Below are 127,621 nucleotides of genomic sequence, written 5' to 3'. Positions count from 1 at the left end.
TTCCGTCTTACTGTTTCATTGCTGGGTTTCGAAACTACATCCTTCAATCCTTCCTCTCTCTCCCTCCACCACCAGCCGTCACCTTCACCGGCGGCCACCAGGGGTTTCGAAAACCGGCCTAGTTCAATCCTTCCTCTCTCTGTTTTCCCTTTCTTTCTCTTTCGAAAATAAACCACCACCTAGCCGCGCCACCCCCTTGAGGCTCCTCCACCACCGAGCCGCGCCACCAGCCTGAGTGTCCTCCTCCATTTGTCATGAGTGCTGCTGCGCCTCCTCCATTATGAACTTAGCTGCTGCCCTAATTTTCTCCTCCACCACCTAGCTGCGCCACCCCCCTGAGGCTCCTCCACCACCGAGCCGCGCCACCGGCCTGAGGGTCACCACCGAGTCTCCTCCTAGCTAGCTGCTGCCCTAATTGTTCAAGGTTTATTTTTAATTTTTTTTTTACATTATTTTCCAATTATATAATTATATATATTAATTTGTTTTGTATTTTGAACCATTGTTAGTAAATTAAAATTTAGGTTTGAATATAATTTTTCTCAATTTTAGGTTTGAATATAATTGGGAAATTGTGAAAATATTAGAGATTAGTAACCTTGTTACTCAATTAGTTGGATTTTATTATGTTTTAATGGTTAATTTAATGTGTTTTGGTGGATACTTTTGAAATAATTATAGAAAATATATTAACCTTGGTACTTAATTAAATAGGTGAAATTTGGTATTTTACTTTTAATGGTTAATTTGAAGTTGTTTTGATGGATTATTTTGAATAAGTTAGAGATTAGTTAACTTTGTTATTAAATAAGTTGAATTTTGGAATGTTTAAATGGTTAATATTAAGTTGTTTTGATGGGTATATTTGAATTAATTTGAGATTAGTAACCTTGTTTGTTACTAAAGTAGATGAATTTTGGAATGGGTGAATGGTTACTTTTAAGTTGTTTTGATGGGTAATTTTGAAAAAATTAGAGATTAGTAACCTTGTTAGTTTAGCAATTGTTAGTTCAATGAATGATGTGTTTTAACTTATAAATAAATTAGTGAATTGACATGTTAGTTTAGCAATTGTTAGTTCAATGAATGATGTGTTTTTTTTAACAGATTTGTGAATTGAAGCAAGAGTTTAATTAGCTTGAGGACTACATATTGAGCTCAAGTGGGTAGTTGCTATATTGGTATGACTACTAAACTTTACTTAGCTATATATTTCTTTCTATTCATCCATTTAATAAAAGTTTATTCATGAAATTGCAACTTGTGTATTGTTTAATTGCAAATAAATACAACAATATATAGAATACTTGAATTGCATCATCATATGCCTAGATACCCGTTCAAGGCTTTCTCATTAGGAGAAAGTCTTGAATAGTCCCCGGTTGGGACTGTTCTTGAATGTGTACTCTCACTTAGGTGGTGAATGTATGTTTTCTTTTCGATTTTAAGGAACATCTCGGCTTACCATTTCCTCACTATGTTCTCTGGGTACATATGTGGGTAATTAATTATCTACATCGTGTACTTGGAGAACTAGGGGGAAATGCTGCCGGATTTTCCTTAAAATTGGAAAGTTGACATACATTCACTAGTGAGAGTAGACATTCAAGGATGGGTTAGGTTGGAGTGATAAGGACCCTTTGGAAACATGCATTTTTTCACTATATGAATGGTATATTCACGTTTTGTACTTGAATTTGATTTACATAAAATATGTAGCACTTACACATTATAATTATATGGTGCTATATATATGTTTAGAAACAATTTACTAAATGGAGAAGGATCGTGGTTGGATGTATGGTAGACGCGATACATTGGAATTTTGGAATGGGGTTCAAGAGTTTTGCGAGAGGGCTTTAGCTTATCAACGCACACTGGGAGGCAAAGGCCTTTATTGTCCTTGTGTTGATTGTAATTGTGTGAATGTGGTCGATAGTGTTGAAATCATTAGAGATCATGTATTATGTCGTGGGTTTAGGCAATTTTACCATGTGTGGATTTGGCACGGAGAAAGTGGAGAGTACAGTGGGGATCTTGATCGGAATGATGTGCGTGTTAGAAGCAATGAGATTCATGTGGACGAGGAATACGAGAATGATGAGTATATTGTTGATAATGGTGAGGATGGAGCCGATGAAGATCAGGCGGATGAGGTCGAGGATGAACAAGTGGATGAGATGTTGCAAGGTGTTGAAGGTGAAGTGTTTGAATTATTATCGGAGGCTTCCAAAAAGCCTTTGTATCCCGGGTGCAAAAAATACTCCAAACTATCGGCCGTGCTAACACTTTTCAACATTAAGTCGAAACATGGGTGGACGGACATCATTTTTACTTCTTTGTTGACCGCATTAAGTGATATGTTGCCTGATGGGAATGAAATTCCTAAGTCTTATTATTACGCAAAGAAGCTCATGTGTCCCTTTGGTTTGGAGTATAAGAAGATACATGCATGTCCTAATGACTGTATTTTGTATCGAAATGAGTATGAAAAACTGCAGGAGTGTCCACGATGCAAGCGGTCGCGGTACAAGCGCATGAGTTCCAATCCTGGCACGGAGGGACCTCCTGCTAAGGTGTTGTGGTATCTTCCCATTATTCCAAGGTTTAAGCGTCTGTTCTCAATACCAAAAGACGCTAAAAACTTGAGGTGGCATGCAGAGGGAAGAAAGAAAAACAGAATGCTGAAGCATCCAGCTGACTCTCCACAGTGGAAGAACATTGATTTGAAGTTTGAGGAATTTGGTAATGAAGTCAGAAATTTAAGGCTTGGGTTGTGCACGGACGGGATGAATCCATTTGGCACTCTTAGTACCCAACACAGCACATGGTCGGTACTTTTAGTGATTTATAATTTGCCTCCTTGGCTATGCATGAAACGTAAGTATGTAATGCTTTCATTGCTAATAACTGGTCCTAAGCAACCTGGAAACGACATAGATGTTTACCTTGCACCGCTTATTGACGACTTGAGAAAGATGTGGGACGAAGGGGTTTCCGTTTTCGATGCTCATCAGAACGAGATGTTCACATTGCGTGCAGCCCTTATGTGGACCATGAATGACTTCCCTGCATATGGCAACTTGTGTGGGTACAAGGTCAAAGGGAAAAAAGCATGCCCCATATGTATTGATGACACATCAAGCGTATACCTGACTCATTCTCACAAAGATGTGTACCTACGGACTCGAAGGTTCCTTAGGCGTGATCACCCGTACCGTAGGCAGAAAAAGGCTTTCGATGGAACCGTGGAAGAGGATACTACGCCTAGACCATTGACTGGTGCTGAGATTAGTGCTCGGGTGAAAGGGATACAAACGGTGTTTGGAAAATCAGAAAAAACTGTGGTCTCAGCTGCTCTGTTTAAGAAAGAATCAATCTTTTGGAAGCTGCCATACTGGAGAGAACATGACGTTAGGCATTGTCTTGATGTGATGCATATAGAGAAGAATGTGTGTGATGCTCTTTTGGGGACGCTTATGAATAACCCAGGCAAAACAAAGGACGGAAAGGGTGCACGGTTAGATTTGCAAGAGATGGGGATTCGTCCAGAATTGTGGCCTCAAGAAAAGGTTAGAAAGGGAAAGGAGCCGAGAATAGAAGATGAAAGTGTTTCGAAAAAAGGGAAGGAGAAGAGCAAAGGAAAGGGAAAGGCCAAAGATGCGTCAAAGAAGAAAGTTAAGGGTAAAGGGAAGGATGAAAAGAATTATTTACCCCTGGCTTGCTATACATTGTCAAGGGTAGAGAAGCGTATGTTTTGTGCATGTTTGTACGACATTAAGGTTCCATCAGGGTACTCATCTAACATGAAAAGATTTGTAACCTTAAATGGAGAATTGAAGCTGACAAGTATGAAATCCCATGATTGTCACATTATGATGCAAGTATTCCTACCGATTGCAATCCGTGGTATTCTACCAAAACACGTGAGGGAAACGATTACAAGCCTTTGTTCATTTTTCAATACAATTTGTAGCAAAGTTCTTGATCCTTGTACACTAGATGCTTTGCAAGCTGATGTGGTTGTGACTTTGTGCAAATTTGAGATGTATTTCCCACCCTCATTTTTTGACATAATGGTTCATCTGGTTCTTCATTTGGTGCGTGAGATTAAGTTGTGCGGTCCAGTGTTCATGAGGTGGTGCTACCCTTTTGAAAGACACATGGGTACATTACAAGATAAAGTACGGAACCGAGCTCAACCTGAAGGAAGTATAATGCAAGGGACAGTGGGTGAGGAAATAGGTAACTTTGTGGCGGACTACATAGCCCTTGCTCAACCTATTGGTCTTTCTACTTCTCGACATGAAGGTAGACTTGATGTTCATGGCACAATTGGGTCGAAACGAATGTCACCAGACCGAGATCAGTTCTTACAAGCACACCTTTATGTGTTGCACCATGTTTCAGATGTGCACCCATATTTAGACGAGCACATGGCTTGTTTGCGTGCCGAATTTCCATCCAAAGGTGAAAGGGCACTTATGCAGTTGCATAATAAGAAATTTGTTAATTGGTTTCGTGAACGAGTAATGAGTGGATTGAATGATACTAATGTGACCGATACAGTACGGTGGCTTGCGTACGGTCCTAGGGATGATGTCCGTTCATTTGAGGGATATGACATCAATGGGTACACTTTTTGGACCGAGGCTCATGATTTGAAATCTTCCTCCACCCAAAACAGTGGTGTAACTCTTGTGGCATCGTCAAGGGAGTTTGCAAGTTCTAAGGATAAATCACTTGTCGATGCAGAGTTGTCATACTATGGTCGAATTCAAGAAATATGGGAGCTTGATTATTGTGACTTCACGGTTGCTCTTTTCAAGTGTAAGTGGGTTGATAATATCAGGCGTAACGTCAAACATGAGGACTTTACTCTTGTAGATCTTGGCCACTTGAATGATAGTGCGGAACCATTTATCCTTGCATCTCAAGCTAAGCAAGTGTTCTACGTAACTGACCCAATGGATTCAAAATGGTCTATAGTGCTAGCTGGCAAAAGAAGAATCCTAGGCATTGGAGATGTTGAGGATGAGGAAGAATATGATGCGTTTGATGATTCAGCACCTTTCACTGTTCCTAGACCTGGAGTACTAAATGACATAGACAACGAAGCAGGTTATATCCGATCAGACCACAACGAAGGAATTTCAGAATGAGGTAGTTTGATTAAAAGTTAGTAATGGTTTCATTTCAAATATAGTTTAGTTATCATGTATATAGGAGCATAAGTAGGCGAAAATGATATATTTGTAGTTTGAAATTGCCTAAGTGTACTCATTATCATGCATATACAAGGTTATAGGACCATAAGTAGGTGAAACTGGCATAAATAGCTTCTACTTAACCCAACTCCTTTGTTTTGTGTATGAACTAACATTTATTCATTCTAACAACCTATTTTCCATATGTAGATTGAAATTGGCATTTTGTACTCATTATCATGCATATACAAGGTTATAGGACCATAATAAGTAGGTGAAAATGGCTAAAATAGCTTCTACATAACCATAATAACTATCATGCATATACTCTACTATACACTAATATTGTTTTATGATTGCTTCGACATGTGCTTATATCTCATGGCGGACGATCATGATCCTCGTTTGGTAGAGGACATTGACGATGATGAGTATGAGGACGAGTACGAGAATGACGACTCCGATGATAGTGATGCTCCTTATGATGTGAATAAGGAGGATGACTTGGGTGAGCCAGAGGATCAGGCTCAAGATGAGTTCGAGCGTAGGCTTGATGATTTTGAAATGTCAGCTGAACGTGCACCGGCCATTGAAAATACAGCACGTGAGATTGTTGGTGAGAACCCGACTCCTAAAAGTCAAGGCCAAGGACAAGATGAAAACAACACAGGTGGTGGAGGGGGGGAAAAGGCACCGGCTGAAAGAAAAACAAGGGGTCCGACGAGAAGCTTTAAGAAACCGGACGGTCCCATGGTCTTGGAGTATGACAACAAAGGCCAACCCGGGCCCAAATGGCGTCGACAATATGCTAATCAAGTTGGCTTATGTTCGCGGAAAATCCCCATTACACTTGTAATGCGGCAAGTACCTCCGGGTTTGATTCAAGCATTTTGGGATGACACAAGGGTAAGTGTGTTTTTGGCACATTTAGACAATTTAAGATACCTTAACCTTATGATTGTTTTTAAATAGAAACTAATAATCGGTTTTAATTTGTGCTTGCAGAGGTAGTTTTCTATTCCTAATGATCCCGAGAAGAAAAGGGTGTTTGTCTCTTTATTAGGGGAAAGATTCAGAGGCTTTAAGACCAAGTTGACTAATCGGTGGATCCATAAGAAGAAGAAGGTGCAAACAAAGAAGAAGAATGCCACAGAGGATAACCGTCTCCCGTGGCAAATATGGCCGACCGTGTCAAAAGATGATTGGGAAGAGTTCGTTAGAATGAAGAGTCAAAAGAAAGCAATTGTAAGTTTGTGTAAATCTGATGTCAATTGAATAATAGCTTGACACTTTTTGTATTAATGAGACTAACATTTTTTGTTTTGTAGGAACTTCGAGAGCAAAATCAAGCGAATGCAGAAAAGAAGGAATACGTCCATCGTATGGGTCCTAAGACTTTTGCTGAAAAGAGACCTGAGTGGGCCGCTTCGGGTTTATACCCTAAAGCGCTTCTAGTGGCATCGAAGGAACCCTCTAGTTCCACGATCACTACCTTGGTGAGTCGTGCCGGTGATTTCTTTTGTTCTCTCCATTCGTTTGATAAGAAAACCGGAAAATGGTTCATCAAGGGTCCGGAAGCCAAAAAACTGGCGGATAAGCTAGTAAGTTACCTATGAATTGTTGAAATTAAGTCACTTTTGCATCTAATCACTGTACAAACCATTAACTGTTTTACCGACCTCATTTTTCCTTATGCTATAGCTTGAGCACACTCAAGAGATGGTGGAGGGCAAATTTGAACCAAGTGTGGAGAATGACCCTTTCACCATGGCTTTGGGAAGGTCATACCATCCAGGACGAGTAGTAGGTTCGGGAGGGTCATTGCTTGGATGGAATAAGGTGATGGGTCCCGAAGACACAAAATCGGGTACATCTCGAGCCAGTGTTAACTCACCGGGGGAGTTGGATGCCAAGGTGGCATCAATTAAGGAACAAGTACGCAACGAGTTAGTTGGTGAATTGAATGCTTGGGCGAAGCTGATGAACTTACCGACTTTGCCGTTTCTCACTCGTACCCCGGTCGACTCATGTTCTGAACCAAAAGGACAAGGAGAAGGTGATAGACATGGAGGAGATGAGATACGTGGTGAAGATGTGCCACCTCAGGTAAAATCAATTGGGTTATTAAAAGTTTTAAAATACCGAGTTAATTGAGATTTTAGGTGCAATGATTGATGTACTGTTGCAGGTTCCTACTCCTACACATGCGGACTCGAGGGAGCTTGAAAATCCAACACCGCATGAATTTCCAGAGTTACAGGTGATTTGTAACCCTCTACCTTAATGAATTTTGTTATATCTATGCTGTTGTAAAAGTCCTATTTAACTATCTTCTTTTTATATATATACTTGTGTAGGAAGACACCCGGTGTGCACTTCTAGCCCCGGGGCATGCAAATAGTACCGTGTTGAGTTTGGTGGCGTATGGTAGTGCCCAACCGACGACGGGTGCTACAGCGGGGCCACATCATTACTCGGTTGGGATCGATTCAGTGGTTGCGGGGTTCGAAGACATCCCACTACCCGTACCGATAGAGGAGGTTGAGATAACAGCGCTTTGGCAAGCTGTAGGTAGCTTCGTTGATTGGCCACGTGCATGGGTGAAGTTGATTAATAAGGAGGTAAATTAGCTACTCACTTGACTATTTTCTTCATTTCTCAACTTTTAAACTCCTTGCATATCAAAACAACTCATAATCACATATTTATAAGTGTTTGTCATTTGAAATTACATTAAAATCGCTAAGTTCTAAGGTTTTGGGTCCAATTCATCAAACTAAAGCCACTTTGAGCCGAAATGGCTACTCACTTGCCTATTTTCTTCATTTCTCAACTTATAAACTACTTGCATCTCAAAACAACTCATAATCACATATTTATAAGTGTTTGTCATTTGAAATTACATAAAAATCGCCTAGTTCAAATTTTTTTTTTTAAAAAAAATAAGCAACTTCCGCCGCACCGGGACACCCGAGGGAGCCGCCCCCGCTGCCGGAACAGCAAAGGCAGCCCCAACGAGGCCACAGCAGCCCCGACAGGTGGCTGCCAAGGCTGTAGCAGCCACGGCAGGTGGCTGCCAGACTGCTGCAGCCTCGGCAGCAGCCTGCCTGGGCTGCTGCTGCCTCGACAGGCGGCTGCCATGGCTGCTGCAGCCTCGGCAGGTGCTGCTACAGCCATGGCAGCCGCCTGTCGAGGCAGCAGCAGCCCAGGCAGGCTGCTGCCAAGGCTGCAGCAGACTGGCAGCCACCTGCCGTGGTTGCTACAGCCTTGGCAGCCACCTGTCGGGGCTGCTGTGGCCTCGGCACGGGCTGCCTTCGCTGTTCCGGCAGCGGGGGCGCCTCCCTCGGGTGTCCTGGTGCAGCTGCCGTTGCATTTTTAAAAAAAAAAAATTAAGCAATTTTCATCATTTCATAAAAAAGTAGCCATTTTGAGCCGAAATGGCTACTTACTTGCCTATTTTCTTCATTTCTCAACTTATAAACTCCTTGCATCTCAAAAAAACTCATAATCACATATTTATAAGTGTTTGTCATTTGAAATTACATAAAAATCGCCTAGTTCTAAGTTTTTGGGTCAAATTCATCAAAAAAAGCCATTTTGACCCGAAATGGCTACTCACTTGCCTATTTTCTTCATTTCTCAACTTATAAACTCCTTGCATCTAAAAACAACTCATAATCACATATTTATAAGTGTTTGTCATTTGAAATTACATAAAAATCGCCAAGTTCTAAGTTTTTGGGTCCAATTCATCAAAAAAGCCATTTTGACCCGAAATGGCTACTCACTTGGCTATTTTCTTCATTTCTCAACTTATAAACTCCTTGCATCTCAAAACAACTCATAATTACATATTTATAAGTGTTTGTCATTTGAAATTACATAAAAATCGCCAAGTTCTAAGTTTTTGGGTCAAATTCATCAAAAAATGCCATTTTGACCCGAAATGGCTACTCACTTGCCTATTTTCTTCATTTCTCAACTTATAAACTCCTTGCATCTCAAAACAACTCATAATTACATATTTATAAGTGTTTGTCATTTGAAAGTACATAAAAATCGCCAAGTTCTAAGTTTTTGGGTCAAATTCATAAAAAAAAGCCATTTTGACCCAAAATGGCTACTCACTTGCCTATTTTCTTCATTTCTCAACTTATAAACTCCTTGCATCTCAAAACAACTCATAATCACATATTTATAAGTGTTTTTCATTTGAAATTACATAAAAATTGCCAAGTTCTAAGTTTTTGGGTCCAAATCATCCAAAAAAGCCATTTTGACCCGAAATGGCTACTCACTTGACTATTTTCTTCATTTCTCAACTTATAAACTCCTTGCATCTCAAAACAACTCATAATCACATATTTATAAGTGTTTTTCATTTGAAATTACATAAAAATCGCCAAGTTCTAAGTTTTTGGGTCCAATTCATCAAAAAAAGCCATTTCGACCCGAAATGGCTACTCACTTGACTATTTTCTTCATTTCTCAACTTATAAACTCCTTGCATCTCAAAACAACTCATAATCACATATTTATAAGTGTTTGTCATTTGAAATTACATAAAAATCGCCAAGTTCTAAGTTTTTGGGTCCAATTCATCAAAAAAAGCCATTTCGACCCGAAATGGCTACTCACTTGGCTATTATAAGTGATTTTGAGTTGAAACTTATTATTTCTCAAACTATTTCAGATTTCCAATGGAAGCAAAACTTCAAAGAGAAAGAGGGTGGAGAAGCCTAAAAGAATTGATCAACCTAAGAAGAAGCTTAGTGAACAACAGTCCAAGAGTGAACAAGCGTCGAAGTTGCACTCTTCGAAAGGTTCACCCATGCCACCTACTCCAATTGTTGAAGACATTGTTCTTCAATCGCTCTCTACTGACATGACCTTTCTTCACAACCGTGCTTGTCATTTGGTCGATCCCATGGAAGTTGCACTTCCTAAGGCAATGTTCCACTATGATGAGGATGCAATTGCATGGATCAACAAAGAAGATGTGAAGGAATTTCTACGTGGTGCAAAGCTTAACATTTCCCTCATTCAAACATTCATGAGGTACTTCAATGCCCACATAAAGTTCATACTTTTTTCAAGTTATTCAAATTGATGGTGATTATCCTACATCTGATAAATTAATCAATGTTCATGCACGCAGAGCACTACAGGAGCACTTAACTGACACTGATTCTCCTTGTAAAGTTGGGTGGTTATGCCCCGAGCAGTTATCCACTACTAAAATCATAGGCAACCCCCATGACGTGTTGTACTATGTTGAACAGAGTATAAGGGAATCAACGCGTGCGGGAGACAAGTTCATATTCGCCCCATGTTATAGAGAGTATGACTAACCATGTCAAATTCGATCGATTTGGCCTCATTATATGTTGACTCCTAAATATTAATTACCTTGTCTATTGTGAACTTATGTAGGGAGCATTGGAGCCTCATGGTGATTTGTAATTCCACTAACACAATTTATCACCTTGATTCAGCTCGATCATTGGAGAAGTGGCTCGTGAAGTCTATATTGCAAAAGTAAATATATATAGCAACCTATAGTGATGATTATTGCTAATAATAACTAATTTAGTAATCATACGACTAATCAAATTTGATTGTATTTTTTATACTACAGTGTTATGAAGAAGCTACATTGTCGTGCTCCAAAGGGTCCAACATGGAAGACACCGTTGGTAATTTACATGATATTATTGTGATTATCTTGAAAATCTATGGTAGTAAATATTTTCTCATTTCCTTTGCATGTTTCACTGATGTGATTTGTTTGTCATATGCTAGTGCGCACAACAAGAGAATGGACTTGATTGTGCTTTGTATGTGATGAGATTCATGCTTGACATTGTGACTCATTGTACGGACACTCAACAGCTTGATGAGGTAAGTCCTAAAACTTCTTGAAATGCTATATTGATGTGATTTCACGCCTTAGACACTTAATATTACCCAACAATGGCATGTTATGAGAAACAAAAAAGCTATTTCACAAGAAAGGTAGAAAATGGGCTGAATAGAAGTCATATGGGCCATGTTAGGGCCATTTTGTGTTAATATGCTCTTTTGATGTGATTTCTTTCCTTATACACATATAACTAGATAATATTGACATGTTATGAGATAAATAAAGTTCATTTAATAAGAAATGTAGGAAATGGGCAAAGTAAGGTCATATAGGCCATATTCGGGCCATTTTGAGTAAAAAGCGTCGTAAACCTTAATAAAATGCTCTCCTATACAATTTTAGGGCTTACACACATACAACTACCCAATATTGACATGTTATGAGAAAGAAATAGTTTATTTGATAAGTAATGTAGAAAATGGGCTACATAGAAGTCATATAAGCCCTATTTGGGCCATGTTGAGTAAAATGCGTTGTTAAACTTCTTGAAATGCTATATTGATGTGATTTCTAGCCTTAGACACCTAATATTATCCAACAATGACATGTTATGAGAAACAAAAAGGCTATTTCACAAGAAAGGTAGAAAATGGGTTGAATAGAAGTCATATGGGCCATATTAGGGCCATTTTGTGTTAATATGCTCTTTTGATGTGATTTCTTTCCTTATACACCTATAACTAGATAATATTGACATGTTATGAGATAAATAAAGTTCATTTAATAAGAAATGTAGGAAATGGGCAAAGTAAGGTCATATAGGCCATATTCGGGCCATTTTGGGTAAAAACCGTCATAAACCTTAATAAAATGCTCTCCTATACAATTTTAGGGCTTACACACATACAACTATCCAATATTGAAATGTTATGAGAAAGAAATAGTTCATTTGATAAGTAATGTAGTAAATGAGCTATATAGAAGTCGTATAGGTAATATTTGATAAAATACATATTTTTTGCCTAATTAATTATTTTTAAAATAATGTTTTTGTATTTCAAGTTTTGCAAGGTCCAAAAGGATGGTCCGTTGACAATCAAGGAGCTTAATGAAGTTCGTGACATGTTGGCGTCTTTCATCACCTTCAACATGTAAATGGCATGCATTGTAATTGTAAATTATTTATGTTAACTTTTGAACTATATATAACTTATTATTCATTATATATGTGTACTTACTATTATTTGTATATGTAAGCAACTTTTTTTTTTTTTTTTTTTGTATTGCGTTTGGGAATATTTATATCTATATATATATATATATATATATATATATATATATATATATATATATATAATTGAATTCTTGTATCTAATATTATTTTTGTATATAATAATTAATAATATTATTATTAGTTATTATAATAATAAAATTATTAATTATTATATTTAATATAATTGCTGGAATTACAGGGTATTATTATTGCAGGTTTTTTTTAAAAAATATTATTGCACGATGGAAAAAAAAACGAAAAAAAAAAATTATACAAAAGGCACCGGTTAGGCAGGAACCGGTGCCTAAACTATCCACCACCCAAAAAAATAATGGCGGGAGAGCAGTATTAGGCACCGGTTAACCGGTGCCTATTCTACCCTATGGCACCGGTTAACCGGTGCCTATTAAACCCTATGGCACCGGTTTTGAACCGGTGCCAAATAGGGGGTTTTTGGCACCCCTCAAATAGGCAGCGGTTCAAACCGGTGCCTTAGACCGGGTTTGAACCGCTGCCTAATGCGTTTTTTCTACTAGTGGCGCCAGCCCTGGCTAGTTGGCGCCAGCACCAGTGGCTAGCGCCAGGCGCCAATGGCTAGCGCCAGGCGCCAATGGCTAGCGCCTGGCGCCAATCCTGGTTCCACGCGCCAAGGCCTGGGGTTGGACGCCAAAGTGGTTTTCCACGCGTTTTCGAAAATCTGATAAATTTCCTGTACTGGAAGATAAAATAATATAATTCCATCGAAAATGCTATTTGATCTTGATTAAAACTCTGAAGAGTCCTAACTGAATTAGGAATGATAAGACCTTCTAGAATGTTCTAGAAGACTAAAACCATTCCTAATTACATTAGGAATGATAAATTATATTAGGCCCTCCCCTAGATCATTAGGCCGTACTTAAAGCTCAAACCGGGCCCAGTTTAGTAAATTGGTCATAACTTCCTCAATATTCATCGGAATTGGGCTTATAATATATCGTTGGAAAGGTCTTTGTAAGCCCCATCCAACTACACCACTATTGGACCCATATCATGGACCAACCAAACTGGATTGGCTATTTTCTTTAAAATAAAGTTTTCAAAAACAGGGAGAAGAGAAAAAGAAGTAAAACTTTCCGCAACACTAGACCTTTCCACACTTTCGTTTCATTCGATTATGATTCGACGTGAAAGGCACTCATCACCGGGTTTGGTTTTGGGGAGACACAAATGGGTGTCTACAATGATCATATATGGTTTCAAACAGAATTATATGACCCCAAGATGTATCCCCTAAAATACCAAGTCTTTTCAACACCGGGCCCTGAAACCTACAAAATTTGTCAAAAAGAGTGGATATTAGCATTCAATTTTGGAATTTTTTGACTTTTTTTTGCCCGGAAATAAAAATTGCCGAAATGTTTACCATCATTAACTCAAGCCTACCACGAATATTAATGACAACATATAATGATCATTTATGGTTCCACACTGCATTATATAACCCCCTGATGTCCCCTAAAATCTCTTTTTTTTTCGACATCGGGCCCTAAAACTTTCGAAATTTCTCAAAAAGCGTGGATATTAGCCTTTAATTTTGGAATTTTTTTACTTTTTTTCGCCTGAAAATAGAAATTGCCGAAATGTTTACCGTGGTCTTTAATATCCTCTGGGAGTCCAATTAGGTGGGTAGAACCATTCAATTTGTCTTTAAACGACCAATTTACTTGTTTACAACTTGCATCGACTTCATTAACTCAAGCATATCACGAACATTTATAACAATAAATAATGATCATATATGGTTCCAAACAATATTATATGACCCGCGATGTATTCCCTAGAATTTCTAGACTTTTAGACACCAGGCCCCGAATACTCCAAAATTTCTCAAAAACGTGGATACTAGCTTTCAATTTTTGAATTTTTCGACTATTTTTCGCCCAGAAATAAAAATTGCCGAAATGTTTACCATGGTCCCTAATACCCTCCAGGAGTTCAATTGGGTGGGTGGAATTATCCAATTTGTCTTTAAATGACCAATTTACCGGTTTACAACTTCCACTGATTTCATTAAATCAAGTCTATCAGAAACATTTATGACAATATAAAATGATCATATTTGGTTCTAAACGAAAATATAGGACCTTGAGATGTATCCCCTAAAATTTCAACACTTTTCGACACCAGGCCTCGAAACCTCTAAAATTTATCAAAATGCGTGGATATTAGATTTCAATTTTTGAATTTTTTGACTTATTTTCACCCGTAATAAAATTTGTCGTAATGTTTACAATGGTCCCTAATACCCTCTGGGAGTCCACGTGGCTGGGTGCAACCATCAAATTTGTCTTTAAACAGCCGATTTACCGGTTTACAACTTGCACCGATTTCATCAACTCAAGCTTACCATGAACATGTATGACAACAAATAATGATCATATATGGATCCAAATGACATTATATAATCCCGAAATGTGTTCCCTAAAATTTCAAGACTTTTCGACACCAGGGCCTCGAAACCTCTAAAATTTCTCAAAAATCGTGGATATTAGACTTCAATTTCGGAATTTTTTTAACTTTTTTTGTCCGAAAATAAAAATTGCCGATATGTTTAACATGGTCACTAATACCCTCTGGGAATCCAATTGGGTGGGTGGAACCATCCAATTTGCCTTTAAACGGCCAATTTATCGATTTACAACTTGCATCGATTTCATTAACTCAAGCCTACCACGAACATTATTTATGACAACATATAATGATCAAATATGACTCCAAACGGAATTATATGATCCCGAGATGTATTCCCTAAAATCTCAAGGCTTTTCGACACCGTGTCTCGAAACCTCAAAAATTTCTCAAAAAGCGTAGATAAGCCTTCAATTTTGGAATTTTTTTACTTGTTTTCGCCTGGAAATAAAAATCGCCGAAATTTTTACCATGGTCCCTTATACCCTGTGTTAGTCCAATTGGGTGGGTGTATCCATCCAATTTGCCTTTAAACGGCCAATTTACCAGTTTACAACTTGCACCGATTTCATTAAATCAGGCCTACCACGAACATTTTTGACAACATATAATGATCATAAATAGTTCCAAACGGCATTATATGACCCTGAGATGTGTCCCCTAAAATATCAAGGCTTTTCGACATCGAGCCTCGAAACCTCTAAAAATTTTCAATTTAGCATTTAATTTTGGATTTTTTTTACTTGTTATCGTCCGAAAATTAAAAATTGCCGAAATTTTTACCATGGTCACTAATATCCTCCGGGAGTCTAATTGGGTGGGTGGACCCATCCAATTTGCCTTTAAACGGCCAATTTACTTGTTTACAACTTGCACCGATTTCATTAACTCAAGCTTACCACGAACATCTATGACAACATATAATGATCATATATGGTTCCAAATGGCATTATATGACCCCCATATGAATTCCCTAAAATATAAAGACTTTGCGACACCGGGCCCCGAAACATCCAAAATTTTCTCAAAAAGCGTGGACATTAGCCTTCAATGTTGGAAATTTTTGACTTTTTTTTGCTCGGAATAAAATTGACGAAATGATTATCATGATCCCTAATACCCTCCGAGAGTCCAATTGGGTGGGTGTAACCATCCAATTTGCCTTTAAACGGTCAATCTACCGGTTTACAACTTGCACTGATTTACCGGTTTATAACGGCTAATTTAATTAACTTGCACCAAATCCGACTTGAACCGAAATTGACCCAAACCCGTTTAACCCGTCAAAATCTGAATTTAACCCGACTTGTTACTAACCTGACTTGAATTCAACCCGTTCCTAACCCAACCGAATTTAACCCAACCTGCCACAAACCTGACCCAAAATCAACCCGTTTTGTTATTGACCTGACCCTAATTAAACCCGACTTGTTATTTACTCAACCCGAATTTTACCAGACCTATTACTTACCCGACCCAAAAAATTAACCCGATCTGTTACTAACTCGACTTGTTATTGACCCGACCTAAATTCAACCCAAATTGTTCCTAACCTGATTTCAGATCACCTTAAATGCAATTTAGACCACCTTATTATTGTTGATCAAAACATTTTGTCTAGGGAGACCAAGTCGGTCTAGGCCAGCAAAAGAAAGGAGCATCATCCTCAAATTTAAGAGTTAAATATAGTATATAGTAGTTGTATGATCAAAGGAGATAATTATCTTCTTAAATTATAGACTATAGTTCCCTAGTATATTGCCACATATATTATAGTCAAAGGAAATAATTAGCTTGATAAAAATGATAATTATCTATTTATAATTAGTTGAACCCGAATATGACTTGACTTGGAAATGACCCGACCTGATTGTAACCTGCAAATTCTTGACTTGAACATAACCCGACTTGAATTCGAGAATGACCTGACTTGGAAATGACCCAACCTGATTATAACCAGCAATTATTGACTTGAACCAAACCCGACTTGAACCCGAAAATGACCTGACTTGATTATAATCCGCAAATTATTGAATTGAACTGAACCCGACTCAAACCCGAGAATGACCCGACCTGATTCTAACCCGCAAATTATTGACTTGAACCGAACCCGACTAGAACCCGAGAATTACCCTAACCCGTTTTAACCTGTGAAACCCGAATTAAACCCGACCTATTGTTCACCCGACCCGAATGTAACCCGACCTGTTATTAATCCGACCTAAACCTGACACAAACCCGATAAGAAGTATGACCCGACTCAAGCATGACCCAACCCAAACCCGACCCGCATAAGTGGAAATTAATCCGAATTGACCCCACCCACTCTTATCCGTTCCAAATCCGACCCGTTTACCCAAATTGACAGCTCTACCGGTAACAAAAATAAAGGGTTAAAAACGGAAACACTAGCATGTTATTAAGCCAATAATGCAAAAAAAGTTCTGATCGCCTTTGTCGGGCCAACTATGAACTCGAAAGTTACTCCTCAATCTATAACCACTTATTCAACAGTGGGATACCATAATACTAATGTACTATGCTATGATCTAATGGAATTAGATATTTTAGACTTTCATGTTATGTGGTTCACCCATTTTGAAATAATTGTTAATTTAATCTTTATTGCTACCATTAATAAAAGATTAAATGATTATATATGTATACATAGTCTTAAGCTTGCTTGTAGTTGTAGCATTTCAAGAATATGTCAATTACTATTGAAGTTGGTAGGTTGTCAATTCTAAAATTTTATTGATTATTGACACTTAATGTAGATTGTTTCGCTGGATTTAACATTTCTACAACATATGCTAAAAGAGTAGCAAAGGTACAAATAAATACAACTTATTTAGCATATACGTACATCGGTACATTAGATGGAGAACAAGCAAGATATCACGTAGTTGGCAAAGGATTCATTTCGTAACCTTGTGTCACGGTCCGGATGTTTTGACACCGGGTCGTGCGGCGCGCCCTCGTCAATTGAGGACAAAGACGCAAGCCTAGAACGGAAGAGGTTCGTGAGCACACAGCAACACGGACCAAGTGTATCTCAAGGAGCACTCGTTAACCACGGGTGCGGAGTCGGGGCTTGTGACGGCCGATACTTCAAAGCGGGCACCAGCGGAACCGACGAGGAAAGGCGTCTCTTGAAGGTTTCTTAGTTTGGTGGGGGATGCTTCAAGACAAGGCAAGCACAATATCTATAAAGGCTTAAACAACAACACAAGTCTTAAAGCAAGGCAAAGGGGTAGGGAGCTTAGATTCAATAACCATTCGCTCCCTAAAGAGCTTTATATAGTATTACTAGAGAAATACAAGTGAACGTTGGAATGACAGTAACACAATAATTCTCCCTAGAGCCTAGAAAGTAAAAAGAAAGACTTAAGAGACATTACATAAGGGAAAATACAATAAAAAGGGAAGGGGATACATAGTTAAAGAGGCGGATTCTAACATCCTCCCCCACTTAAGCCGTCGACGACCTCGTCGACTTACAAACAAACTTACACAAAAAGAAAAAGAAATAGTAGCTTCAATCTTCGGTTGCTGAGGAAGTTCTCGTCCTGGTTCTGATGTTGGCGCGACTGCTGTTGTTGCGGCTGTCATCTTCTGCATCTGGGTGATATGGTTTGAGACGACTAACGTGGAAGACTGGGTGTATCCTCATCCACGTAGGTGGTTCAACCTTGTAAGCACTGTTCCCAATCTGTTTGGTGATGCGGATGGGACCCTCATATTTCCTGATCAGTCGACGATCTCTTCCTCGAAGAAACTTGAGTTGTTCTGGCAGAATTTTCACCATCACCATGTCCCCTACACTAAATTCCAATGGCCTTCTGTTCTGGTCGGCCCACTTCTTCATTCTTTTCGATGCTCGCTCTAAGTAGGCACGAGCAACTTCCATATTTTGTTGCCATTCTCGCTGGAACTCTCGTGCTTCGCGGCTCCTCCCCTCTTCGGACGTTGCTATGGTGTGTGGCAGGAGAGGTTGTTGGCCCATTACCAGCTCAAAAGGGCTTCTGTTGGATGTCGTACTCTTCTGGGCGTTGAAGCAAAGTTGTGCAACATCAAGGAGTTTCACCCAATCCTTCTGGTTGGCGCTGACAAAATGTCTCAAGTATTCCTCCAAAAGACCGTTGAATCTCTCTGTTTGCCCATCAGATTGTGGATGGTGGCTCGAAGACATGTTTAGGTCTGATCCCATTAGCTTAAACAATTCAGTCCAGAATATGCTCGTGAATCTTGTGTCTCGGTCGCTGACGATGCTTTGTGGTAGCCCCCAATACTTCACAATGTGTTTGAAGAACAATGATGCCGTCTCTTCAGCACCACAGGCCTTCTGCAAGGGAACAAAGGTGGCGTATTTTGAGAATCGGTCGATCACCACCATTACAGCTGAGTATTGATCTACTTTGGGGAGACCACTGATGAAGTCCATCGATATGCTTTCCCACGGACGAGACGGCACTGGGAGGGGATCAAGGAGGCCTCCGGGTTTCTGACGTTCCACCTTGTCTTGCTGACAAACCAAGCAGGTCCGAGTGTAGTTCATGACATCGTCCTTCATCCCAGGCCAATAATACCCCATGGAGAGTAAGCTTAGAGTCCGCTGCCAACCTGGATGTCCCGCCCACAAAGTGTCGTGACATTCTCTCAACAACATCTTCCTTAACCCGCCGGCTTTCGGGATGAAAAGTTTTGTACCTTTGGTGAAGAGGAGCCCATCTTCCATCCAAAAACGCCTGGTCTTTCCCTCTTCAATCATCTTCATTATTGTTGTTGTCATCGGATCATCTAGAAGGTAAGCTCGTACTTGATCCCTAATCGACGTGGCAATACTGCTTGCAGTCATGGGGGCCAGTTTGTAAGTTGCGGCAAGATCAGCACGCCTACTCAAGGCATCAGCGACTCTGTTGCTTGCTCCCGGTCTATATGTGAACTCCACATCAAAGTCGGCAAGGGCTTCCTGCCAACGAGCTTGCTTGCCCGTTAACTTTGGTTGGGTGAGGAAGTAGCTAGCGGCCGTGTTATCGGTGCGAACAATAAACTTCGAACCCAACAAGTAGTGTCTCCATCCCTTCAAGCAGTGAACGATGGCTAAGAGCTCTTTTTCTTGTGCTGCATATCTCCTTTCTGCATCACTCAACTTCCGACTCTCATACGCAATTGGGTGTCCATCTTGGAGTAGGACCCCGCCCAAGGCATAATCGGACGCATCCGTCTCAACTTCAAACGGCTTGTTGATGTTAGGGAGCGCTAGAACCGGCTCCTTCATTACTGCTTCTTTGAGCTTGATGAAAGCTCCTTGTTGTTTCTCTAACCAATCCCACTTTTTATCTTTCTTCAACAACTCCGTTAGAGAGCTTGCTATCTCAGAGTATCCTTGAATGAATCGGCGGTAGTAATTAGCTAACCCCAAGAACGACCTTAACTCAGAAACGTTCTTTGGAGCTTGCCAATCACTAATGGCTTGGATTTTCTTAGGATCCATCCTTATGCGGCCTCCTCCTACAAAATGTCCAAGAAAGCTTACTTCCTTCTTTGCAAAAGCACATTTCTCTCGCTTCACGAACAAGTGATGCTGTCTCAATTTTTCGAACACCTTCCTCAAGTGTTCCAAATGATCTTCGAGGGTGTTGCTGAAGATGACAATGTCGTCTAAGTAGACCACCACAAACTTGTCTAGATAGTCGTGAAAGACTTGATTCATCAATGTACAGAAGGTTGCAGGGGCATTTGTTAGCCCGAATGGCATGACCAACCACTCAAACGCCCCGTACCTGGTGACGCAGGCCGTCTTCGGCTCATCCCCTTGAGCAATTCGAACTTGATGGTAGCCAGACCTTAGATCAAGCTTGGTGAAGTACACAGCGTCTCCTAGCTGGTCGAACAAATCTGCCACCAATGGGATCGGATAGTGATTCCTCACTGTCAACTTGTTCAAAGCTCTGTAGTCGATGCACAATCTCAAACTACCATCCTGCTTCTTCTGGAAAAGGACCGGCGCACCATAGGGAGCCTTGGAAGGTCTGATAAATCCGGCTTCTAACAACCCATCCAATTGTCTGCGTAACTCTGCGAGCTCTGGAGGGGCCATCCTATAGGGACTTCTCGCGGGTGGTCTGGCACCAGGCGCCAGTTCAATGTTGTGATCTATGGCCCTTCGAGGGGGGAGAGATTTCGGGAGCTCCTTAGGGAGGATATCGGAGTATTCCCCAAGTAACTCTCTCACGACCTCGGGGACGTCCCCCTCTTCCTCTACATCCTTCATTGAGAGAGTAGCGAGGAACGTAGGCTCATTCCTCCTAATCCCCTTCTTGAGTTGCATCGCAGAGAGGAGGGGACCTTTAAGCTCTTTTCCTTCTTCAGCTTTAGTGTGTGTCCGCAAGAGGCATGGCTGGTGGCTTGTCACAAGTAAGGACCCTAGGTGGGGCATCGGGACAGCCTTACTGGTGTGTAGGAAGTCCATCCCTAGAACCAGCTCAAAATCATCCATTGTTGCCACTGTGAAATCTAGAGTCCCACTCCACTCTCCAATCTTCGTGTTCACGTTCCTTGCCACCCCGCAAGTTGGTTGAGCTTCAGAGTTAACGGTCTTCATTCGACCTCCACTATACACGGCCTTCAGGCCTAATCTGTTTGCCTCCTGCTTTGTAACAAAATTGTGAGTGGCTCCCGTATCAACCATTGCCCGGGCTTTCTTCCCGTTTATCAAGACATCCACGTACATCAAGCTGGTGGTTCGGCTCTTGTTCTCGGATGTTTCTTTTCCCATTGCACACATATAGTATACTGCCCCCAACTTAGAGGGCTCTTCTTCACTGACCACCTCCTCCTCTTTGTCATCCCCCTTGGTATGTTCTGAGGACATTGAGGAGAGCTTCTTCTGGAGGTTGTCTATTTCCGCCTTGTGTTGGCACTCGAACCACTTATGTGGTCCGCGACAGAGTATGCAAGTGAGGGGTTTATTCCATGATGATGAGCCGGAGGACCCACCTCTGTTTGTGGACGCCGCAACTCCGCTCTTCCGTGAGTCCTCTCCCCCACTCCTATATCTGTTTCCTACGCTGTTCGAGCTAGCCTGAGAGTTCCCACTAGTGCTCTTCGGAGTACTTGAAGCTGACCCCATGTTTCCCTTCTTCTGGGTAGGCACCCTTTCTGATGAGTAATCCATCAACCTTTCAGCTGCCGCTATAGCACCTGACAGGGTATCAATTTTCTGGCGCCATATCTCCCTTTGGGCCCAATCTTTCAGGCCTCGCACAAAGTTGAACAACCGGTCTTTCTCCGTCATGTCATGGATCTCCAACATGCACGCCGAATACTCTTTTACATATTCTCGAATGGAGGTCTTGTGTTGCAAGGTTGCAAGCTTGGTGCGAGCCACGAACTCAGTGTTCTCTGGGTAGAATTGAGCCATCAATTCTTTCTTTAGATCTTCCCAAGTGTCTACCGACGTCCTTTTAGCTTGGATATCGGCGTACTTTGTGCGCCACCAGAGTTTGGCGTCATCCACTAAATACATCGTGGCAGTATCCACTTTTAGTCCGTCCTCTAACTGGCATATGCGGAAGTATTGTTCCATGTCAAAGATGAAGTTATCCACTTCCTTCGAATCTCTCGTGCCATTGAAGGTCCGAGGTTTGGGAGGTTTTATTCTAGCACTTCCGCCTCCCCCAAGTCCTCGTTGAGCATGCATCAAGGTTGCACATTTGTCTTGTGCCTCATCAGCAACGCTTTGCACAAAATTAAGCTGCTCCGTCAACCCATCTACCGTCGAAGCAAGCCTCTCTATTTGCTCGGCTTGTTTTATCACAATATCCTCGAGCTTGGGCAATCTTTCTCCCAACATATCCCACTCTTCCGACTTGCCTTCAAGCCATGCAAGTCGTTCTTCCAACGAATATTCTCGCGTCTCGTTGTCAGCCATTTTTCGAGCAACCTGGCTCTGATACCAACTGTCACGGTCCGGATGTTTTGACACCGGGTCGTGCGGCGCGCCCTCGTCAATTGAGGACAAAGACGCAAGCCTAGAACGGAAGAGGTTCGTGAGCACACAGCAACACGGACCAAGTGTATCTCAAGGAGCACTCGTTAACCACGGGTGCGGAGTCGGGGCTTGTGACGGCCGATACTTCAAAGCGGGCACCAGCGGAACCGACGAGGAAAGGCGTCTCTTGAAGGTTTCTTAGTTTGGTGGGGGATGCTTCAAGACAAGGCAAGCACAATATCTATAAAGGCTTAAACAACAACACAAGTCTTAAAGCAAGGCAAAGGGGTAGGGAGCTTAGATTCAATAACCATTCGCTCCCTAAAGAGCTTTATATAGTATTACTAGAGAAATACAAGTGAACGTTGGAATGACAGTAACACAATAATTCTCCCTAGAGCCTAGAAAGTAAAAAGAAAGACTTAAGAGACATTACATAAGGGAAAATACAATAAAAAGGGAAGGGGATACATAGTTAAAGAGGCGGATTCTAACACCTTGCCACGAAATTGTATTATTCAATTGTCAAGGATACATACCCCCCTTCCTCTCCTCCTCCGATCCCCTCCTCCCGGCTTCAACCTTATCAGTGTCTTACTTGGAAAATTGGACAAAAAAATTGCAAGGGTTGAGTTTAGATTAGGGTTCTACTTGCCTGAACCAAAAGAAAAAAGCAACCAAAAGATGATAGTTGAATTCTAGTTATTTAGTTTTATACAAATCATACTTATCTACTCCATAAATCTCCTCTAAGCCCACTAGCATATTACAAATACTCCGTAGTTGGCTTACTCTCTAAATACACTTAGAACTACATCCCCACTACTTATTTGGGTTGAAGTCCGAGTACGGAGTGATTACTAACCCAAATTTATTTAGTCCTTAGATAGTTATGCTATTGGGCACCCCCCTACAAGTAACCCCTGGCTCCGAGCTAGGAGCCATAAGCTCGTAAGGGATTACCCCAGCACCACACCTGTTCCTAAGGCTAGGATCCGCGTTCCTCCTATCAATCTCTTTCTCAATCCTTCGCATCTCTGAAGAGAACTCGAAGAACTTTTCAACAATCACAGGGTCCCCTGTCCATGTTGAGGGCTGTGCTCGCTCCCCAAGGTACTCCTCGTCAGGGGAGTGGGTGGAAAGGGTGTCAATCACAGCGATAAACTTGCTTGTCTGTAGGACACTGGGAAGTGCAGAGAGGTAGAATCTCTGGGGGTCTGATATAAAGCTTGCATACTCAGGATCATTCTCATCAGGGATCAAACGACGCATCAGAACAGGCCGGTTTGGGATGTACCCTCCATAAGGGTACTGCCCGAAGTTCAGAGCAGCATGCTGGGCTGAGCCTAACCACACCAACGTCGTGATGATTCTCACAAGGTCATCTGTATTGTTCAACTCTGGCCACCAGCTTGCATCACTCACATCAGCATGACCGACATTGACAGCCTCATAATACCAAGCCTGAAGCTCCCTATCATCAGCCACTAGGCTTGGATCCTTGTAGTAATGGCACACATAATCTCGAACCCAGTTTTCAATGGCATCCCAAATTAGTAACCCATCAGCAGCATACGGATAGTCCTTGATTAGAAGCCTCAGTCCGTGGGGCTGTGTGCTGTCTGGTACTGCAATTCCTCTGAGAATTACCATTGTAATGGAAAAAAGATGTTAAGACACATAACAATGCTTCAGTTGGAGAATTAGGAGTTTTCATAACATATAAGTATATATTTTACCTTCGGACAAGTTCAAAAGGGAGGCCTTCCAAATCAAAGCGCCAATTCTGATAGGCAGCTGCACTCATCTCCATGCTATAGCGCCCAGGGGAGAAAGAAGACTCGATAACACCATCCCCGTTGATCAAGCTTTGCCTAGCTAGAGCATTAATATGCAATGTGTATCTCATATGAGGCTCCAAGAGCTTGTAAATAGGATGCATACAGCTCAATTGCCTGTGGGCTGATATGATGAATGGTTCCAGTGATGCATGTGTTCGCAGCCTAAAATTTCATATTAAATCAACGTTAATCAATAAATAATCTTGACATTTTGTCAACCAATTAACTTTTTCATCGAGAAAATTGGTTGTTTAAGAGTTCCTTACCAGTGATGAACGAGTTGGTGTACGCCTGCATCATTGGAACATACATGAGCCTTGGCAAGCTGCCAAATCCAGTTACTGGTGGCATCCTCGGGAGGACTCACCACCCTTTTCGACTTTGAATTAGGTCCAGATGGTGGCGAACTTAGTTCAATAGCAATTGGCTTAAGAGTTCCAAGTGAGGTCAAGAAGAACACAGTTCTAGTAGCATAAGCTTTCCGGCCATCCAGAGCATTCAGTCGCTCCAGAAATGGCAAGTACGTGTCATGGTAGTCCACGATAAACAATCTGTTTCCATCCAAAGCCTGAGAAGACATGACCAAGTTTCACAGCATAAGCAACTGAACATAAGAAAATTTGCTAGACATGGTAAAACCGTTATATCATACCTCTTGCACTGACATTCCATCTAAGTAACCGACAATGTGCTCTTCTGTCAGGGCAGATTCTACAGGACCATAAGTTTCTGGGTCAAGATTACTAACTGGTGGAAAGGACTGCATCCTCTGGATACTAGCAGGGTTGACACCAGCTAAAAATTGTCGAGCAAATTCATCATCTCGCATCCAGGCCAATTTATCCTCTGGAAATCAACCAAGCATTACATTAGCAAAATTATACACACTATAAATAATACGAGTAGAGTGAAAGACAATTGTAGGTGTGACTAACTAGATACTATGCTTGGGGTGTCGAACTTAATTAAGCCCTGGCTCGTGGCCTGGATTTTGTGAACAACTTGGGGCAATTTCTTAACAAGTTCATCATGCAAACCAAGGTTATTAAGAAGCAAGCCTTCACTGAAGAGGCTGTCAAGGTGCTTGAACCCAGTGAAATCGTGCTTTGAAGAGATGTTGGTCGTCAGAGATGGTAGCAAGTTGTGAAGAACTGCTTTAAGCCTGCAGAAAGAGAATGTTCCTGCCTTTGATTCCTCGAATTGTTCGTCCCTAGGAACATATATTGGTAATGGCTTCTCCACACGGCTCTCATATTTTATATCTAGGTAGCATTAGAGAAAAAACCACATTTAGTGCCTTATCCATCATAAATCTAAACTTTACAGGCTATATTTCAGGTCTCATTTAATTTCAATCATGTTATTTTGATTAAATTAAAAAGTTTCAATGATTGAGGTTTTAAACTAAACTACTACTAAATGCATAAGGCTAGAGAACAATACTAACCAGTTTCCATAGGAGGTCTGCCAGTACGACACCGTCTAGGGTATGGAATCTTTTCGCCACCAAGTATTGGGCGGGCAAATTCACCTCCTTTATCCAGGTTCCCCAAGTCATTATATATATCATAGTCATAAATCCTGTCTGACATTTTTCTTTCTCCTTTGCCATTACCCCTTAATTCTTTCAGTTCCTTCTCCCTTAGAGCTCTGAGTCCTGCTGGTGTCTCATGTGGTAAATAAGGCTGCAGCCACCAAAAATATAAAATCGACCATGTTAGTCTCGGGACTAACAATTCCATAAGAATTAAAAACATCCAATGTCATGACAAAATCACGTGTCAATCGTTATTATTAATGCTAAATCAACATCTATCTAATAATGTAAATTTTTCTACATTTACGTTAATTATAAGTTACCTTTAAAACTGCATATATCATATTCCTAAAAACAAATAAGATCGCATCATTCGATTATTGATCAAGTACATAAAAGTTAGAAAATTTTGTCCCCTCATCATGAGTGCTAAGTTGCTAAGATGCAAACCTTATTGGTGTGATTTGTGGAACTTGACATTGCAAGAAAAAATAGCAACTAAGTGGGGCTTATGATGGATGAAATTTGAAAACAATATGTTTTGGTGGGAGATTTTCATTTAAAAAGTGGTCACAAAGGTAATTTAGTGGTAAAATGATATAATGGTGCCCACAAAAACATGAACCATCAAAGATGTTTTACAAGAAAAATAAAGAATTAAAACGTGACTAAAAATGATTCTTTACACTATATAACCATCAACAGCACCACAAAAGCTAGATCATGTTACATAAAGTAAAGATTTTAAAGTATCCCAAGCTTTTGAACCCTTTGTTGAATATTCCGATTATGAGAATGATTCTTGTCCAAGTCTAATTCTAGTAGTTTCTGCACCTTTTTTTTTAAATCAAAGTGTTCGCGTGTTTTTTTTTAAAAAAAGAAAGGTACGCTTTATTATACCACTAAACAACGCACATTTTGTCATTCTAATGCTTAATTAGGATCAGAAAGATTGCATATACTCCGTATCATTTAATCATATCCAAGTACTCCGTAATTTACATTCATCAGAAAATCACTCCAAAAAGAAGTCCATCCCAATAATTACTCTAGTCATAAATGACAATAACAATTACTCCGTAGTAATTTTATACCTCATGGTTATATAATATTTTACCAACACAAGTCTTTTAATATCAATAAGCTTGTTGGTATTGTACTATGTTGGCACAATAATTATACGAATGTGAAGTTTAAAAATATCAACAGATAGTTGTTATCATAATTGATGACTACAGTATTTATAAATTCAGACACTTGTTCTAAAGTATTTCACCTAACTCATACAAGTGGATGATATTAATACGATCAAGCAAGCAAGTCACTCAAATATAGTTATCTAGGAAATTGAAGATAAACTAGTCAATATTTTCTATTTCATGAAAATCAGAATTCATGTTCAACTAATCAGAAGATATTGTAAGCTTCCCTAGTTTTGACATCTGATCTGAACATGTATATATTATATGCATTCCAATTTCCAAGATTGACACATTCAAAAGAAACAAAATTTAATTTTGACAAGTAAGATAAAAAAATCAATGGATCTATTATTAAAATATCAAAGCCACTGCCATTCACACGTATTATTGGTTGCATGTCACTTTACAGTTCTCAAGATGCTAATTAAGAAGTAGAGTATTCAATAATTAACCTATTATGTACAACCCTGGTGGTACATCCGAGTTCATTTGCTCATTCAACCATCAAATGAGTAAAAATATTATTTTCTCATTTGTTGATTAAATGAGCAAATGATCTCGAGTACGGTACACCCGAGTATATATAATAAATTCTATTTAATGCTAGGTCATGAAAATTATTTGATTTATTTGTATAACTGTTATACATATCAATGGTAAATTAAACAACTTGTGAATTGACCTTGATCGTGTAATCTCATTTATTGTTACACTCGTAATATTTAAATCTCTTAGCCATCTTTCTACTCCACAATATTCGTCAAGTATTAAAAAAAAATCGATAAACTACCACCCTAGTTTATAGTAGTCCATTTTAAATATCAATGCAATAACGGGTTAATAATTGAGAACAGAAGGAGCACGCTAATATACGTCGATAAATAATCAATTACCTTATTATGGAAAAAGATCCTCTTGGTTTGAATATCTTTGAAAGATTGAACCCAAGAATTGCAGGGGAAATGAACAGGGCCACTTGCAAAACCTTCAATAGTAATACTCTCTAAGAAAAACTCTTGTTGATGATTGTTGGTAATTAAGATTGCTCCTGGTAAACCAAAATTTGAGTCCACCACAAATTCAGCCAAATAATTTACTCTTTCAGCCTTCAATTTGGATTTCTTTGACCAATCTTTCAACACTGCCTCCCCACTTTTCTTTGGTCCTCTTGCTCCTAATATGCCAAAATTAAACAATATTATAAAACCCAAATTAATATTCAATAATATCAGAAATTACGTAAGAGTATATTATTAGGTTCCTTAATCAATTTGCAATTTTGCATGCTTATCTTGTATATATATAATTTATTTGCATGATATACCTACAATTATATAATAAGACTATAATACATTAATACAATAGTGTTTTTGGAGTTATTAAAATAAGCGACTTTTGTACAAATACCTGTCATTAATGTTACCTAGTGAGGCATAAAATGATTAATATCATATGCACGTTCAATAATGCCATGCTACATTAAAATAACTAAACATTTTACCGTGATTCAGCCTAAAGAGGAAAGTGGCATGACTTTTTTTACCTTCACCATATGTACCCAAATGAACATACACATTCCGTACATTAAATCAAGTTTAAACAAGTATTTTAATCTTTAAGCATACTTTTACTGTCTAATAAAGCGCCACAAAGGACAATAACGTCAATGAAATCCTAATAATTCAATAATTGACAAACATTTTTATGTATATATAATTTTTTTACTATTTGAGACAACAATATAGACGAGATTTTAATATATTCAATGGTTAACACAATATGATTGAAAAAAGTGAAATGTTAAATGTCAACTATAATTGTCTCACAAAATAAGTCAAAATAGAACGACATTGAAACAAAGAAGAAGTATGTAATCTAAAGCGCAAAGTCAATAATATACACCCGGGTTTAACATCCAAGAGTATGTTCTTATTTTGATGATTGTGTTCCATTTAATCATCAAATGAAGAACATAAATTAACCTTGGGTTAGTTGGGTGTACGGTGCACCTAGTTGTATATAGCAAATTCCACAGTAATATAGACGGGATTTGTTACATTCAATAATTGATCGAAATGATGAGCATAAAGTAAAATTAAAAAAGAAAGAAGGAATCAAAGAAACATACTTGGATCAATATCAGTGCTAACAATCTGAAGAACAACATTTCTGCCAATCTTATCAGAAAAATTATCAAAATGTTTAACAAGAGCTTCCTTCAAATCTTCCTTAATCTTGTTGCGAACAGTAATAACAGCTCTAACCTTGATCTTAGCATCACCAGAATCATCACGATTATTGAAACCCAGATCAGACGGCTTAGATTTTTTTATCAAGTAATAATCTTCACTAATTGCAGCAACTGGTGTTACAGATAATCTTCTTCCCCTGAAATTTTTACCAGAAACAGAGCATCTTTTATTATTGTTGATTTTATGGGTTAATTTTGTGGAAGAAATAAATGGGGATTTTTCAATAATTGATGAACACAATATTTCTTTTGTTCCTGCCATTTTTTGAAAGATTTGATTTTTTTTTTTTTTTTTTTTTTTTTTGGGTGGGAGGATTTTTGATGAGGTGATCTTAGGAAAGAATGGGGGATGATGAAGTGGAGATGGTGGGAGTGTTTATATTGGAGAGAGAAAGAAAGAAAAAAGGGGTGAAATTAATTTATAGTCAATGAGAAGAAAGGTCTAGTCAACACGTTTGGTTTTGCAAGGGTAGTGTATGAAAATTATGTTTTGAATGAAAAATTGAAATAAGTTGGTAAATTTGATGTGATGTCATTGGGGACAATTAACGGTTGCGGGTTACCACTAAATTATTAGTATGAGTATAGTAAAGTAAAGTAAATCAATTACTCCTAATTCCTCCCTTTCTTTTTTATTGCATCAATTTTTTAAATAAAGTTTTAGATTAACTGTGTCATTTTTTTATCACAAAATTTTATATGTGGTTAGTCGTGTGGTTAGAGTTATTTATTTTGGAATTGCTCGGACAGTCAGAGTCTCAGAGATTACTTATTAATGGGTTAGTTGATGTGTTAAGGTTTACTCTCACACAAAAAACGCATTAACCAACTGAGAACCCCTAAATAAGCTAAGTAACTCCGGCAAAAATGCTCTAACCAGCAGAGTAACTTGAAAATAAATAACCCTTGACCAAAATGAGTGGTCCCTGAATAAGTATTCTCGATCACACGATGTGGCCAGCCACACGGAAAAAACATCCTTCCTTTTTAGTTTACAATCTCTCTATCTCTCTTATCAAAATAAATAAATAAATAAATAAATTATTTTCTCTATCTCTCTCATCTCTAAAAATTGTCTAACAAACCGAAAATTGTAAAACAATGAAACTAAAAAAGCGAAAAAAAAAATATTAAGGATATAATGAGTGTACATGTAAAAATGCCACATCCTATTACCATGATTATACAAGAAAAAATGAAAATAAAATAAAATAAAATAAAATAAAAAAAACATTCAGTTACCATGACATTTTTGTAACATAATTACTCTATTCGAATTTTATTACTCCGGTCACAAAGTTTTTTAAAAAATAGTATAAAACAATCTAAGTGGGATAAGTTGAAAAATAAAAAAAAAAAAATCTGAAAAAACAAAAGTGGGAGGAGTAGGAATACAAAAAAAAAATATTGAAATATGATTTGATGGGACCACTAGTAGAGAGGAAAATCATTCAATCATCAATCAATCATTATAACCTATACTAAAAGCGAACCTAAGATGACATTTGTCACGATGTTATTAATAATTTTCCCTCCTTTTTGCACTTTCCATTTTTTTTTTTTTTTTACCAAATTTTAATGACTTCCATTTTATAAGTTACAATAATACTTATTTCTATTTTGACAACATATCTAATCCAATCATATTCAATTAATATTTTTTTTTAACATATATTCTATATACTATTAATCTTTTAGTTACAAGTATACAAACATAGATTAAAAATAAGGTATTAAAAATATCATTGTCCAAGATTATTATAATATTAAGGAGTATCAATTTTTTCCTCCAAACTCCAACATTAATCATTTAACATTAATCGTTATGCAATGTGATTATCAAAATTAAAATAAAAAACGCTACTACTCACTATAATTACATTTTTAAAAAGTTGATTATGGAATACTAATTATCCTAAAGTAATATAAATCAACTAAATTTTCATTTAATGCCGGTCAAAGTGTGTCAACAAAAATATAAGGACAAATGTATATTAGTTCGTATACGGGTACTAACCTTTTATTTTTTTTCCTTTTTTTTTTTTTGAAGACATATATATACGGGTACTAACCTAAGCTTATATTTTCGTTTTCTTATATAAAACCTAATAGCTTCTAAATTTTTATTAATAAATTATTTTTTAAAAAATTCAAAACAATAACCTTTACGCATTTGGTATAAATTAAAATTCAAGTTATTTTGTCACAAATATTTTTTTTGGATAAATTGTTAAATTAACAGCCATTCTTTATTCTCCTCAAAAATAAAAATAAATAAATAAATAAAAACCATTCTTTATAATTTTTGTTGTAAAGTTTAATTATAACCGTGCATGGCACGGGACTTAACCTAGTAGTAAAATATAGTCAATTTTTTTTTTTACAAAAAAGGAAATAAAGCAATAATTTAAATACGACGGCAAAAGTAATTAAAGTAGATCAATTAATTAAATACGATCGCAAAAGTAAAATGGAGCAATTAATCAAATACGAAGAGAGAACCTGACTCAACTCGTAGTTATTGAACTTTAAGATACATTTAGGGTCTTTATTAATTTATTATATCATTTCATATTGTAAAACATTCGATTTTGATCCAAGTTATATACACTCGGTCATTCAAGTGCATATAAAAGTAGCTACATTCAAAGATAGTTTAAGTTTTTGCTTATTTAATCATTATAACCTATACTAAAAGCGAACCTAAGATGACATTTGTCACGATGTTATTAATAATTTTCCCTCCTTTTTGCACTTTCCTTTTTTTTTTTTTTTACCAAATTTTAATGACTTCCATTTTATAAGTTACAATAATACTTATTTCTATTTTGACAACATATCTAATCCAATCATATTCAATTAATATTTTTTTTTTAACATATATTCTATATAATATTAATCTTTTAGTTACAAGTATACAAACATAGATTAAAAATAAGGTATTAAAAATATCATTGTCCAAGATTATTATAATATTAAGGAGTATCAATTTTTTCCTCCAAACTCCAACATTAATCATTTGACATTAATCGTTATGCAATGTGATTATCAAAATTAAAATAAAAAACGCTACTACTCACTATAATTACATTTTTAAAAAGTTGATTATGGAATACTAATTATCCTAAAGTAATATAAATCAACTAAATTTTCATTTAATGCCGGTCAAAGTGTGTCAACAAAAATATAAGGACAAATGTATATTAGTTCGTATACGGGTACTAACCTTTTATTTTTTTTCCCTTTTTTTTTTGAAGACATATATATACGGGTACTAACCTAAGCTTATATTTTCGTTTTCTTATATAAAACCTAATAGCTTCTAAATTTCTATTAATAAATTATTTTTTAAAAAATTCAAAACAATAACCTTTACGCATTTGGTATAAATTAAAATTCAAGTTATTTTGTCACAAATATTTTATTTTGGATAAATTGTTAAATTAACAGCCATTCTTTATTCTCCTCAAAAATAAAAATAAATAAATAAATAAAAACCATTCTTTATAATTTTTGTTGTAAAGTTTAATTATAACCGTGCATGGCACGGGACTTAACCTAGTAGTAAAATATAGTCAATTTTTTTTTTTAAAAAAAAAGGAAATAAAGCAATAATTTAAATACGACGGCAAAAGTAATTAAAGTAGATCAATTAATTAAATACGATCGCAAAAGTAAAATGGAGCAATTAATCAAATACGAAGAGAGAACCTGACTCAACTCGTAGTTATTGAACTTTAAGATACATTTAGGATCTTTATTAATTTATTATATCATTTCATATTGTAAAACATTCGATTTTGATCTAAGTTATATACACTCGGTCATTCAAGTGCATATAAAAGTAGCTACATTCAAAGATAGTTTAAGTTTTTGCTTATTTAATCTATTTTTTTTATTTAAAATGAATAAAAAAAATACTCCATATCAAAACAAAAATATTAAATGAATAGAAAATATTGGAGTATTTTCTTCAAAAAAAAAAAAAAAAGAAAGAAAATATTGGAGTATTTGATATACGTTGCACTCAAATATACATTTTGATTGTGTTAATGGGCCAAATATATAAAAGAAGAATAAAATAAAAAAATAAAAAATAAAGGAAGTCAAACACTGCACAATAACATTCTTAAAAGACGTGGAAAATCTAAGTCCCATCAAATTGGCTGCGAAAATGATCATCACTATATTTGATCAGCTCCTTTTTTTTTGGCTTAAACTTCTGCGAAATCACTAATAAATAAAGTGATACAAACTTTGAATTCTCATATTGATACAATGGAATTATGGAATAGGTAGTCAAATAATATGTACTATTATAGTTGAATTGATAATTAAGAAAATACGAAGTACAAATAATCTTATTCTCTGAAATTTTGTTTTTTTTTTTTTTTTTTTTTTTTTTTTGAAAGATCTTATTCTCTTAAATTACATAAACATAACGTTTTTCAAATTTAATTTGCGTTTATGTCCCCCACGGAACTTCTTTCTACGAGACGGTGCTTGGAATTGAAAGTGTTGCGCTCGTATGTGAAAAAAGCCACCTCCATCATTTGACAAGCCTTCTTTCTCATAGTGTACCCGACCTTTTGATTAGTAATTGTATCTTTTGATTAGTAATTGTCAAGTGAACATATATGTGTACGGTACACCGGCCTAGCTCTATGTGTATACTTGTTACTTGTAATATGAGTCTATGGTAGTAACTAATTAACAAGAGTTGGCTCAAGCAAGGGGTATGCAACTTAATATATGTAATTAAGAGACTCACCCGTCATAAGTCAGATAGATAACATGGGTTGGATCCGAAAATAGTTGGATCTAAGCTCCGGTGAATCGAATGGGCATCCTTTAAAAAAAAAAAAAAAGCATATGATAATCGGTTCATCTAATAATTTGTATCAAACCATCTTGTCTTTTATTATGGTAAGTATTCTATGTTCATCTAAGCTATGTTATGATTTTAGCACGACTCTTTTGTTACAAAGTTATTTATGAAGTTATTTATTATATAGAAATAGACATGAGTGGTGATGAAATTTAAAAATAACTAGCCTTCTAGACCGTTGCAATGCACGGGTTTATTAGGTATACAATACAATGTTTTTTTTTTTGAAGGAAAATACAAAATTTTATTTTATCATATGTTGGAAAATAAATAGTTTATAAAGGAGAAAAAGGGGTGAAAATTGAATGTAATTGTAGACGATATTAAGTTAGGGGAAAGTGAACCAAACAACATCCAATAAAGCTAGGGTTTTTTTTTTTAATAATATGAGAAAGGGGATAAAAAAAAAATAGATGAGGTGACATGTGCCATTAGTGAAAAATAAAGTTTACACGTGGCATAATTGGCATGATGGTTTGTGTATTTAAATACTAACTAATAAAGTATAGAGTCTACATTGTTTCTAAAAGTTTGACTCACTATTTGTTTTGAATTTCTATTCACTTTTAATTTTTTGCATTTTAGACAAACTTCTTTCTTACGCACCTCTCTTATTTAAAAAAAAAAAAATATTTATAGTGAGTGAGTAAACTTTATAAACTGAAGGAACCATGTTTAATGAGTCATCATGTTAGAGTTTAGCTCGACTTAGCTCGTTGTTTCATCTCTAAACTAGGTGACATAACAAATTAACAATAGGTAGGAAGATGAACCAAATTAAAATGCATTTTTCAACACAAATTATAGATAGTAAATTGAAGTCATTAAAAACCTTAATTATTAGTTGTTGGTCGAATTCCACTTTATAAGTTCAAAGAATCAAATTAAAGAATAATATAAAAAGTACTCCGTAACCTTTAGGTAAAAAAAGAGTGATTGATTTTTTTTTTTTTTTTTTTTTTTTTTTTTATGAGAAAGTCACTGGTGTTATTTGAAAAGATTATGGTTAGCAACTCAACAATTTTACTATTTCATTAATGGGAAATTAAATTTTATACTGATATTTTGTTTGGGACAAGGAAGCAAGGAGAAGGAAGAGAGAAATGGGTCATAAATTGCGATCTATTAGGTTGACTAAGACGTAAAAAATTGTTGGATTAGAAAAGTCAATGCATGTGTCATAAGAGCAATTCACTATTTGATAATTAGCCAAATTGCTGTCACCGACCACAAAAATGAGAGAATGCCTCTAAACCGGGGAAAAAGGCTAAGTCCTTGCATCTCGCCTTTTGTTGTATGTACACATTTTCACCGGCCTCTTTGTTTTCCTCCATTACCAACTCTATGGTCTCCTTAATTTATACATATATGATTTGTAAAGTTAAGAAATTAATTTATAACATATATGCTTTGTAATATGAGAACAAAGATAATAGTAAAATGCTCGTTCTATTGCCACTCTTTACCAATTAACTAATATTATCTTTAACTCTAATCGAACTTCAAGAGGTACAACTGCTCTTAAGTTGGCTTATAACATTTAGCTATAAAGTATAGAACAAAGTTATTTTATGTTCCTTTTAACGAATTCCAAAGCACACATTTTAGCGTCATTATCTTTGACAACACATTACAAAAATATATAATAAAAAAAATTATACTTTAGAATTATACCTTGACACAAATCTAACCAGATTTCACTTGTTTGTCTTAACTGATTAGGAACGTGAACACATGATATGCTTTTGCTCATAGCTTGTTGGAACATCATTAGCTAAATTAAACAACCTACATACTCAGTTAAGTAATATGTATTGTAGTATCAATCAAATGTAGTATTATGGTCTTTGGATGATCTACTAGTTTTAGTTAGTTAAAGTCTTAAGAGGTGATATTAAAGACCTAAGATAAAATCTTGTCTATATCACTTGCCTTTGCGGCTCTTTTTACACCAAAAAAATTTTGTATCATATCCACAGATTATGTACTCATATATTGAGCAAAAATAAATACTACGTATTATGCTAAGCTTTTGGTTGAGGCCTAGGATCGGTTTATATACTCTATCACCCAACCCTTAAATTCCACTTTGAAATGAGGGATGTATGAGATTAGAACCCGTGACTTTTGTATCACACTATCTTTGAAACTATTTCATTAGATCATCTCAACCAAAAAGTTAAGCTGATAGTTGAAGGCCAATATCGATATATATACTCTATCAATGTTGAATAGAATTAAAGTCACTAAAATATTCACATTCAATGAATCACAGGTCTAAAACATCAGGCTAAATCCACCATTATTTTATTTATATTACAATGACTTAGAAATATTCACTACTTTTATTGCTTGTTCAAATTTCTCATAAGACCAACGAAGGAAATTACTTCACATAGAATTGAAGCCGACTTTATAAATTAAAAATTATAATTATTCATAATCATAAGACTAATAAAAATTCAACCCAAAAAGTTTACAAAGGATAGCAAGGAAAACTCTAGTGCCTTTAGTGGGGCTTAAATTGCCTAACCTTATATGGCTCAATGCCTCAATCCACCCAAAAGATATGCAAATAATATTAAAGGTCTTATACTCTTATGTGTCATGTCTTGATCTTTCAATTTTTGCTTTTTATTTGGCACTCAATAATCATACTATTTCACGTTTTGTATAACGGGCCATATATAATACCTACGCTATTTTATTTTATCATACTTTTTATGTGTGACTATTATATTGTGTGACCAATGTTTGCTACTTTAGCTTCCTCAAAGCCACAAAATTTGAGTTTTTTTGGTAATCGACATTTATGTGACTTCTTCATCCACTTTCGGCTTTTTAATGTAGTCAAACAATAATAAAAGGTTTTTGAAACTCGGTTTTTTTTTTTTTTTTTCAATAAAAAAACCGACTTTTATTGTCAAAAATAAATACTCTGTAATATTAAGCTAGTCTTATTTGCTTTATAAATTTGACTTTTGACTATCTAGTACTCCGTATTTCGATTACTTTTTTTTTTCCACTTGTAATTAGATTACTTTTTTATTATTATTATTATTATTATTATTATTATTATTATTATTATTATTATTATTATTATTATTATTATTATTATATCTCAAAAACAAAAGTCATACAACCTACAATAAATTAGTGGGAAGCCGAGATACAATCTGGGCCCCCACTCCTCTAGCTATAGCAAAACCTACCCTAGTGAAGATATGAGCTGCAGCACGAGCCCCAATGTCTTGCGTCGTCGAGAACCTCTGAATCCGCTTCAGTAACGCAACAGCCTCCTTCTCTAATTCCCCAAGCGAAGAAAAGGAGAAGGGTATGAAACCATATCCAATAGCCTGACATCGAGCTTCATACTTAACCCGCTTCCGATGAGCAGCATCAGCCACAACCCGCCCAGGAATAAAGTCAGATAGCCCTGACTGTGTCAAAGGAGAAGACCCTGTCAAATCAACACAGACATCGCGACCACGATCCCATGAATAAAGTAACACATCCGCAGGTCTGAGGGCCTCGTCGTTCCCTCCAGCCAACCCAATGTCAACCTCTTTTCTCGCTGAAATCCCAGAACGATAACAAACATCAACAAGGGTATCCCGAACAACATTATGCCGATGTTTAATACCCACAATACCAGCACAAGACACCGCGTGATCACCGAAAATATCTCCAGCAAAAACCCTCGAACAAGCAGAGCACGACGTGGAGATAGAGAACAATGGAACACCCAACCGATAGGACAACACACATCGATAAGTCTTGGCGTTCATCGTCTGACCCAACCCCGAAATAGGAACCGCCCGAAGCCAAGCAGAGGTGTGATCACCCTGCTGAGATTTCCACAATGCTGATTGTCGAGGAGTTAAAGAATAAGCAGATTCTGCAGAAGCGGTAATCTTTGTGAAATACATATCTGCCAATTTCTTCATGAGTTTAGGGGCAGCGACCTCACTCGGATTACTCAAAATGTCAGACTCCACTGTTCCATTAAACAGACACAACGCATCCTCAAAGGCTCGTCCAAGACCAACAATGCCAGAATGCCGAAGAAGTTGTGTCTGCAACCCAGCAGACTGCAACCGAGAAGCAAGAAAAGCATAGTGACGAACATCACCTGCAGAATAAACACCAAGCCCTCCAAACGCAAATGGTAAGGTGGCAAGCCGCCACTGCCAATCACCAAACCCAGGCCCCGAAGCGGTAACAATACGCTCCAAGGAAGATCGAAGAGCTCCATCAAAAGTGCGCTGAGCTACCTCAAAAGTACTAGGAGGACAAGTACGTAATGCAAAGTAGAGTTTTGAAACTCCAGTACATGCCCTAAGTAACAACAATTCACACTGAGGATCATCTAGCATAGCGACTTTATCCATAAGGGCAATGGTCTTGGTCACCCTCTGCATCACAAGCTCACCACTGAAACCAGAATCGGAACTAGCGGGACCTCCAAGCAACCTAACACCACGCAAAGGTCGAGCAATATTAGGCGGAAAGACACCCACCAGCCAGCTTCGAGGGTCTTCCGTAGGCCAGAAAACTTCAGTTTTTTCCACGTTAAGACATAACCCAGAACGAGGTCCTTCCTCCATAATCAACTGCAGAACTTGCCCCACCACCAAAGTGTCTCCAATAATCGTGCCGTCATCTAAATACCAAGCCTGAAGACATACATCAAAAGTCTCTCTAATTTTACACACCAGAGGTTGTAAAACCAAAGAAAAAAGCAAAGGACCAAGGGGATCACCCTGCTGCACCCCTTGAGATGACCATAAGGTTTGGTCCCCATAGTACAACCTGGCTGGATTAGAATAGCAGAATTCAACCCATCGCGAAATCCCTGGACAACGGCGACGTACCTCACTTAACATGACCGAACGATCAACCAGATTGAAGGCATTTTGAAAATCCACCAACAACATCGATAGACCCACATCAGAACCACGATCCTCAATTAACCGATTCACCGCATGAAGAATTGCCTCACCACCTGAAGAAACCCCAACACCAAATTGAAGGCCATCAAAGTAACTCCCTAAAGACTGACCAACCATAACAGCACCCACCTTCGAAACGAGACGCCTCCAAACCGTACCCACAGCAATAGGACGGATACCACCACCGGGCTTGACAAGTGGCGTAAGAGGAGCACTAGCAATGTACTCTCCTAATTCCATAGGACATCTTCCAGCTAGAAAGAGATTAACCACCCCGGTAATAGAGTCAACCAACTCATCTGAGACTGCCACAGCTGCACCACTTAAGCAATCCATAAGATGTTGAGCACGCAAACCATCCCTACCACATGATGTGCCACGAGGGAAGCTCTTAATCCGATCCAAAACAACAGCAGAAGTCGTTACGAGATGAAGGTGATCAATAGGTATATCAGGCAAGGATGGAGCTGGAGATGAAGGGTGCTTGGACTGTAAATCCGCAAGAGTGGCGTCATTATAAGGAGCAACGCCTGAAGAGGAAAGAACCCGAACTGCAGCAGTGTAATGGCCATCGCAAATCTTCCTACGACACTGCTTTATATTACGCTCCTCCAAATCAATGTCCTCATCATCAACCGCCGACAAAGTAGGAGATTCCTCCGCCAAAATTTCCCTCACAAGCTGCAAATTACCACCCGCTACATTCCAAGAACAAATAGCACGGGAAATACTCTCTTCTTGATGCCGACGCCTTACCGTAGACCGAGACTCACGACTACTCCGAGGGCGAAAGACTTTAAGGATGCAAAGAGGTAACACCAACAAAGAGACCCAATTAGAAATGTCATCAGGCTTAGAGATCACCTTATCAAGAGCACCTTTCAGAACCCGAGAAAACCCCAAACGACACTTGGGAGGGATAGACTTAACAGTGCGAAACCCCTTAGAGAAAAAACAATCAAGGAGAGCCACATCAAAACCACCGTTATGATCTCGCACCTCACCATCCACATGACCAACTTGCGCAGGAGAAGAAGGAGCTTGCGGCTTGGTAAAATTATGAAGCACAAAACGAACAAAACCATCTCCTTCATCAGGGGGCGAAACATCCTCATCCCTATCATGACGACACTTAGAACGAAACGTGTGCGTTTTATAGCAAACGCCACATAACCAAATCCCCATACGCCTAAAAGTAACTTCTGCCTCACTATAAACAGCTAAATTAGAAGTTAGAGAATGACGGGTGATATCTCGCGCACCGATACAACAATGACGATCACTAAGATGCCTAATTAGAGAACGTCGAGTAAGGCCATTTCCACTCCCATCTTGACAACCACTAAGACCCACAAACGGACAATGAAACTTCACAACGACTCCGGACATAGGCTGCAAATACTCTCCCAAGAGACACTTGAAAACTGCCAATTAAACCCCTATAAAGCTGCCTGAAAACTGCACCCAAAACACACCAAAAACACCACCAAAACGCACCTGAAATACGCCGGAAAAAGCACCAGAAACAGACCATAAACTGCACCCAAAACTGCTACAAAACACAACCTAAAACTGGAGCAGCACTAACCTGAATTATGCCACAAAACAAACAGAATTTTGCCAGAAAAACAGCCCGCAAACAGCCCTCAAACTGACCCAAAAGCCGCCTGAAATATGCACTAAAATGCTCCAAAAACGCAACTGAAAACACGACTGAAAACAGAGCAGAAACAAAGCACCAAAATCCTCAAAACAATGCCTCAAAAACGACCAGAAAGACGCCTGAAACCAGCCCTCAAACAGCACCAAAATCACACCCAAACTGAAACAGAAAACTGACCCGAAACCTGCCTTAAAACCGCCTGAAAACAGCCCCAAAAACACCTGGAAAATACGCCTCAAAGTCGCCGGAAACAGGGGAAAACAAGCAGCAAAACACCGGACTGAAAATCGCCTGAAAATTGCCTGGAAATTGCGCCTCAAAACTGCACCAAAAAAGCCCAAAACCACCTGAATTTTACCCCTAAAATAGCCGCCTGAACCACCGGAACCACCTAACGCGAACACGCCTGACCTGAACGACCCTAATCGCCGGAAAATGCGCCGGAAAAGGACGTGGAAGCCTGCCCTGCCCTACCCTAATCGCCCCTAAACGAGAGAAATTCTATTATTATTATTATTATTATTATTATTATTATTATTATTATTATTATTATTATTATTATTATTCCTAGTCTACTTACAATATCTGTTTTATTAAATTCTTTGTGTTCATTCACTTCATTGAGATTTGATGATGACATCAAAACAAGATATTGAAAAATGATAACCTTAGATGGACTAGAGACCTAGAGTACTTTGTTTAATTAATTACAGAAGGCCCATTACTATTTGGGCCGTGTTTCTGCAATCTGCCAAAAACAATAACCCAATCCATTAGCCTGTTTAATCATGTATTGGGCCTAAAAGTTCAATTTGAGGGAAATTGAGTCTTGCCCACATCATCCATCTCAGCCATGAAAATATTTTCAAATACTTCATACTCCGTACTTGTATTTATTTTATACTACCTTCGATTTTTTTAGTTGACACGTATTTTATTTGGGAAGTTTTTTGTTTAGTTGATGCTTATTCCTTTTTGGACAGGTTGTTTATAGTTAACCCCACTACAAATTTCATTAAATAAGTTAAGCACATGGTCTACACACTTACTTTAGCATATTCTCTCATTTCCTTAAAACTGTATTCCTAAATTGAACGTGTAATGTACCCAAGCTGAAATTCATGTTAGCATTGATGTGATTGGGGTCTATGTTTCCATGTACCCATGAGAAAATAAGAAAGTCATTTTTTTATGAAATTATTTTACGTCAGAACATCAATAGTAAAGAGAATCTAACCCAAATCAATCCTAATAAATTGCCACATCATCCAGACAACAATAGCAAGAATGAAATCATAGCAATGGATCTACCTAATATAAGAGGCAGCGCCCCATACGGATGTTCGCGGTGTGGTTTGGTGCAGTGAAAATAAAATAAGAGCCAATATTTATACTCTGGATAGTTTTAATTACTCACTTAGATTTATCAAGTGAAAATAAAATAAGAGCCAATTTATATCCGGTACCTCATTTAGCTCTAATTATTTTGTGTCAAATTTTTTTTTTTCTAATTATTAAAGTTTGTTATATTTAGAAGATAAGTATCATTACCATATGATGTCATGTGAGATATGAAAGATTAGAAAATCCAATGAAACAAATCACATTCGTAATCACAACAAAAGAAGAGGCCAATATTTATCATAAAATAGGATCTCAGTAAATAAAATATTAGTGTGTTAAAATCAAACACTAATACGTATGTAAGAATTTTCAAGAATTATAGTTACAAGATCAATCGGTTTTTCTATCAAATCATCAAATATTTGCTAAAATTTCTTCTTGATCATGAGGAATTAAGAATTAGGAGGAGTAGCTTTGTCTAATTAAAATAAGGAAAAACTTATATGCATAAGGTTGCATATAAGAAAAAGAAAATTGTAATGTTTAAGTTAAATCAAACATTATTCACATACATATAGATAGTCGTAATTAAATTAATAAAATTACAATTATCAATACATGATTTTAGAAAATATATGTGATTGTTATTATTTGGAATATAGATGAAGTAAATTGCAAATTTTTTAAGGAACATTAATCAACTACTCCTTACGTAAGCACATACGATAAGTATTATTTATCATGTTCATAGACTCGTCGATCTCTTCCCTAAGTAATGATCGCTGGTTAATTAATTGACTTAAAATAATTTAATGGAAACTTCATTATTAGTACTTTTCCCTTCTTTGCCTCATTAATGGAGTTGACCTATGTAGATTGATCTGTCATACTTTCCTGCTACTATATATGGTGTTTGCCTTTTCTTTTGACGTTCTTTGATTATTTTATCATACAAAGTATTATTAATCAACATTTTTTTTTTTTTTTTTTATTTTATAAAGGAACTACCATACAACTTAAAGCTTTTTTTTTTTTTTTTTTTTTTTTTTTTTTTTTTTTGTTGTTGTTGTTGTTGTTGTTGTTGTTTAGAGTGGCACAAGGGCGGGTGATGAATTCGATCCCAGTACGTATCACCTGAAATTGGGAGGGGAGCTCTAACCACTTGAGCTATCCCTCACACTCTAAAGCTTTTGTTGTTGATAGAGTAGTGAAGTTGTGATCAACACCAAGTCAAAGAATCAAGCTAAGATATGGCTAACAAGGTGACCTAATTGTGCTTTTGGCAGTGCAATGGCTTCACCTTGCCATCTAAATATAGGGTCTAGGGCCTTATATAAAGGATCATGAAAGAATTTATAACAATCGCTTTTGTTTCAACTCTTCTAAAATTCTTTAGTTAACTGCAAGGATATTTCAATAATGTCAAACAGTTGTATATGTTATTTTAGATGAACTACTACAAGAGGGGGGTGAATGGTAGTAGGTTCCAATCGCGGAACTTATGCGGAAATTAAAAACAAAACGTAAAGGAACTTAAAATCACACAGCAATATTTACGAGGAAACCATCCAGTGCCCAACTGGAAGTAAAACCTCGGCCCTATTGGGACTTATAAACAAATTTCACTATAATAGGCAACTCTCCTAGACAACCTATTACACAGACCTTTGCTTTGCAAGTTCCACCGCGGACACTTGACTATATGATAGGACACCTCCTACCAGACCTAAGACACCTCTCAGGACCCTTTTTCCCCCTTAACCCAGGACACTTCCTAGGTGACCCAAGACACCTCTCAGGTTCCTTTCACTCACTGTGCAACCCAAGACACACTCGGGGTGACTAACTACCACTCGAATTTTACGAGATTTCAAACTCATCACAAACGTGAATTTAAGAGAATTCACAATCTCACCCCAAAATACAAAACACTCAAAACCATTTTTCCCATTACAAGATCTCATTGAATATCCCTAAATACATATCTATGAATAAAGAGATAAAACTAATATGTTGAACACTCAAGATCTGTCTGGAACTCACTGGATGTATTGTAACCAAAAACTTGATAGGAACTTTGACCAGGAGGACTGACTTAGCTTCGTGGTGAAGGATAAAACCATGAAGCACGACCACTACACTTCGTCAGCCTCAACTTTGAATGAATACATATGAGCATATTTATAGTACACTCGAATTATTCATTTCATCTTGAAAAAGATAGATTTTCTGAAAAGATAAGTTTAAAAGATATTTTCTAAAAATCAGTTTTCCGAAAATATATCTTTTTGTTAAGGATAAAATCTGTTATGAATAATAAGATATAATTAACATAAAATCAGATTTTATTCCAATCTTATCTTTTTGTTTAAAAATACTTATTAAACAAATTTATCTTTTTCCAAAAGGGATTTATTAGAAGATAAATATCTTTATTCAGTAAAACCAAATCCCTAAAAGATATGCACGTATTAGATAAATATATATATCATTAAAACCGACTTTTAACAACGTGCATACTTAAGTTCCTATTAGGTTCCTGAACTCTGACAGTCTCTGAGTTCCTGACAAGTCAGTTACTCTAATTTCATTGATTGTTTGGAGTTCACCTTGGTTCTATATAGACTTGTTCCAGACCGACTTTTATGTCCAACATACTTACATGAATCCTAGAGCAATATACTTCTATTTCTCTGTCTTCATGTTGCTTCTCTGAAACTCTTGTTCTGGAATCCTGTAGTCTTGATATATTCTGGATCTTAGGGTTTGCCCCAGCATTACACCGGAACCAGATCGTTACAACCCGTTTCGAAGTTCCTGTTAAGAAACTTCTGGAAGTTCCATTTCTGGAACTCTTCTTCTAACTTTACTTGTATTCTCATGGATCTTCTAAAGTTCCTCTGTTTCAGTTCCTACTTCAGCCCTCAACGCTTATTGAACCTGCAAACATCACAACACTAAAAAAATCCTTATTAAATGGAAGTTTGCTCAATTCTTAACATCATCATCAAAACCTCATAAGGGTCAACAAGTTGTCCCTTTTTGATGATGACAAATTGAGCAAACTTCTGAGAATAACAAAGTAAAACAGAAGGTTAGTTTTTTTTTATTTATAAAAACAATAAAGAAAACTAAACTAAATTAAAAGACTCCTACACATACATAACCTATATATGTATAGGATACTTACCTTATGAAGCTAACATATGTAAACACATGTTTACATAGTTACCTGCATGGTTCCTTAGCCATCATCATGCTTATCAACCATAACACTTATCGTTGTTCTTGTTCCTCTATTGCTTATCCTATATTGCTCAAGTTCCTTACATATATACCTGTCATTACTCAGGTTCCTTGTATCCTGTTCCAAGCATAACTTGCTCTTTCTATGCACAACTTAACATACACGTTAGATAGATAATCATCATTAGTTTATAATCATCAAAACCTAATTGCTCAACAGTATATTTCAAGAGAATGGGAATTCAAAACAAAGACATAGCACAGTTGTATATTTCAAGAGAATGAAAGCTCAAAACAAAGCCATAGTAGAAGGCGATATTCAAAACCCTAGTACTTAAGTTAGCCATATCCCCCCCCCCCCTCCTTACACACACACAATATATAAAGCCCCTTACCCATACTATAGTTTCCCCCCCCCCCTTAGAAACAACCTGCATTATCATGACAAAGCTAAAGAACCTTTTAGAACTAATTACGTAAAATATATATATCAACTATTCAATTATTGGACCCAAATTATGGACCAAACTAATTGAACTTTTTCATAAAAAGGAAACGAAATGAATGATGTTTAAAAATACGAAATAAATAATTTTGAATTAAAACATTGTAGAAAAGGAGAAATTCACAAGACTCTTCAACATTTCACCTTACTCGATAATCAAAAACACACTTCACATTCGTACAACTTCATTCACAAACTCCTCATCGTGGATTAAAACCAATTAAAGATTCAAAATATTTCTCTCTATTTCACGCAATTATGCTCTCTCCAAAAACTCCTCTCTTGATTTTTCTAGGTTTAATTTCTTTATTTTTCAGGGTTTAATTTCTTGATTTTTCTGGTTTTAATTAATCAATTTTGGTATTTTCTGAGTTTTTTAATCGATTTTAATTCGATTTTTTTTATTGTAATCGATTTTTTTTTATTTTAATCGATTTTAATTCGGTTTTTATTTTTTATTTTTTGGGTTTTTAACTGATTTTCGATTTTCTGGTTTGTTTTAATCGATTTTTTAACTTATTTTAATTCAATTTTTTTTATTTTCTGGGATTTTAACTTATTTAATCGATTTTAATTCAATTTTTTTTTTATTTTCTCGGTTTTTTATACTGATTTTTGATTTTTTTTTATTTTAATCGATTTTTTTCATTTTAATCGATTTTAATTCGATTTTTTTTATATTCTGGGTTTTAAAATTTAAACTGATTTTTTTTTTTAATTTTCTGGGTTTTTTTTATATTTTTTTCGCAGCTAATATATTTTAATCGATTTATTTTTTTTGTTTTAATTGGTGCACGTATATTGATTTAAGTCTTAAATCGAAGAATCAAGATGCAAGAATATTGATTTAGATGTTGTATGGGGTTTTTTTTATTGTGATGTTGTAATTTTTTTTTTATTATTTATATTGTAATTTTTTTTTGATTATATGTTGTAATTGATCTATATTGTAATTTTTTTTTAATTATATATTGTAAATTTTCGATTATATTGATTGATATTCAATTTATTATTTTGATGTTCTTATTTATTTTAGTCGATTTAATTTTTAAGTGAAAAAAGACAAAAAAAAATTGATTATTTGGGCACTTTTGGCACCGGTTAACCGGTGCCAAAAACATTGAATTAAATTTTTTTGGGCATTTTTGGCAACCGGTGTCAATAACAAGTTTTCCCACTGGTTCAAATCGGTGACTTTTCATGCAATTATTGGCACCCCCCAAATTGGCACCGGTTCAAAACCCCTCAATGCCACCGGTTTTGAACCGGTGCCAATTTTGTTTTTTCACCTAGTGATTAGAATTTATTTTAGTTATAAATTAAACTTGGTAGCCCTAATTAACCGTTATCACAACTTATCCGAACTTATTTTTCCTGAACTTCTTATCTGTACTTATTAAGTATTAACCCTTGTCTGAACTTATTAACCCTGAAATAAGTGGAAATAAGGTGAACAGAATAGGACCTTATTTATTATTTCAATAAATAAAGAAATAATGGAAAACTAATTATGCATCCGTCGGACCGTCGCATATATTTGCATTATTGGTGTTATATATGTTTCTTGTTCATCATAGCTTTCTTGTAGATGGTAATATGATTTTTGACCCCTTGCAATCGTAAGAGACAGAAATTGGTGGTGACAGAAGACCTAGATTGTATTAATGTCTATAGTTTACTAATTACAATTTGTATTCATATTTAATATGCAATGATCAAAATTTTGTCATATTATCTTTAGATCAATTAGATGGGTATATAAAATTAATTGTTGAATCTCTTAGCTGTGACCTTGTGAAGATCCTCTATTGCGATTCATAGTCATTTAACTGAAATTCTTAGCGTCTTGTCGAGAACTATATGTTCATTCTTAATTTGCCTTTTGTATTTTTTCTCTTTTATAAGGAACATATACGTATATGCGTTTCGTCATTATAAATCATGTAAAAATCACTCTTTTATTCTACTACGTCAATTACGGATAATTTGGTACTCTGTATAAATTTTAACAAAGACAATCCCTTAAAAAATAAAATAAAAAAAATTATTCCTTCCGTTTCACAATAATGTTCTTGTTTGGAATAATTGACTTTCAAAAAATAAGAGAGAATCTTCTAAATTTCTCTCAATTTATAAAAACAAATATAATCATCGATTTTATTAACATTATTTAGTACTCCGTACTTACATTGTGTTCATTATTTGTATTTCTCTAACCTGTAATTTCATTAATACATTGTGTTCATTACTTGTATTTTACTTCAATTCACATGTATTAAAATCATCGATTTTGTTTCTTCAAAGCAAAACAAAACAAAAAAAAAAAATCATTGATTTTGTCTTGTATATATACTTGTATATTTTACAATATCATGCATGTATGAAGTACAAAATTTCCTAAATCCTAGGATTTTAATTTATAATCTCAAAGAAATATGCTCAAATATAAAATCTATCATTCCTTCTTTCAAGAATTTGCGCGCACATACAAGATTTGCCATGTTTACAAGCATAATTGAACGAAATTACCACGAACTTCCGAAGCTTATCTTCTTACAAAAAATTAATTTCTCATGTACGAAAGTGCCATGCATATTTCTATTGATCTATTCGTATCTAGGATCTAGCTTTAGTGTGCAATATAATACACATTTTAAATATTGATACACACATTGAATAATATATATTTCCTATGTTTGTTATGTTAAAAAAAATTGGTTAACATTTCAACTTTGAGTTAATCCTAGAGCAAGAGCAACACGCTAACACACATTTTATTAACATTATTTAGTACTCCGTACTTACAAGTTTATAACCTAGAAATCTCTTAAGATTTGATCACTCCAAACTCTATAATTGGATGAGCGTAACTTTATTAACAATTAGAATGCATAATCTTTGCCTTGCTTACAATTTCGGTTCTATAATTGCTCAAAACATCAATTAACTTGAATGGAATATTGTAATGACGAATTGAAATAATAGAGTGTACTAATTAATTCATACAACTATTGCTGTAACAGTAAGCTGCAATTCTTCAGGGAAACGCAAAAGGCACCCATTCACTACCTACGATGGTCAGATGCTTCCGCAAAATAATGCCTTCCAATGAAAAACAGAAAAGCTGATTATATTGCTACCTACTATTTATGTTTAAAAAATATAATAATATAGTGCAATAAAACAAATTAAGGGATATACTTCAATAATGATAGTGGAATATGTGATGATTTTATACATATGTCAAAAGTGTAGGTGATAATACATATAGTATCAATGGGTCTACTCAAATTAATTTGTGTCCGAAAAGAGTTTGATTGCATAACAAAATTTCATGCTACATAATTAAAATAATCAACCAACTAATAGCAGGTGGATGACGTCATTAATTTAATATGTTAGAAATTAATCAAATTTTTTTATATATGCTTAATTATGACTTTATGAGTTGTTGAGCATCGATCTAGCCAATGTACTAATGTAGCATATCTACAACCATGTGTTGCATGCATTTGTTTAAAGGTGAAGTACATGCGTTATTTGCAGACAGTCGTCTTTGACTTTATAACAGTAGATGTTACTCCGTAAATAATAACTTAAACAAAATTTATTTAGTTGCATGTACTTTAATTTGTTTCTTTCTTTCATTATTATAACCGATCCTTCTTGATTATTTTCCTCTTTGTTTGAAAAAGAAGTCATTAATTCATTAATTATGTGAATTATATATGCTCTTGTATTATATAATTTCAATCATACTCGTACTCTCGCATAACACGACCTTTTATTAGTTTGATGCTCAAACTAGTTTGCCACATTTCATTTTCACCTTGTTTTGCAATATTACGAAATCATCATTGAATATATATTAGTGGTAACAAAACATATCTGTGGTCTCCTAAAGATTTTCTCATACATAGTCATTTTTCTGATTAGTAATCCATAGAAGTTAAATACTATTGATAGTCAAAGATTGGCTTGAGATATCATCAAAAACTAACCAAACACATGACACTGATTAATAGGCTGTCATTGAAAAATATTTTATTTTATTACGTAGCACAAAATTGTATGCATATGGACGACCATCAATGAAAGCTTAAAAAACTAAAGAGCTATATATACTTTGCCTTTTCTCGATTATTACATAATAAATTAATATATAATTCTATCTTACTACTCCCTCCGTCTCTTAATACAATGCCTCTTTTGAGCATTTATTTTTCACATAATAAAGAGAAATATGCATTGTATTAAGGGACGGAGGGAGTACTGATTTTGATCTAAAAATAAGTCGATTTACCCTATGTCAATGCAAATATTAAAATTTCATTTGATAGTCCAATATAATATGGAGTAACATATAGGACTAGTTTAATCATAATATCAATATATACATGTTAAAATAATAACATTTTGCAATTCCAATACAAACCGTTACAAAATTTAAAATTTTAAAAACTGTAATAACTCACATTAAATACTAAAGATCTGAAAAATATTTGATCACATTAAAATGGATCTGGGGTTGCTCATACCACCATGATAGGTAGACAAAGAAACTCCAACAACAGGAACAGCAAAAGAGGTTTCCATAAAAACTCTTTGTTGATAAGCTTCAGCTGATGCACTAGCTTCAATTAAATCCTTTATTAATGACCGATAATATTTCTTAAGCTTCTTTAACGTACAAGAATGTTGCAACTTTAGCCATTTAACACGTATACGCCTTAAAAATCGCGCTAGGAAAATGCCTCGACGACGTTTCTTTGTGCCTAGTTGGACTGTTGGGAGCCTCCGCCCACGTCTACGTAGACGGATCTTCGGGCGGTTAGGCCAAGTGATGGTGGTAGAGTGGGTGGTAAGGGGTTGTTTGTGGAGTAAGGCATCGGAGTAAAATGAAGCCATTTATTTATTAAGGAGACTTTAGTTTTATGGGAGCAAATAAACTTGTATATTTTTGGGGAGAGGATGGGGTTTTATAGCCGCAAAATGTTAGGATGGGCATCTTTGCGTGAGTGGGCCCGACGTCTCCATAACTAAATTTTAAGTCACTGATCACTTGATCAATAATTAATATGTCCTTTTTTTCTATATAAAAGAAAATTTTAATTTTTTCCAAGTATTTTTGTATTTCGGTTATTTACCTTTTATTTATTTATTTATTTGAAGCATCGGTTTTTTTTTTTTTTTTTTTTAAACCTTATATTCTCGGTTTTTCACTTTTCTACGTAATATCCTTTTTTTTCTTCAAAGTTCTACATTGTATCTTTGTATTTTATATTTTTGTCTACTATATCCTCATTATTAAAATTCTGCTTGTGAGGAGGGTTTCTTAATATTTATATATTCTTACCTTCTCACAAAATTATAATAATAATAATAATAATAATAATAATAATAATAATAAATAAATAAATAAAAAATTCTCAATTATTTTGACAATATCAAGAATTTTTCTATGTTCATATACGGAGTAGTTTTTTGCTTTCAAAATTGTCACCTTTTTCTTACGGAGTAATTTTTTAGTGAACAATGCCCTATTAATAATGGACATTATACTATCATTAAATGTGTTATTAAATATAGTTCGAGTTCATTAATATTGACATAACTTATACAGTCAAATCATAACTAATATACATATTGGGAAATTCTCAATGGTACTCTTGAGGTTTTTTTTTTCTCAATGGTAAACACTATATAATTAAATTATCAATTGTAATCTTAAAATACTAAAACTAATTCAATGGTAACATTAGTTAACAAATGTAAGTAAATATTAACCATGGTTAATATTTTAAAAGGGAGGGGAAAATGAAATGTCCAAACTACCCTATTAAAAAAATAAAAACTCACCCACTTTTTCCCCCTCCCCAACCCATCCCTGTCATTGCCTACCCACGACTGCTTTCCACCATTGTTGAATAAGCTTTGTTGATAAAATATCTCGAATTCATTTTACCCACAAATAATACTAATAAACCTTACATGTAGAGGAATCGGCGCCGGTGTTCAATGAATCTGGCGACATGGGCGACGACGACGGTGGCAGAGGAAGAGTGATGGTGGGAGTGAGCAGATGAGAGAGAAAGAAAAATTTGATTGGGGTCGACGACAACATGCGTTTTCAGTTGTTGATCAAATTTGTTGGGTTTTGGGATTCGAAATTGTTGGATTGGGGTCGAAATTTGCTGGGGTATGGGGGTTTAGAACGGGTTCGAAATTTCTGGGGGTTTTAGGTTTGATTTTTTGCTCAAGAATGGGGAATTTCTGCTCGGATTTGCTCGAATTAGGGAGGATTTGGCTCAAATTTGTTGGGGATTTCAGTTGCTAGTCAAATTGGCGACGAAATTTTTTTCGACGAAGTCAGAGGATTTGGATGGGAATCGAGAGAGTAGGAATGTGGAGTCATTGAGGAGAGAGAACAAGATGAAAATGGCGGTTTTCTGGAAAATTAGAGATAGTGATGAAGAAGGGAGGGTTTTAGGGCACCGAAAGTGGCCGCCGCTGCCATAGAGAGGGTCGTCGGCTGCCGCTGCTAGGGAGTTGGGGGCTGGAGTGGGTTGGGGTTGATGTTGGGGTGGCTGGCCTGGGGTTTTTAATTTTTTTTTAATTAATAGGGTTATATTAGTCATTTTGCCTTTAGTTAACTAGGGTTAGACTAATAATTATGTATTAATATCATTATTGTTACCACTAAATTAGTTTTAGTATTTTAAGATTACCATTGATAATTTAATTTTTTAGTGTTTACCATTGAGAAAGAAAGAAACTTCAAGAGTACCATTGAGAATTTCCCATACATATTTGGCATAACTTAACAATTGAAGCTAAAATTAGATAATTCCTGAAATTATTAAAGCTAAAATTAGATAATTCCAAAAAATTTTAAATTCTCTTTTAATTCCATTTAAAAAAAAAAAAAAGCAATCGTGAAATTGATATCAGACGCCGGGCTTAAACCAAATACGATGTTATGATCAAATTTATGTTCAAGATAATGTGATAATTGACCCACTTTATTTTAAAAAAAAAAAACTTGTTATAAATATTTGAAAGACGAAAAAATAACAGATTATTTAACATTAAATTATTTAATATGAAAAAAGTAATATAAAATTATGATTAATCTATTAATTATTATATAATATATAAGTAGTTTCATGTAATTTGTTAATACATAAATAATTATAATTTAATTTATTTAATTTGAACTCACTTGTATAAAATGTTAGATTAACCACTAATCATGATTGAGGTTAATTTGATTGATTTTTTGACGGCTAACCAAATAATTAAAAACAATAATGTTATAGAAATCCGATAAATTCCTTATTGTCAATTCAACGGTGATGACCGTCTTGATTTTTTGGATTAGCCATAAATTTTTGGTTAGGTTTCCGAGTATTATGACGTGTGTTATCATCATTTTAGTTTAATTAATTGTGTTAAATGCTATGATTTTAAGTCTATGTTGGCTTATGGTGGTAAATTTTGTTGAATTTGTGTCTCGTATTAGTGACAAATCCTGACAATAATATTGAAATAATTAGCATGCTTGTGCTCTTATTATCTTGTTTAACTACATGCTGGATTGAACTCTATATTAAAAGTGTTAGTTTAAAACTTTCTTTTTTGTTGTTCGTATTTGAAGACAACAATTGTCATTCTTAAAATGACATATCCTCCATTTTACCTTTTTTTTTCATACTTTATCATGGTGTAGATTCATCTTTCCTGTTTTGATTTCTGCAGAAAGTTACTTATTTAGGGCATGAGCTTGTTAAGTTGAAGAAACAAGCCGCATAAGATGTTAGGATTTACGATTTTTTCCCTCTAGTTGACGTGTTTTAAAATTAAAGATTTTTAAAGATTTTTTTTAGTGACTTCGTGTTTTGAAGTAGAACTTAGAACTAATACTTGGTGTCTGAGTAATGAATTTAGATATCATCTTTCTACCATCGACCACCTACTCACCCACCATCCTTCCAAATTTGATTTGAATAATCCGATCTTTAAGCCATCTTTGATGGATGGGTGGTTGGTGGTGGAAAGATGACAGAGAGGGAATGAGAAAGGGGCAGGGTGTGGGAGGTTGCCCAAAAGGGAACTGGGGGGCGGGGAGAGAAGGTGGCAGGAAAAGGGAAGTTGGGTGGGAAAGGAGGCAGCCTGAATTTGACTTGAAATTGTGGCAGGTAATGGGAGGAGGAACAAAAAGAAAGGGGAAAATGTTTTTTTTTTTTTCGTTGAATCAATATTTGTAAAAAAAACTGAGAATATTTTTTGGACGAATGATAACGCAACACGTGGCAGGTGACTTAGGGCCTGTTCTCTTCAACTTAATTTCAGTTCAGTTCAGCTCCAATCTGTTTAGTTCAGTTCAGTTCCTTATTTTCTTACCTCATACTTCGTAATAAACAATTCAGTTCAGTTCAATTCAGCTCAATAAATCACAAGCCATTAATGTTATAAGTTAAATGACTTGCTTGGTCTGATAAAACATCCCGTAAAGCTTGTATTATTGTGGAATTATCAAAGGATTAGATTATTAAAAATAAATCGGTCAAAGATTAGATTATTAAAAATAAATCGGTCAAAGATTAGATTTATTTAAATCACATTATCTAATTTCATATATTGGTTCATTACTCTTCTTATGTATGCAAGTAGTTCTTGATTGTTTTTCATTTAATCATCAAATGAAGAGCAAAAACTACCCTCGAATTAGTTGGGTGTATGTACGATACACCTGAGTGTATATAACAAATTTCACCTAATGTGATCTATTAGTGCTTACATTCCCTATAACATTCCATACTCCTTCATACAAGATAATGTATGGGGACATATATAGGTACAGGGACCGAAATAAGGATAGAAAACGGCATGTTTAAAAATTTTCAGGTATAGATACGGGCATACGGCCTGGGTACGACATTTTTTTTAAATATAAATTAATATTTTTTTTAAAAAGAAAAAAAAACAGTAACGCTGTACACTTCTCCAATCTTCATGGTTTTCAACCATTACAGGGGATGGTCTAACTTAAATCCAAGCCAGAGTAGTAGTAACATTGATCAAATGGAAAAGAAAATGTAGCAGCTTTTCAACTTTTCAAGGATAGCATGGGAATCATTATCATTTATCCATAAGTAGTAACAATCTAATTTCAGATTCAAGGTTACACAGATGACCAAGTGCTTGTCCAGAGCATGTAATCTCAAGACTTCAAGGCAACTCGGGAAAAGTTACAACATTCTTCACAACTTCAACCGCGAAAAAAAAAAAAAAAAAAAAAAAAAAAAAAAGAGACAATTTGATGAAACCGTTTTTTAACTTTTTCTTTTTTTGGTTACAAAATCTCCACTGACCATCCCCAAATGAGCTGAAGAAAGCCGCTCTACACATTCCACAAAACCAAAACTAATGGCCATATTTCTGAAACTCCCACTCACTATTATCTGCACACAGAAAACAAAAGGAGAAACCTTCAGCTGTCTAAGCATTTCAAAGATTGAAAAGACCAGAAAGGCAATAAACAGAGACAAGTAAACAGGCTACAGCACCACATACCTAATGGGCAGACTTGTCGAGTTTTTAACCAACGGCTGATGCAATGGAAATGGAAGGCATGGTTGCAAACACCTGCCACCAAGTGCAAAAGATGAAAAGAATAAGAGAAGCAAATTAGATTCATAAACACCAGTGATCAGTAAATAATAGAGAACAATAGGTTACAAAGTTTATCTCCTTTGCCTAGAGCCATAAGAATACAATGACAGCCCATGAGATATATGATAGAGATAATATATTTGACATCAATAACTAATAAAATAATGGCACATGAAACATTTACAATTTGAAGATTTACAAGTTTTTTCTAATCTTCTTAGAGCCATAAGAATACAATGACAGCGCATAAGTTATAAAATTGAGTCATCACAGTCATGATATATTTGACATCAGGAACTAATCAAATGATGGTCATGTGAAAAGTTTACAGTTTAAAGATATGGTTTACAAATTCAATCTGAGGAATTGGACTTAGGGATCGCACACCGATGACAAGTTCTCAACTAAAGCTCCATAAGAATATGAAGGACAATTGTATCCACTAACAAAAGTAGCTTGATTATTTTCACTATCTTTCCCACATCACAAGAAGGCCACATAAAGAAAAAGAAAACTATCCAACAATATAACAAATTAACAAGGCTTATCACTTCTTGGACCATTGGATGATATTATAAAAAATTTAAGATCCTTTCTCATAAACTCTAAAACAGAAGACAATCTACTCCCAGACATAGACATTTTAAGCCACACCAGCAACTACTACCTTAGAATAAAAGGTCGCTTCAACGGTAATCTATACGTAACCCAGAAAAGTAGATTTTAAGTACTTAAGAAACCAGCATTTGAAGATTCTGATGAATAAAGGTAAAGGAAGTCAACTTCAACCGTCCTAATGATCTTAAATTTACATTAAACCTTTTTTTTTTTTATCTGCTTATTGATGTAAAATTTTGAAATATATTGTAGTACTGAATCGACACATAACAGCTACTTCAATGAACCAACATAACTGTCCTAGCAATATCAAAGTATGACCTATGTCAACCTAGTTTCCAACATTCATTCGTCTTTAAAGGTCTCACTTGTATCTACCAAAACTAGGTGAGACATATCCCTTACAAAAATCTCAAATGCACCATAAGTCATAATTAAGTGTGTAGCCCTTAGATTAAATACACAAGTAAACAGTAATCACTTCTAAAGTCCCATTTCATCATACTGACAATTTAGTGTCTCCAACTTCGAAAAAAGTTCCTAAATGACAAACAGGAAAATCACTCAACTGTCTGATTGACAAACTATATGACCTCCCAAATCAAGGTTGTACGGGATATACCGGTAGCATTTATAATATGCCGGTAAAAGAGTGTCGTGCAGTTTAAAGCCCTCGTTAATCATTGAATAATTCATGTCCTTACCGGCATCAGTCTCTACCACGTGGAGAGCTGCTTCTCGGAACGTGGCATGTCCCTCTAACACGTGGAGAGTTGCTTGGTGCCGCGTAGGCACCTGCTATTTACAAGGTCGGTGTGCCACCTATCACCTGCTTGGTTGTGTTCCTATAAATACCCAAGCAAATCCTCATTTCAAAGGTAGAATCTCTCTCTCTCTCTTAAACACTTTCTCTCTCTTCTTTCACTTTCTTCTCACAAAGATACTGACTTTAGCATCGGAGTGGTTATTCCCGGATAACCCCCGGGCTAGCTAATCTGTATTGGCTGTGTAGGTGAGCAATTGGACGGTAAACCATTACCAGCCCTCAGACATTAACGGAAGCAGAATTCAGCAGGAACAATTGGCGCTAGAAGGAGGGGCTAGTAATAACTTCTATCGTCCAAAAGGACCTCTCACAGTCATGGAAGGAAGTAAGGAAACTACAGTACCAGTACCAGAGGTTGATAACCGGCAATATGATAACAATAACCTTAATGCTAACACGAATAAAACCGTACTACCAGAAATCGTGGTCGAGGATGAAACTCATCTCCTTCACGGTAACACAACGAACATGCCCATAACGCCTGACCGTAATAGAGCATTAACCCCAGATCCCTTGGAAGGGTTTACCCCGGAGGAGCTAGAGATAACGGCAAAGGTCATGCGGGCTATGTCTAAGAAAAGAAAGGAAGCCGAGTTAACGGCAGGGGAAATACGGGGTGATGTACCGACAAAGCCGCTGATAGTGAACCTGGAGAGTCAGTTCAATCAGGCGGGACAACAACAACCGTCAAGAAGCCGGGGCCGAGAGACCATACCGGCCGAGCGCCAACTCACGCAAGGCGCCTTGGTGGGGGATTCAGGTTCTTATCGGCATGAGGTTTCCAGTGGCTTGGAAAGGCGGGCAGCCAGGGCGATCATCAGACCCAGAATATCTCCGTTCACGCAAGAGGTACTTGACCAACAAATGGAGAAAATAAAGATGTCGTCCTGTACGTATGACGGTAAGGGGGACCCAAAGCGGTATGTAGCTGCTTTTGAGAGTCACATGTTGCTATATACCGACACCGATGTTGTGTGGTGTAAAGTTTTCCCTACGACTCTTACCGGCGCAGCTTCGGATTGGTTCTCCAATTTAGAGCCGGGATCAATTGACTGCTTTGAGACCCTAGTGGAGTTGTTCACAGGTCAGTACATAAGTAACAGTGCGAGACAAAGGACATCTGGCGAGCTCATGGCTATTCAGCAACAAAAGGAGGAATCGCTCAGAGATTTTATTAAACGCTTCAATAACGAGGCTAACACTATACCAAAATTGCAGCAAGAAATTGCCGTGATGGCGTTGATGAATGGGCTGGGTGACAACGACTTCAAAAAATACATGTCGCGGAAGTCTTTCCCAAACTTAGGGGTAGCATTTGCCAAGGCTCATGAATACATAAAAAGTGAGGAACTGCTAAAAACGAGCCGTCAGATATCGTCAGCACAGCCCTCCAGAAGGCAAAGTGATAATAGCCCAAATTCCCAGATGGGTGGGGTAAGCAGGCCGCCCTCCAGAAGGCAAAGTGATAATAGCCCAAATTCCCAGATGGGTGGGGTAAGCAGGCCGCAAGGCCAGCAGAGATCTGGAAGACCGACAAGGGGATTGGGTCGTTATAGCAGTTAAACACCCCGAGAGCGGCAATATATTCAATAAACCAGAATAGAGAAGATTGGAGTCGGCCGGCACCAATGATAACGAAGGGCCGGGACGTGAAGAAATATTGCATGTTTCATAGAGATGTTGGTCATTACACCGAAGAATGTGTTCAGTTAAAAGAGAACATTGAAGATCTCATAAGGAAGGGGCGATTATCCCAGTATCGTACTCAAGCAGGTCCTAGCAGGCAGCAAAATTCACAGCCTAGACAAACCGAGTACCGAAAGCAGGGAGATTCATCAATGCAAGATGATACTTACAGGCAGAATCATGCAGAAACATCCAGACAGGGAGGTAATCCGACAGGGCGCAAAATAACAATCGATGTTATTACGGGAGGACCAGTATATGGGGGTTCCGTAAGCGGGGCGAAGAAGAGTTTGTCGAAATACCGACACCTAGTGAATGCTTTGAGCATAGAGGAACGACCTCGGCCTTCTTCCATGCTTTTGATATCTTTTTCGGAGGAGGATGCTAAGGGAATAATTTACCCTCATGATGATCCGTTGGTGCTGATATTGACGGTAAACGGAGCAGATATCAAGCGGGCACTCGTTGACGGCGGAAGTTCCGCAAATATCCTGTTTGCTAGGGCTTTTGATGCCATGAGGATTGGCCGAAAATACTTGACTCCAGTGTCTTATCCCGTGATAGGTTTCAACGGATCAACGGTAAGACCTGAAGGTAGTATAGCTCTTCATGTTCGAATGGGAGAGGGTCCGGCAGTAAGAGATGTCATGGCGGAGTTTTTGGTGATTGATGTGCCATCCGCTTACAACGCCATTGTCGGTAAGCCTCTAATTCATGACATGCAAGCTGTGGTCTCAAACGTACCACTTAACAATGGTGTACGTATCCAACGCGAGAACGACAGAGCGCGTACGGGGTAGTCAAACTATGGCAAGAGAGTGCTATGTTTCAGCACTGAAGCAGTCAGGCCGACAGCCAACTTGTGAGCAGACACCAGCCAAGCGAGAACGAATTCCCTCCACACATGACTTGGCTGTGGAAAATTTTGATACTCGGCCGGTAACTGCGCCACGTCCTTCCCCAGGAGGCGAAACTGTAGAGATCGAATTGCAGCCTGGAGTGCCCGGTAGGGTAGTGCGTGTTGGATTTGATATGGATGTCGACACGCGCTGCCATTTGGTAGAATTGTTGCGAGAAAGTGCTGACGTATTCGCTTTCTCGGCAGACGAGATGCCCGGGATACATCCCGACGTCATAGTACATAAGCTAAATGTCGACAGGAGAGCAAGACCTGTTCGGCAGAAGAAAAGGAACTTCTCAACAGAGAAAATGGAGGCTATTCAGTCAGAGGTGAATAAATTGCTAGCGGCAGGGTTTATCGAACCTTGCACATACCCCGAATGGTTAGCAAATGTGGTTATGGTAAAGAAGCCGTCAGGGAAATGGAGAATGTGTGTGGACTTTACGGACTTGAACAGAGCCTGCCCGAAAGATTGCTATCCCTTGCCGAGAATAGATAGATTGGTAGATTCAACTTCCGGTCACGCGCTATTGAGCTTCATGGACGCTTTCTCCGGGTATCATCAGGTCAGCTTATATGAGCCGGATCGAACCAAGGTGGCATTCATTACCGACTCCGGAGTTTTCTGTTACAGGGCTATGCCGTTTGGATTGAGAAATGCAGGGGCTACGTATCAAAAGCTGGTCGACAAGGTATTTGCGAACCAGAAAGGAAGAAATGTAGAAGTGTATGTGGATGATTCAATTGTGAAAAGCCGTTTGGCTACAGACCACGTCGCCGATTTGAGAGAAATTTTTGAAACTCTTCGACGTTACCGGATGAAGTTAAACCCAGAGAAGTGTGTGTTCGGCGTTCATGGTGAGCGAAAGGGGGATAGACGCTAACCCCGATAAGATTGAGGTGATTCTTAGTTTACCAGAACCGAAGTGCATAAAAGATGTACAAAAGCTCACTGGTCGAATGGCCGCGTTAACGAGATTCATCAGCAAGTCAGCTGATAAGGCCTTACCGTTCTTCGTGATCTTGCGTCAGAACAAGCTGTTTGAATGGGGGAAGGACCAATCCAAGGCGTTTCAGGCTGTGAAAAATCACTTGAGGTCCTTACCCACCGTCGCAAGGCCGGAACAAGGAGAAATATTACAGCTTTATATCTCCGCGTCAGCAAAGACGGTAGCAGCGGTGCTCCTAGTAGAGCGGCAAAAAACACAACTGCCAATTTACTTCGTGAGCCACGTTTTAAATGCTGCCGAGAGACGGTACCCGTTAGTAGAGAAGGTCGCGTACGCAGTAGTTGTGGCCGCACGAAAGTTGCGCCCTTACTTTGATGCACATGCAATTGATATCTTAACGAATCAAAGATGGAAACGTCTGGCCGCCTGCTTAAATGGGCTATTGAACTGTCTGAATATGTTATTACGTATAAACTAAGAGTATCAATCAAAGCCCAGGCCTTCTCTGACTTCATTGTAGAAACGTCTTATTATGAAGAGGAGGATGGTACCGGCACATGGAAGGTATCAGTTGATGGCTCGTCTGCTTCAACCGGCTCAGGAGCTGGAGTAATTATGATCTCTCCCCAGGGAGATGTGTTCGAGTATGCTGTTAAGTTCAAGTTCAAAGCCTCGAATAATGAGGCAGAATATGAAGCAGCGTTGGCAGGGATACAGCTATGCATATCTGCGGAAGCAAAGCGTATTGTGATGACAACTGACTCGCAACTAGTAGCAAATCAGTTCAGTGGCACTTACGAAACTCGAGAGCCGAGCATGACGGCATATTTGGCAAAACTCAAGAGTCTTACGTCTGGTCTGGAATATTTCGAAATCAAGTTGGTTCCTCGAGCAATGAACACACAGGCAGACGCATTGGCTAAACTCGCAAGTTCAAGCTTCAATGACTTAGAGAGGACGGTTATGGTAGAGGTTTTGAAAGAAAGAAGTATTGATGAACAACCTCCTAAGGATGTATACTGTACAGCTGCGGGACGGGAATGGTATGACGATATCTTGGCTTACAAGGTACATGATGTCCTTCCTGCCGATAAGACGGAGGCAAGAAAGGTCCAGAAAGATAGCGTCTGGTTTATCATGTTCCGAGGTTTGTTGTATAAACGGGGGTTTTCGTTACTGTTGCGAAGGTGTATAACGGCTTATGAGTCGGCAAGACTGATAGAAGAAATACACGAGGGTGATTGCGGTAATCATGCAGGGGTCGGTCAATGTCCTTGGAAGCAATGAAGCGGGGCTACTGTTGGCCGACAATGAATGCAGATACCATGGAATACGTTAAAAAATGTGATAAATGCCAGAAATACGGGCCGGTGATTAATCAACCTCCAAATGATTTAACACCTATTCTTAACCCAATCTCATTTGCTCAGTGGGGGATGGACATTATAGGGCCGTTTACATCGGCAACAGGTGGTCGTAAGTTTTTGATTGTGGGGATAGATTACTTCACCAAATGGATAGAAGCAGAACCGGTAGCAAAGATTACAGCGAATGAGGTAAAAAAGTTCATCTGGAAAAGCATCTTTACGCGGTTCGGATTACCGACAGCAATGGTGTTTGATCACGGATCACAATTTGACTGTAGCCCGGTAAAGAACTTTCTAAGCATACACAAAGTGAAGTTTGCGTATGCGGCGGTATGTCACCCGCAGTCAAACGGCCAGGCTGAGGCCGCTAACAAGCAGATACTAGGGGCAGTTAAGAAAAAAGTAGAAGACGCCAAAGGCTTGTGGGCGGATCTGATACCTGAGATTTTGTGGGCGAACCGTACGACAACAGGAGAAACTACGGGGGAATCTCCTTTCAACCTCGCTTTCGGCTCTGAGGCAGTGGTTCCGGCGGAAGTGGGACTACCTACTTTTCGGGTACAACACTTCTGCGAAAGTCAAAATGATTTGTTGCTTCGACATCAATTGGATTTCCTACCAGAAGTAAGGCTGACGGCTGCCATAAAATCTGCGGCATACAAAAACCGAATGAGCCACGCTTACAATCGGCGCGTCAATTATCGGCCCATGGAAGATGGTGATTTAGTTCTGCGTAGAACGGCTGCAACCGGCAAAGGAAACGCAGAGGGTAAATTTACTGCAACCTGGGAGGGGCCTTACCAAATATATGAAACACTTCGGCAAGGGTCTTATCGGCTAATGACCCTTGAAGGAGTACCCCTGAAGAATGTTTGGAACGCTAGTGTGTTAAAGAAGTATTTCATGTGAAGTTTGAATGTGTTCTATTTTATGTAGTATAAATTTTGATGACATGTTGTCATACGTATGTTTATGGCATTTACCAGCATTGTAACCTATTTCGATACTTATGAAATACAATCACTCTGCCTACTTTCGATACGATCTGATCACAGCCTAGCTAGCTGACTCGGTCGTTCAAGTGAGGGAAAATAGTGAAATAAAATAATAATGGACCTCAAGGGGAGTTGAAAGTGCGGTCTGATCCACTGCCTTTGCTCAGCCTGACAAAGGTTGGATACTTTATTTCGGTATGTTTCACATCTAATATTCAATACAGGCATTACAGAGTTTTCCCAAAATTTGTTTACGAATAAATTTTGCCGAAAAACTCGGGGAGTATTATTGGTAAGGGGTAACTCGAAAATACCAATAACAAAGTATTATTGGTAAGGTGTAATTTGAAAATATCGAAAGCTATAGCCTTGAAATGCCGAAAAACGTAAATTCGGGTTAAAAGCCGAGAGAATAACTAAAAAACGATTCAAGGAATGCGATCATTGTCAGTTAAAAGGTAAGTAACGACCATAGCGTAAACAAAACACGCACGACGGTAAGAATTATGGTAAAGAAGTAAATACAGACGTACACAGATAAGGTACTCAAAAGAAAAATGTTGCATAGTACAGACAAATATAATTGCTTGAACACAGAAACAGATACAGACAAACATAAACATAAAAGCCCAACGATGATTGCCTTCCTTGTTAATTCCTGTCGGCCTCCTTTGTTGCTTCAGCCGCGTTAACGGGCTCTTTCACAGTTTCTTTGTTGGAGGTACCGGCAGACCCATCTTTACCAGCATGAGTGGTAACAGGGCTACTGATAAGGCCGTCATCGAACTCTACTTCTGGCAATTCGCGTGGGTCTAAGTTTGTTATCACAGCATGCGGGGGGAGCTCGTCAAAGTACTCACTCTCACAGCTGGTAGGAGAGTGGTTCATTTCTTGATTAAAAGCCTTCTCGACGGCCTGCCATTTCGTCGAATCCCACCCCTCAGCTTTGCACACACAGCGATGCGCAGAGACCCAACCGGCAGTGTACCGGTCAACCAACAAGTTGGCATAAAGGTCGGTCTGCAGGAACCGATTAACGGCCCGGCGCCTGACTCCCGGCTAATCACGCTCCATTTCCTCAACTTTGCTGACCAGCTTTGCCTTAGCCTCTCTCTCAGCCTTCAGACTCTGCTCGAGGCTTGCTACCTTCTTTTGTAACTGCTCCTGGTCCGTCAGCTTCTTGTTTAGCTCAGACATTTGCTTTTGCAAGGTCTTCATATCAGATTTAACTTTATCGCGCTCCTTGATGACGAGCTTACAAGCGTCGACAGCCTTCTTCAGCTTGGTCTCAGCTTTATCAGCGGCGCGCTGATAATACTGGTACATATGTACCACTTCAATAGCAGAATTGACGGTCTAGTTGACGATAAACAGAAATTGCCGTTAGTAAAAAAAAAAAAAAAAAAAAATGATTATTATTAATAGTACAGGTAAGAGCGTTGTCTTACCTGGAGCATATTGTTCATCAGTTGGCTGCAGGGAGCAGCAAAGCGATTGGCTGCCTGTCGGCTGGAGTTGCCAAGTCCTTCAGCATCCTCCACCCCATGCTCCCGCCAGTGCTAGGGTCGGGGTCGTCACTGAGAACGGACTCCCCACGATTAACGTTGATTCGGGGATGCCATGGGTCACCGGCAGCACCGAAAGGTACAGCCAACTCCTCAGCGACTTCTTCCGGGATTCTAACATGCGAAATCTCGATGAAATCACTAACAAGAGCAGGGATGAAAGCGCTCTTGCTGGGACCGCCAGAGCGCGTCGAGAGGACCGCTGGAGTCTCCTTGTGTGGAGGCTTATCGATGTTGGCCAGCTGGTCGGTTCTGGCCCCGCTACTGCCGGCGCTAGGGGCAGTCGGGTCCCTTAAGGTGACCGTCAACTTTTTCGGCGGATTGGGTTCGGTCTCGTCCTCCAAGTTAACGACCCCTTCCGGCCAGGTCCCGTGTGCATCCTTTTCGAGGGGTGCCACCTCACTATCATGCTCTTTTTGTTTTTTTTGTTGCTCTCGGTCGGAGGACTCAGACGTCCTCTTAGACGCATTTCCTCCACCCCTTTTCAAAGCTAGGGTGCGAGGTTTGGTAGCACGTTCGGTAGGAGCCATATCTTGTACTCTCGTTCTTTTTCTTTTCGAGGCTCTGGTGGCGAAGGCGGGAAGGGTGTCGTAAGACTTCCTTGGCCGATCTGGGCACTGTTGTTTCACTCGCCCGTCAGGATGCAACCCTAGCCGGCTGAAGTCAGAGTTTGTCAATACCTGGCGGTAGACACACCCGATGTGATCAAAAACAGACATTATAAAGGTAAACCTAAAAAAAAAAAATATATATATATATATATATATATATATATATATATATATATATATATATATATATATATATATATATATATATATATAATGTGTTTAAGTAAAGTACACGCACGCAGGTAACAGAATCAACAGGCAAGGTACTTATCGAAATTATTTCCAAAGGCAAAGTGCAAGTACAGTAAAGATAAATATAAATAAATGTATATAATTTAATAACATTTCCATACCAAATGCATCGGTATGGCAGAGACCGGCATGAGATAGAAGGGCGTTGCCCAGTATATAATTACAATGGGGCAACCACACCCCCGGAACAGCTTTATTCTTCTTACCAACATTTACATATGTACAGTTAAACCACTTAAAACCTTTTTTCTCCATTTTTCCTAATGCTCTCGACCGTATGGTCTCGAACATACTGTGAGGGTGGTGAAATCTCCTACGGACGGTAAAGTCTTCGGGAACACTCAACAAATAGAATTCTTTCTTCCAGTTCTTGCAACTCGTCAACTTTGGCCACACAGTGCACTTCCCGGGAGCAGTAAACAGAGACCACCACCCAGGTGATTGGCTATCTCTCTTTATCCAGTGTAACCTCCTAAAAAGGTTCAAGGTAAGGGGAAAGTCCATAAATATCATGACCCAGACAAGAGAGACTATATTGCGGATGGTTGGAGGCGTTAACTGTGCAATAGATACATTCCAAGCCCGAAATATTTTTTCGATATAGTGATGAAGTGGAAACCGTAAACCAAATTCAAAATGTTTAGCGTATACGATAATGTGGCCGGGAGGACAATCCAAGGCCGTTTGACCTTCGCCTGGTAATCTGAGTTCATATCCGTCAGGTAGACGGTAGAAGCGTTTACCATGCTGGCAGTAGTCTTTCTCAGTCGCTGTCTGCAACCATACCGGATCCACAACACATTCATTTATCTCATAACTGCTAGGGATTTCTTGGGGTTCTAGATATTTTGGATCATCCTGATCTGAATCATATTCCTCGTCGAGACGTTCTTCTTCTGCGATCTGAGCAGCAAGATTGAAGTCCGCAGCAATTTCCTCGTCGATCTCGTCGTCTTCTTCCTCGTCATCTCCCCCTCCCCCAAGATTTTCTGATCCCTCTGCATCATCTTCATTACCGATGCTTTCACCCCCACTTTCTTGCCGTTCTAGGCTTTCCTCAACTGACCGGATATCTTCTTCTCGGATATCCGAAGCTTCATGCCCAGGGTCACCAACTTCTTCATCAACAGAGGGTCTACTGCTCTCACCAACCTCACGTTGGAAACTGGTATGTTTGGTTCTCGGCATCCTGTCAATATTAGTGCCGTATTGATTAAACAAATCCAAGTTTGATCTCAAATGATATTGAACGCTAATAGGCTCAACGTCGGCAATCTCTGTGTCCTCTGGGATATCGAGGTTGGTAGGACGCAAAGCCTTCTCGGCGTCAGCCAGAAACTTATGACGGTAATAAGCTTCTCTTTCTTCTATAGAAGTTAAGGGTGTACAGAGTTCAACCTCATTGGCTTTACCCGTATTCGCATGCATTCCAGGCCCAGACATTTACAAATAATGAAATAAACGCAAATCTACTTAACCACAAACCAGCGAGAAATCGAAAAGAAATTTAGGGTTTGTTACCTCTTTTGAACTCAACTCCTGAAAGCGTAACTCCGGAATTAAATGTCCTCCGTTTACAAACACTCGTCACAACACAGCTGAGCAAACCTTCGACAATTCGACTCTTGAATCCCAGAAATATGTGCGAAATACGAGCGCACTGAAGTGGAAATTTTTCGAAATTTTTTCGCAAAGAAAATGAAGAGTTAAAAGTACGAAATTAGCTATTTTTACTGTCCAAATGAAGCGGTTGATGTGACATTTACTGCATGCAATCCAACGGCTGTAATAAAACGCCTTTCCGAAAACACCCTACTTCGATGACTGACACGCGCCCCATTACTTTATTACATTTTCCCGCCAAATCCTGGGGAATAAATTTTCAAATAAGTGTGAAATCGTTTTAACTCCTATTTTCGGTTTTAAGTATTTAATTGAGCAAAGTACTATCATCAATTTGCTCGCTTGGGGGGCAAATCGTAGATTTTTTCGTATTTAATTGAGCCAAGTCCTATCGGCATTTTGTTCAGTAATTGAGCAAATTACTATCGTCAATTTGCTCGCTTGGGGGGCAAATCGTAGATTTTTTCGTATTTAATTGAGCCAAGTCCTATCGGCATTTTGTTCAGTAATTGAGCAAATTACTATCGTCAATTTGCTCGCTTGGGGGGCAAATCGTAGATTTTTTCGTATTTAATTGAGCCAAGTCCTATCGGCATTTTGTTCAGTAATTGAGCAAATTACTATCGTCAATTTGCTCGCTTGGGGGCAAATCGTAGATTTTTTCATATTTAATTGAGCCAAGTCCTATCGGCATTTGTTCAGTAATTGAGCAAATTACTATCGTCAATTGGCTCACTTGGGGGGCAAATCGTAGATTTTTTCATATTTAATTGAGCAAATTACTATCGTCAATTTGCTCACTTGGGGGGCAAATCGTAGATTTTTTCATATTTAATTGAGCAAAGTACTATCGTCAATTTGCTCACTTGGGGGGCAAATCGTAGATTTTTTCATATTTAATTGAGCAAAGTACTATCGTCAATTCGCTCACTTGGGGGGCAAATCGTAGATTTTTTCATATTTAATTGAGCAAAGTACTATCGTCAATTGTCTCACTTGGGGGGCAAATCATAGATTTTTTTCGTTTTCTAATCATTCTTGTATGGCATATTGTGCATACCACCACTGTGTTCCATCGCAAGTAAGCACGTCAGTTTTACTAACGTCCTCACTTGGGGGGCTAGTTGTACGGGGTATACCGGTAGCATTTATAATATGCCGGTAAAAGAGTGCCTTGCAGTTTAAAGCCCTCGTTAATCATTGAATAATTCATGTCCTTACCGGCATCAGTCTCTACCACGTGGAGAGCTGCTTCTCGGAACGTGGCATGTCCCTCTGACACGTGGAGAGTTGCTTGGTGCCGCGTAGGCACCTGCTATTTACAAGGTCGGTGTGCCACCTATCTGTATAGGTGGCACCTGCTTGGTTGTGTTCCTATAAATACCCAAGCAAATCCTCATTTCAAAGGTAGAATCTCTCTCTCTCTCTCTCTTAAACACTCTCTCTCTTCTTTCACTTTCTTCTCACAAAGATACTGACTTTAGCATCGGAGTGGTTATTCCCGGATAACCCCCGGGCTAGCTAATCTGTATTGGCTGTGTAGGTGAGCAATTGGACGGTAAACCATTATCAGCCCTCAGACATTAACTGAAGCAGAATTCAGCAGGAACAAAGGTCAATGGTTAAAGATACTCAAGGCAACAGGTAAGAATGTAAGATCAACATTCCAACAACCATTATCTTATCTAGTATACGAACATCAAAACAATAAGAAATACAGAAATTGGTACTCGGACGAAAAAGAGAATAGCTCGAATTAGAGGAATACACTATTCACCATAATCGGACACAGTCAAAACATAATCCAACAATATACGGAGTTCAAAGGAAACAAGGATCACAACAAGCATAAAAAACTAATCAACAAAACCAAAATCAATTAGTAGAGATGTAATTCTTTCTGCAATTAAAATTTTCAAAGATTTGACAATAGAATCATACAAATTGGCTATAACATTCAAATTACAATTCCATAAACTAACAAATAAAAACAAAAACCATAAAAATTGCGACAAAAATTAAAAAAGAGAAAAAATCATACCCCAGGCAACAGTGCACTCCTCACTCGTAGCGCTAGCTTGATTAGCTTGGCATTCAATACCTAAAATCAATTCATCATCAAAAGACAAACAAAAAAATTAGATTCAAAAACGTAAACCCTAACTAACGAAAACGCCCAAAAAATTGAAAATTTAAACTCACAAAGATCCATAATATGATTACGACAAATAGCACAATTGTCGACAACAATATCTGCAAAAAGAAGAAAGAAGAAAGAAAAATTGAAATGAATCAATCGGAAATATGGGAGAAATTAGGGGAAATTGAAAAATAGGGTTGAAGAAGAGTAGAATTACCCCAAGCCCAAAGAGCGACGGCGTTCCACTTTTTGATCTCGAAACGTTTGGGTTTCTTGGAAGAAGGGCCGGCGGTGCTGGAACCCTCGCCGGCGGGAACCATAACTACGTCGGAATCCATTGATTTGTCGAACAACTTTCAGATGAGAGAGAAAATTTACGATTGATTTTCTCTAACAAAGAAGAAGACGGTGTACCGTGTAGTCGTGTACTGAATAGTCTAGACTTTGTTTTAAGAGTTTTGTGAATTTAAAATTTCTTAACTTTTTTTTTTTAAATCTTAATAAAATAAGTGTACAAATGTTTTTTTTTTTTTATTAAAAAAAATAATAATAAGTTAAAGCAAAATCAATTCCGAAAATTCTAATAAAATAAAATTAGTTTAAATAAAATGAAATAAATTCGAATAAACTAATTTCGGTCAAAATTAAATAAACCAAATAAAGTAGTAGTGACAATCTCTAACCAATGGGACAACTTGGAATTGTTCAGAGAAATCTAATTCAACCTTATTTGAATTCAAATTTGACGCGATTTGACATAATTCTCATATTTTGCAGCGTACGTCCTTACTAATAATCTAATATTAAACTACAGTAGTACTAGCGGTTTAGCACACAATCTAAAATTGATCTAAAATCAAACCTAAACCTGATACATTGACCTAAGATGTTAACCTTAACCCATTTCATTTAGAAATTGGTGGTATTGTGTGCAATGTAGGGAGTGTTCTGCTTAACCAATATGGGCATGGGAAATAGGCATGGCTTGATAAAAAAGGTGAATGAGTTATGTCACGGGGAATTGTGTTTAGTTGGATTATTTATCTCACCATTATTGCATATTTAAGAAAAACACAAGCGATTTCTATCAATATTGTTGAAACAAAAATAAATTGTCATTATACACTACTTTAAAAACAAACTCTCAAAGTATTGTCCATGTAGAATTAGTATTTGGTCTAGCTTAAAACCGCTAATAATATTCATGATTTTATTTTTATTTTTTTAAAAAAGGAAAAGAGACCGGTTATTATTGAAATCGATCTCTTTGAATTTAACAATTTTAGCTTTTGGCTAAGGAAAGAAAGGAGGCAAGGAGACCTGTTAATAGTAAAAGGCGGTGTCTTTTTTGAAATCGGTTTTAAAGCTACAACCGCTACTGGCCTAAGTAGTTTTAAGCTGAATCAAAAGTAAAAAAATTGACGCCTAACACCGAACCTATATGGACAGTATTTGGGAAATTTATTTTTAATCTGATGCACAAAGGGAATTTATTTTTTGTTGTAGCAATATTGTAATAAACCGCTCAGATACATTGAATCGATATACTATTCATTGGGATTTTTTTTTTTTTTTTGGTTCCTTTTTCTTTTTGTAGTGGTTTAGAACTTAAGATGACCATTTGTTTAAGAAAATATAATAATGGTCATAAGTTTATAACTTATAAACCCCCATTTAAAAGTATTGTTACTATGGAGTATGTACCTAATACTTAAAGAGTATATTTCCTTTTGAATTATTATGGTTTCAAAAAAAAAAAATAATGTTGAGAAATTGTAAACATTTTCTTCCTAATACCAGCTCATTTTAGTACAGTTAATTGATTCTTAAACAACTTTGTATGATGCATATAAGTTCATAAGAGATAAATTTTTCTTAGAGTTCATAAGCATTGCAACTATGGGAAGTAGCAACGATGCACGATACTTCCAGCAACGATGCACGATACTTCCCTCATCCAATAACCAAGAGTTAAGAGTGCAAACATACATATTTGGTGAATGCATACTGTATTAATCTCCCGTTCTAATTTTAATTTTCGTTTCACAAAAATGTATTCTTTATAGTCAAGCTGATTGGACAGTAAAAACGATCAAATTACCAACTTTTTCAAGTGGTTAGAGCTTTCCTCCCGATTCTAGGAGGTCCTGGGATCGATTCTCACCCCCGCCCTTGTGGCTCTCTAAACACCAAAAAAAAAAAAAAAAAAAAAAAAAAAAATTGCACATAAAGATATAAGCCAGAAATTTTTCTTTATTTCACTATGGGGAACAGAGTTGTATGAATATTCATTAAGATACAACACTAATAACATATACTTGTAAAAGATTCCCCCCCCCCCCCCCCCCCGTACCCCTTTGTTGCATGATGCTACAAGTAAAGCACCTTCATTACCCTGCAGGTTCGGAAAAAGGAAACGTATTATTACAGTGTGATTATCAGCTTATCACCTATAGTAACAGTCATTGTAAGTAGGAGATTTTACCTACCTCGGATGGATGATCTAGCCAAAGTTGATTCCCTGTGCAAGGGGCAATTCACTCCCATAATTAATTGTGCTGCAATGGATGTCAAATTAGATTAGTGACACTTCATGAGAAAGGATAAAGCAATGAAAAGTAAAGTTGAATAAGTTGTATACCATGTTGCACGTCTCATGTATTGCTTCCAAGAGTCACTTCCTGCTTCCCTACCACCTCCAGTTGCCTTTTCACCCCCAAAAGCACCACCAATTTCAGCACCATTAGTTGGTATGTTTACATTCACGATGCCACAGTCACTTCCTAAAGGCCTGCAACAAAACCAAATATGTAATTTGAGAAAGTCCGAGGATCCCAGGTTTCAATATATATGCGCTTGTTAACATTTTGTCTGGTTATAGTAGATTCGCCTGCATAGAAACCAGTAATTGAACTGAACTAACCCAATCCATTTGAAGATAGCTTCGGGTCTCTGAGTGAAGATAGAGCTACTTAAACCTTGCGGAACAGAGTTGTTTATTTCTATTGCTTCTGGAAGAGTCTGCATACACAGATGGTCCATTACTTATGTTGACATAACTGAGAATTTACAAACAGTTTCAAGGATAACAACGTATGATAAATTCGACATGTAGACTACTGAACACAACAAGAATATTCACCTTGAATTTCATAACATAAAGTACAGGAGCAAACAACTCTTCTTTTACAATATCAGCATCAGGCGAAATTTCAACAATTGTGGGATGAACAAAGTTTCCTTCAGATTCTATGGCTGAACCGCCTGTAAGGATTTTACCTCCCTGCAAAAGATGATAAATCATACTATGATGAAAAAGCCATAAGTGTAAGTGACCTAAATCTGGACTACAGAAAAGATATCAATGACTATCATGCGAAACGACCCACTATTCTTGTCATAATGCAAACAACATACCAACATTTGCAGCCTAGAACAGACACTAACTAAGCAATATTGGGTATATCATCCGTTTCTGTTAAAAATCTTCAATGCAAATTGAAAGGTGATTGGCAAAGCTTGTTGGGGCCTTGGGGTCAAATCGTCAAAGTTTTGAAAAAAGTTAAGTCAAATAAGGTTAGAACTTAGAAGAGTTCAAACCTGGGACTTTATAGCCTCAATTCCCTTCACAAAGTTGTCTCTTGAAGTTTTAGTATGCAATGGTCCAAGTAAGGTACCATCCTCAAGAGGATCCCCAATCTTCACTTGTTTGTAGACAACAAGCAATTGCTCAAGTACCTTCTCATAAATGCCTTCATGAAGCAGCTAAGCAAATAGGAAAAAAAAAGGTAGAACTTGAATGAGTGTCTCTTACTACTCTTTTGACTTAAAATCTGTTATTCAGAAAACAGTTATGTGATTACCAGTCTACGGCAGGTTGTACAACGTTGACCAGCCGTACCAACAGCCGCAAAGAGGATAGAACGAACAGCCAGCTTAATATCAGCATCATCCATGACAATTATGGCATTATTTCCACTCAATTCAAGCAAGCATTTTCCAAATCTTTGATTCACAGTTTGTTGAACCATCAGACCAACCTGTCATCAGTATGCAGCAGAAGTAAAATTAAAAGCTTGATTTATAGGGTACATAAAGAACCCATCATAATAGACCCCTTTGGAAAACTTAAAGTGTAGAAGCTTTGAAGCAACAAAATTTCCCTGAGGATTAATATACAGATTTATATAAAATTTTCAGGAAAGACTGGGTTAATAGCCAATCAACATTTCAAAAGAAACTGTGAAGGACCTTTGGCGATGTGAAACAAATTTATAAACTTCAAGTGCACCAAAATATTTAACTCTTATTTACTTAATACCAAAGGTGGAATTTTGCCTATGGTTAACATGCAAGGGTAATGCTAGTGAGTTTGTGTTTGACATTAAAATGATCAAGTTCACTCTTTGGAGCCCAACTTTTACAGCTTATGAGCCAATTCATTAACCAAATTTAGCAATATTGATTGAAAGTTATGTCAACAAACTAAGTTCAAGACTATAAGCAGAGTTTAAAAAAAGTCAAAAGGCCATTAAGACATTTTAACTGTTTTCTGCATCAATGTATGTGTAGCCAACCCAGTTCCTAGGTACTTAAGTTGAAGTCATGAAAGAAACACTGAATAACAAATACCACAAGAGGGTAAACTTAGTAATATCGAAAAATTACCCCCCTCCCTCTGAAATTAAATGTTACGTTGTCTCACCCTCTATCAGTTCAGGTTAACTATGAGTTTACTAATATATACTTCCTCTATTTTTTAATGCTTGCAACATCTGGACTTTCACATCATTCACGCTCTTTTTTGATCAAATTTTTTATTTTTCACTAGAAGATAACTATAGATATTTTTTTAAGAATACTTTGCAACATAAGGGATTATGTAGTTGCGTGGAATCTTGTTAAATTCCTCCAATATATACTTTTAAAAAATCAAATTTTCTTTTTTTTCTTTTTTTTTTTCACTAGAAAATAATTATTGATATTCATGGTCAAAGTTATGCATTAGTAAGCATGAAACTCCAAGTTGTGCAAAGTTAAAAATAACAGAAGAGGTGTATCCTATATGTCTTATAATATAGTTGTCTTCCTTTCTTTTCCATCCGCCCTCCAATACTTTACTGGAAATCCCAAATATAATCTAGCTCTATTTCAGGAAAAGTTACTTAATTTCTTAACATCCTAACTAGTCTATGTGTCTATGTGACAATGATATCTGAATGAAAGGAATAACTTAAATATAGTGATACAAGAAAACCTACCTTAGAACTTCCTGTAAATGAAACAAGTGGGATGCGTGTATCTTTTGAAATTGTTTCACCAATCTCAGCCCCACCGCAAAGGGAGGTGAAAATTGTTCCCGGCAAATTATTCTTTTCGAACACACTAGCTATTATCTTGGTTATTGCAATGGTGACCAAAGGAGTTGTAGGGGCACCTTTCCTGAAACAAAGGATAAGAGGAAAGCATAGTGTTAGATCTGATCTAAAGCATTAAATTGGATTATACACATGAGAATTCAACTAAACTCCTGTGAGACTCAAAGTGGCTATTATACAATTCTTCTCCACTCCTTCCCCTCCCCTCCCCCTGCCTAAAATAAACATCCCACTATTGACAGACGTTTTTTCCCTCCAAATCAGTGTAGACTAATCAGAAAGGTATTCTACTAGACCAACAGAGGAAAAGTAGATCAAAAAAATTGGAAGAAATAATGCCGATATAGGAAACTTCCTAACATTTACTCATTTACAGCCAAAAAAATTTCCCTTTTTGAGGCGGGTGGGGGTGAAAATAAAGTAATTATTGATAAGCAAGGACTAGTTTTTAATATTACACATCATCAAATTAAAATGTCACATTGAGCACAATGCATGTGAGTGTATACAGAAAAGGGTGCTGAATTTTGACAATGACATACTATATATTGAAGAATGTTAAAGATAATACTTACCAGACAACACAATTGCCACAAACTAGTGCAAGGCAAGCATTCCAGCCTATACAACCAATGCAAGAATGTCATATGACACAAGATGCGAACACAGTTAAACATAAAAGAAAGAAATGACAAGACATTTTGATTTTTTTACTTCAATTGAAAAGCAAATATAGATTTCTTCTTATTCACCAGAGAGAGAAGAAGACTTACCAAGAACAGCACTAGGAAAATTGAATGCTGTAATTACACCCACTATCCCAAGGGGATTCCAGACCTCCAGCATTGCATGATTAGGACCTGTTATAGAAAGTAACTGGTGTTAGATGGGGGAAACATGGCTGACTGTAGATTAAAAGTAAGAACCTCCATTTTTCAAATAAAGGAAAAAAGAATTTACTATCAATCACAATGGAGATTGAGCCTTTTAAATACATAGAGCCTATATGCTTATCTTTTCAATAAGATGATTACACAACTTCCACTACATGTATTACCAAAACACGTCTTTTATTCAATACAGTTACAAGAATAATTTTTTACTCACGTTCTGAAGGAATAATTGAGCCATTTAGTTGTCGACTTAACCCCACAGCAAAGTCACACATATCAATAATCTCCTGCACATGCCATTAATTCAGTAGTTAAGAAAAGTATACCCAAGTATGATGATAATACTAATGTAACACTTAAGTGAGAAGCAGAAAGCACAAAAGGGCCCAGAACATGAAAACAAAACGTGAAGGGAGAGAGCGTATTTTGGCTTTGTTATTCATAAGATCTATATGGCTTCCAAATATTAATTTGATCACGAGCAAGACTACAAATAGAATACAGTGTCCATACTCCATATAGATCAATATTGTACAGAAGGCCAGAAGTATTATTATTATTATTATAATAGACTATATACTTCGAAATCATCGCTAGACATCCCTCTCCTTATCTAGTTGTTTAACAGCAGTTCCAAGAACCAACAGAATAAATCAATAACCCTAAGACAAATTGTTTTGAATAACTGGGTAGTCACACTCCCTGAAGGTCCATGCCACTCAAAACTTCTATAGATACAATTTAAGCAAATATAAAAAGCCTTGATTTAATTCTGTCGTTTAGGGAATAACCTTAACCACAGCGAAACTAAACTACATAAAAGTAACATACCTGAACTTCTCCTATCCCTTCAGGCAGTATTTTTCCCATCTCAAGTGACACCAACCGTCCGAGCTGCTGGAGTTTAGCTCTCAAAGCATCACCAATCTGTCTAACAATTTCACCTCTTTTTGGGGCAGGCATCTTATGACAAGGTAAAAGCAATCAAAACAAGTCAAAATAATGTAACAAATATGATGTCTAAATTCCAATACAAAAATATTGCTGAAGCCAAAACAAATATAAGACAAAAGGACTGTATTAACCACCTGCATCCACATCTTTGACGCTTCTGCACAGGCTTTCAGGCCTTCCTCATAATCCTCCAAAGAACCCTCCACGACTTCAGCAATTGGCTGAATCAACACCAAAGCAAATTTCAAAAAACAAGCAATTAAACACTCTCTTCTCCTATGTTACTGTCGCGTATCGGATTCTCACACTTTGACACGACATGACACCTAATTACATAGTGGCCTAATATAATTTTTTTTCATAAAATCTGGAGTGTCGGAGGATCCGACACCATGTCAAACACGACACCCAAATCCGAGTATGTGCAACATAGCTCATCTATTCGGCACTTCCCATCAATCAACAATAAAATCATACAGACTTCCCGCTTTTCGGAAAACAAAACATAACACCTTCATTACCATAAGTTCGTTGATTTTGAGTTGTTTGACCATCTATCAACAAATGTAACTAATTATCAAGTGAAATGTTTAATCTTACTAAATAACTAGTTTATACTCCAAGAACTTTCACAGTTTCACTACAATATAGTAATAGAACATATGGATCAAATTTCACAAGATTGGACAACCAAAGTCAAAACACAGCCTATTATTCTGAAATGGACAGATTAACCAAGATCAACAAATATATAAACAGATAAAATAAACAAGAAATACAACAGACTGCTCAACAAAACTACTTTCACTAATGCCCCTCATCCCATCAATTGATCAACAACAGCAATTTTTATTTAATTTTCGGGATAAACAGAATCATGAAGAAAGACCAAAACTTTAAGGAATGGGTATAATTTATAGCATCAAACAAAAGTCAGAAACCTAAACTTTGAGTTCAGAAAATCATGATAAATTTACGACTCATCAGTCATCACACACACAAAAAAAATGATAATCAAAACCCAATTCAATAGTAAATTCAAATTAAAAACCCAGATATTAAATTCATCAGAATTTCAGATGTTTATCCTACATCAATTGATCAAAAAATAAATTAAATAACAGAAATTGAAGAAATGGGTTATACCTGATTGTTGGCAGGATTGATAGTGGAGATAACAGGACCATTAGCTCTCCAATTGCCGCTCACATAGCAGCCGATATTACGTGGGCTAATATCAATCTCCTTCAGAAATTCATACTCTTTCTTTGCAAAACTCATCCTTGCAATTCTGCAAAAAAAAAAAAAAAAAAAAAAAAAAAAAAAAAAAACCCAAATAAAAATTAATCACATTTTCAGAAATTCTATAAAGGGGATGAAGGAAAATATCAAAAAGATTAATAATTCATACTTTTAATTTTCTCTATTTTTTGTTTGTCGTATGAAACTAGAAAAGGTTGAGTGAGTGAGATGGTTAGAATTGGAGTTTATATATAATCGAAGAGATGGGAAGAAATCAATGATGTTATATACGTATAGGTACCTTTAAGTGGTGACTGCCGTATCATATTAGAACTCTTGGATGAGACTGTGACAATGCACCTACATGGCTACATTAGTTTTGTATTTTGCATTATCCTTTGCAATTATTTGCAATTTTTTTTGTGGATTTTGATAAAGTAACCTAACTTTATGGAAGATGAATAATGGAGATTGATGATAGCACAAGGGTTGTAATGTTGGTGTTATAACAAATGTTTGTACTAGAACGAATTGGGAACTTATTCTCAAACACAATATAAAATCAATAGCAAAACACGATAATAAAAGAGAGTGTTTATGAGGAAATTTACCTCAAATAAAATATTGTTTTAAGGAGTATTAAGTTTCTATAAAATAAGATAATAATTCTCTTGATGATTTTCTTCTCAAAAAAACCAATTATAATTTTCCACTAAGCCTAAACCCTCTTATATAGGGAGGGTATAGGCTAACCTAGGATCCCACGTCAGTTAGGATACTTTATTTCTCCCCAAGCTAGGAAATCGAAATAAATAAAAAAAAAAATAATTCCTCTATTTTTATTTTTTTAATACTTGCACAATTATCTTTTCATGTCTGCCAATGCATGTTTTGAATTGTTAATATCTTTGATTACCAATGAGACGAATCTAACAAGATTTCACAGAACGATTTCCCTTAATATTGTTAAAATAGAAATTAATTCCCATTATGCTTCGTTTTAAAAACAAATTCCCAAAGTAGTGTCCACGTAGGATTGGTTTTCAGTTCAACTTAAAACCGCTAACGGTATTAGCAGTTTTGCAATTTTTGTAAAATAAAGTCAAAGAGACCTGTTTTTATTGAAAGGCGGTCTCTTTGAAGTTATAAGTGTAATCGTCAGCGCTCTCTTTTCTTGTTGTGGGCTAAGAATTAACAAGGACACAAAGAGACCTGTCGTATTGAAAGGTGGTCTCTTTGAAATAATTTTCCTGTACACTATGCCTTGTGAATTAACCAAGGATGCAAAGAGACCTGTTATTGTTGAAGGCGGTCTCTTTTTTAAAACCGCTATTACCATTAGCGGTTTTAAGTTGAACCAAAAGCAAAAAAAACGATCCTACGTGGACACTATGTAGGGAATTTATTTTTAAATCAATGTATTATGAGGATTGATTTTTATTTCAACAATATTATGGAAAATCGTTCAGATTTCACATGACTATATTATTGTTACGTTTGTAGGTTGCGGTTTCAAATTTTGATCCATATGTTTTATTACTATATTGTAGTGAGTTAGATCTTGTAAACGGGCTTCAACTAAGCAAAATGGATTACTTCTAATTATGGACATCAAAAATCAAAAGACAGTCCAACTTGACCGTTTAGCCGAGTCGAGAGAATATCATTTCCTCGTCATGTTTACCACGTTAACTTCTCTCTCACAAGTCACACCCAACAAAGCAACAACCAAATTAGTGAAAAACCCAGAATTTCCAAGAATTTTCAGGGGTTGTAATCTTCGAATCATCCAATAATTCTTGCTAACTTCACCCCCAAAATAGGAAGACAGAGATTCCCAGAAAACGAATTTAATTCAAGAAATTCGATGTTCAAGCAATTAAGTTTGTAATACCAGAACAAGTTTTTTTGGGTAAGGCAGATCAATCAAAGTGAATTTCTTTGTGTTCTTCATTATTGCCAAGAATTTATAGGATTGAACTTTGTTTCAATCCATTTTGTATTAATTTTAGTACATTTTGATACACTAGGGTTTCAATTTTCCCCAAATTGAAACCCTAGAATTCTTCCAATTTTGTTCGATGTAATTAGTTGCAGCTTAAGAAATGGAACAATTGGGTATTTTTCATCCTAGAAGAAGATCCCAATTTCGTGGGATTTTCAATGGATTATGTGCTGTGATCCTATTTTTCTTTTTCTTCAATAGAGAAGATGTCATTAGAAACCCTTTACTTAGGCAATCTTCTGTGATTAGTAATCGGTGGCCTGTTCATCTTAATTCTGTCGATGGGTCGGTTCATATGGAATTAATCCGGCGTAAGACAGCTGAAATTAGGGTTAATTCAACGAATTTTGGTAATGGGTCTGTTGTTCTAGATAATGAATTAAGTGAAGAAAATGCTGTGTTATGTGTTGGGTTAAGGGATCATGTGGGTTTTGATTCTCCCTGTGAGTATTTAAAGGCGCATTCGGAGTGCTCGACTAGTGGGTTCTTTGATTACTTGCAGTTCTTTTACTGTGATTGCCAGAGATTTAAGCTATTGGGTTATGCAGTGTTAGGTGTTTGGCTCGCGGCATTGTTTTACCTTCTTGGTAATACTGCAGCCGATTATTTTTGTTGTTCATTAGAAAAGCTCTCGAATATATTGAAACTGCCACCTACTGTTGCGGGAGTCACTCTCCTACCACTTGGGAATGGGGCTCCTGATGTATTTGCTAGCATAGCAGCTTTTGTGGGTACTGGTGCTGGTGAGGTTGGCTTGAACAGTGTGTTGGGTGGGGCGGTCTTTGTGACTTGTGTTGTTGTTGGTACTGTTTCACTCTTGGTGGCTAATAAGCAGGTTCAAATTGATCGGAGATGCTTTATCAGGGATCTTAGCTTCTTTCTGGTGACCATCCTGTCACTTTTGTTAATTTTGTTTGTGGGGAGAATTACTGTTGGGGCGGCCATTTGTTTTTTAATGGTATATGTTCTCTATGCATTCGCTGTTGCTGCAAATGAGTTATTGAGAAAGGAAGCACACAGACTGAAACTGGATGCTGTCACCCCATTGCTTCCTGTAAAAGGAAGTGTCTACGCTCAAGGAGGCTCAGAGGATGATGCTATTTACAACCCCCTACTTGACTTTGAGAGCGATAATGATGCTCCCCGTCTCCATCCTTCTTTACCACAGTGGATGTGGGCTTCCAATGTAGCAATTTACTCACATCAGTCTTTAAAATCAGAAAATGAAAGGCCTCCCTGGGGATGGAATGATGAACGCGTGGAATCTGAGAACTCTTCTTTTTCCTGCCCCAAGCTGTTCTCACTCTTGGAGCTTCCTTTATCTGTTCCAAGACGGTTAACAATTCCAATGGTTGAGGAGAAAAGTTGGTCAAAGCCATATGCTGTTGCGAGTGCCACATTGGCTCCTATTCTCATTGTGTTTTTATGGAGCACTGTTGATGTTCCTGGTTCTGTAGGCAAAGATTTTGCCTATGTTATTTTATTGGCAGCTAGTTGCATGCTTGGAGTTCTCTCATACTGTTACACCATACCAGACCATCCACCACAGAGATTTTTATTACCATGGGTTCTCGGAGGTTTCTTTATGAGTATTGTGTGGTTCTACATGATTGCAAGTGAACTTGTTGGTGTTTTGGTGGCACTGGGCATTATTTTGGGAATCAACCCATCAATTCTTGGATTGACTGTTTTGGCATGGGGGAACTCTATGGGAGATCTGGTCTCAAATGTTGCATTGGCATTGAATGGTGGGGATGGTGTGCAGATTGCCTTGTCAGGGTGCTATGCTGGTCCTATGTTTAACACACTGATCGGGTTGGGGATCTCATTGCTGCACGGTGCCTGGTCAGCTAGGCCTGCTTCATATATAGTTCCCAAAGACAGTAGCTTGTTCTACACAATTGGCTTTCTGTTAGTTGGGCTTATTTGGGCGATTGTGATCTTACTCAAGAAAGATATGCGACCCAGTAAAATGTTGGGTATTGGTCTTATATCCCTGTACCTGATCTTCCTGTCATTTAGGGTTGTCAGTGCCATGAGTGTAAGCGGTTTACAATAAGAATCATATTACATCTTAATTGTTGTTGCCTTGCTGGAAATCAGAGAAAGCAATGATATGCCTGATCTGCTCCGACATATTCACCTTGTTAGGTATGAGCTTCTGGACTCATGGATTTTTTTTTTTCTCCTTGCGTTCCTGGACTCTGAGCCGAATAGCACCAAATTATGCTTGTAAATGACAAGTTGACAACCCCATTGTTGTACCTATTGTCCACATGTAATCATACATACTTAGAAAGATAGCCTTATCTTGATTGATTATGGAGAATTTTTGCGCGAATATGATTTCTTTTTGTAAAACTACTTGTCATTATCACTTGAATGTTCTGCAAGTAATGTCAGAATTCAATATGGAAAATAAAAACATATTTTTCTGTAATACTTTTTGTGTTGGTTTTTGTTATCATATGAACAATACTGTATCTCTTTTTTTATTTTTTTTAATTTTTATGAAGGCATCTTTTAAGATAATGTTTGATTTCGTTATTGTTTGCTGTGTCAATTGACTCAATTCCTATTTTGTACTACGTTTTACTTGTACTATTGTTTGAGAAATTGCTACTGTCTGATTATTGAAGCCTTGAACTTAACAGAAAATTAACTGTTGGTTGCTAAATTTGAGCAATTGCCCTCGACTATTACTCAGTATTGCATGAAGAATTCAAGAACCCCAAGACCGCAAGACTTATGTTCCTCAATTGCTCACACTATTGAACTACAACTCTATGACCAAACGGCTAGAGTTACGGGGAGGTATTAGTGCTGTAGTGGAGAATGTGTCTAGGTAGGCATTAAAGCTGATGTAGTATAGCAGAGAGATGATACTGCATACCTGTGCACCTTAGCTTTTTGTCTGTTTTAGCAAGCTCAGATCCTGCAAGGCAAGCTAGGAAGAAAGTGCTTCTTTGTTTGTTGTTGAAGAAGTTGTAAAGATAACTGTTCATTTTGCTGATGCAAAAACTAAGATCTGAAGGTATTCTACTGGTTCATCAGCAATCTGATCCTTCACTGCCAATTCAGAGTAGTATCTTTACCAATTCTCTCCCTTATAGCTGCCGTAGTTTAGTTATAGCTATAGCACATATAGGTAACACTTCACATTGCATAGTGTTTTTAAGTATTACTTCTACTCCGAGTAAGTTGCTACTAGCCACGTCATTCCCTATATCCGGTTTTGACCGGAAATAAGTGAGGTTATGGTTACATTCTCACATACATACTGATGGCATGGCAATGGTTATGTTTTTGATCATCAATAGTAATAACATAAATCCGAGGGAGCCCCCATTCATCTTCATGATAAACAAAATTTGTTTATCTAATGGCATTTTCCTAAATATATTAATAATTCATCCCAGTCAGCATGACATATTTGTAAATAAGTGAACAACTTTTATTAATATGTGGGTCTCACAAATGTTGACTTATTTACGAAAATGCCATGCTGACTGAGATTTTTTATTGATTTATTTACGAAAATGCTATTAGATAAACAAATTTTGTTTATCATCAAGATGAACTTGTATTTTCTCAATAAATCTTGCCATTGTTACAATCGAGTACAACATTGGAATTTAGTTGTCACTTTATCTGAATTTAGTTGTCACATATCTCAACTCGTATTGAGATATCACACCCTCTATTTTGAACAAGTTCAGATAAATTTAGAGGTATTTCTTAATTAACAATCTGTACCTTCATTATACAAGTAATGATTTAATTATGTTGCTCTACCCCAAAAAATGTTACCCTCCCAAGAAAAGTAAAAAAAAAAGTGTAGAAAGCGGCTGTGAGGAAATCCAAGGAAAACGGTTAGATTCCCATTGAATGACGTCATAAATCCTGAGTAAACGCACGTTTATGACTACTTGACACCTCACTCCTTTCCCTCGTAAATCTCAAACCTATAAAACGACACCGTCTTCTCCGCCGTGCTATCTTTGTCTTTTTTTGAAATTCCCATTTTACCATCTTTTCTCTCCCTCATCAACTTTAAATTCCAGGGTCATTTTGGGAAATCAAAAAAATTCTCTCTCCTAAAATTACCCCCTCCTCTGAAAAAGTCACGTGCCAACTGTGCTCTGTTTATAGTCCTTTGCTCTGTTTCTCCTCTTCAACTCCACTATCTTCCTGCCACATTGTGAATGCACCATTTACGACGTCGTTTTCCATATTTGTACAATTTGCAGGTACTAGCTTTAGACTCTACTACTAGTAGCAGCTGAAAATATGGTTGAGCTTATTTTGCCAAGTTTATACAACAAAAACAATTAAAACTTTTTAAATAAATTTCTTAAAGAGGAAAAAATGGCGGAGCAGCCGATGCCAAAGTCACCTCCTAGTTTGTACGCCAAGCGCCGCCACCAAGCCAAACTTCAGGTTTTGGAGAGAGAAATTGGTTTTCTTGAGGTATTATTATGATTATCTAATTTTTGTGTTATTTTGTTTTGAATTGAAAGTGGTTTATGTTTGTGTTGTTTGAGTGTTTTGTAAATTACAAAATGTTTGTTTGTTACATGCATGGAGCTTGGTGTAGTTTTTAAAGAATGTAGACGAGGTTTGAGCCCGAGTTTTAAGTATTGGTTTTACCTCATGTCGTAACCTTAAGACTTTACCTACTAAGCTAGCTAACATTTACAACTTGTATGTCATAAATGGCCCGAGTTTGTAGACGAGGTTTGATCCCGAGTTTTAAGTATTGGGTATAACTGCACTAGAGGCTTCTTTAAGACCCTTAGTGTTTAACGAGCAACTTATCCAGTATCGTATACATGTTTAAGCTTGTGTAGTGGAGTATTCGACACGAGTACTACTTTTGAGGATGAAAGGAGTTTTCTTCCGTCATTGTCAATGTGTTGTCTTGGTTTTAGGATGAGGGCTGCCAAATTCATGACTGAGATATGCTAAAATTTGTATACTTGACAAGGATACTTGGGTGCTCCTGAGGAAAAAGGGCATTTTAGGGAGTCCTTAGGGAAAAGTTTATTAGAGTGTTGCATATTTTGCATATCTTAGTTTGAAATTTTGAATCATTAGTTGCAGGAATAGTTTAATGAGGCCTGTATTTTTGGCGAAATTTGGGAATGTTTTGGAAAAAGTTAACTATTCCTGAATATGAGCTTATTAGTGAAGGCAGAGGCATAAAAGTATCTAGCAGGATAGCATTGTTAGGTTGTATTCCTAATGATACAAGAATGAAGCAATCCTTTTACCAATTAACAAGACTTTTCTCAAAAGAAATATACTTGAATTGATATTTAAGGCATTCCCTTTCTTTATTCCTCTGAACCTTTAAGCCACCTCAGTTCTTTTTCTATATAATTGGATTGTTATTCATTCAAAAACTTAACCAAATATCATTCACAATAGATAAAAGCTTTCACACATTGTTTTCCTTTCCGATTTTATTAAACCTAAGTGCCATGTCTTCCGAGGCAATGAAGCCAAACCCACCTTCTATTGAAGGGGAGAGGCTCAGACAGATAGACCGTGAGACTAAAGAGATGGTTAATGCAATTACCTCTCGCATGAATGATCTTCATCAGATCCAAAAGTCGGGAGCAAGTGGGCCCCTTGGTCCCCACATGGGGGATGAGGATGAAAACGGAGTTAGAATCATCACAATTTCTGGGACCAACACAGGAGCTACCATGAGGGGTGATTTGTTGGATCGCCATCATAAGCAGCAGCATGACGATCATGAGGAATTGCCTGGTGATGATCAGCCTGAAAGTTTGGACACTTATGTGAACAGCAACTTCCAGGCTGTCAACAACTCCATCATGTTTGGTGGTACCTACTCTAGCAATGATCCAGGTGTTCACATGGAAATCGTTGATATGATAGACACCAATGGACGGAGGGTTGAGAAGCAAGGGAGGAGAGGATTACGAAAGGGGAAGGAGCCTGCTCAAGGCAATCTACAGAATGAGTTTTCTGAATGATCGTGTGACAAGAAATCAAATATGACCAAATAATTCTGTTGTTTGTAATTTCTATATATATTCAGCTTCTGATATGTTACATGATAGAAGTAATGATGATACAACTAAGTTTTATATATAGATTACCTAAAGAATGTGAGGATGTATTACTTGATGAGTTGAGTAGCTCTTGATTCTGTTACCTGTACCTGTTATTAAGAGTTGTACCTCTATATACACAATAATGGCAATTTCTAGCTTTCCTCAGTTTTAAGTCTGACGTTAAAATGACAGTAATGGCATCGAATTATTTCTCTCTACTCATGCGTTGACCTCCATTTGTTAATGACACATTAAACATAGTTTCTGTTGTTACCATGATGAGCAGGAAGAGTTGAAGTCACTTGACAACGTTCAACCTACTTCTAGAAGCTGCAAAGAGTATGTAGGGCTCGTTGACTGGCTGATTTCGCTAATTATGTACCTTTAATTCCAAATTATGTTCATGCCTTTTGCCTCTTTTCAATTTTCATCTATTAGCAATCTCACAGCCCCTTATCATTTCATTTATGTAACTTGCTCTGACAGGATCAATGACTTCGTAGCAACAAAACCAGATCCCTTGATAACTGTGTATGTTCATGACTTTATTCTACACCTCATTTTAGTTTCTTGTGATTCCATTGTATATTGATATGGAATTAATCTATTTCCTGTGATATCGATCTGTAGAAATCAGCAGAAATCTAGTCAGTCAGACTGTTCGTGTTCATGGAGAATCAGGTACTTTTCTTCCCTTTTTTTCCCCTCTTGCTGTGATTGTTCTAGGAGAATCAACTGTGCATGCATGTTGGTACTTGGTAAGAGCCCCTTCTTCTAACCGTAAGCCATACTATTGAGGTTTTGTTCTTTTCACTTGTAAAATGCTTATGTGAGCTTATTGAAATCATCATCAGTACTTTTTGGATATGTAATTAGTTTGAATATATTTAAATGGTGATTGAACTTGGGTATAGTGTTCCTTTTTTAAACTGATTGGATTTTTCCTGAACTTATCATTCCTAAAGCTTAATATTTGAAAGTGAAAAAACAAAGCCTTCTCTATCTATGGTTCTCTTAGCTGAGTAGCTAGCCGAAAGATGGAAGAAATAAATTACAATTTACGTCCTACTGGTTTTTATTTTGAAGTTCATCATCCGTAGTCTTCACATTGTCCTGCCATTTACATCTCAGTCTGTTTACAGCATATATGCAAGCTTACTGAAACACTGCAGGAATAATTCTGGTTGTATTACAGTATTAATAATGTCTGAAATATGACCAGGGGAAAATTGTGTTTTAAATCGTCGTGGATTTGCTGTTTCAGTGGATGCTGTCGATCAGATAAGGAGCACCATGATCAACAACCACGAAAAAGTTGCTGTTGCTCGAGGAAGAGTTGTTGTCGTCCTAAATGTTGTGGCATAAAAGGTTGTTCATGTTTCCCTCAGAATTGTTGCTTATTCAAGTTGTGCTCTAGTAATTGTTGTTGTAAGGTAAAGCTTTGCCACAATTGTGTACCAAGCTGTTGTGGTTCTTGCTGCTAAAAAACAATGCATTATTATTATTATTATTATTATTATTAATATTATTATTTGCATTGATTGCTCATAAATCATGCTTAAGAAGCAGATATTCTCTCGATGATTTTCATATTCTGCGTTAAGAAGTGTAATGCAGGATTTTCAGTGAAATTTTCGCATCCATGTTTCCCTCAGAATTGTTGCTTATTCAAGTTGTGCTCTAGTAATTGTTGTTGTAAGGTAAAGCTTTGCCACAATTGTGTACCAAGCTGTTGTGGTTCTTGCTGCTAAAAAACAATGCATTATTATTATTATTATTATTATTAATATTATTATTTGCATTGATTGCTCATAAATCATGCTTAAGAAGCAGATATTCTCTCGATGATTTTCATATTCTGCGTTAAGAAGTGTAATGCAGGATTTTCAGTGAAATTTTCGCATCCAGTCTTTTTTTCAAAGGCTTTTTTTGTTGAAGATATAGCCATTATTGTGCCACTATTGTAGTTTAATTTGGTTGAAAACATAAAATCATTCTTAGTTACCTAAAACTTCTATGGACTATATAGTACAAGTTCAACATGTATAAACGTTTGATTATTCATCACTTGAGCTCTCAATGACTCTAGTTTAACCTGCACCAAGACACGCGTCAATATATGCACACAGGCGTAGAGAGGTAGTCTCATATGTCATATGAGACTTGCAGTGCCGGACATCAGGAAAACTGTCAATACGTGACAATAGAGACTATAATAAGTCTACAATAGTTTTAGGCTATTTTCTCGACCATAGTGACCTCGTGCGTGACCCTCGCGCTACACGGTGGTGTTCTTTTCATTCATATATTAATCAAAGTATAGTTTTCTAATCCAAATAGCCTAACCAAAATACCTAACCCAAATATTAAAATTAGACATATTTTTATCGTCCTTCCGCATTTGCGCGCTCCATGCACATGACGCAGTCTTTTAAATAGCAGAAAATTAAACCAACATGCACTTACCAAAAATAGCAAACAAAAATGGCTAATCTATCTATCTTCTTCATTCTCTTCTCCCTCTTCTTACCTTATACACTATCAAAATCCACCTACATTATCCACGTGTCGAAAACCCACAAGTCGAACACCTTCGCCTCCCCCAAAGACTGGTACTCCTCCATCCTCAACTCTCTTTCAACCACCACCACCCCCCCTAAACTCCTATACTCTTACACTCTTTCCTCCACAGGGTTCGCGGCACACCTCACCGCAGCCCAAGTGTCTGAGCTCCGGCGTCACCCTGCTGTCCTCACCATTGTATCTGACAAGGTCCACCACCTCCACACCACCCGTACCCCACAATTCTTGGGCCTCGAACAATGGACCGGTCTCTGGCCAAAATCTCAATATGCTTCAAATGTGATCATTGGTGTACTTGATACTGGTATATGGCCTGAGCTACCTAGCTTCTCTGATGAAGGATATGATCCGGTGCCTGCCACCTGGAAAGGCTCTTGCGAGGTGGGCCCTCATTTTCCGGCGACCTCCTGTAATCGGAAGATCATTGGTGCTCGTGCCTTCTTCCAAGGGTAACTACTACTTTTATACTCCTTATGTCTTACTTGTGTCTAAAACTCTCTAAATCTTCGTTGCATAAAAACATTGACTTTTTTTTTTTGTTAACTCAATTATATTATACGTAGTAGATAGATTTTTTTTATAAAGGCTTGAATTTCGAAAGATGACTGTCAATTAATTAGAAAGTATCAGGATACACGAGTGTGATCATAATAATGCTTTAATAACTATTCTGTATCATGTTTTTATATAATACCATCTTGCAATGTTTTAGAGCTGTCAAATTGTATGTCAGGTTCAATTGTTCGTGTTGAGTTATGTGAAGTCAATTAGCTAGGCTATGCTTAGTTCACCTTATCTTAGTAGTTTGTACCTTACTTATTTCAAATCAGATAAATCATTTGAAGTGGTAGGTCTTCTAGCATTGACCACATCATAATGAAATGAAAAGGCTATTTATAGTAACTATTTCAATTATGTTTATTTGCTGCATTGTAGTAGCTGACGGTACATTTGACTGTCAAAGTAGTAGTCTAAATTATAAGCATTAGTAGCTATATATCAAGATAGAAAATTATTGATATCAAGGGTGAAAATGAGATTAATGATGAGTTTGTCTAGGTACGAAGCTGCTAAAGGGCCAATAAACGAGACCAAAGACTCGAAATCACCTCGAGACACCGAGGGGCATGGGACTCACACGGCCTCAACAGCAGCTGGATCAGTTGTTTCTAATGCCGGATTATACGATTATGCTCGAGGGGAGGCTATGGGGATGGCCACCAAGGCTCGCATTGCAGCCTACAAAATCTGCTGGACCCTTGGATGCTATGACTCTGATATGCTGGCTGCCATAGACCAGGCCATCGCGGATGGAGTTCACATTATCTCGCTCTCTGTTGGGGTTAAAAAATCGGGTTCTAGCTATGTTAATGATAACATTGCTATTGGTGGCCTACATGCTGCTCAAAGAGGGGTGTTGATGTCTTGCTCAGCTGGAAACTCTGGGCCAAACCCTTTTACTGCAGTCAATATTGCGCCGTGGATTTTGACTGTTGGAGCATCCACTATAGATAGGGAGTTCTCTGCTGATGTAGAGTTAGGAGATGGGAGGAAGTTTAGTGGCGCGTCTTTGTATGCAGGGGAAGCTTTGGATGACAACGTTTATCTAAATTTGGTTAATGGAGCTGATTGTGGTAGTAGATTTTGCGTTGCAGGTTTGTAAACCTTTCTTATCATTTTTGTTGTTGTTACTTTAAGTTGCTAGTGTTACGGTAATTTGATCCTTATTTTAGCTGAAAATTTTAGCTAGATACTTGTGGTTTGGTTAAGTGAAAACAGGGCTAGGTTCATCCTTTTTTCGAGTTTCTTGATTAATTATGTGTTAACTTGCATCATGCCTGTTTATTTTGAGAACAAAGTCTTATATGAAACAATCTCATCGCAACTTGCTATAAGACTAGCTAGGATGACTATAAAATCGAATTAGTGTACATTTTACAGTGCTTTTGTTGTGTAATTGAGTTTATATGGGGTAATGTGTTTATTACATGTATAATCTCTGAGGCCTAATCTTGTCACAGGCGAACTTAATTCATCAAAAGTAGCAGGGAAAATGGTGGTATGTGATCGAGGAGGAGCGAGTGGACGAGTTGCCAAGGATGAGGTAGTAAAACAAGCTGGAGGAGTGGCAATGATTCTGACTAACACAGCAGAAAGTGGTGAAGAACTAGTAGCTGATTCACATATTATTCCTGCTACTTTGGTAGGTCAAATTGTCGGGGACAAAATCAAGGACTATGTTTCTTCAGTCCCTAATCCAACAGCCACAATCAAATTCAAAGGGACTGTAACAGGTCCCTCGCCATCAGCACCAAGGGTGGCAGCATTTTCAAGCAGAGGACCAAATCGAGTCACACCCGAAATCTTAAAGCCTGATGTCATAGGTCCCGGGGTTAACATCTTGGCTGGTTGGACCGGGGCTGTTGGACCCTCAGGGTTGAAGAAGATTGATCAACGTAGGGTCGAGTTCAATGTCATGTCCGGTACTTCTATGTCCTGCCCACACGTCAGTGGGTTAGCCGCGCTCCTTAGAAACACTTACCCTAGTTGGAGTCCTGCAGCTGTCAAATCCGCCCTTATGACTACAGCTTACTACCTTGACAATTCCAAGAAGAATTTCACAGATCTTGCAACAAGGAAACAATCCTCACTATTCGTTCACGGGTCAGGTCATGTTGATCCAAACAAGGCTCTCAACCCCGGGCTAGTCTATGATATTGATGTTAGTGACTATATTGCGTTTTTATGTTCCATTGGGTATGGCTCGAAAGATATTGCCATTTTTCTCAGAGATCCTGTTACTATTGATTGCGGAGCAAGGAATCTGTCTAGCCCCGGAAATCTGAATTACCCTTCGTTCTCAGTCGTGTTTGAATCAGGCAAAACCACGGTTAAATACACTAGGGTGGTGAAAAATGTTGGAGCCTCAGTTAATGCGGTCTATGACGTTACAGTGAATAAGCCACTCAATGTAGATGTTAGTGTTTCACCTAGAAAGCTCAATTTTAGTGCCAAGAAACAAAAACTATCGTATGATATCATATTTACGAGCACAAAAACTGATCAATTTGATCAATCGATGTTAGGATCGACGAGTTTTGGGTCAATTGAGTGGAGTGATGGAAGTCATCGCGTGAGGAGTCCTATTGCAGTGAGATGGATTGAAGGGGTTCATCAGCAACACTTCATTGCTTCAATATGAATTACTTGGCCGCACTTTAACAAGTTTTAGATAATGTTTATTGTTTAGAATTTTAGATACACCTATAATTAATGTCGAAAAGCTTTAGAAATTTTAGGGAATACATCTCGGGGTCATATAATGTCGTATGGAACATTTATAAACATTATATGTTGTCATAAATGTTCGTGGTAAGTTTGATTTAATGAAATCGGTACAATTTGTAAATCGGCAAATTGGCCGTACCGTTTAAAGGAAAATTGGATGGATACACCCATCCAATTGGACTCCAAGAGGGTATTAGGGACCATGGTAAAAATTTCGGCAATTTATTTCTGGCCGAAAAAAAGTCAAAAAAATCCAAAATTAAATGCTTATATATACGCTTTTGGAAAAATTTTGGACGTTTCGAGGCCTGGTGTTGAAATGTCTTGAGATTTTAGAGAATACATCTCGGGGCCATGTAAAGCCGTTTGGAACCATATATTATCTTTATATGTTGTCATAAATGTTCATGGTAGGCTTGAATTAATGAAATCGATGCAAGTGGAAAAACGGTAAATTGGTCATTTAAAGGCAAATTGGATGATTCCACCCACCCAATTGGACTCCCAGAAGGTATTAGGGACCATGGTAAACATTTCGGCAATTTATCCACGCTTTTTGAGAAATTTTGGAGGTTTCGGGTCCTGGTGTCGAAAAGTTTTGAAATTTTAGAAAAAAAACATTTCGGAGTCATATAACGTCGTTTGGAACCATATATGATCATTATATCTTGTCATAAATGTTCGTGGTAGGCTTGAATTAATGAAATAGGTGCAAGTTGAAAATCGGTAAATAGGTCATTTAAAGTCAAATTGGATGGTTCCACCCACTCAATTGGACTCCCGGAGGTTTTTAGAAACCATGGCAAACATTTCGGCAATTTTTATTTTCGGGCGATAAAAATTCAAAAATTCCAAAATTAAAGACTAATATACACGTTTTTTGAGAAATTTTGAAGGTTTTGAGGCCCGGTGTCGAAAAGTCTTGAAATTTTAAGGAATACATCTCGGGGTCATACAATGCCGTTTGGGACCATATATGATCATTATATATTGTCTTAAATATTCGTGGTAGGCTTGATTTAATGAAATCGGTGCAAGTTGTAAACTGGTAAATTGGTCGTTTAAAGGCAAATTGGATGGTTAAACCCACCCAATTAGACTCCCAGAGGGTATTAGGGACCATGGTAAACATTTCGGCAATTTTTATTTTTGGGCGAAATAAAGTCAAAATATTCCAAAATTGAAGACTAAGATCCATGTTTTTTGACAAATTTTTAAATTTCGAGTCTCGGAGTCGAAAAGCCATGAAAAGTTAAGGGATTTATCTCGGGGTCATATAATTCCGTTTGGAATCATATATAATTATTATATGTTGTTATAAATGTTTGTGGTAGGCTTGAGTTAATGAAATCGGTGCAAGTTGTAAACCGGTAAATTGGTCGTTCAAAGTCAAATTGGATGGTTGCACCCTCCAAATTGAACTCCCGGAGGGTATTAGGGATCATGATAAACATTCCGGCAATTTTTTTTTCGGGCGAAAAAAGTCATAAAAATTCAAAAATTAAAGGTAATATCCACTTTTTTGAGAAATTTTGGAGTATTCGAGGCCCGGTGTCTAAAACTCTTGAAATTCTAGGGATTTATATCGGGGTCATATAATGTTGTTTGGAACCATATATGATCATTATATGTTGTCATAAATATTCGTGGTAGGCTTGAGTTAACGAAATCAGTGCAGTTGTAAACCGGTAAATTGACTGTTTAAAGGCAAATTGGAAGTTTTCACCCACCCAATTGGACTCCCGGAGGATATTAGGGACCATGGTAAAAGTTTCGGCAGTTTTTATATTCGGGCAAAAAAAAAGTCAAAAAATTCCAAAATTAAAGTCTAATATCCATGCTTTTTGAGAAATTTTAGAGGTTTCGGGGCACGGTGTTGAAATTTTTGAAATTTTAGGCAATATATATCGAGGTCATATAATGTCATTTGAAATCATATATGATCATTATTTGTTGTCATAAGTGTTCGTGGTAGACTTGAGTTAATAAAATCAGTGTAAGTTGTAAACTGGTAAATTGACCATTATTTAAAGGCAAATTGGATGGTACCACCCATCCTATTGGACTTCCGGAGGGTATTAGGGACCATGGTAAACATTTAAGCAATTTTTATTTCCGGCCGAAAAAAAAAACTCAAAAAATTCAAAAATTGAATCCACTTGTTTTGCGAAAATTTGGAGGTTTCGGAACCCGGTGTCGAAAAGTCTTAAAATTCTAGAGGATACATATTGCGGTCATATAATGCCGCCGTTCGAAACCATTTATAATCATTATAGTCGTCATAAATGCTCGTGGTTGGCTTGAGTTAATGAAAAAAGTGCAAGTTGTAAACCGATTAATTTGGTCGTTTAAAGGCAAATTGGATAATTCAACCCACCCAATTGGACTCCCTGTGGGTATTAGGGACCATGGTAAACATTTCGGCAATTTTTATTTAATGCCGAAAAAAAGTCAAACAATTTCAAAATTGAAGGCTAGTATCCACGCTTTTTGAGAAATTTTGAAGGTTTCGGGGCCTGATGTTGAAAAGGTATGAGATTTTAGGGGATATATCTCGGGGTCATACAATGCCGTTTAAAACCATAAATAACCATTTTATGTTGTCATAAATGTTCGTGGTATGCTTGAGTTAATGAAATCAGTGCAAGTTGTAAAACGGTAAATTGGTCGTTTTAAGGCAAATTGGATGGTTCCACGCAAACAATTGGACTCCCGGCGGGTATTAAGGACTATGGTAAACATTTCGGCAAGTTCTATTTCCAAGCGAAAAAACTCAAAAAATTCCAAAATTAAATCCACCCATTTTGCGAAATTTTGGAGGTTTCGAGACCCGATGTTGAAAAGTCTTAATATTTTAGGGGATACATGCATCTCGTTGTCATATAATGTCGTTTGGAACCTTTTATAATCATTATAATTTGTCATAAATGTTCGTGGTAGGCTTGAGTTAATAAAATTAGTGCAAGTTGTAAACCGGTAAATTGGTCGTTTAAAGGTAAATTGGATAGTTCAGCCCACCCATTTGGACTCCCGGAGGGTATTAGGTTCCATGGTAAAAATTTCTATAATTTTTATCTCCGGGCGAAAATAAGTCTAAAAATTCCAAAATTGAAGGTTAATATACACGATTTTTGAGAAATTTTGAAGTTTTTGGGGTCCGGTGTCGAAAAGCCTTGAGATTTTAGAAGATACATCTCGGGGTCATATAATGTGGTTTGGAACCATATATGGTCATTATATGTTGTCATAAATGTTCGTGGTAGGTTTTAGTTAATGAAATCGTTGCAAGTTTTAAACTGGTAAATTGGCCGTTTAAAGACGAATTGAATGGTTCCACCCACTCCATTGGACTCCTGGAGGGTATTAGGGACCATGGTAAACATTTCGGAAATTTTTATTTCCGGGTGAAAAAAAGTCAAAAAATTCAAAATTGAAGGCTAAGATCCACGCTTGTTGAGAAATTTTGGAAAATTCTAGGCCCGGTGTCGAAAAGCCTTAAAAATTTAAGAGATACATTTCGGGGTTATATAATGCCGTTTGGAATCATATATAATCATTTTATGTTATCATAAATATTCGTGGTAGGCTTGAGTTAATGAAATCTGTGCAAGTAATAAACCGGTTTATTGGCCTTTTAAATGCAAATTGGATGGTTCCACCCACCTAATTGGAATCCTAGAAGGTAATATAGACCATGATAAACATTTCAAGAATTTTTATTTTCAGGCGAAAAAAATCAAGAAATTCAAAAATGGAACACTAATATCCACCTTTTTGAGAAATTTGGAGTTTTCGGGTCCCGGTGTCTAAAAATCTCGAAATACTAGGGAATACAACTCGGGGTCATATAATGTCGTTTAGAACCAGATGTGATCATTATTTATTTATTTATTTTTTCATAAATGTTCGTGGTGTGATCGAGTTAATGAAATCGATGAAAGTTGTAAACAGATAAATTGGTCGTTTAAAGGAAAATTGGATGGTTCCATCCACCCAATTGGACTCACGGGGAATATTAGGGACTATGGTAAACATTTCAACAATTTTTATTTCCGGGCAAAAAAAAGTCAAAAAGTTACAAAATTGAAGGTTAACATCCACGCTTTTTAAGAAATTTCAAAGGTTTCGGGGCCTGGTGTCGAAAAGAAATGAGATTTAAGGGGATACATCTCGGGGTCATATAATGCCGTTTGAAATCTGTTTTCATAAATGTTCGTGGTAGGCTTGAGTTAATGAAATCAGTGCAAGTTGTAAAACGGTAAATTGGTCGTTTAAAGGCAAATTGAATGGTTCCACCCAAACAATTGGACTACCGGAGGGTATTAAGGACTATGGTAAGCATTTCAGCAATTTTTATTTCCAAGCGAAAAAAAGTTAAAAAATTCCAAAATTCAAGGCTAATATCCACGTTTTTTTAGAAATTTTGGAGGTTTCTGGACCCGGTGTCGAAAAGACTTGAAATTTTAGGGAATATATCTCGGGGTCAAATATTGTCGTTTGTAACCATCTATGATAATTATTTGTTGTCATAAATGTTCGTGGTAATCTTGAGTTAATGAAATCAGTGCAAGTTGTAAACCGATAAATTGGTCGTTAAAAGGCAAATTGGATGTTTCCACTAGGGCTGTACAGAGTGCGGTTTAGACCGCACCAAACCGCAAATCAAACCGAAATTTTGCGGTTTGGTGCAGTTTGCGGTTTGAAAATTGCGGTGCGGTTTTTTAAAATGATCAAACCGCGGTTTGCGGTTTGGTGCGGTTTCCAAAATAATTGAGACCAAACCGCACTTTAATGCGGTTTGCGATTTTTATAATATATTTTCATTAAAATTATATTAAAGAACTAAAATATATGAGCTAATTTTTTACTATTAGTTAAATAAAGGTTAATAAAAAGAGTTTAATATTTAAATTATCAACTAATAATTATAATATAAAATGAAAGTTTTGTTTTAAAAAGAATAATTACAATATTAATAAAATACGGTTAAACCGCAAACCGCATCTTGCGGTTCGGTTTGGTGCCGTTTTTTTAAAAGTACGGTTTGGTGCGGTTTGAAAAAATTACAAACCGCACTTTTGCGGTTTGGTGCGGTTTATGATCCAAACCGCACCAAACCGTACCGCGAACACCCCTAGTTTCCACACATCCAATTGGACTACCAGAGGGTATTAGGGACCATTATAAACATTTCGGCAATTTTTATTTCGGGTAAAAAAAGTAATCAAATTAAAAAATTAAAGGCTAATATCCACGCTTTTTGAGAAATTTTTGTGGTGTCGGGGCCCGGTTTCGAAAAGTTTTGAGATTTTAGGGGATATATCTCGGGGTCATATAATACTGTTTTAAAACATAAATAATCATTATATGTTGTCATAAATGTTGGTGGTAGGCTTGTGTTAATGAAATCGTTACAAGTTGTAAACCGGTAAATTGGTCGTTTAAAGGCAAATTGGATGGTTCCACCCACCCAATTGGATTCCTGGAGGGTATTAAGGACCATGGTAAACATTACGGCAATTTTTATTTTCGAGCGAAAAAAAGTCAAAAAATTCCAAAATTGAAGGCTAATAACAACGCTTTTTGAGAAATTTCGAATATATCTGGGCCCGGTGCTGAAAAGAATTAAGATTTTAGGGGATACATCTCGGGGTCATATAACGCCGTTTGGAACCATAAATGACCATTATATGTTGTCATAAATGTTCGTGGTAGGATTAAGTTAATGAAATCAGTGCAAGTTGTAAAACAGTAAATTAGTTGTTTAAAGACAAATTAGATGGTTCCACACAAACAATTGGACTCCCATAGGGTATTGGGGACCATGGTAAATTTTTCGGCAAGTTTTATTTCGGTTGAAAAAAAGTCAAAAAATTCAAAAATTCAAGGCTAATATCCACGTTTTTTTAGAAATTTTGGAGGTTTCTGGACCTATTGTTGAAAATACTTGAAATTTTTGGAAATATATCTCGGGGTCATGTATTGTCGTTTGGAACCATAAATGACCATTATATGTTGTCATAAATGTTCGTGGTAGGCTTGAGTTAATGAAATCAGTGCAAGTTATAAAACGGTAAATTGACCGTTTAAAGGCAAATTGGATGTTTCCACCCATCCAATTGGACTACCGGAGGGTATTAGGGACCACGGTAAATATTTCGGCAATTTTTATTTTCGGGCGAAAAAGAGTCATAAAATTCCAAAATTGAAGGCTAATATCCACGCTTTTTGAGAATTTTTGAGGTTTCGGGGCCAGGTGTCGAAAAGTTTTGAGATTTTAGGGGATACATCTCGGGGTTATATAATGTCGTTTGGAACCATATATGATTATTATATGTTGTCATAAATATTCGTGGTAGGCTTGAATTAATGAAATCGGTGCAAGTTGTAAACCGGTAAAATGGTCGTTTAAAGGCAAATTTGATGGTTCCACCCAGCCAATTGGAAACCCGGAGGGTATTAGGGGCAATTGTAAACATTTCGCCAATTTTTATTTCTAGGCGAAATTTTTTTTTAAAAAATTCAAAAATTAAAGATTAATATCCACGGTATTTGAGAAATTTCGAATGTTTCGGGGCACGGTGTCGAAAAGAATTAAGATTTTAGGGGATAAATCTCGAGGTCATATAATGCCGTTTGGAACCATATATGATCATTATATGTTGTCATAAATGTTCGTGGTAGGCTTGAGTTAATGAAATCGGTGCAAGTTGTAAACTAGTAAATTCGGGTCGGGTCAATAACAAGTCGGGTTGAATTTGGGTCAGGTTAATAACAAGTCGGGTTGATTCCGGTCGGGTTTGTAACAGGTTGGGTTAGATTCATCAGGTCGGGTTAGGAACGGGTCAGGGTGAATTCAGGTCAGGTTTGTAACAAGTTGGGTTGAATTTGGGTTTTAACGGATTAAAACGGGTTTGGGTCAATTTCGGTTCAAGTCGGGTTCGATTCAGGTCAATAATTTACGGGTTACATTCGGGTCGGGTCATCTCCGGGTCAGTTCATGTTCGGGTTCGAGTCTCACATATTCGGGTCAGGTCAGATCAGGTTTGGGTCACCATTTCAAGTTTAGATGGTTCAGTTAATAATCGGGTTTGAGTCGGTATTTTGGATCTAGTCAACTTTTGACAGCTCGCATTGACGGATTTACTATACCAAGTAATGGATTGGATAACTTCGGATCAATTGAGTGGAGTGATGGAAGTCATCGCGTGAGAAGCCCTATTGCAGCTTATTGGCCATATAGAGGTGCTCAAGAAGACTTCTTAGCTTCAATATATCAAGCTATTTGGCAAGTTTTTATGATGGAACTTGAATAGTAATATCGTGAAGAATGTATTGAAAGTTTGAAACTATCATGTAAGAACATGTCATTCGCATGGAAACTAAGGTAGGACTTGCAAATATCTTCCAACTCATGAAATCAAACTTTAAGTTTATTTTATTGCACGATAAAATATCATAGCCAAAATTTGCTCCTATCTAGGAGGACAACATTTATTTTACAATCTAAATTGATCGTTTATTATCTTTATTAGTTTATTTATCTAGTTATTAAAATAATTTTTTGTTACCAAATAAAACAAGTAAATTGAGATCGAGGAGTATCGGAGTAGTAATTAAAAATTAAAATCAGTTAAGGTGAGCTGTGAAACTCATCAATAAATCAACACGTGCACGTGTCAGCTCGCACGTTGGACTCATTAATCACGAGTTTAATATGGGCAATTGGGTCATTGTGCTTGCGCATGACCCATGAGTTCATATATATTCAACTTTCTTTAATTTTTTTTTTTTAGAACACGTACTACATACCTAGATTACTTATGCTTTCGATTTGAAAATTGTGCGTGATGATCAAAGTAATTCCACCCACCTTTAATTTACTTTTTCACTAGACTATATCAGATTTCTGATCCTCCGTCCCTCTGAAATTATCTCGATTTTCTTAACTCGGATTAGCATATTCTATTAGTTTATTATGGGCTAAACAAGAAATATTTGTATTAAGAAATGACATTTGATAATATCGATTGGTATTATTCTTAACTTATACTTATTTAGAGTTCTTACTTTGTATTAGTATTATGTTGAACTATATCTTATAAAATAACACATGTAAGAGTCTACACTGATAAAAGTTGAGCGAGTTAAACACTTTATAAAGCTAAGAAATAAACCTCTTATTGTCATATAATTTTGAGATGAAACCTCTTTTGATTTTGTGAAGTAAACTCGTAAAAAGTCAAAGATCATTCCATATTAGAATAGGTATTCTTGTCATTTTGAATAAATTGAGATCAAGGGATCATATTTTATTATACAGTATATCTAGATGCAAATTGCTCCAATTATTATATATGTGATCCATTTCAATCACCGATATATAGTATTTAATTTCGTACATAAGGAGTCAAGGAAACCCATGCATAACCATAACGTACGTATTCATTTCACACCCAAAAAATGGCAACCCTCTCCAAACCCTCAACTCTCCTTCCATTTTTCATCCTATTCTTCTTTCTATGTCCTTGTTTATCCCTAAAGTCCACCTTCATAGTCCACATGTCACATTCCCACATGCCAAACGCCTTCGCCTCCGCCCACGACTGGTACTCCTCCATCCTCCACTCCCTCTCCTCCACCACCACCACCACCTCAACCGAACAAACACAACATGACATCCTCTACACATACTCTCACTCAGCCACTGGTTTTGCAGTTGTTATCTCGGCATCTCAAGCCGCAAAGCTCCGCCGCCATCCATCCGTGCTGTCGGTCATACCCGACCGGATGGTTGAGCCGGCAACTACAGAAACAACTACATTCTTAGGCCTCTCAGACGAGTCGGGCGTATGGCCCGACACAGACTGGGGGTCAGACGTTATCATTGGTGTCGTAGACACCGGAATATGGCCTGAAAACCCCAGCTTTCATGATACTGGCCTTGATAAAGTGCCTGCTAAATGGAGAGGTATCTGCGAGGTGGGTTCTGATTTTCCGGCCACTTCTTGTAATAACAAAATCATTGGTGCTCGTTTCTTCTACAAGGGGTACGTAAACACTTCTTTATTACAACTTTATTAAATTATATCTATCTTTCTTTATTACTCTTTACATTCCAAACTTTTCAATAAAATGTTAACCTTATTATTCATAATTTTGTAATACCCTGGCTATCTCACTTATATCTTTTGACATTAAAGTCAATTTATTTACCATTTATTTATTACCTTATTTTTACACCGATCAAAATATAACACTAAAAAAACAGCGGTAGTATATAAGTCATATGATGCAAATTGAATATATGGTAGCACATTTGAAAATTCTGCAATAATTATTTGAAAAATGAATACAATAAATTTTAAAATTAGACAGATCTAATTTAATGAGTTTTGAATTATTTTACAATATTAAGATGTGCAACTATCATGCTTCATGCATGTTAAGATAAGTCAAACTATTTGCACGACAACCAGGTGATATTCACCGTATAATTCCCTAAAATCATGTAATAAGACTATAAGAGTATAAAACTGTTTTCCAACTCATAAAATAATGTATAGATCGAACCTTTAATTTATGGCATAGTGGAGAAATCGTGGCTTTTATTTTATAGGGGACAATTTGATTTTGCGATCTGACCCATATTCAATGATTTTATAATACTAAGTACTTTGTATTAATTTTGAGTAACCTGAGTATATAATACACGGAGAACCTGGTGGCTAGGGAGGAGATTGCAGCAGTGATTATTGATTAGTACCTCAAAAAAATGCTAATTTATTTTTTTATTTTTTTTATTTTTTTTTTTTTATAAAAAAAAGTGTTTAATATATATTTTTCGTAAATATTGCCACAGTAGAGCGCATCTTAGTATTTTTGACTTGACATTGTGAATATCACTTTTTATTAGGTTGTACTACTATTTATCTTTGTTTCTTAATAAATGCATCCATTAAATTTTATGCACGGTTCATATATTTTTTTTATTTACTACTGAGTAATATACACTAATTATTTTAGTATCTAATAGAGGAAGCCCTAGATTATATATTTCGTATTTTGTTCATCAGAAGAAAAATTCGTAAAAACAAATAAATAAATAAATAAATAAATAAATAAATAAATAAATAAGTAAACAATTTTGTCTATTTAAATTAGCATGCTATTTATGTAAATTACTTAACAAATGTTGGTCTCATATTTGACAAAAAATTGTTGATTTGATACACAAAATTTATTTATCAAGGACATAAACTTGTTTTTTTTTTTTTTTTCTTACTAATAGATAATCAAAGATATAAAAGGTGAAAATAAGTTTATAAACAATGTAAAAAGTCAAAAGGTACAAAATAAATATATACATCTAAATGGAGGAAGTATTAGCTATGCTAGGTACATGACAATGTGATTAGCAAATTGTACTAGTATAGGGCCAGTTCTCTTCAGATTATTTTCAGTTCATTTCCGTTCACTTCAGTTCTTATTTTCAATTTCCTCTTTCATAAAATATTCAATTCTTAATTCTCTTCTCTCATAAAATATTTAGTTTAGTTTAGTTCAATTCAACTCAATTCAGTCAATCAGACCCTTATTGTGTATATCATAAATTTAATCACCGATTGCTGCACTCGTAGGTACGAAGCAAACCATGGGCCATTGACCATGATAAAGTCACCAAGGGACTCGACGGGGCATGGAACTCACTGCGCCTCAGTAGCAGGAGGATCAGTAGTAGATGACGTTGGATTCTACGGGTATGCATCAGGGCGGGCTAATGGCGTAGCACCCAAGGCTCGAATCGCTGTCTACAAGGTCTATTGGGGAACAACATCCTTAGGGTCATCGGCAGACATACTTGCTGCAATGGATCAAGCCATACAAGACGGAGTTCATGTCCTATCAATGTCACTCGGCGGAAGTTACACTGATTACACCATGGACACCGTAGCTTCTGGTGCATTTGGAGCTATGATGAAGGGGGTGGTTGTCTCGGCCTCGGCTGGTAATACAGGCCCGGAATCTTTTACTGTTAAAAATGTTGCACCGTGGGTAATCACCGTTGGAGCTTCTACCATCTATAGAGAATTCCCGGCAGATTTAGTGCTTGGAAATGGCAAGGTTTTAACTGGATCTTCGTTGTTTAATTACAAGAAGAATTCTACTACTTCGACTTTGATGCTGGTTACTGGTCAAGCTTGCGGCAGTAGTGTTTGCAAAGAAGGTATATTTCATCAGTGTAAAACTCTCTGCATTATCAATATCTTTCTTTTGTTTTGTCATCGAAATAATATGCTTGTAGATATACTTCATCCGTCTTTCAATAAAAGTTTCATTTTACTACTCGTATATTTTTTTTAATTAACCAAATTCATTATATAATATGATTTTTTTTTTTTCTTAATTCTCATTTCAAAAAAAAAAATGTGTAAATAAAATATGAGATTTATTTATAGAAAAAAGAATCTAGTACAAAAATAATTTTTGAAGGAAAAGAATGGCAGGTTTTAGTTAAAAACGATATACACACAAAGTATTGCCTAAAAAACGTACTTCCTTCATTAATTATTAATTACAACAAAAGAATATTGAATTTTATGTCTCACAACTAATACCACTTTGTTGCAATTAATAATTAATGGAGGTAGTATGTATATAGTCCATCCGTTAAGATAACAATCTATGCAGAATGTGTGACAGTGTGAGTGGTGAGGTTTATTAGTCTTAATTACTATGTAAAACTATATTTTTATTTTGGTAGGTAACAATCTAAACAGACAATGTGACATTAGCGATGACTAATTATTTTTGTTAAATGTGAAAGGTGAGCTTGATAGATCCAAAGTATACGGGAAAATGGTGGTTTGCATGGCTGGAGAAACTTCACCAGTGGCTAAGAGTTACGCAGTTGAAAAGGCAGGTGGTTTAGGAATGATTTTGATAAACAAAGCTATTAAAGGTGATGAATTGAAAGCTTTGCCATATATCATCCCAGCAACTACGGTGACTTATACTACTGGAAACATCATCAAAACGTACATTTCTAACACCGCGTATCCTAAAGCTAGAATCATGTTCCGAGGGACCGTAATAGGTCCCTCACCATCAGCGCCGAAGGTGGCAGCATTTTCATCTCGGGGCCCTAACCCTATCACACTCGAAATCTTAAAACCCGATGTCATAGCTCCCGGGGTTAACATCCTCGCGGGCTGGACAGGCTCGTTGGCGCCTAGTAAGCTGAGTTACGACAAGAGGAGGGTGATGTACAACATTATATCCGGTACTTCCATGGCTTGCCCACATGTTAGCGGCTTGGCTGCTTTGCTAAGAAATGCGTATCCTAGATGGAGCCCGTCTGCTATCAAGTCTGCAATCATGACTACGACTTATAACATCGACAATACAGGTAAAAAAATCACTGATCTCTCGTTGAAGAACGAGTTCTCGTTGTTTGTTCAAGGGTCTGGACTAATTAACCCTAAGGATGCTCTCAATCCTGGCCTAGTTTATGATATTGATTCTACCGATTACATAGCGTTTCTATGTTCTATTGGATATAGTTCTAGAAAGATTGCTCAATTCGTGCAAGATCGGTCCCTGATAGATTGTCGTGCTAAGAATTTCTCGAGTCCCGGTGAATTGAACTACCCATCCTTCTCGGTTGTTTTCAAATCTACCAACGACGTGGTTACGTACAAAAGAGTGGTAAAAAATGTAGGGAGGTCAGTAAAAGCAGTATATCAAGCGACTGTGAATGCACCAAATTATGTTCGAGTTAGTGTTTCTAGTACAAGACTTGTGTTCAATGCTAAACAGAAAACATTGTCCTACTCCGTAACGTTCACTAGCATTCTTGGCGGATCTACAATACCGACTAATGGAGTCGAGAGTTTCGGATCGATTCAATGGTGGGACGGAAGTCATCGTGTAACGAGTCCTATTGCAGTTTATTGGAAGCCTAGAAGAGTTCAAGATGACTTCGTTGCTTCAATGTAATAAGTTTTGTTCTCCTTTCAATAAGTATTATTGGAACTTTCTTTCTTTAGTTTCCTCTTCATGATGAAATAAAAAATGACTACCGGTATGCAATATTGGTTTTATATGGACCGTCATAATTCATAAAAAATGATTACTTTGAAAAATACGAAATTAATTAACGTTTTCTATGATTTAAACTTTAAATTTTCTAAGATTTGAACTTTAAATTTTAGCTATGATATTAGCATAATAATTTGACTAATAATGGGACAATTAGTCAAATAATCTTTATATAATGTACGAGTACATTATGCTGCATAAGATCAAAGTCTTAATGTCTGAGTTACTATTTCATTCTCATATTTTCATAATACGAGTACAATCTAACATTATTGGCTTAGCTAGTAAAAAGTAGAAGTAGTGACCATTTATGTAATTTTATGAACAAACTCAATTATTATTATGTATGGAGTATTATAGAGTCCCTCTCACGCTTCTCCATATAAATCATTTCCTTTAATTTATTTGTCTTAATTATTTGAGTTTAAGTAATTGGACATTGGGCACGAAGCTTCCGTGAACTATCTAGTGTGATTCTTATTATGTCCATATTCCTATGGTTAAGGCTTTCACCTTTCAAAGATGCTACACCTTCAAATTCCAAAATAGGGAAGTTTACAAGCAAAAGTTTTCTACGCTAGCTTGAAACTTGTAACTTTGGGAAGACACGTTTAAACCCCATCTCCATTTAATAATCACATAAGCAAGTACTAATTAGATCTTACATCAATAAAGTGTTGACTCACTTGGTAATTATACACTCTTATCTTTCAAAGCTCAGAGGTCTAGGGTTCGAATCCTATCAAGTGAATGTACTTAAGGGTAGGGATTCCCTTACCCTCCCCTATACTCTCAAGTACCTGATTCGCAAATACCTGCCTAAAAAAAATCGTGAGGGTTGATGTGTGATCATGAACCCTCATTTACCTTTTTTTTTTCCCCCAAAAAAATTACTAAATAAGGCCAATAAGGGTGCATGTTAAATATAACCTCTCCAACATCAAAAGAAGATGTCAAGTTAAGTTTAGAAGATTTCAAATTGAATCCGGATCACAGTTCATTAAAAGAGAGTTATTTTTATTGTACTATATCAATTTATGTTTGACCATCTTTAACACCCTTTGATCCTTTATACTCCGTGTTTTTCCCACTTTATACATATCAAAAAAAAAAAAAAACATTAATCCACTTATTTCACGTCCGATTTATGTCCTATATATTAAATCAATTCTCATCAATTACCATATAATTTATACAAAATACTTCATGTGATATCCCTCAAAATAGCAAACAAAAAAATCAACAGCACAATAAAACAAGGCAAAGCTACCTCTCAAAATAATGTGAATCTAACCTGTCAAGAACTCAAGATCCAAATCCCTCCATCCTCTTTTCCAGAATCTCCACAACTATAATAAGTAATCCACTCATTTCATCCACCAAATAAAATTTTAAAAAAATATCGACATGGCTACTTTCTCTCTCATCTTTTTCCTTTGTTTCTCTCTCTTCATATCCCTCACCCAATCAAAGTCCACCTACATAGTCCACGTGTCAAACTCCCATAAGCCCACCACCTTCTCTTCCCCAAAAGACTGGTACTCCTCAATCCTCCACTCTCTCTCCTCCTCCACCACCACCACCCCACCACACCTACTCTACTCCTATTCTCACTCCTCAACGGGCTTCGCGGCCCATCTCTCCGAGACCCAAGCGGCCCACCTCCGCCGCCACCCCGCCGTCCTATCCATTACCCCTGATCGGGCCCACCAGATCCACACCACTCGCACTCCTCACTTCTTGGGCCTCCACGATGAATCTGGGCTCTGGCCCAATTCTGATTACGCCTCTGACGTCATCATCGGGGTGTTGGATACCGGTATTTGGCCTGAGCTTCCTAGCTTCTCCGATGATGGGTATGATCACGTGCCTTCCACGTGGAAGGGTTCCTGCGATGTGGGGCCCGAATTTCCCGCCGGTTCTTGTAATCGGAAAATTATCGGTGCTCGTGCTTTCTATAAAGGGTATGTTTGTTTTTTTTTTTTTTTATACTGTTAGAAAATTTTATTGGATCAAACATCAAAGCATTGACTTTTTTTTTTCTTGATTTTATTGTGCTTGAATTTATACTTGATTTTATAATTTAATTCTTTAATTTTTGGCAGATTATTTATTCAAAACTATACTGTCATAGTGTCATATGATTATGAATTATATGTAAAATTTATTCTTGCAATTTTATCAGGTTGTAATTTGGTTTCTGATCACCATTGATCAATGTTATTCATATTTTTTTAAAACAATCAATTTTTGCTTCTTATTATAATATCATATGCTTAATTAGTGTTTTTAATGTTAAGGACAACATATACCATATCCTTAATCATATTTATTAATTAGTGCTATTTATGTTTAGCTAATGAGTAACTTTTCTATTTTAGCTTCTTATTATTTATTTTGATGCAAATTTTAGCTTCTTATTATTGTTATTACGACAAATATACCATTTCCTTAGTTATATGCTCCATTAATTTGAAATATTAGTAATAGCTTGAACATTGATAAGGATATTTATAACCACTGGGTAGGTATGAGGCGTCCAAAGGACCGATGAATGAGACAAAAGAGTCAAAATCACCTCGAGACACTGAGGGGCATGGTACTCATACAGCCTCAACAGCTGCTGGATCAGTGGTTCCGAATGCAGGACTATTCGAGTATGCTCGAGGGGAGGCTCGAGGAATGGCAATCAAGGCTCGCATTGCTGCCTACAAGATCTGTTGGAAGACTGGCTGCTATGATTCTGACATTTTGGCTGCCATGGACCAGGCTATTGAGGATGGAGTCCATGTGATTTCGCTTTCTGTTGGATCTTCAGGGTTGGCTCCTAACTTTGATGATGATAGCATTGCTATTGGTGCACTACATGCTGCCCAAAGTGGGGTTGTGGTGTCTTGTTCAGCTGGGAATTCTGGGCCTAATCCTTTTACTGCAACGAATATTGCACCGTGGATTTTGACTGTTGGAGCATCAACCATTGATAGGGATTTCCCCGCGGATGTAGTGTTGGGTGATGGGAGGAGTTTTAAGGGAGTGTCTTTGTATTATGGAGATGGTTTGAATGACAGTGTCAATTTGGAGTTGGTTAGAGGTGAAGATTGTGGCAGTAGACTTTGCAAAGCAGGTACTTCTTATTCCTTTCTGGCTGTTTTTGGATTCTGTTGTTTGAATGTTTGGTTCTTATTATTCACATTATTGTTAGGTATACCTTGTTTAAATGAAACAGTGCAAGATCTTTAACAGAACCAAGCTAAACATGATATCTATGCTGTCTTTTCACATACTTCCATTCATAAATTTTGAGTGTACACGGCTAAGATGTTCTTTGCTGAATGCGATTTGATGGAATAGATATTATTGAGGAATTATAAGCCAAAATTTTGGTTGAATGATTTTTTTTGGTAAATGTTTTGGTTGAATGGCAATGATTGGCTATGTTTTGTGAATTTCCTCAGGTGAACTTGATTCTTCAAAAGCAGCAGGAAGAATGGTTATATGTGACCGAGGAGATACTGCTCGAGTTGCCAAGGGTGATGCTGTTAAGCAAGTTGGAGGTGCTGGAATGATTCTGGCAAACACAGCTGAAAATGGTGAAGAACTAATAGCTGATTCACATCTTATCCCTGCTACTATGGTGGGTCAAACTGCTGGGGACCAAATCAGGGACTATGTTTCTTCAGCCCCTAATCCAACAGCCACAATCAGGTTCAGAGGGACTGTGATTGGCCCCTCACCTTCAGCCCCTAGAGTGGCAGCTTTCTCTAGCCGAGGACCCAGCCATCTAACACCCGAAATCCTCAAGCCTGATGTCATAGCCCCTGGTGTTAACATCTTGGCTGGTTGGACCGGGGCTTCTGCACCCACAGACTTGGAGATTGACCCAAGGAGGGTTAAATTCAATATCATCTCAGGAACTTCTATGTCATGCCCTCATGTAAGTGGGTTGGCTGCTCTGCTCCGAAACGCATATCCCAGTTGGAGTCCTGCAGCTGTGAAGTCTGCCCTTATGACCACAGCTTACTACCTTGACAACTCTGGGAAGAACATTACAGATCTTGCCACAGGAGCGCAATCTTCACCTTTTGTTCATGGATCAGGTCATGTCGACCCAAACAGGGCACTGAACCCTGGGCTAGTCTATGACATCGATACTAGTGACTACATTGCCTTTTTATGTGCCATTGGGTACGACTCAAAGAAGATTGCCATTTTCCTCAAAGAGCCAGCTACGATTGATTGTGCAGCAAAGAAGTTGTCTACCCACGGTAATCTGAATTATCCTTCATTCGCAGTTGTATTTGAATCTGGTAAGAGTGTAGCAAAATACACTAGAGTGGTGAAAAATGTTGGAAGCTCTGCTGATGCAGTTTATGAAGTTACTATTAACCCCCCACCAAATGTAGATGTCAGTGTTTCTCCTAGTAAGCTCAAATTCAGTGCTGAGAAACAAACACTATCTTATGAGATAACTTTTACAAGCACTAGTGGAACTCATCTAACTGGTGAACCAATCTTGGGAACATCAAGTTTTGGGTCGATTGAGTGGAGTGATGGAAGTCATCTTGTTAGAAGTCCCATTGCAGTGAGATGGATCGAGGGTACTCAGCAACATTTCATTGCTTCAATTTGAGTTAAGCTCTATAAAATTGCTGTATATGGTGCAGGGTATTTGCTGAACATTTGAGGTAGTTCATTCTTATGTTCAAAAGCTTTCTTCATACATGTATGCGCCTTGATGTACATTATTGAGCCTGCACCCTCCATTTCTGTACTGTAAACATTCTTTCCCTTTGTATATTGTTAGTTCTCGTTACACGTCTGATTGCTGAACTTGCTTACTGTGAAGTGTGAATTCCATCTCTGATATTTCAGAACCGGGTTTAGGTTATGCACTTTCAATTATAAGCAATGTGAAAAATTAGAATAATCTTGAAATGCTATTAACTACAAACTTTCACTCTTTTGAGTTCTTATGAGATTACATGTCTAGCAAACTGTTGAGAGTAAAATATGTCCCATTGTATAGGGAAGGAGCCACGAAAGGAACACACGTGGATGCATATTACTCCGTAGATAAGGGTTAGGAGAAGGCACCCTAATAACCTAAAACTTCACACAAGTCAATTTGGTCTGAGTTAGTAGCTAAGGTCCCTTAAAAGTGAACGGAAGGGTTAAGGAAATCCGCACCCCTAAAGTGCTCTTATTATTTGGTATAGACGACTATCATCATGATGAGAAACTCTATTTTTAAAAGCTGTTTTGAACAAACCAATTGATTGGATAGAGTCCACAATTTGCAAGACTAAGCCCAATTGGATACCACAGGCCACTTACAAAAATTAATCTACTCCGTATTAGGTTTCTTTTTTCGTGAAAATGCTAATCTTAGCCCCAAATAGGCAAATACACAATATTAAGAATTTGAAATCACTTAACGATGAGTAATTTCATTTTAGAAAATATATTTACTATTTCTTGTTTATTTATATGGCTAGCAATGAGTAACAACCCATTTGGTAGGCTGAAACGGTGATGACCGATGAACTTATAAATACAAGGAAAGTCTTAATCATAAGTTCATAACGATGCCCATGAGAATATGATATTAATTATTTATACTGTGTATGTATAATTTTACACTATGCATTCCTGTGACGTGTATTAATTCCACTGCTACTACTAATTATGTAAACAAATCATTAAAGATTTCTATTTTAACTTGATACATCAACAAGATGATGCATAAAGCTAGCTTATGTCAATGAAATTGACATATAATCTTTGTAAAATTAAATGACTTTTAATTCCAATTGTACAAGAGTACGTTTGAACATGAATAAGCCAAGAACAAATGATGTAAAAAGTGTATAAATCTATTTGGCAAAGCATATATTATAATGCAAGCTGTTAGTCTGTTACTTGTTACTTTAACGATTAAAAATGCAAATAATAAAGAAATTTTAGATATTTTAAAATGATTTGTAATTTGTAGCAGATAAGATAAGACTTGGACACGTGAGGTACCACAATTCAAGTTGCGAAAAGAATTAAAACTCCACTACCTTTTTTTTATTTTCTTTAAAGCTTCTTTAAATGATTATTTTCTTAAGAAAAAGGGGAATTTAGTTTATTTGTTTGGTCATATTCGATATGTTCTTACAATTAAATACAAGTTGGCATGGTATCATTCGTATCAATCATTGATCGTTAATCTAATCACTCTTAATGATGGGAGAAAATAATGTACACAAATAATCAAAAGAATGATAACAACATGCAATAATAATGCTTTTAAACAAAAAAATTATTGTGTGAACGATTTTAGCCGTTAAGATATTATATGGTGTGCTCTTTTTATTTAGGCTTACATTACTTGGGTAGTGGGTGATTGACCATGAATAATCTTACTCTAATACTCTATACACATATACTATTTATTAAAACTTGGTGTTAGAGACAACGAGAACCTCATAAATCGTAATTATTTTAAATACAATGGTGTTGTTAGTAATTTTGGATGAAGAGAGTATATATAATTATACAAACCACAAATAATTTTTTAGTCTTTTTCTCATACTTTGTATTATTTTCTGAATATAGTCTTCGATCCATGCAATGAGCGCTAATTTATGAAATCACGTTGATAATATTAAGTGACCCTAGACAAGACTAGTCTTAATTAGTTTGATTTGACTAAGCAAAAAACAGTGACCTAAATAATAATCAATGAATTAAAACATAGATTTGTGGCTGAATTGAAGACTTATGATTGAATTATAATAGTGGTTAAATCAATCATATTGATTAGGTAAACTACTTGCTGGTGAAGGCAAAGATGAAAACAACTTGTACCGTTGTTGTTTTAACTTGCGGCTTGAAGTGATTTATATATTTTGTTTTTTTCTTCGCAAAAAAACAGTCATTTTCATGGAAATCGACAAAATCAGAATAAGTCCATTATAAGAGAACTGCTTTTAAATTCACATTGTTATTATCCCCTAAAATGAAGTTAATTAACATAAGAAATTTTGGCCTTTTGGGAGTATTGAACTATTAATCAAGGAATATATATAGTCAATTATATATACTAGTAACATAATATGTGAAAAGTTCTTAGTGTGTTAGTAGATTAGTGTGTTTGTGTGTGCATTTTCTTGTATTGTTACGGTGTATTATAATATATTACATAAAAACATTAGATTTGAATAATTGTCAACGGATTATATATTAAGTATGGGTGAAATAAAAATCCTTTAATTTAAAGTACTTGATGAAAAGTGTCAAAAACAAACATCATTAGAAGAAAAATGAGCTAAGGATTGTCTCAAAAGTGGTAGAGACACGGGAAATCAAAACTCGTGAAGGGATAATGGGAGAATCACTATATATAAAGTTGAATTGTACACTAAACTTTTGGAAATATCGTGTTCAATGCAATCATGTTCTCAAAACCAATTTATAGACTGAGACGTGAAAATGAATGGTTCAAGTATACTGTATATGTACTTCCTCGGATCCATTTTTTTCTACTTGAATTGACTTTAACTTTACTTTTAAAATTTGTATATTCTCTAAGTCGTTAGTGACTACTTTTTTACTAATATAAATATTTAAGTATGATCTTAAAAATTGTCTCATTTAAAATATAGATATAGAATATATTTACTTATTAAGAATTAAAGATTAAATTGACCAAAAAATATACATTTAATAAAATAATTTAACAATTGTGAAAACAATATAGTTAAATTAAATAAATAAAAACAGAGAAAGTATACAACGCACCACTACAGGTAACTTAACAATTATTAGGGGTTGTATTGTTTTGTACAAGTGTTGTATATATATGTTGAAAGAGAAACCTCGTGAGCATTAAATCATTAATTCTCCCTTTTTTCCCTTAAGTGATTATTGACTATATATATAGCCTATAAAAGTATCTACTTTTATATTATAATCAATGGTATCTTCAGTCTGATACGTTTGACTTAGAAGCAATGAACAAAGCTCAAGTCTTAGTCGCAAAAGTGGTTGCTTTTGGAGCTTGGAATTATCTGCTCAATGCAAAGCACATTATATTTTGTTCATGTTATCTTTGCCAGTTTCTTGTCATTCTCGGATCCTGGATTGACCCATTCAACTTGCATGTTCTCCTTACTATTTAAGTAGAAATTAGAGACGTAAAATTGAACATGTATAAGTGTAAATAAGAGTTAGGGTTTGTCCTGATTTAGTGAACTAATTAAACTGAATTGGAGCTGAACTGAACAGAATTGTTTATGAGAGAAGGAAATTAGGAACTGATTAGAACTGAACTGAACTGAATTGAAATTAAGCTGAAGAGAACAGGCTCTTAGTAATATGAATATGACTTGCGTTAGGCATTATTAGCTATTTAGGGCCTGTTCTGTTCCGTTGAAATTCAGTTCAGTTCAGTTCAGTTCAGCTCTTAATTTATAATAATAATAATAATAATAATAATAATAATAATAATAATAATATTACTATTATTATTATTATTATTATTATTATTATTATTATTATTATTATTATTATTATTATTATTATTATTATTATTATTATTATTATTATTAACAACAACAACAACAACAACAACAACAACAACAATAATAATAATAATAATAATTAATAATAATAATAATAATAACAATAACAATAATAATTGAAATAATAATACTAATAATAATAATCAATAAATAATAATAATAATCATCAATAAATAATAATAATAATAATAATAATAATAATAAATAGTATATGTGTTTAAAATGTTTAGAGGTTTCAAGTTTTTAATATATTTTCCATACATTTTATAATATATTTTCCATACATTTTATAATTATAATTATATAGTATATTTTTCGTAAATATTTTAATATGTACATTTGTATATACACATATGTATAGTAATAAATAATCAATAAATAATCAAAGATCACTAATCCGTAGTTAAAAATCACTAATTAATAAGTTCAGTTCAGTATATACACATATGTATAGTAATAAATAATCAATAAATAATCAAAGATCACTAATCCGTAGTTAAAAATCACTAATTAATAAGTTCAGTTCAGCTCAGTTCAGTTCAGTTCAGTTCAGCTGAGTTCAGTCAATCGGAGCAGGCCCTTAATCAGTTGTGTGCAGTGATCCTTTTATTTTAATCTAATATTATTTGTATTTTGTTTTATAAATTTTTATACTCTTTTTCAATTCGTTCATGTTGTGCTTATGTGTGTGTTTTGTTGGAGCATTAGGCATAGGTCAAATATTCCACATGCCTAGTAGCAGCTATATTGGGGTGCTAGGCTCAAGGTATCAATTGATTGTGATTAGTGCTCAACATTAACATCTCAAAGCTAAGCTCTATGGAATTGGGAGCAATGGAGCATGCCATAGCATGCCGCGCTACTATAGGGTATATTCTTTAGCCTTCATATGAGGAAATGTACATTGACATGGGACGGCACACCACACAAATATATAAATAACGAACCTCTCGAGTATCTGCTTCAAGTTATGTTTTCTATCATATCTACGTTACAATTTATAAACTTCTCCTGGTAGTCTGGTACAAGCACATACTATTAATAGAGGGAGCCGTAGTTAATCTCCGAGATTAACATTCCAAGTTAATCCCCTCTCACAACTTTATGCATTTGTTTTCGTGCCACTTTACTATTTCACTTTTATTATTTAAAAAATAAAAGTAAAACAATATATTGTGAGAAGAGATTAACTTTTCATGTCAATCTCAGAGCTCCCCTATTAATATCCAGTCACTGTTATTTTCAAATTTTTCCTCATATTTAACCACATGTTAGCCTGCAAATTTGCCTGTTTTTTCACTATGCATCATTTGAGATAAAATCCAAACGAACAGTAAGATGAAACAGAAGTAGTGATTCTTTTGAAGGTAATCGAACATAAACATGTTGAGAATTGTCTTAGAGATCGACAAACTAACACACATATGTGGTAAATGGACCAATATCTAGAGCTAAGAGTTGAATTGTCTTGAATCACAAGTATTGATCACAATACCTCTGGCTTTTTTATGTCTCTAGCCAAGACAACATCTGGGACTCACAATTTCTGTATTAAATGACTTGAAACATCTGATAATTGCTTCACTATCTACAAACTATGTAGGAAACACATGCTCCAGGTACCTATTCACCTTAATTTTCATCCCCACCACCTGAGTTTTACTTGACTACGTTTCCTTAGGGTAGAACAAACAACCAATTTTTGGCCAAAGTTGAAATATGTATGGACCATGGTGATTGATACAAAATGATTACACTTGTCGTCTTTTGCGTTGTTTGATACTCTCTCATTTCCTATATTACTATCCATTGTTAAAATTATGTATGAGTAGCGTAAAACTATTGAATAATATAGTGTTGATTGATATTTTAAATGAAAAAATTGTTCAAATTCATCGTTATATAAATGATACTACTTAGACAATAAGTACTTTTAGTAATAGTTGATCAAGTTCAATTAGATTTAACAAGTTCATTTCAGATAAGTTTAAGTTACAATATATCTTTTTTGAAGTATATAATCAATAAACATATATCAAGCTTCTATTTCATTCATTTTTTTACTGGCATTTTGAGGTTTTTTCACTTTTACCTAGGGCAAATGAAAATGCATTACTTGTGAAATTATCAGTAATTTTCTAATTTTGTTTTGATAATTTCAAAAGGAAATCAACAAATTTAGCCGGCACCTTAATATTTTAAATATAAGGAAATAAAAAAGAAATATTTTCATTTGCTCTTCAAAATTTCAGTGCATTCAAAGGCCATATTTCACATTTGATTAGTATTGCATAAATTTATCCACTGGCTTCAATATAGGATGAAACGTCAAGAAGCCTACATCTAAGATATTATTGATTTGATGTATTGATTCAACTAATTTTCTTAATTACTCCATATTAATTATCATTCCTTAACAATAAATTACAATCTTTTTGATCCGTCCGAAAATTATACTTCACGTTACATATACTGATTTACATATGTTAGTACTAGCATGATGATGTATTACGGAGTAGTAGTATGGATGTCAAATTTTTCATATTTTAACCTGTTTCCTATCCTAACAATCAAATGTGACGTTATTTATAATTGTTTACTTTTTAAGATAAGAAGATAGACTTTGATCGGACTTGGATCCTCAATTTTGTCCGCTATTGACAAGAACAAACACTTTTTTTTTGGTTGATGGACAAGAACAAACACTTGAAAGTGAGAAAGAACAAAGAAGTATACATTGTTGCATTTTGACGAGGAACATAAAATATCTGACCTCCAAAAGCACCTTTGCAAATGTCAAGAAATTTTATTAGTGAAACTAAGGCTCAAATGCAATGTTTCTAATCTCTCCACACATACACTATCTTTTGTGACCTCATCATCATTAATTGATTCACTACACATATTTAAAACAGAGAGACCGCAGATATTTTTCATATTAAAAATAAACCAAAGATTAGATATTGTTTTGTTTACAATTATAAATTATTATATGCTCATAAAAAGCTTTAACCACCACATAGAAAATGCCAATTAAAGTGTTACCAAACCATATAAGTTATGTCACATCTTACAACTTATAATATAATAGTACATGCAAGACTTAAAAGACATGCTTCCAGCCAAAGTCACTAGCTAGTAATTTACAGGAACATCTTTCTAATATTAGCAGAGCAAAGTGGCTACCACAATGTTTGTTCCTATGTCCCTATGTCCACATTCTCCATAATGCTATCAAATTTTTGTGTTGATGTCCCTTCTATTGTCTCAACTCTCAATAAAGAACAAATAAATATCATTGTCGCGACAATGGTAGTTAGACCTCTCTGGTTACATAAGATAAAATATCAAAGTATGATAATGCGAGTAGTATGCAAGAATGAATGGTTATGAAAAGAAATCACGTGACTTGAATAAATCTTTAATTATACTTCTTAATTGTTCTTGAGCCGGTGATTAAATGAGGAGTCAATGAGATGGTTCGTTCGTTAAGAAGGGTTAAATATTAAGCTTATTACCACTCTTGTTGAAGGAGTCTTCGATGTTATGTCCAGAGCAACTCTGTAACATTGTTAGTGATTTTGAAAGCGATACCTGAAAATAGTACAGGAAACATTCATAACAGTCAGAAGAAATCAATTAATCACTTGAATCTACAGAGTAAAGACATATAGTACAAATTGATGATATATAGTGTGATCGAGATATTGATCAAACTTCAACTGTAAGCTGATTAAATCTTGGCACACAATATAGTAAAGTTAGGCTCAACATATGCCACTGAATTCGAGTTTTAGCTTTTAGCATTGAAAACAACCAGAATGTCTTTTACCAAAATATGATCAATGGAAATAAATCTATCATAAACTGGCAGAATCTAACCCCAAATTTACAACATCAAAAGTTGGAAATCTTCTTGATCAAGGGAGTTTTTTTTTCAAAAAATCAGTTTTCTTATACATTCACCAACACAAAGAACAGAATCTACACAATTAGTAATAGATGTATGATACTCACCAGTCTACTGTCATCCCATCTTTACTTGTAACAGCTCCAAGGCCCGCGACATGAGAATGAGTTCTTTGATCACCTTGTACTGCTACTGACAAAATTCCCATAAAAACAGTGAAAAGCTTGCCATATTTCATCATAGAGTCCGGCATCTTTGATTGATTGAATAAATATTTCGTCAACCTGAAGAAAACACCTTATTATATCAACCAGGAACGGACATTTATTTAATCCAATAGAAGGAAATATCTGGTTACCTGTCAAAGGATTTCCAAATAATTTCCTTCTGTAATATCACCAAGAACACAAACAGCAAGTCCTGATCCTGACAATGGATGGCGCTCTAAAAAACCCTCAGGGATATCGATAAGCTTCAGCTTCATGTCTTTCAGAAGTACACCAACAATATGATGGCTCTTAATTTTGTGAGAATGATTTCTTCCATCCTAAGAGGTATAAACTATAAAGTACAAGTCCCTCTCAATAGACACAACATAACCCATCTAAGTAATCTTTGTGACGAAAGCCTGACCTTAACAAGCCGTTGTCAACAAAAATACAGTGAACAAAGTTGCAACTAAAAGTTAACTGTGGTAGTATAAACAATGTCCCATTGATCAACCAGTTGAGATTATATTATATCATTCACAGCTACGGTACTTAAATTTATTATTACTTGTAATTGTTTTCAGCATCACAATTCCACCATACAATTGATTAGTCTTTAAACATCATTATTTTGCTCCTAAAAATTACATTCTTAATTTGGAAGAATGTCAATCATATACTTTTACTGTTTACATATTACAGTAAGATCAACCTAACTGATGTAACTACCCTTAGATGTTACTGACTTACTATACAACTAACAGAAACAACAACGTAGTACTAGTAAAGATTTTTCAATCATACTATTGGACAGAGCATCTCACTGCAGAGCAACAAATCTAGGGAGAAAAAAATCACCTTTACATGTAAAAAGGAGGGTAAAAACAACAACTACATAGTACATCATTTTCATTTAAAGCACAACTACAAGTAATAAAGCTTTAAGTCACCCCGTGTCACCACTTGTATAGTATATTCAGAGTGATTAGTAACGTGACACCTAAATCCGGATAATGAGAATATTTTCTGATTTTGCGTTTACCTCATTAGGTTGATACTGCAGGACATAAAACCCTCTAGCTAGTGGATTCTCACCTGCTGACTAACAGGAACAATTTTAAACCCATCATCAGGAGGTTTCGAAACCTCGTTACAGTGACTCATTCAAACATCCTGCTTATTCCTCTTAATTCTATTCCCAAAAAACTCTCTATTCTCATAAATCACTTCAACATTCATCTTTCCATACTCTTGTTTATCCCAACTTTAACCAAACCCCCAAGCCTCTGCACTATCAGTTGTAATCCATAACAGATACCAGAACACGAACGCCTTTTGTTTCGACTTATTCAATGAACCCGGCACATAATACCGGCGCGTCTGGCGCGTGGACTCTGTTTTAGCCACCGTCGAAACGGACGGAGAGAGGGAACGGAGAGGAGAGAAAAAGATATTGGCGGCGAAAATCAGAGAAGGTGATTTCTTAGGTTTACCTGATATTTTATTGTTTTTATTTTTTTATTTATTTTTTTTTTTTTTTTTTGAATAGCTTTTTTATATTTATTTATTTATCAAGTATGGTTCATTTTTTGTGAGAGTGTTTTGGTTCAAATTACAAAAATTCTTAGAACAACTCTGTTGAGTGTTGACAAGCAATCAGTTTGTTTTTTTTTTTTTTCAAGGGCAGGATGAGATTCCGAGATTTTTGAAAATCGGGAGGAGAACTCTGACCACTTGGCCACACGAAAATTTGTAGTTTGACTTGTCAGTTGTAGCTTGGTTGAGCATGGTTGGAGAAGTGATGGAGAACGTTGGATCACGTTAGTAATTTGATTAGGTGATTAACCTATATTCGTACTCGTATAAGATAGCGATAATGATGTTTTTCTAAAGCGGTAATGTAAAATGTGTCCTATTGGATTAGTATTGTCATGAATTTGATTTGACGCATTTTAATAGGTTAAACCCCTTGAAAGCAGGGAAGATTTACACGTTGATAATCTTTCCTTTTTTAGGGTATTTCAATCCGAATAATTATCCCTCCTCTCCTCTCGCTTTTTATAATAGTTTTGCTTTTCTTTTATGAATTATTAACTTTCTATAGGACTAGTGAGGAATGAGGATGATATAATATAGGAGTAATTTCAGGATCACTATTAATTCAAATTTTTTTTAACCATTGACACCAAGTAGTGATGAGTAATTTTTTTTTATATTTATTTATTTTAGGACTATATTTACTAACATTAATTAGCTCTTTGTGTTTTTCTCAAAGACATATTTTTAGATACCCTAATTGGCTAATTGCTAGATGACGTATATAGCTACATTCAATGTATTAAAATCGCGATTCAGATCGTAGAATCGTACGATTCTACGATCCTAATCCACCTAAACGATGTAAATCGCTGGTAGAATCGTTATGTTGTAGAATCGCTCATAGAATCGGTAGAACCGGTTAGAATCGGTGGAATCGGTACCGATTCTACAATTCTATACCGATTCTACTCCTGCAAAAAACCTGATTTTTGGAAACCCATAACTTTTGATTCCGAAGTCGGAATTAGGCTTATAATATATCATTGGAAAGCTCTTGAAGTCTAATTTCTGATAAAATTGGTTTCGTATCTATATTATTTATATATTTTATGTTATAGAGTAAAGAGTGTAAGGGTGTCGTAATTGAACCTAACTTTAGTCAATGACTTACATATTATTCAATCTAAATCATAATAAAGCTTATGAAACATCAATTTAAATAGCTTTTAAGAATCTATCCAACCATTTAAATTTTATGGGCATAAGAATGTATTCATGAGTCTCATGCACTCAACTTTGGGCATATAAAAAACACTTTTATAACATGAGTTTGTTGTAGTTGTCATTCTTTAGCTATCTCGTTAAATGAACTAACTTGACACTTAGTTTTCTATCTTTATTGGATATTTTTTATTATGCATGGGTCTAGGGAAAATAACTTTACGAGTCAACAACATTATTTTTTTTCATAATTTAACAACAACTGTCGTGTACTCTCATGGTTAAGAATGTGTACCAATAATCTGACTTTATAGTTTATAGTGTATTGTTTGAGTTATGCGCGTGCAAAATTACTTTAAAAACTATTTTTATGTTTGTATGTCAATATTATGTTATTAACAATATATATTATTATCATTCTCACTGCTATAAAATTATGTATGTAGTCATTTGTTACATTTTGAAGCCCAATTTTACATTTTGGTAGAATCGTACGATTCTACGATTCGATTTTACCGATTCGATTCTACCCCACTCACCGATTCAAAGTAGAATCCCGATTCTAATAACTTTGGCTACATTATACCACAACGGTTTTTATCGATAGTTAGTACAATAGCTAACAACTATTAGAAATATCAAACAATTAACAACTAACCGCTACCATATCAACCATTTAATTTCGTTGAATTAAACTCTGAACATGTGTCACTAAATTATGGAAAATTAATTATCGACAAACGTACTATTCCTTTAACAACAAATTTCGATTGCTCGGCACCAACTAAACCCTAATAAACAAGACGATGTTCCATGGAAAAAAATAAATAACATTTAAAATCCAACTTCCAATTGATGAATGAGCCAAATTTCTCCAAATGCAGAGCAAGTTCTAGAACCAGAATTCATTTTATTACATACTTAAAATATTTATAGATATGTACACAAAATTGCATAAACCAAACTAGACTACTTGGGGGAGGGTGTAACGCTAATGCTAGTTAAGGCAAATGTACTATTTCTCCCTAAGCAAACGATAACTTCTAAGTCCCTCTTTTCATCATCTTTACCATTTTTATATCTGCTCTTTAATTGTTTCTTAGCATTCTCAATTTTCTTCCATTAGCATTCTCAATTTTGTACAATTTGACACGAAAATCACCCAACATTTCCAATGTCACACACACATTAATTTCACTTCCCAAACATCACCATCATTCCATGTTATCACATCCACCATCAATTTGCGTTGATCTTGAACCACCTAATAATAATTATTATTATCATCTCTCAAAGGTCCGCGAAGCAACTCTCGGACCTAGAGAGAATAGCCCTTCTTTGGTCAAGGGCTTCCCTAGTAGGACTCGCGGGGGTGGACCTAAGACCCCCCCGCGGGCAATCAAGGCTACGGCGCAAGATATGGCGCATGGCACTAATAAGATGGATCGTCGGATCTCCGCCAGCTGGCGGGGACGATGATCGGAAGCTCCTACAAACATTCAAGAGACGATTGAGAGCCTCCTCGGTGCTAATATGCTTCTCGGAGCGATCAACCTCGGTTTCGACAGCTTCTGAGCAAAGACCGCAAACCCATTTACCCATATACCCTTGTCGGATCCTCTCAATGTAAGCAAGGGTACATTCCTCGGTTAAACCGCAACATTCACATTTGATGAATTGTACTTCATTTTGGGCTGACGATTCTTGTTGGGTTGTTGTTACTGCCATTGGTTCGCTCATCACTGCTGACATCTTTCTAACAAACCCTGTAAAATTTTAATTTTTATCAGATCAAAAGTCAGAACTTTACAAATAAATTTATTAATAATTAAATTATAATCAAGATCTATAATTTTATCAGAAATTAAAAACAGGGTTTTTTTTTACAGATGTGTATTTAATGTTCTTATTAAAAAAAATTAAATTTTAAGAAAACCCAGATGAGAAACGTGAATTTGTATTAACAAGATTTGAAGGTAAAACAGAGGATTTCCTTCAAATGACAGCAAATTTTGATTACATTCCAAATTAAAAAAAAAATTAATGAAATTTTTAATACATTTGAAAATGGGTTTACGTTTTTTGTTCGATTATTATATTCTACTTGCAAAACAGAAATTGAGAAAAAGACAGAGCAATTTACCTGCACGAGGAAAAGTTGATCAAATTTGTCAAAGTTGTTAGAATTTCTGAAAAAAAAGTGGCGGAATTTTTTGGGTTTGGCGTGAAAAGTGTGTAAAAAAAGGGGGGAAAATGGATTAAAATGAGCTATCTTTCTTTCTCCCACTCTCCTTCAACTTTCTCTTCGTCACATAAAAAAAACTCAAACTTTGAAAACATTATAAAAACAATAATTTTTGGGAATAAAGTTTTGATCTTTATTTAAATTTTTTTTCTGGAAATCTGTCAGAAAATTGAGATCTCTCTTCAATTTCAATCAATTCAGTAGATTACTTTCTTGGGGATGATTGGAGAGAGAAATCATAAAACAGAGTCACATAAATTTTACCAATTTTTTTCTTTAAATAAATAAAGATGTAATTTTTATTATTATTTTTTTTTTTGCTTGAAATTGGAGATTAATTTCCTCCACCACAAATTTCTCCACTTACAAAGTAGGGTGTTTGGAGAATTTTTAGAGAGAGAAACTAGAGAGAGAAAGAGGGAGGTAGAAGAGGAGGGGGGAGATAATTATGGGGGATGTTTGGGTTTTTATTGAGGAAGAAAAAGGGGGTCCAATCATTGAAGTTGAGGAAATAAAATTAAATTAAAAAAAATAAGGTTACCAAAAATAAAATTATACGGAATATATGAAAAAGAATAAAATAAATCTACATCAGCATCTATGCTGGCATGAAATTTTGGCCGTTGATTAAGTGGACTGCCAGCTGTGCATTATGGTATATAGGAATTTCATTCCTTCTAAAAAAAATTATTTTCTATAATTTGTAAATAATGATTTTATTGTGATTTTCTTTTGCCAATATTTTGTCTCTAGTTGTATGCTGAGTTGGAATGTAAATTGTATGGTGGGAATTTTTATAAATAAAAAAATTGGAAGTGGGAATAGTAGGAGAGCTTGTGAAAATCTTAACAAGAAGTATCTTAGTGAATGGATGTCAACTTACTAGAGACAAAAACAATTTGAAAATTAGGATAGAATGTTATCGGTGCTTACATATTTGTGTAAAATGATATGGCGTAAACTATTTTCAAAATAATTAGTCCACGATAAAAAGTTAGATCAAAATAATTAGTCCACGAGAAAAAGTTAGATAATAATACGAGTAATAATAACAAAACAAAAAAAAAAAAATGTCGCGGTCCCTAATACCAAGGGCTCCCCATACCTAGTTAGCATGTAATGTAATTATGTAATCTCTCATTTTAGCTAGTTAAACTTCTAAAAAGTGAAGTAGTGCTTGATGAATGTAAGAAAGGTGCATGGTATTTTGGGTGTGCAATGCCTTTTTAGCCTTACTATGTCATTTTTTGTTATAAAGATCCTTCGTTCTAGGATTTAATTTTAAGCCTTTGTTATAATAACCTTAAAGGCTTAAACTAGTCATGGTAAGGGACGGTGGTGTGGGAAATTTTGAATAGCTTAAATTTTTTTTTTTTTTTTTTTTTTTTTGACAAGGAATAGCTTAATTAAAACATGCTATGTTGAACATCCACGAAATCATTGAAATGTACCTATAATGCACAAATAAGATGCAGATTTAAATTTTTGAGCGATTTATATTCCACATATCAAAGTCAAAATATGTTTATAGTATACAATAAGTACAAGTGATGATACACCAAGTATGAACGTATGAGGTAATTCTTTGGGGTTCATAGAATATTTCCCACTTATAATTGAACCTTGAATGAACTACCATTTTCTTGCTAATTTAAGTACAAGTATTATAGAGTTTATGTATATTACTAATATTAGGAAAACGAGTATGTAAATCTTTCATTGATTTTATAGTTGATGTACATGGCAAACGTTTTGGACTATGTTAAATAAGCAACAAGCTGTGTTTGTGTGTGTGTTTTTTTTTTCAATCAACAAAGATAACTACAATTGATATTATCCCTCCCTAAGCTAATATCAGATAGAATTTATCCCTAATTGTGATCTATATTCTTCTATTTATCTTTCTATCATCAATTGATCTTTTATCCAAAAAAAAATCATTCCTTTCATTGATGGAAGTTGTTATCGATCAGCAATCAACTAATTGGTTCAACCAAATTAGTTGAGAATTTAAGGTTGATAATATAATTTTTTAAAAAGTATTAATATTGGAGCAAATTAAGTCACTTATATTTCAACTTCAACTAACTTTTAATATGTTGTTGAGCTTGTATAAGTTGTATGAACCTCTTTTAAATCAAGCAATACGTGATAATTTTATTGCCGTTTAAAAGACACTAAAGAATGTCTTAATCTATATTATATGAAATTTTATTAGAATTAGTCAATGAATGATACTCCGAATATATCATAATTAAGATTTTTGATCAAGGTTGTGTTTGCTTCTCATATCTATTGGGACTGCTGATCGGCTGATCCTAAATTATTATAAACAATTATATGTTGACAATTGTATAATATTATATTCTTAAAAATGTTACGAGTAATTTAATATTATTTTCGTGCTAATTTCTTGCTTAGACTACTTCATTCGTTGATACAATCATAATTTTTGGTGTAATTATTACAATATAAAATTTAACAGGAAAATGATTGATAAATAATGACAATTAAATAATGTAATTCAAGGTATGCTTCGGATTTTATTGAGTAAAAAAAAGCAAATGGTGGACATTGTCTCGCATGAAGTAAACGATGAAAGCAATTATGAAAAAAAGGGCACGAGGATATACCAACTGTGGGGATCCGTTGCTTGATCCATTGCTTTGGACCTATCCTATGATATATAGTTTGGACATAATGGACCAATATCATAATTCTTCCTAATATAATTACCAAAGGAATATTTTATTTTTTCATTTATGCTTACTTCAATTATTTGATTTGGTAGAGACAAAGAGTTTTAGGTTGACACTCAAAATATGGAATCGGATTCTAATTATATCAGATCATCACTTATTGTGAAAAAGTTTATTCATGCAAATAGAAACATAGTACGTACTTCATGTCTCCATTTTTCTGAATTCTACTCAGTTATTTAATATTTGGGTCATACAAAATGTTATGGAAAATGATAAAATATGGATAATAGGTCGACATATAAGAAATAATTAATGGAAAGTGAGTATAATTTAGAAAAATAGTTCTAAATGAAAAATCAAACAAAAATTAGGAAAATGGGGGAGTACATTAGTATAGAGTTGACAATTGTATTAATTTTTGTGTGGCTTAAACCAAAGATGGATGTAAAGATATGACCAGTCATTAATGTATTTTAATATAATAACCAATGAAATACAAGTATATTGTAAAAGCAATATAATAAAATTATTTTACAAGTGCATATTGAATTAGCTACCCTCCTCTATCTTGTAAGTAGATACGTTGTAAGCGCATAAAACTTATCACAATTCACAAATAATTTCAATTACAGGAATAAAGAACTTATAATAATATTATTTTACTATGTAAATAGTTTCAATTACAGGAATAAAGAACTTATAAACCAGTAGCCTTATATATTGAAAGTAAAAGTCAATAGGATTAATCTTCTTTTTAAGTAAAAGAATGTTATATTATATGATATCTTATATCATATGTCAATCCTTAGCACTAATTGGTGGATGGACCAACCCCAATACCAAAGATTTATGAAAGGACAATATATAAAATTTGTAGGCTATCAATTTATGTAGGAGAAAAGGACATGCTTTTATTTTAGATCGATGCACTTGATTAGAAACCCTTACACAACACTCAATATCAAGGAAAAAATTTAAAATAAAGAAAATTTCCCAAATAAATATAAGAAATGTCTTTATCTATAACATGTTCCAATCAATAAATATTGAATCATACATGAATGTATAACTATCAAACTATGGTGTGTTGTATGTACTTTTGGAGAAAATGCTTGAAATAGGAGTATGAAAAAAAAAAAAACCATGATATATATCTCACATGGGAAGAGATCTTAGTGATTTCATTATCACATAAATATATTTTTATTTTATATTTGCACATGTACTATTTATATAATATTATTGAGCTAATTATAGTTTTTTCTAATACAAATGTTTCATCATGATTGAATTACCACACTAACTTAATTAGACTTACGATGTATGACTTATGCCTATATATTCTATTACGAAGTATATGGTGGTTAAGTACTTAAGTGTTTGATGTCAATTGGATGATTAACAAATGTAACATCAAATAAAAAACAAAAAAGGTGAGAAAATTACTTTATTTTTGTTTTTCCTATTTGGTGCAATGCATTCAATAGTATTAGGTAGGTGTTTTGTTTGGATCTATGTTTTAGATGTTTGGTCTATGTAACTCTTTTGTTGTATACTTCGATAAGGATTGAGATTTAATTTTGTTTTTGTAAATGAGAAATATTTTGAGTTCTAATGGTGTAATCTAATAACAAAGGAGATTAAGATCTCTAAGTTTTGTTTAGTTTAATTTATAGGGGTCAAACATTTTTCGATCTTTAGAGTTTCTTATATACCCTTATTATGTACTCCGTAAATACTAAAAATAAATTGATTTGTGATATTGTGAATAATTTTACAAAAATAAAATTAGTTTTAGAACTAAGATTAATTATAATATTTAAGTTATTATGTACAATATCTATTATTCCTTTGGAGTCAATATCTATGTTGAACCCTCGCCTTTTAAAATACATAAATTGAACTTAATTAAGTTTTATAAGACGCTCCAGTTTTTAGAGAGAGATAGTTCCCTCTAGGGTTTTCCCTTGGGAGGGTTTTTCCTAGCCTCTTTTGCTAGGTTTTTTTCTTTGTTTTTTCTTCAATCTTTCCCTACTTTTCTTCATCTCCTTCATTCTTGATTTTTATTTGTGAATTTTGTAGGGGCTTCCGCTGGTTTTTACCGGTGGAAAGCCTCAAAATCTCTTTAATTGCTTTCAATAAAAAGGCACCATCCTTAAGATGGTGTTCATGGTAGGGATTATAATTACTTGTTTATTGAAGAGTGAAGATCGAAGGTTTCGCAATTTCTACCGGAGTTTAGAAGACCACGGAAGGATATTCATCCAAAA

At 36.1% G+C, this 127,621-nt stretch overlaps 6 protein-coding genes, 3 long non-coding RNA genes and 2 pseudogenes across 12 annotated transcripts; 6 read left to right on the top strand and 5 right to left on the bottom strand.

Annotated features, from left to right (window-relative positions):
* Window positions 1-10,200: 10,200 nt before the first annotated feature.
* LOC145618650 (uncharacterized) lies at window positions 10,201-10,702 on the top strand. Its single transcript, XR_014107961.1, has 3 exons — window positions 10,201-10,265; window positions 10,366-10,548; window positions 10,641-10,702. It is a non-coding gene; the product is annotated as an uncharacterized LOC145618650 (long non-coding RNA).
* Window positions 10,703-23,457: 12,755 nt separating this feature from the next.
* On the bottom strand, window positions 23,458-30,084 carry LOC145624394 (linoleate 13S-lipoxygenase 3-1, chloroplastic-like). Its single transcript, XM_081677422.1, has 8 exons — window positions 29,499-30,084; window positions 28,264-28,544; window positions 26,079-26,316; window positions 25,567-25,893; window positions 25,284-25,477; window positions 24,898-25,199; window positions 24,530-24,793; window positions 23,458-24,429 (listed from the first exon to the last, which is right to left on the bottom strand). The coding sequence occupies exons 1-8, from the start codon at window positions 29,881-29,883 to the stop codon at window positions 23,673-23,675; spliced, it is 2,748 nt and encodes a 915-aa protein (XP_081533548.1). The 5' UTR covers window positions 29,884-30,084; the 3' UTR covers window positions 23,458-23,672.
* Window positions 30,085-55,343: 25,259 nt separating this feature from the next.
* On the bottom strand, window positions 55,344-69,879 carry LOC145624393 (RING-box protein 1a-like). Its single transcript, XM_081677421.1, has 5 exons — window positions 69,646-69,879; window positions 69,491-69,541; window positions 69,330-69,389; window positions 55,796-55,867; window positions 55,344-55,683 (listed from the first exon to the last, which is right to left on the bottom strand). Exons 1-5 carry the CDS (start codon window positions 69,764-69,766, stop codon window positions 55,646-55,648), a joined length of 342 nt encoding a protein of 113 aa, XP_081533547.1. The 5' UTR covers window positions 69,767-69,879; the 3' UTR covers window positions 55,344-55,645.
* Window positions 69,880-71,636: 1,757 nt separating this feature from the next.
* On the bottom strand, window positions 71,637-78,210 carry LOC145624392 (aldehyde dehydrogenase family 7 member B4-like). Of its 2 annotated transcripts, none has more exons than XM_081677418.1 (15): window positions 78,065-78,210; window positions 77,800-77,944; window positions 76,788-76,874; window positions 76,531-76,662; window positions 75,914-75,986; window positions 75,580-75,666; window positions 75,382-75,427; window positions 74,690-74,870; window positions 73,292-73,468; window positions 73,029-73,193; window positions 72,571-72,711; window positions 72,352-72,449; window positions 72,070-72,219; window positions 71,918-71,986; window positions 71,637-71,823 (listed from the first exon to the last, which is right to left on the bottom strand). In XM_081677418.1, exons 2-14 carry the CDS (start codon window positions 77,932-77,934, stop codon window positions 71,932-71,934), a joined length of 1,527 nt encoding a protein of 508 aa, XP_081533544.1. In that variant the 5' UTR covers window positions 77,935-77,944; window positions 78,065-78,210; the 3' UTR covers window positions 71,637-71,823; window positions 71,918-71,931. The 2 variants fall into 2 exon arrangements, with proteins under 2 accessions (XP_081533544.1, XP_081533546.1); XM_081677420.1 differs by having other exon boundaries at window positions 71,771-71,823; window positions 71,914-71,986.
* Window positions 78,211-79,524: 1,314 nt separating this feature from the next.
* On the top strand, window positions 79,525-83,120 carry LOC145624391 (cation/calcium exchanger 4 pseudogene; annotated as a pseudogene). The gene is made up of 2 exons (XR_014110424.1): window positions 79,525-82,051; window positions 82,555-83,120. The product of XR_014110424.1 is annotated as a cation/calcium exchanger 4 pseudogene (transcript).
* Window positions 83,121-84,060: 940 nt separating this feature from the next.
* On the top strand, window positions 84,061-87,519 carry LOC145618633 (guanine nucleotide-binding protein subunit gamma 3-like). Of its 2 annotated transcripts, XM_081673409.1 has the most exons (6): window positions 84,061-84,150; window positions 84,261-84,370; window positions 86,273-86,325; window positions 86,473-86,517; window positions 86,617-86,667; window positions 87,209-87,519. In XM_081673409.1, the coding sequence occupies exons 2-6, from the start codon at window positions 84,269-84,271 to the stop codon at window positions 87,468-87,470; spliced, it is 513 nt and encodes a 170-aa protein (XP_081529535.1). In that variant the 5' UTR covers window positions 84,061-84,150; window positions 84,261-84,268; the 3' UTR covers window positions 87,471-87,519. The 2 variants fall into 2 exon arrangements, with proteins under 2 accessions (XP_081529535.1, XP_081529543.1); XM_081673417.1 differs by having other exon boundaries at window positions 84,087-84,370; window positions 87,251-87,519.
* Window positions 87,520-88,470: 951 nt separating this feature from the next.
* On the top strand, window positions 88,471-91,980 carry LOC145618622 (subtilisin-like protease SBT1.4). The gene is made up of 3 exons (XM_081673399.1): window positions 88,471-89,018; window positions 89,629-90,224; window positions 90,591-91,980. Exons 1-3 carry the CDS (start codon window positions 88,471-88,473, stop codon window positions 91,769-91,771), a joined length of 2,325 nt encoding a protein of 774 aa, XP_081529525.1. The 3' UTR covers window positions 91,772-91,980.
* An 8,340-nt stretch (window positions 91,981-100,320) lies between these two features.
* Window positions 100,321-104,927, top strand: LOC145625475 (subtilisin-like protease SBT1.4 pseudogene; annotated as a pseudogene).
* A 1,281-nt stretch (window positions 104,928-106,208) lies between these two features.
* Window positions 106,209-109,788, top strand: LOC145624390 (subtilisin-like protease SBT1.4). The gene is made up of 3 exons (XM_081677417.1): window positions 106,209-106,922; window positions 107,487-108,082; window positions 108,414-109,788. Exons 1-3 carry the CDS (start codon window positions 106,366-106,368, stop codon window positions 109,586-109,588), a joined length of 2,328 nt encoding a protein of 775 aa, XP_081533543.1. The 5' UTR covers window positions 106,209-106,365; the 3' UTR covers window positions 109,589-109,788.
* A 6,744-nt stretch (window positions 109,789-116,532) lies between these two features.
* LOC145618615 (uncharacterized) lies at window positions 116,533-117,700 on the bottom strand. Its single transcript, XR_014107955.1, has 2 exons — window positions 117,543-117,700; window positions 116,533-117,119 (listed from the first exon to the last, which is right to left on the bottom strand). It is a non-coding gene; the product is annotated as an uncharacterized LOC145618615 (long non-coding RNA).
* Window positions 117,701-121,213: 3,513 nt separating this feature from the next.
* Window positions 121,214-123,227, bottom strand: LOC145618609 (uncharacterized). Its single transcript, XR_014107953.1, has 2 exons — window positions 122,548-123,227; window positions 121,214-122,170 (listed from the first exon to the last, which is right to left on the bottom strand). It is a non-coding gene; the product is annotated as an uncharacterized LOC145618609 (long non-coding RNA).
* Between the last annotated feature and the right edge of the window lie 4,394 nt (window positions 123,228-127,621).

This window comes from Chenopodium album, chromosome 3 (genome assembly GCF_948465745.1).
Source record: "Chenopodium album chromosome 3, dcCheAlbu1.1, whole genome shotgun sequence".
Taxonomy (NCBI): domain Eukaryota; kingdom Viridiplantae; phylum Streptophyta; class Magnoliopsida; order Caryophyllales; family Amaranthaceae; genus Chenopodium; species Chenopodium album.
This window is presented reverse-complemented; position numbering and strand designations above follow the sequence as displayed.

Coding starts and splice junctions, on each gene's coding strand:
- LOC145618633 (XM_081673409.1), top strand. CDS start 84,269: ATGGCGGAGCAGCCGATGCCAAAGTCACCTCCTAGTTTGTACGCCAAG. Junction 84,371..86,272: donor GAGAAATTGGTTTTCTTGAG/GTATTATTATGA, acceptor CATGATGAGCAG/GAAGAGTTGAAGTCACTTGA. Junction 86,668..87,208: donor TCGTGTTCATGGAGAATCAG/GTACTTTTCTTC, acceptor AAATATGACCAG/GGGAAAATTGTGTTTTAAAT.
- LOC145624390 (XM_081677417.1), top strand. CDS start 106,366: ATGGCTACTTTCTCTCTCATCTTTTTCCTTTGTTTCTCTCTCTTCATA. Junction 106,923..107,486: donor GCTCGTGCTTTCTATAAAGG/GTATGTTTGTTT, acceptor ACCACTGGGTAG/GTATGAGGCGTCCAAAGGAC. Junction 108,083..108,413: donor CAGTAGACTTTGCAAAGCAG/GTACTTCTTATT, acceptor GAATTTCCTCAG/GTGAACTTGATTCTTCAAAA.
- LOC145618622 (XM_081673399.1), top strand. CDS start 88,471: ATGGCTAATCTATCTATCTTCTTCATTCTCTTCTCCCTCTTCTTACCT. Junction 89,019..89,628: donor GCTCGTGCCTTCTTCCAAGG/GTAACTACTACT, acceptor GAGTTTGTCTAG/GTACGAAGCTGCTAAAGGGC. Junction 90,225..90,590: donor TAGTAGATTTTGCGTTGCAG/GTTTGTAAACCT, acceptor ATCTTGTCACAG/GCGAACTTAATTCATCAAAA.
- LOC145624392 (XM_081677418.1), bottom strand. CDS start 77,934: ATGAGTTTTGCAAAGAAAGAGTATGAATTTCTGAAGGAGATTGATATT. Junction 75,987..76,530: donor AAGGGATAGGAGAAGTTCAG/GTATGTTACTTT, acceptor TGGCATGTGCAG/GAGATTATTGATATGTGTGA. Junction 73,194..73,291: donor GTACAACCTGCCGTAGACTG/GTAATCACATAA, acceptor CTATTTGCTTAG/CTGCTTCATGAAGGCATTTA.
- LOC145624393 (XM_081677421.1), bottom strand. CDS start 69,766: ATGGATTCCGACGTAGTTATGGTTCCCGCCGGCGAGGGTTCCAGCACC. Junction 69,542..69,645: donor CGTCGCTCTTTGGGCTTGGG/GTAATTCTACTC, acceptor TTCTTTTTGCAG/ATATTGTTGTCGACAATTGT. Junction 55,868..69,329: donor GGAGTGCACTGTTGCCTGGG/GTATGATTTTTT, acceptor ACTTGGTGGCAG/GTGTTTGCAACCATGCCTTC.
- LOC145624394 (XM_081677422.1), bottom strand. CDS start 29,883: ATGGCAGGAACAAAAGAAATATTGTGTTCATCAATTATTGAAAAATCC. Junction 25,894..26,078: donor CAGACCTCCTATGGAAACTG/GTTAGTATTGTT, acceptor AATGCTACCTAG/ATATAAAATATGAGAGCCGT. Junction 25,478..25,566: donor CACCCCAAGCATAGTATCTA/GTTAGTCACACC, acceptor GTTGATTTCCAG/AGGATAAATTGGCCTGGATG.